Source organism: Coptis chinensis, chromosome 9 (genome assembly GCF_015680905.1).
Source record: "Coptis chinensis isolate HL-2020 chromosome 9, ASM1568090v1, whole genome shotgun sequence".
Classification (NCBI taxonomy): Eukaryota; Viridiplantae; Streptophyta; class Magnoliopsida; order Ranunculales; family Ranunculaceae; genus Coptis; species Coptis chinensis.
Genome location: NC_141464.1, coordinates 29,941,998 through 30,086,176, shown reverse-complemented (window position 1 = coordinate 30,086,176; position 144,179 = coordinate 29,941,998). Strand labels below are relative to the sequence as shown.

General features: G+C 36.5%; 6 protein-coding genes, 1 long non-coding RNA gene and 1 pseudogene across 9 annotated transcripts; 4 read left to right on the top strand and 4 right to left on the bottom strand.

Annotated features, from left to right (window-relative positions):
- The first annotated feature begins 12,580 nt into the window (after positions 1–12,580).
- Positions 12,581–15,732, top strand: LOC147475510 (uncharacterized). The gene is given in 5 exon segments (XM_086585429.1): positions 12,581–13,781; positions 13,900–14,644; positions 14,763–15,008; positions 15,149–15,251; positions 15,343–15,732. Coding segments are annotated over 5 exon segments (2,685 nt in total).
- A 32,792-nt stretch (positions 15,733–48,524) lies between these two features.
- Positions 48,525–52,242, top strand: LOC147475509 (uncharacterized). Its single transcript, XM_086583703.1, has 6 exons — positions 48,525–48,974; positions 49,046–49,131; positions 49,265–49,423; positions 50,520–50,630; positions 51,402–51,468; positions 51,716–52,242. The coding sequence occupies exons 1-6, from the start codon at positions 48,875–48,877 to the stop codon at positions 51,991–51,993; spliced, it is 801 nt and encodes a 266-aa protein (XP_086439829.1). The 5' UTR covers positions 48,525–48,874; the 3' UTR covers positions 51,994–52,242.
- A 2,928-nt stretch (positions 52,243–55,170) lies between these two features.
- On the top strand, positions 55,171–56,664 carry LOC147475508 (uncharacterized). The gene is made up of 2 exons (XM_086584586.1): positions 55,171–55,963; positions 56,053–56,664. The coding sequence occupies exon 1, from the start codon at positions 55,310–55,312 to the stop codon at positions 55,874–55,876; it is 567 nt and encodes a 188-aa protein (XP_086440712.1). The 5' UTR covers positions 55,171–55,309; the 3' UTR covers positions 55,877–55,963; positions 56,053–56,664.
- Positions 56,665–67,939: 11,275 nt separating this feature from the next.
- On the bottom strand, positions 67,940–82,474 carry EMB2369 (tRNA synthetase class I (I, L, M and V) family protein). Of its 3 annotated transcripts, XM_086583645.1 has the most exons (20): positions 82,016–82,474; positions 81,805–81,949; positions 81,673–81,729; positions 81,462–81,581; positions 81,268–81,372; positions 80,945–81,168; positions 80,737–80,803; positions 80,496–80,650; positions 80,001–80,265; positions 79,724–79,918; positions 78,822–78,901; positions 78,071–78,133; positions 77,804–77,885; positions 76,293–76,370; positions 76,118–76,219; positions 75,798–75,970; positions 75,369–75,546; positions 70,022–70,099; positions 69,745–69,876; positions 67,940–68,333 (listed from the first exon to the last, which is right to left on the bottom strand). In XM_086583645.1, exons 1-20 carry the CDS (start codon positions 82,288–82,290, stop codon positions 68,091–68,093), a joined length of 2,817 nt encoding a protein of 938 aa, XP_086439771.1. In that variant the 5' UTR covers positions 82,291–82,474; the 3' UTR covers positions 67,940–68,090. The 3 variants fall into 3 exon arrangements, with proteins under 3 accessions (XP_086439771.1, XP_086439770.1, XP_086439772.1); XM_086583644.1 differs by having other exon boundaries at positions 81,805–82,413; XM_086583646.1 differs by lacking the exons at positions 69,745–69,876; positions 70,022–70,099 and having other exon boundaries at positions 81,805–82,419.
- Positions 82,475–82,628: 154 nt separating this feature from the next.
- On the top strand, positions 82,629–89,405 carry LOC147475506 (uncharacterized). The gene is made up of 4 exons (XR_015208475.1): positions 82,629–82,770; positions 83,545–83,679; positions 83,771–84,118; positions 88,689–89,405. It is a non-coding gene; the product is annotated as an uncharacterized LOC147475506 (long non-coding RNA).
- Positions 87,437–92,187, bottom strand: LOC147475505 (lysine-specific demethylase JMJ29-like). The gene is made up of 12 exons (XM_086583647.1): positions 92,047–92,187; positions 91,311–91,744; positions 91,067–91,200; positions 90,850–90,949; positions 90,562–90,764; positions 89,772–90,462; positions 88,943–89,272; positions 88,251–88,577; positions 88,075–88,147; positions 87,899–87,984; positions 87,674–87,793; positions 87,437–87,589 (listed from the first exon to the last, which is right to left on the bottom strand). The coding sequence occupies exons 2-12, from the start codon at positions 91,737–91,739 to the stop codon at positions 87,518–87,520; spliced, it is 2,565 nt and encodes an 854-aa protein (XP_086439773.1). The 5' UTR covers positions 91,740–91,744; positions 92,047–92,187; the 3' UTR covers positions 87,437–87,517.
- Positions 92,188–95,960: 3,773 nt separating this feature from the next.
- Positions 95,961–96,556, bottom strand: LOC147475504 (uncharacterized; annotated as a pseudogene).
- Positions 96,557–106,841: 10,285 nt separating this feature from the next.
- Positions 106,842–136,781, bottom strand: LOC147475503 (hyperosmolality-gated Ca2+ permeable channel 1.2-like). Its single transcript, XM_086583008.1, has 11 exons — positions 136,566–136,781; positions 136,085–136,405; positions 135,812–135,967; positions 135,140–135,275; positions 126,247–126,348; positions 124,448–124,651; positions 122,315–122,655; positions 121,575–121,820; positions 119,598–119,922; positions 110,042–110,275; positions 106,842–107,399 (listed from the first exon to the last, which is right to left on the bottom strand). The coding sequence occupies exons 2-11, from the start codon at positions 136,396–136,398 to the stop codon at positions 107,151–107,153; spliced, it is 2,307 nt and encodes a 768-aa protein (XP_086439134.1). The 5' UTR covers positions 136,399–136,405; positions 136,566–136,781; the 3' UTR covers positions 106,842–107,150.
- Between the last annotated feature and the right edge of the window lie 7,398 nt (positions 136,782–144,179).

Genomic DNA, 144,179 nt, shown 5'->3' with positions numbered 1-144,179 from the left:
TTTCAGGCTTCAAAGTCCATTATGTGCAGAAATGTGCCACTTTAGCAAGATAAAACAGCAAAGGTCGGTTGCTAAGGAGTTCCGTGATTAAAGGCCAAGATTCAAGAAGACAAAGCCTTTGTAAAGCCCGGTCAAAAGCTGAAAAGTCGACGACGGGCGTAAAACAAAAGACACAAAGTCGTGAGAACTTCCAAAGGTCGTATCTTTGGACTCAGACCTCGGAATCGGGCCTACCTTATGTCAAAACGACCGGCTTGGAAAGAGCTTTCCAATAGTCCAAGCTTTGACCCAATCAGAGGAGCAAAAGTGGACGAAATATCTGCCAAAGTCAACTGCAGCTGAATAGCCCATTTTGGACTAAAGAAATTGGGTTTTGGGCCCTATTTTCCGACCCAAAATATGGCTCCAAGCCCATGCACGATTTTTGGATCTGAAAGTATAAAAACAAGAGCTTGACTCTTTGTTAATGGTAGATAGTTAGGTTATAAAATAAATTAGGTTAGGATAAGAAAAGTAGTCATTAAACCTTAGTTCTAGATCTAGTTTTAGATTAATTAATTAGTTTATTTCTTGAGTATTGAATCATTGTTTTTATTGTTCATTAGATTAATAAGTAGTTGTTATTCATTCAATCATATCTTGTTCTTATTGTTCTATTAGATTTATAAAGTTAATTACTTACTCCATAATGACATGTTCTTATTATTGTTCTTGTGTTGGGAATGGTAGTATAGAAATTTCACATCAAATCATTACTCTCACCATTGTTCTTTTTGGGTTTGATTAGTTGAATTTAATTTAAGTCTAGACAGTTAAGAGTAGAACGAATCCTTACTCATTATATTGCATGATTATGTTTTGAGAGTAAGAAGAATTGATTTAAACGTAAGAACGGTAGGATTACGTATTAGTGTTGTTAACATTAATATTAGTGTTCTACTGTTTTTACGGTTATCAAATGGCGCCGCTGCCATCTTAATCTCGTTCAAGACAAGAATTCAATTGCTTGAATCCAAAGGGCAATCCCCCATTCTCTACCCACCCACCCTTTTAATTTTTCATTCTTATTTCTTGAATTTTCGGAACTGTTCACTATTTTAGGCATAGGGGATGCGGATTCACAGAGAAAAACACTGCGGTGAAGGTATTTCTAAATTTTCGAAAATTCTGAAAATTTTCAGACATAATATTTAATGTATTGTTGATTTACTGAAATATTTTCAGATTTTTCAAAGTTGTTTTACCTTGTGAAAAAAATACGATCTTTACAGTGCTTCATTTCAGTTTTCATACCGTATGTTCTTGAAAAACAGACAAGTAAGGTTACTTAGGGAGTTCTAAAAATTCTATAATTTTTACAGGAGTATCTATCCTAAGTCAGGAGTTTGTAGTAAAAATTTTACGAGTTTTTTATTTGTTTTGACCTCCTAAATAGTAGAGTGTTTTCAGTGTGTTTTTGCAGTGTTGCAAACACTTAATATCTGGAACACCAGCCGATAAGGAGAGGTTGTAGAACTCCAATTGCTCTAAAGTTTTTACAGGAACAAGTAGGATCTGTCAGGAGTCTCCAGTAAACATTTGGAAATTATTGGCTTTGTTTTGATGGGTTAACCATTCGGTTGTTTGTATTGTGTCCGAAAACTGTTTTGCAAACTTTGCAAGGCAGTAGAGGGACTTTCATAGCTCCGATTGATCTGAAATTTTACAGGCTACTTTATAGACGTCTTAGCAAATTACTGTAAAAATTTCAAATTTTTTGGAGTACGATAAAATGCCTAAAACTTGAAAACCCTGAAACACGACCTGCGCCCATACCGAGCGCAACCCGCGCTCAAAACACTAGACATTCGAAAACCTTGAAGCGCGACCCACGCCCTAAGCAAGCGCACCTACGCTCAAAACACTGGAAATTGAGCTCGACCTGCGCCCATACTGAGTGCGACCCGCGCTCAAAACACTGGAACTCGAATTTGCACCGGCGCGCTGCGCTTCAAGTGAAGCGCACGCCCTCACCTGATTTTGCCGGATTTCGCGGGTTTGATTCAAATTTTCAATTTTCAAGTTTTTCGGTGTTCTAACTTGTTATATACACCGAACACGCATGAACAAGACGCTATTTATAAGCGAAGCAAGGGACGAATCAGGTATTCCCCTTCTTCCACTCCTCGTTTTCTTTTTGTAAGAGTTTTAATTTTAGTATAATCGGGCTTGTTTTTCGTAGACATAAATACCACACGCCTATCTAAGAATTTCACACACACCACCGATATAATGGTGAAGAAAGAGAGACTCCTCTCTCGACTTCTACAAAGCCTTGGCGATATCCCCAAATCTTGCATCGTTCTAGCGGACCGATTGGGGATTTCGAATCCCCAAATATTTTTAATTTGTTACCCGCTTTTCATGGTTTAGACCATGAAAAACCTTATCAACATTACGTCGTAGGATTGAACAAGTCCTAACAACATTCCACCATCCCACGGTTGGTGCGGAACAAATTAAACTGAGGGTATTCCCTTTCACCTTAGCCGATAAGGAGGCGTCTTGGTTAACTGCCCAAATGCCAAACTCTGTGGACTCATAGGCTCAACTTGTTCAATTGTTCATGGAACAGTGTTACCCACCATTGAAGACAGATGAAATGCTTCACAAGATTCATTTCTTCAGCCAAAATCCTCATGAATCCTTTTCAGAGGCCTGGAATCGTTTCACTGATCTTCTCATTGAATGCCCGCGATCATAATCTTGCGAAAGACACGCTTTGTCGTGGTTTTCTTCAAGGGGCTTTCACATTATCATAAGGAGGTTCTAGATATCATGACTGGGGGTAGTTTTCTTAGTAAAGGAGCCTTGGAGGCTTATAAATTCTTAGAAGATCAATCTAAGAATAATAACAATTGGAGAGGTAACGATTCCTCCCGCTCCTCTCCTTCTTCTCTTGAGGTTAAATATGATCCCGAGCTTAAAACTCTTATCGATGCCCTCACTAAAAAGGTAGATGCCATCTCTGTTCAACAACAACCCACTCCAATCATGAACATTAACTCTACTCGCTGTAATGTTTGTTGTAGTCTTGAGCATTCCGACTTCTATTGTCCTCTTGTCTATGCACAAACACCACCACAACCATCACACTTCAACCGGTTAACTCAACATCAAGGACAAAGGGAACTTAGGTGACCAGAATAGAGGTTTAGTACCCATAACCCGAACTATCAACATCAAGACATGAACGCCAACAAGCTTTAATTCCAATACAACCATCTACGGACAAAGTAGTAATGACCTTGTTGGAGAAACAAAATCAAATTATGCAACAAAACTCCAACTTGATGAAAGATCAAGATGATCAAAACTCTAATATGATGAAACAAACGATGCAAATGATGCGATCTTTATGCCAAAAGGTTATTGACATGTCTTCTAACCAAAATAATAAACCAAACCGGGCAGTGTTTCCAAGTCAGCGATGCCTAATCCTAAGTCAACAAACACCGCCGAAATAAAAAGTATTGATGTAATAGTAATATAAACCAGAGGGGACCTACAGGTGATCCACTACCTTCGTTCGTAGGCGAGTAGTTGATAACCAAGTGACTATGCCTAAAGATTACCCATAAACTAAAAATGATACCATACCAAATACTATAATAGAAACTCAAGACCCTACAACCGTAAAAAAGTACTAGTTAAAACCGGAACCAAAAGGGAAAACATTACAAGACCCAATAATAGAAAGTGAAGTCCCTACACTGTAGAGGTTCCAATATGGACACCTAGATGGAAAACGGCTAGAGATAAAGCAAAGACTAATAATACTTTTATCCCTTCGCTAAAAATAGCGATAAAGCACCATATCTCCAAAGACTAGTTGTGTTTAAAAGGACGAGAATTTTGATGAGATTAGGGAAGTGTTTAAAAATTTGACTATAAACCTACCTTTTCTAGAAGCTATAAAAAGTCTACTGGACACGCTTAAGTTTAAAAAAAAGAGTTGTGCACCAAGAAGAGGAAAACCAACATACCCCACTAAACATTCTTAACGAACAATATCCCTCTTTATCTCGAACATAACGGAATTGTTAAGTACAAGGACCGGTCGCCCTATCAGATAATGCACCTTAGGTGATACCTTCATAACAACTGCTTTATTAGACCTAGGGGCTAGTGTTAACTTACTCCCTTTTTATTTATATAAACAACTAGGTCTAACAAAACTTCAACCAACCAAAATGACTTTGCAGGTTAGCCGATCGTTCTATTAAGTATCCCAAGGGTGTAGTTGAAAATATTCTCGTTAAAGTTCAGAATCTTTACTATCCGGCCGACTTTGTTATTCTTGGACCACGAAGTTGCTCATGATTCCATTCCCATCATCTTAGGGCTTCCTTTCTTGGCAACCCGCCAATGCCCAAATCAATTGTCGGGATGGCTCAATGACTCTTTCTTTTGGAAATCTTTCGTAGAAGTTAACATGTTTAGAGAAAAAAATAGGGACAACTAGGTTTGCATGAAGAAGGGGAAGTGAAGTCCATTGAGAGTTTTGTACCTCACATTAGTGCGGGGTGACACTTTAGTCCCCACACTAGGAGATACCCCTTATGGAAGAAGACAAGGATCACAATTTCTACTCCCTAGGCGTAGATAACATCAAGGAGGATTTCCTTCGACTCTTTTGCAACCCTTCTTAGGCCTCATGAAGTTCTCTCCTATTGACATCCATTCATCTCTTGACGCCATGGACGGAAGAAGAATTTTTCGCCCTCTATCCAAAGTGATTCTTCTTACCCACCTATTGAGGAATGTCTTGCATATCTCAAGGCCTCTCGATGATATAGACCTAAGAATACTAGTTGAACACCATTCACCCACCTCACATCCTCATGTCACTCATTCACCTTCCATCACTTAATGTTCCTCGCCCTCTACCTTATCAAAGAACCATTGAGTTTGTACTTGACCTTGGCGTTTTCTCCTATGCTTCATAACTATCTAAAACCAACTGGTGAAGAAGTAACACCCAAGGACAAGCCACCGACACTTTTTCATTTTTTTTCATTTTTTCCTTCTCAAAATTATCCACATCCTAACGTATCTTCCACAACCATCAATTTTCTCACGTTCATTTACTTGGCATCCCTTAGGAGGAGGACAAAGAAGAAACTGTGTGCTCAATTAGGTTTTAGATCTATAAGGCTTTGCTCTCATTCCACTAAGCTACGTCATAGAAAATCTTGGTGTTTAATTCTATTTGATGGTGCATTCCATGTTAATTATTTGTGGAAAGACCCACAACTTTTTTGATTGTTGATATATGGTAAACTGTATTTTAATACATATATATTAGATAAAGTCTAGGGAATCTGACTTTAAAAGACCCAAGTTTTCGTACAATACCAACTTTCTGGAGTATAGGCCAAACAAAATTTTCAAACTTAAAAAGAGTTTTCCAATTTTGTTTGGGGGTGGCGTTTGCCACCCTAAGCCTGTCATCTTTACTCCAGTAAAGTTTGTGTTAGTTAGTACGTACCAGTTTAATTGTGTTTCATATTATCATATCATCTTTACAATATTTCTGTTATAGGTACTGCCAATTTTTGCCACGTTTCTATGGTAAATTCTTTCCTTATCTCTTTACACTTTGAGGACAAAGCGTTCGATTGTTTGGGGGTGGGATAGAAACATTTGCAAAAATTAGACACTTTTAGGATGTAAATTACGCACTTTTATTTATAAAATGTTAAAAATTATAAAAATTAGTTAGTTACATAATTTAATTATGCTATTGAATTGTTTCATGAACCCCCTTCTCCCAAATTGTTTGGGGGTGGTATAGAAACACGATGTAAATGTTAAGCACACATTAGGTTGTATATTACATATTATTTGTCTTAAAAATAATAAAAATAAAAAGTTTATGCTATACACTTAGGAATATTGGTATTGTTTCTTTGTCTATGCTCTTAATAATCTAGAAGTCTCACGTAGCTTTTGCATTAGAATAGTTTTTAGAAACTTAGGTTAATATGTAGGTAATAATATTTGCATCTATCTATAAATATATTACATAAGTATCTATGATTATTTGGCAGTAAGTTTCTGAAATCTAGGCTAGAGTACTTATTCTACAAATCCCGTGAGAATATAGCCTAAAACCTTATATGAGTGAAACATTTGAGAAATGACACAAGGGAGAAGTATATTCCGAATAGAGAAATCACACGTCCACTTGCTTGACCACTATATCATGTCCTAAGAGAGAATTTAGGCCCTTTTTGGATCGATATAGCTAGAAATTCTGACCTAAGTATATTTTCCGCTAGTCAGCCCTAATCTTGAGCCTTTCATTAGCCCTTCCATAAACCAAAATTCCTTGACCTGTTTACAAAAACAAAACAAAATATAAAAAAAAAAAAAAAAATCCTACCCATTTTAGAATAAGTCTGAGAATAGGATGAGTGAAGAAAAGAGAAGAGAAAAACTTGTGTAAACAGAAATTAGTTTGTTGCTTCATAAAAGAAAAAGGAAAGAAGTTTCAATCCAAAGAAAAGAAAAGAAAAAGAAAAAAAATAAATAAAATAAATAAAAACTCCAAAAATAGAATAAAAGGAGTCGAAAAGCCAAAAGAAAAAGGCTAAGGATGGAAACAAAGTGTAGAAGCAAAAGAACAAGGTTTTATCTAGTTACATAATATGAAGACTCTATTATCTCAGACTTGTCCTTTTTGAATATCCATTTCCTTCCTTCTTAAACCATCTCCTAATCCCCGCAACACCTAATAAAGACCTCTAGCTCAATTAGGAATAGGTTAGTGGGATAGTAAGTGGCAGATGTGTTTGATCAACTTCGGCTTCCTTGTGTGTCATTGAGATTGTAAGGTAAAGTATGCCCACCGCATTAATCGGAGTAGCAAAACTTGAGTGGAAAAATCGAGTGATTTTTGTCTTTACTTTTATGTGAGAACTTACTTAAGGACACTATTCCAAAGTTTCATAAACGGACACATTCTCGCATTTCATAGCATTACTCATTGTATATATGTTTATTAAGTAGATGATTGATTATTATGCATATATTAGCTTAGGTTTCGATATGATTATTCTATATTCATTGCTAGTGAGATGTATAGATAATTGAGACATAAATAAGGAAACAATAGTTTTATTTCTTAGTCGTTGTAGTATAGATGAAGTTTGTGAGTACCTTCATCGAAAACTCTCACGAGGCTATAACTCGGCCCACTAGGGAATTCCTAGTGGTTTAAGGCCTTGTTGCATATGGTCAATGCAATCGCACTCAGCGAAACGAGAGTAGATAGAACTCCATTTTTGGTCACTTATTTTAATTTCTCATCTTTACTTAAGGACAAGCAAAATGCTGTTTGGGGGTGGTTTGATAAGAGCCCAAAACTGTAGTTTTAACCCCTTAACCATCATACTTTTAGACCAATTATGTGAGTAATAATTAAGAGTTAATACTGATTACGTGTTTTTATGCATTTCAGGCTTCAAAGTCCATTATGTGCAGAAATGTGCTACTTTAGTGAGATAAAGGAGCAAAAGTCGGTTGCTAAGGAGTTCCGTGATTAAAGGTCAAGATTCAAGAAGACAAAGCCTTTGTAAAGCCCGGTCAAAATCTGAAAAGTCGACGCGGGCAGAAACAGCACACAAAGTCAGCAGAACTTCCAAAGGCCGTATCTTTGGACTCAGACCTTGGAATTGGGCCTACCTTATGTCAAAACGACCGGATCGGAAAGAGCTTTCCAATGGTTCAAGACTTGACCCAATCAGAGGAGCAAAAGTGGACGAAATATCTGTCGAAGCCAACTGCAGCTGAAGAGCCTATTTTGGACTAAAGAAATTGGGTTTTGGGCCCTATTTTCCGGCCCAAAACATGGCTCCAAGCCCATGCACAATTTTTGGATATGAAAGTATAAAAACAAGAGCTTGACTCTTTGTTAATGGTAGATAGTTAGGTTAGGATAAGAAAAGTAGCCATTAAACCTTAGTTCTAAATCTAGTTTTAGATTAATTAATTAGTTTATTTCTTGAGTATTGAATTATTGTTTTTATTGTTCATTAGATTAATAAGTAGTTGTTATTCATTCAATCATATCTTGTTCTTATTGTTCTATTAGATTTATAAAGTTAATTACTTATTCCATAATGACATATTCTTATTATTGTTCTTGTTGGGAATGGTAGTATAGAAATTTCACATCAAATCATTACTCTCACCATTGTTCCTTTTGGGTTTGATTAGTTGAATTCAATTTAAGTCTAGACAGTTAAGAGTAGAACGAATCCTTACTTATTATATTGCATGATTATGTTTTGAGAGTAAGAAGAATTGATTTAAACGTAAGAACGGTAGGATTACGTATTAGTGTTGTTAACATTAATATTAGTGTTCTACTGTTTTTACGGTTATCAAAGGTTAGCTATATTTTCCATTTTCACAGTTGTACTTTGTTATTCTGACTTCAAATTCATATTCCTTGCCAATCGGTTCTTCTAATATTTCAGAAACCAAGTCAAAGCCATTTTCCTGCATAGAATATTTTAATATCATCGTGCGAGATTTTTTGTAAATAAATGTAATTTTGAAGAGTTAAAGCTAATTAATACCTGTTTCTCAATTTTCAACAGTTCATCCAAAGGATGTTGCAACAAATATTCAGCCTTATCATCAAATGTTGTTATCAACTGTTTGCATGTTGAATCTTCTATTTCAAATTAGACTTTGTACCTGCATAGAATGTAATTACTTTAGTCTCTTTGATAATATTTGTAATTTATTTAATAATATTTGTTTCAATACCTTTATGTTGGTTCTTTCATTGAAATGGAACAATAGTCACACCACCACCATTCTGGATATTTTAGTTCTACTTTTCTTCTGATCGGGTCGCTTTCACAACAATTGTAATGCCAGTTGTATTTGTTGTCAATATTTGATATTTTTGCTTTAAATTTGTACATTTTCCCCTATACATTGATGATTTCAATTTTTGTTAAATAGTAAAAGAAGAATTGAAAAGAAGAATTACACATTAACTTGGATAAAGGCAAGAAGTTACCACTTATGAAGTACTCATTAGCAATATATCAATTTCTTCTAAATTTTTCACTCGAATTGCCTCTGTTGCATAAGTAGATGGCCTTTTTCTTGAAATTGGCAACTCTGCCCGTGGATTGTTTGAACTGTATTTTACATGAGAGATATGTCATAAACTTTAAAGTATGTACATGATTTTTTCTTGTGAAATAAGTAATTGTTACCTATTTTTTAAAGTATGAGCGTCATCTGTTTCCAGGTTTATATACACTTTTGTCGCCGATGTTGCTTGGAGTACATATTTACCTGAAACCCAATAATTTTGTACATTAGCACATATCACTCAAATTTATTGAATGTACATATTTAGATAGATGTACCTGAAAACAATGATTTGTTGTTGAAGTCACAGTTATAATATCTCTTGGGCCATTTTTTGTTAGGACTTGTGGTATTTGTTTAATTCGATTTCCCCAGAAAGTAATTTCCAAGCATTCCATTCTAACAACAAATAAGGAAACATAGTTCAAAATATACTATTGGTGATTAGCTGGTTTATTAAATAGTAGAGTATCATTAATAAGAAAAAACATACCTCTCATTATCAATGTAGATTGATTTTTTATCTGATTGTCCCATTCTCGTGTGAACATTTTTTTGCAATTCACCGATGTTGTTGTATAATCCATTGACATTTGAATAAGGTAAACTTTATTGGTAAGCCTATGAAAATTTTACCAATAAACGAACTAATGTACTTTGAAAAAAAATGTTAGAATTACCAGTAAGAAATTGGTCTTGCTTATCTCGTGGGGCTAATTTCTTGAAATCGACAAAGCTGAATAGTTGTCGTGGAATTGATGTTTCATCTGAAATATTCATCATAGTTGTATACTTCTCAAATGTTATCTTGTTTTTATTGTTCACGGGACAGTAAGACCTAACATTTGTAACAGTGAATTTTTCCATCTTGAACTTTTTCCTTAAACTGTAGATAGATCTCCATAGGTATAGACGCATTGATTTGGTCACCCTGTATGAATGAAAAAAATAATGGATATAAATCTTAAAGTGATAAAAGAGATGTTGAATAAGTGTGGTATGTACTTACTTTTTCGTCGATGAGGATCATATCCTTACTTAACAATGTCTCATTTCCAACCAGATAGTGGTTCCAGCTTCTAACAATTCTTACTCTGAGCTTCAAATTCCTAACTGACTTGGTGGCTTGCTTTATCAAACTGTAATGAGTTGTCATGTCTAAATGCTGCAAGTAAATCGACCGAGAACAGATAAGTAGGAGATTATCTTTTCAACTACCTAACTGACTTGGTGGCACACTTTTTTTGTTTACTAACGCTTTTTAGGCGTAACTACGTTCCTAACGTTTGTTTAGCGTTAAAATTGCAAATAATGTGTTAGTTAATTTTCCCAGATTTGAGAATTAATTTGTAACGTATTTATAAAGTTTTGTTTTGACAGGAAACCGTAAAGGTTAAGGTTAAGATAATAGAAACTAGATTAGCGAAAAAAAAATAATAATAGAAACTAAATAAAGCCTAAAATTAGAATTTTGGGCGAGAGGGAAAAAATAAAAAATCGCGCTCTTCTCTCTTCTCTCTCTTATATTTTTCATCCCCTCTTATTGTTTTTCCAACGCCTCTCTCTCGCTCAACCAAATAAACACTTCTGCCGCCACCGACATCCAGTAGTTTTCTCTTCCTTTGCCTTCTTCTTATACGGTTGTTAATTTTCATTATCTAATTTCTACTTTTATGCTTTTTTTTTCACACTGCCCCTAGGTGTTTAATCCACAACTGCAAGTAATTTCGGTGCTAGTTTGCTTCAGTTATAACCAAAGGTATGATATTTATTTTGAAATACAACAAAAAATTTTGATTTTTATTTGATATCTTGTGTTCTTCAAATAAGTTTTCTTGGTTATCCATCCATGTACACCTGACACACACTACTGAGAAGTATGTGCTGTTGAAGCATGCCAAACAAGCACCTTAGGCATTACTGAACTTGTTATGCTAAAATATACTGAAGCCTAGTGTACGAGCCCTTTAGTTTTCCTTGTCGATACACCATCAAACCAGTTAAGGAGAGCCCAAAAAATAAAAGAAAAGCTAGAGAAAAGTAAAGTGGCTCAAGTTATGCTCTTGCTTGTCACGATTCTAGGCTGTTCCTTGGTGATTGGAGATGAAATTTTGAGTCCATCTATCTCGGGTAAGTTGTATAGACTCCCATCTGATGTAACAACCGTCCAGTTATCATCCCACATAACAGGATTAAAGCTACCCATTGTCAGCATTGGTTTGTGGATTGTTAGATTGTTAGTAGTATCTAACTCCTTTTTTTTTGGAGTTAGATAGCGTTTCTAGAGTTCATGTTGGAATGGGTTGAAATATTTAAACAAAGAATAACCCATGTCTTGTTTCTGGCAACTGTGGGTTTTAATAGATAAAATCTGAACTGGCACACAAAGTATCTCTTTTTGAAATTCAGACTCATATTTGAAGCAGGTTCAAAATTTTCAAACTTGTATCGAAGTGATTTGACAGTCCGCATCCTATTGGCCGAGCCTTTGGAATAAAATCTACAATGAACTACATGAGTTTGTATATATGTGCAAACCGATAGCATATATTTATAATTTTTTAAGACTGAATTTCAGGTAATTATCTTGAGTAGAGTGTGCGCATGTTGGGGGGAATGAGAAGTCTTTAGACAACTGTAACATTTTTACCACTACTTTTCATGTACTTGGGTTATTTAGCTTTAGCTTGTTTGTTATTGGGTTGTAAATTTTAACCCGTTAGCAACGTTTTTGAAAATTTGCATGTTTGGAATGGTTGGTGCTTGTACTTTCTGTTATAACTTTATTTAATGCTATGCTTGACTGTGGTGAATGAATGGGGGGTTCAATCCTGTTCCATTTTTATTTTGTCTTGCATTATGTGCTTATATGTTATAATGCCTTCAAAGTAAAGCGTTTGAAATTAGTCCACACTTAATCCTTCTAGTGCCAAAATAGTTCGTATCTAATTGTGTTTACCAATTGAAGTACATCTGATCATGTTTAGCAATTTAATGGTTAAAATGTAGGCACCGTTTAGCTTGTTTACCGAGATAGTTCAATATTTATAGAACGTTATACATCAAATTTTCATAAACAGATAGTGCTAAAAGCCGGTCTAGTAGGAAATGACATCGACCCTATCACTTGTTCCTTGTGTTTACTTGATGTGCTACTTGCAGGATGTCTCAACCGATTCCAAAAGATTGGATGAATGAAAATGACAGACTTGGGAGTGTGTATAGGCAGGGGGTTTCCGATTTTATTCTATTCGCTAGTGGCAAAGACGAAACGTCGACCACGTGTCCTTGCCCATGTAACAAATGTCGAAATAGGAAAAGGTTTACATATGATATAGTTAGAAAACATTTGATTCATAACGGTATAGAATCAACATATCGTATATGGGTTTTACATGGTGAAAACCCATATAAGGATCAAATGGTAAACCGAGTTGAAGAAGAAAATAGTGAGGAAGGACTAGGGATAGGGAATTTTGTTGATGTTGCTTATGGCATGCATGAAGAATTAGTGGGTGATTTGAGTGGAGGCAATGGAAGTCAAGCCGAAGATGTTGAACCACCTATTGTTCTAGAACCTAATTTGGGTAAGAGGTACAATGAATATAAGAAAAAAGCAGAAGAAAAATTATACCCCTCATGTGAGGCTCCTGTCACATCCCTTTCAGCAGCTGTGGACCTCCATCACTTGAAGAAACAATATAATTGGTCGGGAAATAGTGTGACCGCGCTTTTGTCTATGTTGAAAACATGGTTGCCAGATGGAAACACTTTACCTTCTAAGTATCCTGCAATGAAGGCAATGTTGAAAGATCTTGGAATGAAAGCTGAGTGCATAGATGCGTGTGAAAATAACTGTATGCTATATTATAAGACTGAAGCTGATTTGACGGTGTGTCCTCAATGTGAAACTCCTAGGTACAAAGTAAAGGAGGGGAAATTGGGGAAGAAAGAAACAAAAGAGGCGAGAAAAGTATTGAGACATTTCCCTTTGATTCCTAGACTCAAAAGGTTGTACACTATACCATGGATAGCTCGTGAAATGACATGGCATAGTAGAGCGACACCTTCTTGGAATTATATGAGGCATCCAATCGACTCACTTTAGTGAAAGACATGTAAAGATGATTGGCCAGATTTTGCTAAGCAAGGGCGTAATGTTTGGCTTGGAATTGCAACTGATGGATTCAATCCACGTGGTGTTCAATCCACTGGTTATAGTTGTTGGCCTGTTTTCGTGGTGCCTTATAATCTGCCACCGTCTTTGTGCATGAAATCTGAGTTCCATATGATGTCGTTGTTAATACCTGGGCCGAAGGCACCGAGTCAAAACATCGATGTATTCCTTAGACCACTAGTTGATGAGTTACAACAGTTATGGAAAGAAGGGGTGGTGACTTATGACATGCACAAACAGGAGCATTTTACTTTGAGGGCTATGTTGGTGTGGGGCATTCATGATTTACCAACGAATGGCAATTTATCAGGCTGTGTAACACATGGTTACAAAGCCTGTCCTATTTGTGGTGATGAAACTCCGTCTATGCATCTTCGGAACGCAAGGAAAATCGTCTATACAAATTACCGGATGTTTCTTAAATCTGATCACCCATTTAGGCAAGGCAAGTATTTAGGACTTAAGACAAAAGAGTTAAACCCTCCTCCGCCAAGGTTAAAGGGAGAAGTAATTGAGAAAATGTTAAGTCGCGGTCCATTATGTACACGGGAAAGTATTAAAAGGTACCAAACGGAGTCTAGATGATGTGGATGTGGTTGCTATTGGAGATGATGAAGATGATGAAGATTATGAAGTTACTGAAGCATGGTATAAGAGGTCTATTCTCTTTGAACTGGAATATTGGCCGAAGCATAAAATTCGACATGTTATTGACGTGATGCACGATGAGAAGAACGTGGCAGAACACATAATAAATGTGATTCTTGACAAGAAAGACAAAACAAAGGATACAGTTCATGCACGAGAGGATTTGAAGAAAATAGGGATTCATAGTGGTCAATGGATGCAAACAGACCCAATCACAGGGAAATCTGTTAAACCAAAGGCCCCATTTGTCTTGAATAAAGATGAGAAGCTTGAGTTCTGCACAATTTTGAAGAACTTGAAGCTTCCTACAGGTTTTTTAACGAACTTAAAAAACGTTGTCACTTTGAGTCCTCCTGGTTTGCTTACAATGAAATCACATGACTATCACGTGATTATGTGTTACTTACTTCCAGTTTTGCTTCAACACACTTTTCCAAAACACCGCGATTTGCGTAGAGCTATTCATCAGATTAGCTTATTTTTTAATCTTCTATGTTCGAAAGTCTTAATCCGAAAGGAAATCCAAGATGCCAAATACATGGTTGCAGAGGCATTGTGTGTATTGGAAAAGTATTTTCCAACCGCTTTCTTTGATATCAGCATCCACCTCTTGGTGCATGTGGCTGATGAAGGGCTGATTTGTGGACCTGTGTATCCTAGGTAGATGTATCCATTTGAACGGTATGTAAAATGCCTTTACTTTTATTTCTTATTTAGTGGCAATTATTATCTAATTTTAAACTACAAAGTATAATTTTGGTTTTGTTTATTTTAATAGGGCAATGAAGGAGTGTAAAAATATTCCGAGCAATAAGCGTTATGTTGAAGGCTCCATTCAAGGAGTCCTATATTGTTTTGAGTGCATTAGGTATGCTATGGAGTACATGCCAAATTCTCGGGATGGAAATCACAAAGCTACTCGTGAGGCATTTCTAGATGAAGATGGAGAGTATAGTGATGAAGGGCCTATACTTGAGGGTAAAACTGTGATCCTAGGCAAGGAACAATGGATACAAATCCGTAGGTGGGTTCTTTTTCGACTCGACATTGAAAAGCTTAATGAACATTACAGATTTGATTTTTTTTTATAGATTTGACTCAAACATTTACTAGTCTAAAAAGTTGTAATAAATAGTCGTGTCAAACTGCATAAACAAATTGTAGTGAATATCATGCCTTGCAAGCAACTGCACGTGCCAGAAGAAAAGGGGTAGCAAAGATAGAAGTGAAGATACAGACTGAGTTTATTGTGTGGTTATATGACAAGGTATTGTTTTATATATAATTTAGTTTTATAGGATATTACAATTAGTATTTTAATTTTATCTTTCTAATTGTCGGTTTTTTTTACTTCACAGTTGTTGGCTGCAAAAGACACAGATTGTGACTTATGGCGATTTGTCCAAGGACCATTGTTCAAAGCTAAAACATATAAAAAGTACCGTGTTAATGGTTTTGTGTTCTCTACTAGGTCGCATGACAAAACAGTTTCCACACAAGATAGTGGTGTTTGCATGAAAGCAATCACTACGTTTATGTCGAGTAGGAAAGACAAAAATCCCATTGATGCATCAACTAAGTGGTATGGGGTTATCGAACAGATAATAGAGTTGGACTATACGACCTTCCAGCATGTTGTCTTTTACTGCAATTGGGTGAGGGTGGAAGACAAGACCAATGGTTGTAAACTTTGTCCAGATTCTAATTTGGTGATGGTTAATCTCAATAGGCTGAAGAGTGTTGATTAGTACTTTAATGAGTCGGTGATTCTTACTTCTGAGGCTAGTTAGGTGTTTTACTCGAAGGATTTGAGAAATCCTAACTGGTGGGTAGTCATAAATTCACCTAGGCGATTGACAAGTCGAGTTGATGAACTAGATGCACCAACTGACTTCCAATCTATTCTTGAGGACCAACCTAATTTGCAGCCTTTGATGGAAAGTCTAACCTTATTGTAATAGTTGCACTATTATATTGTGAGATTTTTAGTTGCATGCGAACTTCTCATTTTCTACTTTCAGATATATAAAATCTTTCTATTTTGAAGTTTGTTTGTGCAGTTGGGTGAAAGGTGTGTTTGAGTTGTTTTTTATCCTTTTTTTTTAATCAAGAATAGTCTCTATAAATGTATACTTTTGAACTTTGTCATTTTTTTGTGGTATCCTAGTTTTACCTATTTGTTCTAACATTTTTTTGTCATATAGTAGGCTATTTAATAATGGCACCAGGTCAATCTCAACCTATTGCTTCCCAGCCTTCAAGTTTAGTCCCACTTCCATCTCATAATTCAACTTCAGACTCTCACACATCTCAGCCTTTGGGAAACTCACCAATGATTACCAAGTTTCCTATAGAGTTCAATGAGGATGGCATTGTTGTGGGTCCTAACCATGCCAAATGGAATACCCAGGTTGGTATTTATGTTCGATCATGTATTCCAATTCATTACAAAGATTGGAGGAAAATAGATGGAAGCTTCAAGGATAATGTCTGGAATAAATTAATGGTAAGGTTTACATGTACTTTAATTTCGATGATAGCATCCATTATTCTTGAATATTAGTATGTTTTTCAAATCCTATATCTACATGTTGTCCAGCCCTATGTATGGAAATTTACTTAATATGAAATGAACAAAAGTCACTTTGTTCATGTAGGAAGAATTTGAGCCTAATGTTCCCCAAGCAATGGCACGCCGAGAAGTTGAAAAGGACTTTCCCAAAAGTTCAGATCAGCAAAGTATGCCCTGTGGAAAGAGATTTTGCCTAAGTGCGGGAGCGTGGAAGAAGCTATTGCAGCATGCCCAGATGGTAAGGACCCAAATCATTGGGTTGTGTTTGTTAGAAATGAGAGTACCGTTGAAGTGAGAGCTAGAAACGCAAAGAATGCAGAGAATGCCAAAAAGAACATATATCGACATACTAATGGGCGGGACACATATGCCCATAAACTAGATAAAATGGTAGGTGTCTATTCTTGCACTAATGATTTCTTATCATGTTATGCTAACAACTATTAAGGATTTTTTTTGTAGGATAAAGAAGATCCTAGCAGAAAACATGGATGGGTAGATAGTTGGAAAAAAGGACATGAGCATCGTGATGGACCTATATTAGCGAGCGCTCGGACCCATTATGTAAGTTCTAATAACATTGAAGCTTGAACTTACCGGTGTGTTGGTATTGTATATAGACTATGTTGCATATTGTATTACTCATATCGGTGGTTAATATTGTAGGAACAAGTGGAGGCTTCTCATAAAAGAAGAAAAGAAGCAAGTGCGGGTGGTGAGGGCAGTGTAATGGAAGTAGACTTCGATAATGATGAGTTGTCTGAAGTCTTTGGGCCCGACAAAGGGAGTAGAACTTCGTGGAATTAGCTCGAACAAGTCTAAGAAGCAATTGCAACGTCTGAGGTATTGCCAAGGCATTATTGCAACAAGCAAGCTCTTCATCCATTCGAGTTGAAGGGGAAATGAATGAGGTGAAATCTTCCTTAGCTAATGTCATGGGCGTGTTAAAGGTGAGTTTGCAGTTTGCACTTGTGCTTTATTGCATACAATATCATTATGTATAACCAATTGTTACTATAAATTGTGTCGGGGATGTACTTTAAGGTCATCCAAAAACAATGGACCATCGATTGCTCAACCACGATGCGACCCAACAACACCGTAAACTGAAGTCGGTTCCAGTTAATTGCGTCATCACTCGACTCAACAAAACTTGATGAATATGTTTGCTAATTTGAATCCTCCTTCGGGACGCTTTGGTTCTTCACCAAATGTATCTTTATTAAATAGGGATGGTGTAGTGGTTGATAAGGGGTATGTCATGACGAGACAAATTTGGAGATTGCAATGGCGAGAAAAGTTCTCGCAGGTGAGAAAAAGGTCTACATAGAGGAAGTCTTGGTTGGTGATGCTCTTGTTTACAATGGGCCCCAAGATGGAGTTAGATTTTTGGATGGCTTTAGTGCAGGAGGTCCTTTAATTTGGCTCGAGTCAAGGATGCAGTTTTCTTAATAAGTTGTTTGGGATATGCAAACAATCTGAACTTGGAATTTTTCAGTATGGTTTGGTTACTTTATGTTTTGAATGTCGTTTGTTTTTTGTTTAATATGGATGTCATAGTGACTTGACAAACTTATGGTCTTTTTTTGGTATGGATGAGTATTGACGTTAATATGTTCGTACTATATCTATTTATTAAATTTGATTGCAGTATTTGTATGCTTGTTTGCTTAGCAGGTTGAAGAAAGTACTAACCCATTTTTAACTCCGCCTATGCAAATCAATATAATTGGTTTGCACTGCCGGTCCCAAGCCCGGATAAAGGAGGAGGGAGGATGGTGGAGCCTTGGACTGTTTTCCATTGAACGTTGGGATTCTCGAACTAAAGGTGGAGTCAATAGAGCTGATGGAGATGAAGAGGTCCTGCCTGTTGAGTTTTTGTTATTTTCCCTACCTTCTAAACTTTTTAGAAGCTTGTGTAGCATTTGAGCAGTAGCGTGTTTACTGGCTATTTGATTTGTTTACTCTTACGGTACATTTTTCTATGTTAATATAAAACTTTATTTCATGATATTTTCCCTTTTTTGTAGATTACTTTGGAGGCTATACCCATCACGGACCTATCGTCAGTGCACCAACGATGTTTTTGGAGATTGGTAAGCCTCGCATATCTACTGAACAAGTTTATCGGCTATATGATTAGATACCATCCTTTATATGTGTTTTCACCTTCATAATTTGAGGGACGGTAATACGATATATGGTTATCTTAAACTTTTCCAGTCATTAAAGCTTCACAAATCAAAGTAAAACGATAGTCAATTACTCATCAAGTTGGAGTTTGAGTTTTGAGCTATCACTATGGTATTTAGATACTTATACCCCGACTCATGTTCAATTTGTTTGAGGTAGTACAGAGGAGTATTGGAAGAGGCGGATCTTTGCTTTCAAGCAATGGCTCTAGTTGAGTGTCTATTAACTATTAGAATATTTGGTTGCTTTTCGTACAATTATCTCAGTCCGATCCTCTTTAAGTTTTTTTTTTATATATTTGTTTTGTTTTTATGAACACTGGTTTTAAGGTTTCTAAACAGATTGCATAGTCTGTTATTCTTCATTTCAAAGGACATGAACCTCTAGTTCCTTGCATTTCTATATTTATTTAACAAGTTAGAAAACAATCACTAGTGTTTCGTTGTGATACCTATAGAGCTTTGTCTTTCTTTAGTACCTGGAGATAGTAATTCAAGGACAAGTTTGCATATTCCAAAAACTAGGATGTTAGCGTAGTTAGTTAATGTTTAAATAAAAGACGGAAAACACCTACTCAAACAGAAGTAGAAAGCATAGGGAAGGTGTTGGGTCTGTGAGCAGTAGGATGCGATATTTTCTATTCCAGTTAAGGAGTCTAGTTTGTTGGGTGTTAATACTGTGTAAATGCATATTGTCGCGCAGTGCTACAAACAATTGATGTGGAGATAGGTGGCCCGACTTGTGTTAGGAGGAAGCATAGGGAAGGTGTTGGGGCTTCATATTTTGATGCTAGTACATATACACAAGGCCCGATGGGTGTAGTACCGAGTCTCTCCGCCCCTAAACATGGTCGCTTTGTCCCATTCATGAGAGAGTTTATGAGGTATACATTTTACTTTTTTCTGCATGTTTTGTATGCGATTTTTTCATTTGGCATCTGTTTTATATTGTTTTCTTGTTAAATCTCAGGATTTTGTTAAGTTTCCGTGGCAAAATCAATCAAGGCAGACTTCAAACACTGTACCTTCCGCCCACCCGCTTCTTTCGGACTTTTCGGCCGGGAGTTCGGTTTGTCTGTGGTGTGTATGGCCCTACCTCGATGACTCAACTCAGGCATCTATTCTCGTATAGCCTTAAACAGAGTATAATTTCACCTTGTATATCATAGAAGAAGAAAAAAGTTATAATTAGCATTCTGGTATAGCCTTAAACTCGGATTGATTTCCAGCCAAACTCTAAAAAAATACTGAGTTTAGTGTATATGACTATATGACCCTATCATTTGGATCGAGTTAGCCCAACATTTTGAAAATTTTCCATAGGTTGGCCCCGAAAAGCGTAGAAGGTAAGATTTCATTATGATCCGGTGACAACCAATGTGATAGTCCACACCAAATTGAGTGTTTACCTAAATTTTGATCTGACAATGTTTGGGACATCCACACTAAGGGTACTTTTTATGACCAATGTAGTGATTTTCTTAATAGTTGATTAAAAAGAGTAAATTCCTTTGGCTATGTTGAGATCAATAGGTGAATATCACACTATTTTGTCCGAATTTGATGATTTATAGCAACATATATTATGAGTGTTAATTTAAATTACTAAAGATTCGTTGCCGAAAGCCACATCGCCTCCACCCCTGTTATATGGCACAATTATTCTATTTCAATTGTAATAAAGCTAATGTGAATATTTTTCTTAACCATTCTTTAGAGACCGGATGATCTTTGGGCAATACATTCTCAACCTGTCTTTCCCAGGCCACATAAAAAGAACAATTCTTCTTGGATAGCAATTTAGAAGGTGGGTGCTGTTCCCCTATGGTCTAGTATCTGAGGGTTGCTTGATGCTGTTATACGTAGCCAGGTGTCTGGTAAAAAATTATCATTGTAGAGCTAAAGAATTATTTTTACTGGTTTTGTGTATCTAATTATGTACCCTATCATGATTGCATGTGATGCTAAATGTGAATGCTTTATTTCGGGGGTGGGTGCTGCAGTGTTCATTTGGTACAATTGCAAGGCACAGGTGAATTATATGCCATGAAGGCGATGGACAATTTGGAAATGTTGAATCGTAACAAGGTATTGAATTTAGCATTTTTATGGTTTAAGGTTCACAATATTATCTGTTTGTAGCATATCACTGCTAACATTGGGATGTAAAGTTGTAAACAGCCAACTGCCAAAATGCTAATTTGGGTTGAAATTTCGATGGTTGATAAATTTTCCATATGTCGATTTTTGACACCCATGGGTTGAAAAAATGGCAGATTATCATAATGGGAATATTGTATATCATGATGTTTCGCAGAAAATCACAATATGTTCTTTAAAGGTTTTAAGTTTGTGAAGAGGACATCTTGATGCTTCTTGTTGTTACTTGACGCAGATCATGTTATGTATGCGCAGGTTCATCAGGCATGTATCGAAAGGGAAATAATATCACATCTAGATCATCCTTTTCTTCCAACACTATACAGTTCTTTTCAGGTCCACTCATCATCCCTATTCTCATTTTTCCAAATTGCATCTCAGGCTAAAATAAAACAAGGATATGTAACTTGGGTTTATCCGCCTGTGAGCAGGATAGGGTGGTTTTCATGGTCCTGGTAACTTAGCCACGTCTAGTTTTTAGGTGTTGATGTAATCCTCTAAAGTCTTAATTATACCCATTATGATTGTATCAATTAATACAATTTCTAATTTTTCTATTTTCTTCAGATTACTAATGATGTTTGTTTGATAACGGACTTCGTCTCGGTGGGGAGCTTTTTTGTGTTGCTTGACAAGCAACCTATGAAGATTTTCAAAGAGGAATCTGCAAGGTACCTTTAATCTTCAATTGATTTTTCCTCATCTCTATGAATGCCAGTAAACATTCATTTTGGAGGTATGCCCACAAATGATGATCTTTGGCCATAGATTTAGTTAGCCTTGGAACCGCCTCGAAAAAGCAGATTTTACATTTTAAATGTAATAGGTGCATGAATGGTTCCAAACTTGCCTTTTTTTTAGGTTGGATTAAGAGAATGCGCAAGTTCACACAAAGCATGATTTGTTCACTGGAAATGATATAAGATAACTTCGTTTAGTAATATGTCCTGAAAACTTGAATATATAGTATCTAGTCTAAGGCTGTCTTTGTTCCGAGAAAATATATTCATGTCAAGGAATTTGTTTCTTTGTGAACTTGGATCTAATTTTATTTTCTCACGATTACTAGTTCACCTCTATTTATGGCCGTCTAATTTTAGTTTTATGCTAAAATAGTATAGAAGAAGCAATCATGTGGTGAGAGCACCATCCTAAGTAACATGAAAATGATCTGTGTTATTTCCGTTTATTATCAAAGACATTATAAATAAAGTACATTCTTACACATATTTCTTCAAATAGTGTACTGACTTCATCATTGATCATTGTGTAACTTTGCCAGATTCTATGCTGCAGAAGTCTTAATTGGATTGGAATACCTTCATTAATTTAGGTAAATTTATAAGATAGACGTGTTGTTTCATGGGATAAATGTTTTTTCCTGATTATGACAAAGCTGCTACAATTGCAAAGTGTATGTATAGGTGGTTCTTTTCTGCATACTTGTTGTGTTAAGAGGTTTATTTTTTTATTCTTCCTACTTTGTATGCTTTCCTCGAAAGCTTGATATAAACTGCATCTTCTGGGTCTAGCTTGTGCATTAAACTATTAAAGTATGATTCAAGCATCGTGTGAATGGCTTATCATGTCATTAGGCCTATTTGAGATCCTCCTTTATGCAAGAAATTTAACTAATGGTTTATCTGAAGTAAATTTTTTGCTGCTCACCTCAAGTTGTTCGGTTATATAGATTCAATAATTCCCATTCATTGAGTATTGTTATCTCACGTTTGTGTTCCAAAGCACTTTTCCTTCGAATGCCTGGTTTTTATTAAGACCTTAAGATAATTATTCAGAAGCATTACTGTTGAGCGTTGGATATTCTTTTTTTTTGTGTGTGTGTGTGTGTGTGTGGTTGGGTTCCTAAGATTGTTCACATACTTCCTATTTCACAATATTAGATGAATAAGATTTTCTGTGTATTCTAATTGCATTTGTGTTGTCTTTTACATTATTCGTCAATCATGTTTCTTTCTTCTTCATGTCTCTACAATACAGGAATAATATATCGGGACTTGAAGCATGAAAATGTTTTACTCCAACAGGATGGCCATATAGTGTTAGCTAATTTTGATCTATCCTTTTTGACATCCTGCAATCCTCAAGTTTGTTACATACCCTTCTACTTAACCTACACTACACAAACTTTTATATTTCTGCACGATATACCTACTTTTTAAACAAAGCCCACATGAAGATGATAATGAGACACTCTGTCCAAAAGTGTTATTTAGTCAATTTCATGTGAAATGTGAAACAAGAGACTCATGTCAAAGATCACGTTTAGTTTGACCAGAAAAGAGGAAGTGAAAATTTCGGAATTCCATATGATCATACCCTTAGATACCAACTAGTAGTGGTCAGTAATCTTCAGCATATAGCTTAGTGAGGGAATCTAAAGACACCTCCATGTAACATGTAAGCATTGTAAAGGGGTTCAATGAGTTGTTGTATCTTGCTCCATTTATACGTATGGTAAAACATACTAACAAACATGATTTTTATCTAATAAGTTACATTGACACGGATACGTGTGTCCGTATCCAACACATATACGAAGCGCCTGGCATGGCGAAATATAAAAAATTTAGGTATATCACATATAATATGTGTCCGTGTCGTGTCCGACATGGACATGTGGATTAGTGACACGGATTATTTCTAAAATATGGTGTGTCCATGTAACATAGTTTTTTATTTATCTTTCGAATAGTATATGGGAACTGATTTTACACCCGCACTAATGAAACCCTTTATTGTGATTATAAAAGAGTGTAAAACACAATAGTACATTTTATGACTTGTGTCACTATTCATGAAAGAAATCCTAGAATTATCATTTCATTTGGTGAAATTACTCATTAAACATTGTTGCATTAAATATGGCATGGTCTTGTACCTAATGTTACTACACATTTCATCTTGATGTGACAGGTTTTGGTGCCTCAGGTTCCTGCAAAACGAAGAAGATCTGTAAATCAACCACCTCCTATATTTGTAGCTGAGCCCATAACAAAGTCAAATTCTTTTTGTAGGAACTGAAGAGTACATTTCTCTCAGATGTCTCCATTGACCTTGTTCTTTTACTTTTTTAAGTAGAATAATTTATATGGAAATTTATGTACTTCTATGCTTGACTTAATTAAATGTTTCGCGGATGCCTTTTTTGGACTCCATGAGCTTCTTTAGTAATAATCAATAGAACTGTTCTCTTACTCTTCCCATGGAATTAATAGAGTCTGTAGGGTTGTATATGAGACGAGAGAACACCTCCTTGCGTCAAATATTTTTCTGGGAGGCACAAAACAGTGTCAAAAGTAGGATCTTTGAAGATTGCTCAAGTGGAACAATTTATTGGAGTTTGAATTGCTCATATTGTTAGGAGTCTGAGACCCGGTTACCACATTTTTTGTGAGTTTGGTTGTTGGACTAGTGAAAATAAATACTGAACTTTCCGATCTCTTGGAAGGGACAAAACATACTGCTACTTAAGAATTATGCTACCATACTCTGTTTTCTGAATTCCGTAGTTTGAGTATAAGGAGCTACTACTTAAGAATAGGATATAAGTATATATCTATATATACATATTTGTTTTCTACTGCTTGACTTCTTTTTATTTATTTCTATTGGTGTATAGGATGAAAGGGACTTTTCTGATGATACCATCCCAAAGTCATCCCCTGATGCTTACAACTACTGAAGGTGCTAGTTTTGTACAAATGATGCGAGAGCTTGAGTTTAAGGACAAGTCCCATTGATTTGGAAAACAGTGTGTATTTCATTCATGGCAAGTCCTATTTATGAAAGACGTTTTGGTGATGTTATTTTAATAAAAGATTATGTGATTGGATGTACTTGTGAGATTTCTTGTTTATATTATGGACGATTGTAAAATACCCAATAAGTGGGGGCATCTTTATGCAGGTTAAGTAGTCTCCCAAAAAGGGAGGGGGGGGTGGTTTTGGGGGATTTTTTTTTTTTTACATATGAAATAGTTTTGTAACGGTTCTTCACCGTTACTAAGTTTTGCAATAAGTAACACAAAAAAGCGTTACTAACTTTATAAAAGCGTTACTAATGTTAGAAAAGAGTAACACAAAAAAGCGTTACTAACTTTATAAAACCGTTACTAATGTTAGAAAAGAGTAACACAAAAAAGCGTTACTATTTTTATAAAACCGTTACTGATGTTAAAAAAGAGTAACACAAAAAAGCGTTACTAATTTTATAAAACCGTTACTGATGTTAAAAAAGAGTAACACCAAAAAGCGTTACTAATTTTATAAAACCGGTGCTAAAGAGTAATATAATTGAGCAAAGAAAACCGTTAGTAAATATTTTAGTAACGGTTAGAAACCGTTACAATAAATAATTATGTAACGGTTATAAACCATTACGAATATTAATAATGAATTAGCAACGCCAAAATTGTGACGCATAAAAACCGTTACAAATTTTTTTAGTAACGGTTTCTGACTGTTAGGGATGTCCTGTTTTGGTATAGTGTAACTAAAAAATAAATATAAAATGAAAACAAAGGTATGTTCAATGAAGTAGTAAACTGTAGTGATTTCAAACACTTGGCAAATATAGAAAATGGGTGTGTATATTCCAATAAATAACAAAAGAGAATAAAAAAAATGGTGAATGTGAATAATGTCTCCATAGTAGCTGCTGGTCTTCTACACTGTAATAGAATAAAAAAAAAATCATTAGTTAATAAGCAATTCACTCTATATGAAGTTAAAAAATGAAAATTTGAGATTGAACTAATATTTTTTTTACCTCATTGTAAATTGTTGAATGCTTCTTTGTAGACAATGTTCTGAGTGTATCCTTCTGGTTCGTCACCATTTTTCTTGATTAGGAATTTCAGTCCTGATCGTGTATGTAGTTGTTCGTGATACTTCAACATATAGTTATCTATGACTGAAAACTGGCTTAGGCAAGTATACCCCCACATGCTTCAATGTCTGTCCTTGACTTTTATTTATTGTCATTACGAAACAAATCTTTATTGGAAACTGTATTCTCTTCAAACTAAAAGGCCGGTTCGTGAATTTATAAGTTGTCTCTATCCTTGGTATATCAGTTTCACCGCCAATGTTGCTCCCTATTATAATTTTTGCTCTAATGACCTTTGGAGCTAGTTTGATAACAATAAGTCTCGTTCCATTACAAAGACCAAGGCTCTGGTTTATGTTTCTAATGAGCATGATTGGGGTGCCAAGTTTCAACTCCATCTTGTGGTTTGGAAGACCAGATCCTTTAATTGTGTTAAGAAATTCAATTGGGTATACTGCATATTGTTCTTCAATATTTTCAGATATGGAGCTTATTAAATCGACGCTGAACTACTCATGCATTTGTCCCTCGAAAGAAGACAAGATGTGGGAGTTGATATCATCTACAGACTCATTTGTAGGTGACAGAATGCATCTATCTCTGAAGTAGTTGTCATCCATGTATTTTGATGGCAAATCTTTGTAAATACTTGACACGATATCACTTATGCTGTCATCGCCAGGGGGAATAAGAAGATCATTAGGAATTTGGATCCAATTTTTTTCTTTACCTTCGAATATGGAAATGGCAGGTAAGTTTCCTTCTCCGAGGTCTAATACCCACTTGCTGAAATCTGACACTAATGAAGAATCCAGATTCTCTAAGCGCATGTTTCTAGTTAGTTTGAAGATGCTGCCAAATATGTGATATGTTTATCGATGAAGCAATTATTAATTCCCTTGTACCTCTTGGAATGACAAGTAAAATCTGCCTAAAATCTCCCCCTAGTAGAATAATTTTACCTCCAAAGATCTTGTTTTCATTTTCTTTGCCCATTAGATCTTTCAGCGTCCTGTCTACTACTTCAAAATCATGCCTGTGGGTCATAGGAGCTTCGTCCCAGACTATAAGATTGGCTCGTTGAATAAGTCTGGCCAGCATGGTGTTTTGACTTATATTGCAAGTTGAGTACTCATCAATTTCTATTGGGATTTTAAATCTTGAATGCGCTGTCTTTCCACTTGGAAAAAGTAGAGCTACTATTCCCAAAGAAGCAATTGCATACAATGGCTATTTTCCCTTGTGATAGCAGTTGGGTCAGTATGGTATTGTAGAGGAATGTCTTGCCAGTCCCTCCTCCTCCATGGACAAAATACACCCCACTTGAGCTTGTATTGACTGCATTTTTAATTTCATCATATATAGTCCTCTGGTCATGATTCAGGCAGTTTTGCATTTCATGAAATTGTTGGTGCATTTCATTGTGACTATATTCTTGTTCTTCCGTGATGAGTCTATCTGGGTCTCTAGGTCCTGACCTCATATCTTTGAACGGTATCTTAAAATTCTTCAGTTGACGGTTTACTTGTTTCAGTAATCTATCAATCTCAGTCAGCGCATGGTTTCTAAGCTCTTCAGGTGTTAAAATCAGATCATCATCATTTGCTCAAGTTCTTTCTTTGTCTAGTATGCCCTCTGTAAACAACTCCCAATGTTTGTTCCATAGAACCAAAGGTTCACTCACCTCACAAAAAACTAATAGTGTCGCAAATAATTGCCTCAAGGAAGCACTACTAGCCCATTGACTTGCTTTAACGATTACATCGTTCCATTTGTCGTCATTTTGCAACAGTCTAAGTGCAAGACTTGTTAATTTGAAATCCTCATACACCTTGCCGTTGACAATTCTGAGATCTTTATATGACGTTGCACCTTTTTGAACATTTAATATCATTCGCAAATAAAACCGTTCGCCTGACGTCGGATGTGCATAAAAGATCCTTCTGATTTTTACTCCTTTATGTTTTAATTTCCAATATTTCAGATAATCAACCCAAAAAAAATTTAATGGGAAATCAACATACCTCAGGTGTCTACCATCTTCATGTAATTGGTTATAGTGCATCCACTCTATAAATTTGGTTTTCTTTGCACTTTCATGGGTGATGGCTTCATCGGTGTTGTCATCGTCATGATAGAACATCATATGTTCACCTTTAAGATGGAATGTTAGTCTCTCAACATGTGGGTATCAATATTGGATATCGTAACCAAATAATCTCCAACAAGCTTCATGTGCAGATACATACCGACAGTCTAAGAATCTTTGAATTTCATCAACTTGTATTATTGTTTTTTCGGTTTCTGTGTTTTCGACAGTGGTATCAGTCTCAACAATAGCAGTGGATCTATCTTGACCTTTGCTCAAGTATTTGAAGAGATACTTGACCATTCGACTTCTATTACAGAATTCCACATTGATGTGTGCTCCATATTTCTTTGAAAGAGCTGGATTATAAAGAAGAACCCATCTGTTATCAATGGTGAAAGTCTTCTTCTTCCGTTTTTTTGTAGTTGTTCTACCTGGTCTTCTCATGTACATTGCAAATCCCTTGCCATCGAATGTAGTTTCTTTGCAGAATTCTTTTGGATAAAGTCTGGTATATTTTCGTTCATTCATGCAAGGTGAATTCTTGTTTAGCCCTCCACTTGGACAGTGAATCATGTTGTCTACGACAATTTCATATAACAACGGGTCATCATTTTTGTCTAGAAGTTCAACTGATATAATCTTATCAATGTCAGCTGGTGTAGAAGGCTTGTCATCAGGATGCAACCAAAGTAGTATGTGAGCGTGTGGTAGACCTCGTTTTTGGAATTCAATAACATAGATTGCTCCAAAATTCAAATTTAAAAGTAAATAAATATGAATGCTTGATACCACTATATCACATGAAAATTTACAAATTTGTTTGTATAAAGCCGCTACGTCTAAGAAAGGAGTATAATATATAAAGTTTTGCATAACCCCGAGCAACCATTGGCTTTGTTTGCCTTTTGTCCCTCAAGTCCTCTTTCAGTTGGAATATCATTCCCTTTTTTGCTTATTTATTAGTTATTACACTTAGCTTGAAGTGATTATTTGTTACACATTTCTAGTGCGACATGCTATCTTTTTTGTTTCTGTATTTTGAATGGTGATATTGGATGATACATTTCTTTAAGGTGATACAGTACCAAGTTCCATTCATTTTCATGGATTATGATATTTCAGAGTGGGATACAACTTTACATTGGAAAAAATAACACAAATGATATATGTAAACCTAACAAAAGTTTATAATTTATTCTCTTTGTTAGGGTTCTAAGTGAGACATTAGACATTATATTGTAAACCGACTAATTATTCCTATATAAAAAGTGTAAAAGAAGGCTGAAAATAATTGACTCGTACTACCAACTTGAGGTGTTTGTGCAATTCTGGTAGTGTCGCTTCCCCATACTTACTTTGACAAAATGACAACCATAGACATTTTCTTGATCAGTGTTTGTCAACCATAGACATATTAACATCTTACATACTGACTTACTATACCAGCTCGATTAAATTTTAAAATGAAAAAAAAAAGTAAAACCAGTAGAAAATAAAATAAAATAAAAATAAATAATTTACGGGGGAAAAAAGGAGGAATAAGATGTTTTCAAGTGAAGAGTCACATAGTTTAGGCATCACACAAATAAAATTAAGATGTAAAATATTTAAAATTACCTGCCATAACTTTTCCAAAGTGTTCTTCTTCTTTGAGGTCCTTCATAATCTGATCCACTTTTATCTTAAACGCTCTAACTACAACTTCGGGACAATATTCAGATTTTAGACCTTTAACTCTTTTTATTGCAAGTTTAATTTCATTCCACTTTGGATTGCAAGTGAATGTGATGAATAGATCTGGAGGCCCCACCCAGCTGCATATAGCAATGGCATCCTAATAATTTTGCACCATATACCGTGGCCCACTAGTAAATGAAGAAGGCAAAACTAAACGTTTTCCGACTAATCTTGCATCTGTGTCTCCAGCGTGCACTAAGTCAACTATATTCTTATATAGTTTTGCTCTAATTGTGAACTGGTTGTTTCGGAACCAATCAAGTATTTCTTCTTCTACACATGTGTATATATCGACCAGAAATTGCAATTTTACTTTACCACCTCTAACTAAAGTCTGGCCCTCATTTTCTCTATGTTGAAGTCTGAAGGCATAATATTCTCACATGCTAACTGTGTGGCGGTGATTTTCTGATATTTCTTCTTCTCCTCGATACAAAATATCGAATGTGTAGCCGTCCTCACCGTATGGGAATAAAAGAGGATATTGCATTGCCATAAAGCTAGGATAATGTTCAGTAATTGGTTTGAGGCCTTCTTCTTGGTGTTCAACAACTATATCTCGATGATGAAATTTAACTCCATTTCCAAGCATCAATGCTGCTACTTCAGTAGATGTAGGCAGGTTGTACTGTCTTGCATCTTTTGAGTGTGTGCCAATGAGTCTAATGCATACAGGTATGTAGTCCTCTTCATTGAACCTATCTCATGCCATTCGGAAGGCCTTTGCAATTTCATTTTCCACATTTAGTATTGTTATCAATCCTTCAACTATACTACCATCTAATGCTTGTTCGAGTGCTTGATTGGGCAGAGCACTTAACTTATTGGACACCTCGTTCTCTGTGTCATATATATAAAGTTGCGCAAACTTTGGTTTATCTCCTGTTGGAAGTAACAATCCAATTTTATGGTAATTTTGTCCATGAATTTTGAAGACATATGGACCACCACCATTGTTAATTGCATAGTCTATTTTTCCACCCATTGATGTGAAAGCAAAGATCGAATTATATGATCTTATGTTTTCAATAAAATGAGTGCTTTTTGGTCCCCTTGATTCAAGCAGATCCTTTAAGAATTGTGGAGGATTCTTCAATAGTGGAAGTTGTATCTTTCCCACTTGACAACAAATAGAGAATGTAGGAAGTTGTCCCTTTTGTTTAACTTGTTTTTCCTTTCTTCATTCCAGAGTATAGCTCCACAGAAAGAACAAATTTCATTGGGTTCACCAAAGTCCCATAGTTCTATATAGAAAAAAAAAAGATAAGAAAAAGGATATAAGTTATTAATCGAAATATTCAACGTGTTTAATTTAATACTTACCAATATCACGAGTACTTTTGCGAAGTGGAATGCTGTCAATGAAATCAAAATCTGACAAATCAAAATTTGTTGAATTGTTGTTGATGTTCTGAATATCAACATCAATAGTGATGTTTCTTTGCCTATTCACGGTTTCTTCTATGTGCATAGACTGAACTCTTCGAATATTTGAAATTCTGGTAGCACGCGAATCATTTATAACCAACTCTCTTTGTGGGAGAAGATTGCATCTTAGCCTTGATTTACGAACCTGTTTATTCTTCTCCTTGGTCATAGGGATTTCTTATAATAAAGATAAAAAAAAAATGCAGAATTATAATTGTAAGGGACACTTAAAATAGAGTAGTTAGATTGAACACACACAAAAGAAGTACTCAGATATGTAAAGTAATTAGATTGAACACACACAAAAAAAATTTAATCATGCACTCACAAAAAAATCTAATATAAAGAAAAGAAGTACTCAGATATATAATTACATGCACACACAAAAAAATTATGAATTAAATCATGTAATTTAAAATTTTAACATTACCTATAAAGAAACGACGACAGAAGTGAATCCAATAGGCAAACTCTAATATAAGGTCCTATTAACAATAGCAAACAAAGTTTTGTTAGCAAATAAAGTTTTATTCAGAGTTTCGTACTTAAGTACAATGAACACAGATTATCCCCCTGGTCATGCAATTTAAAAGATTGATTCAAATAGCTTAGAAGCCAAAAGGTTAAAGTAAATTTAGGACCTAACTGCAAACTTTAGGAAATGCCCATTTTGCCTCAATGCAACACAACAATCCATTTTATTGTTAGATTTCTAAATGGATTCATAGATAATTTTCTGAAATAACTCTGGTTCACATTCGTTTTCAGATAAGACAATGCTCTTTAATTAATACCAAAAGGAATGATGTTCTAGTTATGTACCATTGCAAAGCTCCTATCAAATGGTGTTGTCTCTGTTTGATTTAGGCAAAACATGAGATAATAGTTTAACCAAATCAACAAATTGCCTTCTGAAGAGTATAGTTCATTCAACCAATCAAAAGGAATGATGTTCTAGTTATGTACCATTGCAAAGCTCCTATCAAATGGTGTTGTCTCTGTTTGATTTAGACAAAACATGAGATAATAGTTTAACCTAATCAACAAATTGCCTTCTGAAGAGTATAGTTCATTCAACCAATTGCAAGTCCGACTCAGTAAAGAATGTTTTTACTTTTAAAGCATAATGTAAGGCCAAAGCTTAGTTCATTGCAAACTAAACCTTGGCATTACGACTGTGATTGACATTTGATACATGCTGTTAGGCCATGCATGGCAACCAACAGTCTCACTATCTTATACTTTGACTTAGACACCAGTGCCTAAGACAATATACCTTCATGTATTAATTGATATATTATATTCAACCGTATAATATCAATGGCATCGTGTTTACAGAATACATTTGGGCGTAGCAAAAGAGCGGTCGCATTGAGGGTATCAGGAGATAGAGCAACATACTACAACTTCATGATCCTTTCCTATCAAGACACACTACTTGATGATGTAGGGAGGCATTACTACAAATTTGGAGAGGCAGCTTCCCTTTATGAAGTTAGTTTTCCATCCAGATTGGAAGCCTTGACCAACTCAATATCTTACTGCAACTGTAGGGCACAACACAAAACTAACGTTGTTTCTATTTGCGTTAATTCCTATAGAAATGTCTTGTGCATTCGCTTGCAAAAGGACCAAGTGCTATCACAGCACAATGCAGGGTATCGGAAGCATAAGACACGGGCTTTACCTTCTTGGGTTGTAGGATCACTGGCGTAGGGACTGCCATCTTAGGAAGGTCCTTATTCTAGGGTGGTGTTTATTATGAGTTTCATGTCTAGTGTTGTACTTCCTCAAGGATGGGATGACTGGGGTGAGCCAAGCAATCATAGGTACGCCCAAACTAATCCCAGATTTCTACTTTGTGTAGGTAAAAGTTCCTACAGCGTTTAATGATTCATCCTCAGTTGGCCATAGCATATGATGCACCAAATCTGGTATCAACATTCATATAAACTGTACTCACTCAAAAGTCTTGCTTTTGTAAATTGTTGTTACATAACTGTGTTTTATGCATTCCATAAGGGGCAATTGGTCACGCACCCTTTCAGAGGCCGAAGCTACGCCTTTCATGACAAAAGATATGATCATGTTACGACTAAGAAAAAAAATCCCAGTATATATGAACTCAAAGACCACCCAGCAAAAACAGTCAGGATCAAAGAGAAAGTTGAAAGAAAAATATAGAAACCTTATTCAGGAACATGACACAATCATAGTTTCACATGATTTCACATATAAACAAAGTGCAACATATTTAGTTACTCATAGTTTCATGTTCAATCGCCCAAAAAAACATCTCCTTATATTCAAATATTTGTGTTTGTGTTCGTTATATATTGATATTCATCATTTTCAACCAAAACTAAACTTATTTGTCCGCTAATACAATTATAATACTTATTGCTCAACCTAGAGAAAGCATGCAGAACTTGATATGCATTCAGGCTATTGTGCTAAATGATTCCTATTGTTTGTCATCATACCTTATGTTTTATAGTAAGTAACACACATCAAACTTTTATAATAATATTTTTTTAAAAAAAAAAAAAAAGGCAAAATTCTAACCTTATACTTATTCGCAGCAACCCACTCTTGATACTGCTTCAAAAAAACCTTACACCTCTCAACTATATGACTCTTCCTCCAATCTATCCTTATTTGTAGCAACCCACACTTGATACTGCTTAAAAAAAACCTTATACCTCTCAACAAACTCTCAACAAAGCCCTTCATATATATAGAGAGAAATTGGTATGGAGTTGGTGTGTATATGTAATACAGTGAAATTGGTGTTTGATTTCGATTGCAAGAGAAATTAGTGTTTGATTTCGATTGGAATTGGTGTGGATGTGGAGTTGGTGTGTATATGTAATACAGAGAATTGGTGTTTGATTTAGGGGTATTTGGTAAATATTTCAAACTCAAAGGAGGAATGGCTAAATAATAACAAAATAGAGATTTAAATTTGCCTACTCGATAGTTGAGGAGGCTTCCGATAGACCCGGCTATCATATAGTGTAGAGAAGTGTAGAAGATCAAATCAATGGACTTTTTAATGGGCTTTTTATTGGGGTCCTTTCTTAGGGCAATTGGTAGCAACATAACTTAAGTTGCTATTGTGATCTGATATACCTCTCTTTGCCTGTTTTAGTTAAAATTGTGAGTTTTCCCTCGCTTATCTGAACCAGCCTCCAGCTTCATTCCTTATATGGTAAAATCCTTCGCTGCTAACAGTGCAAGGTCAGAGAAGGAATTTAATAGCTTCGTGACTCAGTTCATCCTACCTCACCATGGCCTCATCTAGCAACCCCCCTCGTTCGTCAAATCTAAATAGACATTCTAGATCTCGTCCAAATTCTTGGAGTGCGCTATTCAATAGAAATGGTGCTCAAGATGCGACTGTAGCATTTAAATCTTTCACTCCTGTCATTGTTAATGGCATAGCTCAATTCCCCCAAGAGCTGATTGAACAAGGAATTCAACAGTGGGATGAATACTTGGTGGGTTATTTTCTAGACTCAAGATTGTCGTTCCTGATGGTTAAGGAGTTTCTGGAGACGAAGTGGAAGTTAAAAGGTTCATTTGAGATTACCACTGACAAGGAGTTGTTCTATATGAATTTCACTAGCACTGAAGATCGACAAATGGTACTGGAAGAAGGTCTTGTGTTTATAGCTGGGAAATTGTTTGTTGTTAAACCTTGGACTGTGGAAGTGGATAATTATAGAAACAAGCTGGCTTCAGCACCGGTCTGGGTCAAGTTGATGGATGTTCCTAAGGAGATGTGGACATTTGATGGGTTGTCATATCTAGCAAGTCTAGTAGGAGGAACACCTATGTTTATGGATGCTGCAACCGCACAACGAAAAAGACTATCATTTGCTCGGTTTTGCATTGAGTTCCCTGTGAATCATGATTACAAGGAGATCATTATAGTGAAAGCTGGAAATCGAGAGGTTGTTATCCCACTTGAGTACCCATGGAAGCCAGTATCATGTACAAAATATAATTGTTTTAGGCACACAGATGACAAGTGTAATGGAAGAAACGCTAGAGTTTGGAGAAGACGGAAACACAAGCAAAATGGCCAGGCACAAACAAATGAAGACACTACTGACCAAGAGTGTCCTCATGAAGGTGATACCATGAGGGATCAAGCGAAGAAAATGGAACAGGGGCAGAGTGAAGTAGTGGTGGTGGCTACTACTACTGAGGATGAGAGCTTGTCAGATTGTAATGATAGCAGGGAACTAGTTCCTCATGTGGGCTTTACTCACACTGAAAGTTCCCTGAGCGCAGAAACTGAGGGGCCAAGCTAAACTGTATGACCTTAAAGCTATCGGGGGTTTCTACACTTGGACCAACTTTGCCAGAAAGTGGTCTAAAATTGATAGGTGCTTAGTCAATAGCTCTTAGAGCTCTTCTTTTTCCTTCTCATTTGCTGAATTCTTGTCCCCTAGCACTTCTGACCACTCATCAATTATCATTACTATCTTGAATAATGTCTTTGCAAGTCTCCCTTTCAGATTCAATAATTTTTGGATTCTACATCTTGACTTTTTGGCCATGTTTCTAGCCTGCTAGAATGAAGTAGTGTTTGGGTGCCCCATGTACATCCTAACCCAAAAACTGAAGAAGCTGAAAAGTAAGCTTAAAGGATGGGAAAAATTCTACTGCTCAGATTTAACTAAGCAGACAGAAGCAGTAAGGAAAAAGCTCAAGAGCATCCAGAAAGCTCCACAAAGCAATCCCATGGATAGTCTTTTATGCAAACGAATGAAGGAAGCCAGGACCACTCTTTGTCAACTTATTATTATGGAAGGGGAGGATCTCTGACATAGAACCAAATGTGATTGGATGAAGTACGGGGATAAATGCACTGAATTTTTCCACAAGATGCTTAAAGAGAGAAAAGGCAGGAATCTTATATGGGCAGTTCAAGTCCCACTGGTGTTAGAATGGAAGGTCATGTGGGAGTATCATAAGCATTTGTTGACTACTACAAATAGGGGTGGCAGTTTTGTACACGACCCGCTAACCCGATATGAATCCGACATGAAATTAGCGTCACATAAATGGGTTGGGTTATTTAAGGGTTGACCTGTCGAACCCGTCAAATAAATGGGTTGGGTTAGGGTCACATATGTTAACCTGAGTAACTTGTTAATAGACCCGATTAGTTCTCGGGTCTAATAGGTCGAGTCATCAACCTGTGACCTATATAACCTATTTTAAGATAAGTTTCATTATTTTTTAAAATCTCATTATCATAACAACCTAAAATAAATGAGAAAGATTAGCCATCATATTGATTCATTCGATAAATATATGTTTCGTTATTCAATTTTCATTGATATGTAATTGGATTATGAATTGTTTTTGAGAATTAATACATATATGTTTTTTTCTATATGTTTTTTTGATAAATAAAATCGTGAAATACTAAATATTTTGCATACAGGTTGTCTGTGAATCCGATCCGAAAATTATCTGAAATTGACCCGCTGGCTTAGCAGGTCACCCGTTAGGTAACCCGTTATATAGGCGGGTTGGGTTTGGGTTTGACAAACTCAACACGATTAGTAATTGGGTCGGGTTTGGGTTTGCTCTCCTAATACATGACCTAAATATGACACGACACGAACCCGACCCAACACGACCCATTGCCACCCCTAACTACAAAGGCTTGTTAGGACAGCCAGCCCATGTTCTATGTGATTCTGCAATCCTTGAGGGTCTCCACTTCCCAAGGGTACTTACTACATATGAGGTAAAGCTTATGGTGCAAGATTTTACTAAGGCAGAAGTACAGCTAGTCTTGTTTGAAATGGAAGATAACAAGGACCCAGGGCCTAATGGCTTCAATGCATTTTTCTTCAAAAAGAATTGGCAGCATGTGAAGGAGGAGTTTGTCAAAGCTGTTACATCTGTGTTTGCATTGAAGTCGATCTATTAATAGAGGAGTCAACTCTACCCACATCTGTCTCATCCCTAAATGTGCAACTCCCTCAAGAGTAGAAGAGTTCATGCATATTTCCTGCTGCAATGTCATCTATAAGTGTGTATCAAAGCTACTCACTAATAGAATGAAGCCATATATGCCTGACATCATCTCCATGCAACAATCTGCGTTCATCCCTGGCAGATTGATCCAAGACAACCTCCTGCTGGCTCATGAGCTTATCAGAAGCTATAATCGAGCACATGGGTATAAAAGATGCTCCATCAAGATTGATATTACCAAAGCATATGACACAGTCAGTTGGCGGACTATTAAGAAAGTAATGGCAAGATTCAGATTCCATGAGAAATTCATTGAGTGGACAAATATGTGCTATTCCACACCATACTATTCTATTATAGTTAATGGTACACCTCAGGGCTACTTTACTGGATGTAGGGGACTCATACAAGGGGACCCCATATCACCCTACTTATTTGTCCTTGTCATGGAGGTACTTGGTGGAATGTTGAACCGTAGTGTTATGGCAAAAGATATTTCTTACCACTCTAAATGTAAGAAACTTGACATTACACATCTGTGTTTTGTTGATGATGTCTTGGTGTTCTGTAAAGGGGATGATACGACAGTGAGAGCAGTGAAGAAGTCTATTAATGATTTCTCTGAGTGCACTGGTTTAAAGTTAAGTAGATAGAAGACTACCCTCATTGCTGGAAGTATGAGTAATCATGAAGCTCAGGAATTGGCGGATATTATGGAAGTGCAGCTGGTACAGCCCCCTGTAATGTATCTAGGATTGCCACTTAATGCAGCAAGAATGAGGATTAAAGAATGCCTGCCTCTGGCAGAAATGGTTACCAAGAAGATATCTAATTGGAAGAATAAAGTTCTCACTCATGCGGGAAGGCTATAATTGATTCAATCAATCTTATCATCTTTTCATGTTTACTGGGCTCGAACGTTTATCTTACCCAAAAAAACTTTGAGGGCTATTGCTAAGATTTGTAATCGATTTCTCTGGGCAAGACCAGACATGACACCAAAGATGTACCATGCTAGCCACTCTCTTATTAGAATGGATAAAAAACAGGGAGGACTCTTTATAGGTCAAATGGACAGTTGAACATCATGTCAGGAAGCAACACTTCTGGATGATGGAAATCCCAGCTGATTGTTCTTGGGTATGGAGGAATGTCTTAAAGAATCGTCAAAGCTGCGCAGAAGCTTGTTCGGCACCAGATAGCGAAAGGCGAGCAAACATATGTATGGCATGACCCTTGGTGCCATGACACTCCTCTCATAAAATGGACTGAAGAAATTACATAACCGCCACTCTGAGTCCCTCATTAATCGCCTTGGTCAGCGAACTCATTTCTGATGGTAAATGGAACCACCTTGTCTCCAGTCTGCCAGATAGTGCTTTGAAAAATAAGATAGAAGGCACTGAAATCAACCATATGCTTCAACAGGACCAAGTCATCTGGACACTGATTGTTGTAGGCAGATTCATAGTCAAATCAGCGTACATGGCGCTAAAGCAGCTCAAACCAAGAGTTAAATGGTATCAAGTGGTTTAGGGTAAGTTGGTTGTACCGAAACACTCTTTTACTGGTTGGCAGTTGTTTGCAAATTGCTTACCCACTTAGGATAGACTGGTTAAGAAGAAGATTATTCACCACTCGCTATGTTGTTTCTGCAATGCTTCCAGGGAGCATTCCAAACACCTCTTCTTTGATTGCCCATATACAAAAGATGTTTGGTCGCGGGTGAAAAGATGGTTGGGATTGAACACTCATGTGAAAGCATCAACTGTCGAGTGGTATAGCATCCTAAGGATATGTTGAAATGCCTCTATCGAATCTGAAATTACTAGAGCAGTAACCTCTGCCACTATATACACCATATGGATTAAGAGGAATTTGAGGAAGTTCCATCAGAAAAGACACTCTGAGGCCCAAGTACGTGCGAAAATCAAGAAGGAGATGAAGACATATCTTCAAACTATGCTGACATAAGTTCCTGAAATAGTGGCTGCCAAAGTTCTACTTGACAGGATTGGAATTCAAGTTCAATTCACTTCACGTGCCCTATCTGGTGCAAATGGTCTAAGCCGCAGCTAGGTGAATTAATAGTCAACACTTATGGGTTTGTATCAGAAGATTCTAATGGATTTGGCGGTGCTATCAGAGATGAGTTTGGTGTCGTTAAGCTTGCTTTTACAGGGAATTCGACTAAAAGATCTGTAATCACCTAGAAACCATTGGCGATGGAATGAAGGTTTGGAATGAAGGGGAGCACTTCAGATAGGAGCCTTTGGAGGCCTTTTTAATTAGTGTATGCATTTTCTAATTCTAATGGGTAGACTTCAAGCATGTGTTCAAGGAGCAAATTAGTCATCGACTACTTCTAAGGTAGCAAGGATCATGAGGATTCTTTTTGTATTTCCTGCCTCTTATAGACTATGCCTAAAGGAGGATGCACAAAGGAAATTATTTGAGAACATGATTTTTATTTAGTTGAGGCTATTATTATCTTTCTTTAAAAAAACTTTGGACTTGTGCCTTTTGAAATGGTGGATACTTCAAGCATGTGTTCGAAAAAAGATATTATCCGAAAAGCAAATTGAGTCATCGACTACGGTTTCTCTGGCGAGCAAGGATCATGAGGATTCATTTTTTTTGTATAAAATTCTAATAATATAAAACTATAATAACAAAATCTTATAAAGACAAATATGCACTATCTAGATATTGTAAAATGGAGGATGCAAATAAAATTTTAATTAACAAATTTTGGGGAAATTATAATTGAGAACATGATTTTTATTAATACAGGTTGAGGTCTGCCTAACCTCTAGCTTCTTTAAAAAAAAATCACTGGACTTGTGCCTTTATGTTAAGAATGCCCACTTTTTAGTTTTCTACTGAGCCTTAAGCTCACACAGGTTAGGCAGACGGGAAGATGGAGCAGACCAAAAGGTAAAAATATCAGGGTGAAAAGGTTTAATTGTCCAGCTACTTCCCCAGCATGCAGACCTCGCATATCTTTCCAGGCGTTAGAATATGAAATGTTGTGAAGAAAATTAAAAGAAATATAATCAACTAATAAAGCAACTAATTAAGCTCAAACCCAATTCATTATTATTATTTTTTTGGCTCCTCGGGTGTTCTATAAGAAAGCTTCAATGAATACATATAATCTTTCAATGTTCACTTTAATAACCCAAGACTTAAAAAGAAGTTCAAATGATAAAAAGAGTCTTCTCCATTCCAGTTTGATGCAGCTAACCTGCATAGAATTTATCACCATAAATAAAAACCTTAAGCATAATGTCGGTACCCTCATATTCAACAGCACACTAAATACACAAAACTACCTGAAACTTGCTACTCACATGTAGTTTTCAAGCAAGGAAGCTAGAATTTCTTTCCTAGTTTGCTTGTGAGCGAGTAGTGTCCAGTTGTACAGATGAAATGAATGAAGTTTATTCCTAATAATCTCACAAACTTTCTGCACGGTCTCAGGTTTGGCCTGCCAATCAACCTAATATAAGCATATGCAGCTTTATTAGACAAACAGTTCCTTGTGAACATCAAATTAAGGAAGAAAAAGAAGTAAGAAAAATTGCAAAGTAAATTATTTATCGAGCAAGACACACAAAAACCAGTGCACCTTAGAGAAGGAAACCTCTTACTTTTCCAACCTGCATGAGCAAGCTTTACAGTGGATGTCCTCACATTTACCTGGACACATTTTCAAGTTTATGACTTCATTATGTTGTCCTCCATGCATTTTTAGGTTTAGAACTTGAGACACATTTCAAAACAGACATTTTGTGCATAATTTTGTGCATTTTGTGCATAATTTTTTTTTCCCATGCTTGTGATCAAGGGTGGGCGGGTGGCTCAAGATAATTTGCGGTACCACGCGAAAACTAAAAAAGAGTGAGTAAGTACAAAGTAGTAAGGAATTATATGTTGGAGTTATCCCTCACATGAGGAAGAAGGAAAGAATCCAGTGATGTTTGCGTAAAGAAGTTTTAGCGAGCGAACACTCAAAAATGGTCTTGCCCAAGGTCCCTTGGAGAAAAAGAAGATAGTTTTTTCTCAATTTTTCTGGATGCAATGTTACTAGAATTTTCCTGCAGAAATCGAAGAGGGCGCGCACACGCGCTATATTTTGCCTAGCCCAGGGCGCGCCCGTGCTCATGCCTATTTTCGTCAGAATTTCTATTTCTGAGAACCGCAAGTTTGCACCATGGCAAAACCTAAGAGACGAAACCAAGCAACACAAGAGAGAGAAAAACCCAATTTTGAGAGCTATCAAAATTAAGAGATAACATTTGCAGAGAGAAAAGCCTATAAAGATAGAGGAGTGATCTAGTAAGGTGAGAGACTGAAAGGAGTGATTGTAATCTTCCTTCCCACGTTATAAAAGGATTAGTTCTTGTGGAAGTAGGCATCATTGGCCGAACCATGATATATCTTTGTGTTGTGGTATGCTTTTACTTCTTTATATTATTATATGTTGTTAATAGTTGTTTAAAGAGTTGGGCATGTTAGGTTGGTTGTAGTGAATATTTAGAATTTGTCTGGAGTTGTAGTGTTTCATATTACAAATTATCTGTGTAGTGGGGATCGATTGGTATCGTTATTCCCCAACATTATAAACTAATTATTATACTATTTTACTAACTTGCTTTCTAAGCTTGAAATCATTATCTATCTAATGTATATTATCGTTCTTGAAACATTATGGAAATGAATAAAACAGTTTTGTCAAAAGGAAATTTTTTAACTTGCTGAACCTTCTTTATAAGCTACAAACCCATCACTTTAAGCGTTTCTATTAGAATTTATTTTTCGTATCTGTAAACCCCCTCTCTAGCAATTCTTATCGACCAAAAATCTTAGTGTGGTGAGCAACTGAGATCCTATGCTAGATTGCTAGCATATCGCCAGGTTCACACTACTACTACTACTACTTGATTTCTCTTAACGCTAACAATGAAACTAAACAAATAGCATAAAAAGAGTAATATCTAACCATTACACAGTTGGCTCTCAACAATAATACTTGACATCGTTTCGATAGTATGCACTTCGCGACGGTGGAGCATAGAAGATAACATACGAAAACTTTCAAATTCCTTCATTTCCTTTCAATGATGGATTAATCCCAACTTGAATCAATTCTTCAAGATGATATGTAGTCACAATCCGCCCACTTCCAACTCAACACCATTACATTAGTATATAGCTATCCTACTTGTAAACATCCGATCAGTGCATAGTCAAGAGTTTTTATAATAGTCCAACGTTTCGCCAAACATCTTGGCCATTCTTGAAAAAGTATATAGACACTCTACCAAACACTATTGGTGCACTACATATTCATCCTACTTATCACCATACATTCAATATAGAGTTTTAATAATAGTTCAACATTTGACAAAACATCTTTTTCTTCCTGGAAAAAAGCACGATGCAAAATATGCCTACAATATATAAGCGAAATCCTCCATTCTGACAAAAGTTTTTCTAGGCGGATCTCTGTAAGATATGCTGATGTCACTTTCTTCTTTGGAGTGAATAATGTGCAAATTCTAAGGAAAGCGGTACAAAACCACAAATTGAAAGGAAATGGATAAATGGAGAAACTCATTCCTCCATTTTCCACTAAAATAAATTTGAAAAGATTTTTTTTTAAGGGTTCATTAATACCCATCAATAGTCTAGCAAATAATGGAACACTTCACGTAGGCTACGTGACGTCGCTGCTATAACTTTGTAAAATGATAACACAATATTACCACCTAATGCTTCTCCCAAATTGTAATTGAAAAGCACACTATAACATGATGAGTGTAAATAGAATGAAACATGTAAATAGAATGTAATAAATTTGAGATAAGGAAGAAATAGAAATTCGAAATAAATAGAATGGACTTCAAGCAGAAAATGGAGTGTATATACGTTATTGGAGAGTTCCCAGCAAAGGCCTTCTTATATGATGTCTTAAGATGGTATACTTTGGTAACATTTTAGCCATTTAAAGAGAAAGTGATGATCATATCGAACTATGGTGCATTTTGTGGAATATATATACCATAAGGCAGATTATTGTTGGGGTATTGGATTTCATCGCTCTATTGATTCTACTCAATCCTATATACCTTTCATGCATATTCTACGTATCTTTTCAATTACTATGAATAAATTCTACCTTTCGTGCATATTCTACGTATCTTTTCAATTACTATGAATAAATTCCATGTAAACTTACGTAATGAAATTGAAATTTCAAATTGCATTAGTTTTTATGTATTAAGGAAGACAAACTCAAAATAAATAGGGTGACCAAAGAAAAACTTACTGAATCCAATCGAAGAAATGGAGAAAAAGAGGTAGTAGTCATATCAGTTGAAGAATCTAGCCAAAATTTAAATCAAAGTTAAAATATTGCAACCCATGAGAAACCCAAATTGGGGAAAAAAACAGAAATTTATGGAATTGAACTTTGAGTATATACCTTGAGCGAGAAGATAGATGGCTATTGAACTTTGAGATTTGCAAAATGGCAGAGTGACCATGGTGTAAAGTGTAAACACCGAAACTTTTAGCAAACACCTAAATCTAATGTTTCTTGGGCTCGAACCCGCGACTTGATGGAAACAAAGCCCATTAATACCAAGTGGGATCCGTTCCCGTCAGTATCCCATTTCAAAACTCTAATTGGAACTCTTATCTCGAGGTTAATCGACCACTCAGTAGTAGATTATGCTCAAAATGATCCGTACCATCCTTTATTATAATTTTTGAATCGGGACATTGACGGGAACTGGTTATTTTGGCTTTGTTTCCATTGGGGTCGCGGGTTTGACTCACTGTACCACGAACGTTTTATTTTTTTGGGTTGGATCTCTTCTGATTTCATAAACAAGTGAAACTGAATTTCCTCTCTCATCATTCACCTCTCACAAACTCACGCAACACTCGAGCAAAGCACTTAGGTAATTTCAATTACAAATTAAGCTCAAATTGATTCGAATTTCATTCATCGGAAAAAATTAAAGGAGGGAGGGGCATGGGAAATATTTTCTATTTGGCTACTTTTCTATTTCAAACCAAGATTTTTTTACCACAAAACTTTGGTTTTTAAATTTTTGATAATTTTTTTTAGTTGTGTTATATAGTGGTGAGTTTCACTAAGTTTGTGTCGGTGCTTATATGATTAGTAATGCAAACTTTCTTGAGTAGCCATGACAAATAGTACTTTACAATTGTTTCACGTTCCCAATGCCCCCATCTATGTACAAATAATTGGTCAATTCGACTATTTCTTCTTTTTCTCCATTTATTTTATTGGATTCAATAAGTTTTCTTTGGTCAACTATTTATTTTGAGTGTGTTTTCCTTAAATTCAACTGAGTGGAAAATTTTATTTCATTCCATTTACAGTGAATGTAAAAAATATATTCCATTCTATTTAGTATTTACAATGATTAGCAGAATATTCTCGACTGTACCAATTCGATTATTTTTTCTTTTTTTCTATTTCTGTTTAAATTCCAATTGTTGTATATGTTGGTTTGATTTTGATTATATACAACTTTCTTTGCTTATATTTTTTAAGTGAGCTGAATTTCGGTTTGATTCCTTTAGTTTTTTATTTGCTTTGCCATATTGATTTCAATTATAACTATTTCGTCTCATCCTTATTCATACAAATAGTTATTCCAGTCTATTGAGTTCGAATTTAAGCTCCCAATCTAATGTGCATCTAATTATTTAATTAATTATATCATGGTGCTTTCCAATTAGACTTTCTACTAATCTACCATTTTTTGCTTTTAATTGGGAATTCTCTTCAAACCAAAACCAGTATTTCAGGTGTAACATTTTGCTCGCTTTTGTTCTTAGAGCTCCCTAGCTTTATTAAACCATCATTTGAGTTATGACATTATTTATGTTCTAAGGTTTAGACATTACACTTTCTATTACGCCGCATCTTTGACACATTTAACACCGTGCAACGACAAAATCCAGTACTCATCCCAAGAATATCTTTGACTCACTCAATTTTGGAGTTGCCTTTCAAACTATCAAAGTGACAATTCCCTATTTTACTAGCTTATGCTATTACAATTAATAAGACGTCACAAGGCCAGTCAGTGAAGTATGTTGGCATTGATTTGAACATCACTTCTTAGTCATAGACAATTCTATGTGGCTATCTCCAGATGTACTTCTTCAAAAAGAATATTTGTATTTCTTTCGCCAAATGCAAGAAATTGTACCACAAGAAAAGGTGAGTGGGAAATTAAATAACCCCACCCTACTTTTATTCTTCAATATAATAGTTATAGCATGATACCTATTATGTTGTATCTATGTAAGTTTTTATGATAATTTTTTTATTTCTGACTAAACAGTTCCATATGCTCAGGCTATTTTTATTGCATAGTCCACTGGTAAATGATAACCCTTATAAACTGATTATTATTATCTTTTTGTCCCAATAACATGCTACTTGGAAGATTATGGTAATTGGTTGAATTCGCATTTGTAGGTTGATTTATTACTATAAGAAGGAAGACAAAATGGAATGCAGTTCAAGTGGCGCATCACAGGTAAAGATCTTCAGCTCCCATATTTTAATCAAGTTTCACCCCTGCTTACATAAAGGTACTTATATTGGCGAATGAACATTGCTTATGAGTATTTTTATTAGGATGTACTTTAGTTTTTCAATTTATTTCATATAGTCATTGATGGTTGCCATGATAAAAAGTTTGCTACATGCAGTTATTTCCTTTTGAGAATAGGAAAGTTTTCCTATTGAGAACCATCCCCTTTGTAAACAAAATGTTAAAGGTACCAAGTTTGGGGAAAATCACATTTATGTGGTTTGCTTGCAAGTACCAAGTTAAATTGTTATAAGTTTTCAGCAACACATTAGGAAGTTCGTACAGTCATTGGTTCGTGGCGCATTAATCTATAGGGGAGTACAATAGTCTGCAACCATCTGAAGTTGATACAGAACTTCCAAATAAATTTTCAAGTTAATATGTACCAAGTAAGATGTATAGGGGAGAAGGAGAGAAATGATGAGCTCAGTGAACCAAGAGTATATATATATATTTTTCCTTTCGTTACAAGAATTAATCCAAGGTGAAATGTTATGTGAAGTCCTCTTTAATGTTTAATGAGTTGTCTTTTAGCTTTAGAAGTAATTTGTGTTATGTATAAATGTAAAATTATAAATCTTGGCAAGGTTGATCTATGAGAATTGGATTGTTTTGATTTTCAGGTTATGGCAGAATTTAGGTGTTCAAAATATTGAATATACAAAGAAGATTCTACCCGATTATATATATATATATATATGTGTGTGTGTGTGTGTGTGTGTGTGTGTGTGTGTGTGTGTGTGTGTGTGTGTGTGTGTGTGTGAATTCTGATGATGTTTTTAATTCAAGTCTCTCTCCCCTTATTTGTTCCTCATTCTGATATGTGTTGAATTATCAAAGTGTAAGGGGTATGTGTAATGAGTTGGTTCGTGAGAAATGAAATGCATAGGATTGCCATAACCTCACTCACTTTAGTGTACACATGAAATTATTATGAAATATAAAACTGCTAGAAATGGTTATAGTATCGATCTAGTGCTACCATGGATATGGTCTTTTGGAGAGTTATTTAAACATAATGTGTCTTGAGTGCCGACTAGCACGGGCATTAACTAGTTATGAACAGTATAGCGTAATGGCTAAGGCTAAGTGGCTAACTATGGTAGACTTTAAATTTGATGAGGAATTAGAAGACTAATTTTTTAGGAAGACGCAATTAATTTGGATGAAATGGATTATGGTGTGAATGTCATTTCTTTAATATATTGGTTGTGTAGCGAAGTGGGACAATGCATGGCTACTTCTTTTTGTGGTTTTGATCGATCAAAAAATGTTACTAGCTTTTGTTTTTTGTATACTATATGGGCAGATGCAATTAAAGTAAGTATATTTGTTCAAAAAAGTTTTGCTAGTTATTGTAGTGTAGTGAGTATTTAGTTATTAGAGGTTTATATTTAGTGTGTGAGATGCAAATGCAGTGAGTAGCTTGAGCTGAACCATAGATGTATTTCACTTGGGGTAAAGGATATGGTAGTGATACGAAGGTTAAGGAAGCATTAGAACACAAGCTCTTGTTTATGTCTGTGCAATCCAGCTTGTGTTGTTAGTTCCCAAGCTAAGATTTTATGTTTCTTTTGTGACAAATAATATAGTGTGTAAGCAGTTTTTCTTGGTTTAGTTTCTGGTGTCGGTTCAGAAGATTCTTGAAAAATCGTGCTTGAGAATTTGGTCTCGGGGCTTAAATAAGATTTTTAGATTTGCGAGTTTGTTTTCCAATACAGTTGGATTCATCTTGTTTAGATATCGGCACAGTAAGTTATGACTATTTTAGTACATAATACATAATAATTGTCAGCCTGGATTTTGCAGCTTTCTTTTCCTTTCCACAGCTTTTGCATAAGAAACAGGATTATTCATTTTCTCAGTTTTACTTTCATTTCCACAGTTTACCAAACAGACACATATTTGAAACTCTTTTCATTCCATTCATTTCCATAGTAGACCACTTTTTTTTTTTTTTTTTTTTCCTTTCCTTTCCATTAGTTTTACTCTCGGTCCCAATCATCATCTCGCTTCTTGGATCTTGCAACAAATATTGGTGAGTTTTCTTTCTCTTAACCCATATGACTTATGTCTGTTTATAACTTTTTCTTTCTAAATTTTAGTTGATTTGTTGTTTCAAAGTAGAACACTAATTTGGTTGCAAAGGAAAAATCTCTTAATGACAACTTTTTTCGAAAAAAATATTTTGGTGCTTTTGACTCCTGGAAAATTATTAATACTAGATGATGCGTAGAAAGTGCTTGCATATATTGGAACTTGTTAGCAGGTCAGTTAAAATTGAGTACATCTTAGGGCATCTCCAATGGAGATTGTATATATACACCTCCACATAAGTGCCACATAGGTGCCACTAGGATTTTATGACCCCTCTTTCACATTAATGGTTTTCACATCCAAAATGGTATCCAATGCAACAAAGTTTAAGAGTTTGTAAAATAAAAAAACTGAGAAAAAACGACGGTCAAAGTCCGTCGCAAGTGGTTTAACTAAAAAAAGAAATAAAATGCACGCCACTTTGAGTAATGTCCGTATTTTATTAAAACTGTCTCAGCCAATAAATGACGGTCTTTACCCGTTGCAAACGTTACAATTCTAAAAAAAATAAAATAGACGTGAGTTTAGGTGACGTCCGAATTTCTTTTTAATTGGGCCGTTACTTCAAGTGACTAATAGCCGGATGGGGAATTTCTCACCCCCTTTATTAACTATTAGCTTATCACCTGGGATTTACCCCCCCCCCCCATTGGAAACATGTTTTTGATATTTAGAGTGTAAATTTTACACTTTAAACAATTTACACCCTCTATTGGAGATGCCCTTACCTTAGAATTGTGTTAAACTTGATTGACATTATTGCTGGGTATATTCAGTTTGTTGTGCATGCAATATCTAACTTCTTGATTGTTGATTATGGTTTCATATCAAGTTTGTTTGCATGTAGTCTGATCTTGGGATATAGTATACTAGTAGTATTGTTGGTGCAACTCTTTAAAGGCGTTGCTGCCATGCATCTTTTTGAGAAAAATAGACGAAAACATTTGAGGTTTAGGGTTTTTCTAAGAGCAAGTCAAGAAAGTGGTCTCATTGGTACATAATATGTATGGGCATTTGTGTATGAAACGTTCTAACTTGATTGTTGTATTTATTTATGTAGATGGGTGCATTTGATTAGTTAAGTGGGATTTTTTTTTTGTTGTAATCATCATCATGGTGTGGGGCTGGCAGAGGAATTTGCAGTCGATAATTCGCAATGTTGGAAAAAGGGTGGAACTTTCTAGTTTTCACATCGATTCCCCGTCTCCATTAGGTAAAGAAAGCACGCAGACCCATGTTCGTAGTTTAGTAGACAAAACTTTTAAGCATGTGTTGTTATTGCAGGTGGTCAATATTCTCACTTGTACAAGACATTGAATCCATCTACTACGAGGACTATTCATCCTTTTCATCAGTATTTGCAACAGTTGGTAATGCTAACTTGTCCCTTTTACATTTTGAAATAGTATTACTCTTGAACAGAGTTTACTTTGTTATCCGTATTTTTTCTAATTGTGTTTTATTGTGCTTTTGATCTTGATTGTATGTTGTATCTCATCACAGGGAATTTCTAGTTCAAGGACGCTGCTTGCAGATGATGTCAAGCCAGTGGCTTCTCCGTTTGCACCTGTTTTAGCATTAGAGAGTGGAAAGACTGATGATAGCCAGATTCCGGTCATTAAGCGTTCGCAAGTTCAAGCAATTTTGAAAAACATAAAACAGGTATTTTTATCCACTTTCAGTTGTCTATCTGTAAAAGAGATCAAGTCCACAGAAATTTTAGGTGGGAATAACCATAAGGCGTGTGTGTCCTCATTATATGTTTTTTAAGTTGTAAACTTAGTTACACCCAACATCCTTGCATCTCTTGAGTCTTCTGAAGGTTGAACATCATCTTCTGGAGAGATTCAAAAAACCATTACTAGAATGCATTGAGCTGTGACAGAGTGTGTTTCACCAGAGAGATTAGGCCTTGGTTTTTGCATATCTCATTGCAATGATAAAATCCTTTTGTTTATGAGGTCAAAGCTTATAGTATTGAAGTAGAGAATGTGTGAGGAGCAGAATTAGATCTTGTTGTCCACATTTGAAGGAGAGATTTCCGTTAGGAAAGCAATGTCATGATGTCATCTAATTGTCGGGCTTGTGGCTTCTAAGAAATGAGATGCACTTCCATGGCCAATCCAAAAATATTCAATTTACCACGCCTTAGATAGTAAGATGCTTACCTTCCTAGGTCTAAGTGGTGGAGGTAGTTTTGTTTTCTGGCCGTCACTTTAGGTGAAAGTCAATATGCCCTTACTATTGCACTACATTTGTTTAATTTATCTAATATTTTTAAATATAAAAAGGGAATAATGGTTTCACTTGGTCTGGACCAATTAACCAAGACCGATGAAGACACTGAAAATAAATTTGATACTGGACGTACTCCGGCTGGCCCCATGGGCTGCACATTCTAGACTATGTTCGATAAAATTTAAGGTAATTGGATCATCGACCGGAATGATCATCTTTATAAGGTGCTGCAAGGATATTACACTTAAAGAAAAAAAAAAAATACCAAATGAAAAGAAAATACCGAGCATGTTTTGTTTTCATTTAGTATGTTTTTTTACCCTCAGTACATCGAGGAGCTTGCCATGACAAAGTACTTGGCTAGATTTTGTCTTAAAATTAGCTTGAGTGGGATGTTAGCTGATCTCATCCTTAATTAGCCACACTCCATGCAAGCTTGTTCTAGATTGTTTTGTCCTGGTGTTCAGAAATCTGGCTGTATCTATTTGGATCTGATTATAATTTCCTTCCGGTGGTTTAGAGCCCCAAGAAAGTGAACTTAGTGGCTGCATTAGTTCGTGGAATGCGTGTTGAAGATGCCCTGTTGCAACTGCAAGTAACCGTGAAGCGTGCTTCAAAGACTGTCTATCAGGTAAACTCATCTATGCAGACCTATGTGATTGATTTGGCAGAGTTTAAATCCACATGTTACCTCAGAAGGAACTTTAACAGTGTTTAACTCTAAACATACACAAGTTTCCCTAGTATAAAAGACACTTCTATCCGGTTTCTGAAGGGGGATTACCCTTTAATAAGCCAACAAAACAAAAAACCTGTTTTGCTGATTTTAAAAATAAAAAATAAAATAAATAAAATGTTTTGCCGATTTTAAAAACCTTTACTATGGACTGTTTATATTCTTTATCATTTCAATATTTCATTTTACTATGAATTTACTATGGACTGTTTATATTCTTTATCATTTCAATTTTTCATTTTACTATGAATGAAATGTTTGACATGAAAATATTTAGATGTTAAGGTTTTGTTCTGTTTTTACTCTATGAAATGAGAATCAACATCACATGAATACAATTATGTTTTGATACACCTATAAGCTATGAGCTTTTGGATTCTAAGTATGATGATGTACAATCAGTGTATAATCTCACACTTTCATACGCCACATATCTTAAGAATATCCTATGTTAAAATAAGCGAGAGTCCCATTTCCTTAACAAAAAGTTTATCTTGTGATATCTGCATTTTTTGTATGAAAACTTTACACAGCTATATTACGACTTATCACCATAATGCTATTCTGTCTGATACCAACAAACCCTTACGCTTTTTATAGCATCTCTAAGAAAGGTAAAATTTCTTTTAGAACTCTGATAGCTACGAGGAATGTATGATGGTGCAGGTTATACACTCAGCCCGTGCAAATGCAACCCATAACCATGGGTTGGATCCAGATCGCCTCCTCGTTGGTAATTTCCTCTTCATGTTTCTTTCTTAAATAAGGCATCAGTTAGCAATAATTGTTTGGGTTAGTTAGACACTGGGGGGGGTGTATCACTAATATTTTTGAAAATGAGGTGGTAACACTAATTGCAACTAGTAATGTGTGGTGTAAGTCTAACTAACCCTAATTGTTTTCAATACCTGCTTCTCCCATTTTATACCTAGTAAATTTACTACTTGTGTCTTATTCTGGACACCCTCCTTTGTCGACAGCTGAGGCGTTTGTAGGGAAAGGGTATTTTAAGAAGCGAGTTAATTACCATGCAAAAGGAAAATGTGGAATAAAGGAAAGACCAGAGTGCAGGTTAACAGTGGTAGTTAGGGAGATGACACCTGAAGAGGAGGCTGAGGTGGCTAGGCTGAGAGTTAGCAATTTCCGCAAGCTCACAAAACGAGAGAGACGGCTGGTCCCACATAAGCTTATTGAAACTACACCAATATGGAACCGTAAAGGCAGGGCAGCTGGTCAGGTGGACAATGCCTTGGTCTGAGTAGCACCATTAAAGATCAAGTGGTCATACATAAGAGTTGGCAATGTCTGCTAGCCCATGGAGCAAGAGAGCTGATTTCGCATGAGCCTAGTGAGATTAACCCAGTATGCAAAGGCTAAGCGTATGCACCATTTGTATGGCTCGAGTAATTCCTTAAGAAGAAAACTTCTCTTAATTACTTTGGTTTCTTTCTTTTTGTGATATTGGTATAACCTTGGAAACAAGAAATGAACATTTTCTTTCATGTCATGACTTTACTAAGAACCGTAGGAGCATTGAAGGTCAAAGAATACATTTCTATTGTGGGTGTCGTTAGAAGTCTTGTTCAACGCAGGAACGTGAAAGTTTTCTATAGACATAATCGGTTCCTAAAAGCCGGTGACAGTCTTGACACAAATAAAAGCAATTAACAGAGTGAAGATCATACATGTGCAGCCATAGCAAAATCTCACATAAGTTTCTGTCAAGCTTGGAATCTCCCCTGCCTTTGCCATCGGCATGGCGAGAGGTGGATAAGGAACAAGTTGATTTTAATGTAACTTTTCTAGTATTTGATCGTACCCCCTTTCGCAAGATTATGTCAATAGAAACCTATGATTTGTAGAAATGTTTGCAAGTGCAACATATGTTGCAGATGGCTATAAGAAGAGGGAGATGGAAGCAATGGAAGTCAACTCTACTGCACCTTTGATGCCAAGGCAATCTTTTAAGAGTCCTATTACTGACGGACCCCAATTTGTGTTGGGCAGACCCTGAGTTGGGCCGGGGTCTGCCCATTGTGTTGGGCGCAACTCATAAATCATACACCCCCAAACTAAATACCCAAAAACCGGCAAACCGGCAACCCCACAAACACAAACATTCCATTTCGATTTAGCAATTTCTGCTTCAAACCCTCGATTTCGCGCTCGACCAAAACCCACAAATACAAACACTCGATTTTGATTTCGCGATTTCTGTTTCAAACCCTCGATTTCGTGCTCGACTAAAAACCCACAAACACAAACTCTCGATCTCAATTCAATTAACAAAGTACGGAATTATCTCTTCTCTTCAAACACTCTTTGTAGGCTGTTTCATCACTACACAGAGAAACTCAGTTGGTGTCTTTGAAACTATACTACTTATATAGCTCTGTTTCAGGTAACTGTTCTATCTTTCTATTTTTTTTATTTTTTTTTTATAATGTTATGTTTGATTCAATTCTTTTGAATTCTAGACACCCATTTTGTTATATGTTTTGAGCTATTTGTTGCTTTCCTTAGTACGCTTTTTGATAAAATGGTTGAGAAAACTGTGGTTTCTTGGGCAACTATGATTGGTGCAAAAGAACCCCCGAAATGATTTTAACAAGCCCTGAGATGGTGTCTTTACTGTTGTTATCCTTAGTTATCCTTATTGTATGTTTCTGATTACCTTATTAATCTACTTTGTTTACAGTTATGGGTAGTTATGCTATTGAAAGAATGGTAATTATTTGACTATTTAGAATTTAATATGGTTTTAAGTAATCCCTTTTTGCCTTGTACTAGAAGGCAAAAAGGAGGGCTGATCCAATAAATTAGCACCTCCCGTACCGCGAAAAGATAAATTTAACAACTAGCATGCCACAAAAATCTACCTAAACAATATTAGATCTAGTGAGGTCGACGGAGCTAGGAAGTAAAGACTAAATAGTGAAAAGAAGTGGCAAGTACCTTCAGCCCGCTTCAAAGAACTACGCTATCACCGAAAGAAGTCCAATCCTTTAGTATAGTAAAACCCTTCACTTTCCATGAGCGCTCAAACTTCAATATACCACCATCATTTACGGGTCGATCCACTAACCTATTATGCCAATCAAACTTAGGTTCAACATCATGTGAAACGAGGTTATGCCAATGATGGTTAGTGGTTCCTAAAGGATTGGAACCTTTTGTGAACATATAAAACTTAGAACCATCATTTACCAGTCCAATCCTTTAGGAACCTATCATTGACGAATCAATCTTCGTTTCATGCTTGGTTTTCTTAAGTCGAAGCAACCTTTATTTTCACAGGTTTGTTTCTTCCATCTTCAACCAAACATTTCACACTCTCTAAACTTTTCACTAAAACTCCTTAAACACACATCTCGGGTAAAATCTCTCCCCAATTTAGGTTCCAAACCATTTTCGATTGTAGTTGATAATTGTGATGTAGTACCTTTTTTATGTGTATTCTGCAAAAGATTTGAACTTTTGATGATTTATTAATGTTCACTGTAATGTGTATTGTATAAAATGGACTAGTTTATGGTTTAATTCAACTGTTTTTCGTTATAGAATTCTTTGTATTGTTAAATTGGAATAAGGAGAGTTAACTAGCTATCTCATTATATGGCATGGGTTATTTGATGGAATATTGTAATGAATGTATTCAAGCATTCATTCATAAGAGGCTTACTATTTCGGCACTATATCTTGGACAATACTATGTGAGTAATTGTAATGTATTACAATACAAACAAAGCGTCGCATCTTGACACGGAAGTGTAGTAGCATATGAGTCCACCGAATTGGTGGATATTGAGTGAAACCTTATCCAACAAAATAGTTCTTGTAGTTACTTGTGTTACTAGCTAGCACGATAGATTATGTTTATTTAAGACTTCAAAGTCAGTAGGGGATGGGACCAAAATGCATGTGTTTTTGTAAGTAGAACTCCTAGCATGGAAGAATAATTGACTAAAGTGGATGGTTCGTGAGAAATGAATAGTTTTATTGAACCACAAGTATTTGTGCTGTTAATGGAATCAAACCTATTGTTTGTGTTCCTTGGTGGTTGATTTACTTTGTTGGTGTTCTAGTTAATAAATTGTTGAAGTGAATTGACATTGAAACTACTTTTTTTTTAAAGTAAATAGATGAACTTTTGACAAAAACAAGAGTGAAGGCTAGTGAAATTGGGATTCTAGTAGTGAATAGCAGCCTATTTAAAGTAGGGGATGTAGACCTTGCCAAGAATCTCCTAAAAGTAGGTTCCATTTGAATTTTTCTTTTTGTTTAAGAATTCCTCATAATCGTGAAGCCATCATCATGCATGCATGCATGCATAGGGTTGCGTCTCTCACCTTCCTACTATTAGAAAACTGAGATTTGATTCTATTGTAACTTAATGGGAAGTTGTTGTACAATAACTTCTGGTTTGTGGTAGGTTTGTTACACTATGCTGACTTCCTAAACGGAGAAGAAGTTGTGCATTTGCTTGTTAGTATTAGAAGTTGTGAATTTGCTTGTTAATAAACAATTTGAATTAGTTGAATGTCTTATTTTGAACTCCTATTTATTTTGTAGCAATGCCTCGAACAAAGAATGTGAATGTGAAGAATGTAGCAAAAAGTGTTTTCACGGGTGCTAAGAAGTTGTTAGGTGGGGGGAGTAGTAGTTCGGGTCGCGAGGAGCCTGAGAAAAAAAGAGAAAGGGCAACAACTACCTCGGCATCAGTCCGTAGAGGGGATCGGAAAGCGGATGATCCCAGTAATGTAGTAAGTGGTGTAGAGTTAGGAAATCAAAAGATAAGAAAGCAAACAGTTCTGAGTGATGTAGATGTAGATGTAGATGTAGATTTAGATTTAGATTTAGATTTAGATGAAGATGAAGATGTAGATGTAGATGTAGATGTAGATGTAGATGTAGATGTAGATGATGTAAATATGGATCGTGGGAAGAGTGTAGTTGTAGGTGATGATGAAGAAGATGATAGTGAAGAAGATGACGAAGAGGGTGTTGATGACGCGGAGGATGAGGAGGATACGGAGGATGAGGAGGAGGAGGATGATGATGACGAGGAAGTCCCTGAAGTCCCTATACCTGTACCTCCAGTGAATATTGTGAGAAAGTCCAACAATGACTTGGAGTTCTAGAGAGGTGTTTATGGAGGTGGCCCTCGTGTGTCACATCTGTTATATGACTATGCGGTGCACGTGGCTCGCGATATTTGGGAGGGGCAGGTAATATTATTATATATTGTCTATTTGTATTTAAATTTTGTATTACGAAACCTTGTGCATACATTAATACTAAGTTTTTGTTGTTTTAGGCGGAGCGAGGGGTGTTGAAGTGTCATGGGCACCTGAACAAGTTGGTACAATGGGATATCGTCGAAGAGTGTTCAGACTGTTCTAATTTTCATGTGGAGCTTCAAAGGACCGGCTTATGTGCTCTGGTCTTAGGTGTATATAGGCATCAGGATCCTGTGTTGGTCTCTGCGTTTCTGGAGAGGTGGCATCCAGAGACTAACACGTTTCATATGCCGTGGGGTGAGATGACAATCACGTTGGACGATATTTCCCAACTCTTAGGAGTTCCGATCAGAGGCAAAGCAGTGACTGGGGACACTGATTTGACCCTGGAACAGACAAAAAGACTCCTCCACCAAGGTCTTGGCATACCCATAGATAAGATAGATGCAGAGATGAAATCCAATAAGTTCACTTCCAAAGTTAGGATGGATTTCTTGATGAAGCAGTTTGCTGGGAAGGTGACGGATGAAGATTTACGGGATGAAAATGGGGTTGTTGTTAAGAAGGCGTCAACCCAAAAAGAGTTGCGGTTTGCTGTGAGAGCTTATTTGTTGTTTTTCTTTGGATGTACCGCCTTCACCGACACGTCTGGAACTGCAGTTCCCGTTTGTTATCTGAGACTGCTTATGAAATTTGTCGAGATCGAGACTACGGCGTGGGGTGCGACCTTTACCGGCTTACTTGTATTGTGGAGGTCTTGGGGACCGCCACAAGTGCCAAGGTGAAGGGTGTTTCGTGCTATTTCACTCTCCTACGTATTTTTTTTTTTTTTTCTTTTCAATGTCAATTTTATCTATCTATTACAATATTAACGGGTGTCTATATTAATCTAGGCATGGATTTATGAGTACTTCCGGTGTTCGTGCCATTCCCAAACGATGACTATCGGTTGAGCATGTCGCGTACTCATAAATACTCGCCATTACTTTCGGTCTTTTTATGCTAGCACAACAATTTGCATTGAAGCATACCCGGCGATGATTGATAATATGACTTGTACCGATGTAAGCATTTTTGTATATAAATAGTTTTATTTATTAATTGATATTATTAGTATGTGGTTAATGATTAATTTCCTCGATCATATGATATTTGATAGGTTGAATGGTATCCCTATGTCAAGTCCGAGCTATATATGGCGGTGGATGAAATAGCATTTTTCGAGGGATTTATATGCTTTCTTGATAATGTCGAGCAGTACAATGTTTCGAGGGTTGTGCGTCAGTTGGGTCATATGCAGTTTGTACCTTCAGATCCAATAGCAGTACAATGTTTCGAGGGTCGACGCGAACTACTTCCGGACGCGGGTACGATGTGAAATTTAATGTTGTGTCTTCCTATTGGAGTAAATGGCAAAAGCACTTGATACAACTTGAACATCGAGGACCCATTCCGTCTTATCCATGGGAGTGTGTTAGTAGATACATGAGTTAGTACGAAAACAATAGCCATATTCGAATGATAAACCCTGATCATCTTAATCTCTACTCCCTACAGAGTCTTCCATATCATAATCTGGTGAGTTAATACTTTACAACGTTAGTTTTTTTTGTTTTTTATTTTGTTTTGTTTTGTTTTGGTATTTTATAAATGTAAATGTATATACTAATGTAGTTTTTCGTTTTAATTTTGACAACACCCCGTCATTGATGAAATTTCTCGTTTGCTCAATCAAGGCCTGCAATTGGGTGGGACTGCGATTCCAGACGATGCACGGAACGAGTTCATGGAGGCATACAATTTGACTCGGTGCAAGTTCATTGGCGGACGATATCGTTAAGGAGCATTGGATTTAGCAATGTTGAATTTGGTTAGTTTAGGGTTTACTGTGTTGAGCATTGGCAGTCTTGTTGGAAATCTTGTTGGAGTCTGGGGTGGAAATGTGTTATAGAGCTTGAGAGATTGAGTGTCTTTCTTGAGTCTGGAAATGTGTTATAGAGCTTGAGCTTGAGTCTAGGGTTTACTGTGTTGTTATCACGATTGACTAACCATTTTCTGAAGTTTTAATTTTGTTATTGTTATGTTTACTTATGCTTTTGTAACAAAGATGCTTATAGAGAAAAATCAAGTGATAACATTGTATTGTTGCTGAAACTCGGAGATTTTTGTGGGATATGTGGAATACTTGTTGAATCTAAGTTTTGTAACTTAGAACTGCAGTACTATTTTGTTCTTTAAATGCTTGTTAATACTTGTAACTTCTTGTAACTATTTTGTAACTTAGAACTGCAGTACTATTATGTGGAATACTTGTTAATAAGATTTTGTTCATTAAATGTTTCTTGTACTCACATTCTAAGGATTTTTTTCATATTCGACTTCGCAGGTTTTGTTAGTCCTTTTACAGAGATTACCAGATATGACATTTCTTGTGTTGAGTCCTCCGTCTTTGTTATTATCAAATTTTTGGAATATCTTCTTCACTTTCTCCACTCTCATTTCTCTTATGCCATGTATAAAACATTGATCAATTGCCAAAACACGAAACATCTATTTTTTTGCCAAAACACGAAACAACACGCAACAACACCGTCCAAGAGGCAAAAAAACAGCAACTCATTTTTTTTTCCAAGTTTAGATGTTTCAAATGACATGGCCACACCGTTTGAGACTAAGTCCAAACGGTGTGGTCACACCGTCCAAATGCCAAAAAAACAGCAAGTCTTATTCTTTCCAAGTTTTAGTCTGAAACGACATGGCCACACCGTTTGAGACTAAGTCCAAACGGTGTGGCCACACCGTCCAAATGCCAAAAAAACAGAGAAATCTTTTTGCCAAGTTCAAATCTCAAACGACATGGCCACACCGTTTGAGGCTAAGTCCAAACGGTGTGGCCACACCGTCCAAATGCCAAAAAAACAGCAAGTCATATTTTTTCCAAGTTTTAGTCTCAAACGCCATGGCCACACCGTTTGAGACTAAGTCCAAACGGTGTAGCCACACCATTCAAGTGCCAAAAAAACAGAGAATTTTTTTTGCCAAAAGTCATTTTTTCCAAAAGTCATTTTTTCCAAAATCAAACAAACATACATACATCCATACAATTAATTCGACAAAAAAATCCAATCAAATTTAAGAAAATTGTATCAAAAACCAAATTACAATTCCAACCACATGAACATTAATTACATAGACTTATTCCTAGTCAACATCTATTATTGGTATTTCGACTCCATCATTAGTGTGCTCATCTTCCAATACTAAATTGGGAATGTTCAATGCCGTAAATTGCGCTTGTCTTGCTTGTAATGCAGTATCCCAACTATCTGCAATTAAGTGTCGAGCTCTACGCCATCTTCGCATCGGTTTTGGAACCGGACAATCATCAACAAGTTCAACATGGACAAAATGACATCCCTGTACGTAAGCGGTACCCAACACTTTCTTTACTCTCTCGATTTGCTTGGGTTCTCGTTCTGGCAAAATAAGATGGCAAGTACATACTTCCTAAATGTACGAGGGCGACATTAAATCTCGAAGCAAATAGATATCCAAAGCAAAGGGCATGCTCATCCACTTACGAGGGGTGCCCAACCGCATTCATGGGAAATTGTAGGTTTCGCATTACCTAATCTCACCGTGAGTGTACAATGTACAAGATAGGGGAGGTTGTCATTAAGTTCTTGTAACAACTCATTTCATCCACGACCACTCTTCCCCGACTTCTTCCCTTTGCAATGCACATTGCTCTATACCAAGAATTGCCATCACCCACGTGGTCATCCACTTTAACAATATATTTGTGCGTTCTTTGGAATGTCCAAACCGTAATGTCTCGGCTCCCTCACGATGCCAATGTCTAACTTTTGAGGTGATTTTTGAGAAGAGTTATTCCGTGGTGTGGTTGTTTTAGGTGGTAAAGGTGATTTTTGAGAAGAGTTATTCCGTGGTGTGGTTGTTTTAGGTGGTAAAGGTGACTTTTGAGAAGAGTTATTCTGTGGTGTGGTTTTTTTTTGTGGCAAAGGTGGTTTCGAAGAAGACTTCTCTGCAGGTGGGTTTGGAGTAGCTTGGAATTTATGAGAAGGCTTGGAATTTGGCGTACATTCTGATTGTTGCGACGAGACCCACTCTTCATGCTCACGTTGGGAATGTTCAAAACCAGATGAATCTCGTTTTGAAGAGTTCTCATCCTCAGTTGGAAGCTTTCTCTTTGCAGCTACCCTTAGGCCGACCTTTGGTTTTAAGCCTCCTCATGAGGTGGTTCTAGCCATGTAGTTTCGCACGGCAATCTCCATAAGTTTTCTAACCATAACCCTCGCTTCTTCAAGCCATTTCATTTCATACTTTTCATAAACATATCCATCGAAGGTCTACAATCGGGACCAACACCCACCGACACTTTGGAAAAAGCATGAGTTTTCCAAAAGGGATCGATAGCACTCAAAGATATGGAACGTTCTTGCTTTTGAAGTTCAATGATTTCATGAGCACATGACAATCCATGATCAAAGCAAATAAATAACACCCACAAATGAACTCGAGAGTCTTTAGCGTTAAAGCTTACACACGGGTATCTAATTCTTCATAAAGCAAGTCCAAACATTTTCTTGAGACCGGGTTTCGAAGTTCACGAAATAAAGGAATCCGGTGGTGGTGCCGGGTTACAATCGGACTCTTCGAGAACGCCTCTAATCTCGCATATTTGGATCTCTAAAATCGGGTGGATCAAGTAAAATATACTTAGAAAATCATGTCCGTTTGTGTTTCCTAGAACACGCGTTTCACCGAAAGCATGAGACCTTCGACTCTATTGGTCGTTGTACTCCCCAAAGTGAATGTGTTGATCCGTCAACAACATACGAATCGATCCTTGTAAAGGCAACCAAGTCTCTCGCCAGATAACTAACAAAATTGGAGTACTCAACCCTATAGTGTTTTTCCAAAGCAAGCAATTTACGGTTGAAGATATCCTCGGCCCCTCGATTTCACTCATTGTTGTTCGAGAACTGGCCTTTATCTACTAGTTCTGTGGTGGGAAAAAAATTATTGCATTTCTGAAGGACGCACATAGAGATATGCCATCTACAGAGATGCTTGTGCGCGTTAGGAAACATAATATCAGCAGCACCCATCAAGGCCAAGTCCCTGTCAGACACGATCACAGATGGCCTTTCTTCACCCAGCAAACCGTTAAACTGACGCAAAGCCCACTCATAGTCTATCGCTGTTTCGGACTGGAGCAACACTTGACAGACCGTGAAAGACTTTCAGGTTGAAGTCACCCCCACAAACTGTACAAAAGGTCACCGATACTTATTGGTTTTATAGGTCGCATCTATGATGAAAACTTTTGGAAAAGTCCGAGCCATTTTAACACCGTCCGGATGGGCCCATAACAATCTTGTTATCTCATCCGTATTCATATCCTCTCTTACCTCCTCGAAATAATGGTTTTCTGCTAACAACTCACGCAATCTCTGCATTTGCGAGCGACCGTTCATATCCAATGTCCTCACCTTGTGCCTGGCATTGTAGACTTGATATATGCTAGATAGGTTATCAGGACACCTATGTCTGATGGACTTCAAAACTTCTTTAGGCTTAACTCCATTTTGAGTCATCTCTGACAAGAACTCGAATTGTGGAACAGTCAGTCGAGTAGCAAATGCATGTCCTTCAAGGGTGTTCGCTAATGGATGGTTGTGAACACCATTAAGAATCGACAATTTTCCAACTATCGGCGATTGCCGGCGTTGGAAAATACATCTTAACTTAAATGGACATCCACGTTTCATGGTTCCCGTATTTCTCTTATTAACTTTTCTCGCTTTTTGTGTGAACGATACACCCGAACTCTCATAATCTAAATCCAGCCTTGGTACTTTCGGTTCCGTTAGCACTCTGCGACTTCCCAATTACCACAACCACATTACATTGTTTTCCCCGAGCAGTTGCCCAACCAATTACGTCACTACGTGTATGAAATACCTAAATATATGAAAGAAAACAACAATCAATAAACTAATATAATTTCATTTAGAAAATCAAAACAAGTGAAAACAATGCCTACTATGTACCTCTTAGTAGTAAATATTTTCGTTGTATCCATTGAAAGCGGTTGAACATCATCCACGTCATTCGAGTTTCCAGAGTTCTCAAAACGCACCGAAGGATCCTAAATAAAGAACAGTTGTTAATTGATGTTTGGCTTAAGTACCAAATGTCACAAACGACATGGCCACACCGTTTGGACTAGCCCCAAACGGTGTGGCCATGTCGTTTGAGATTTGAACTTGGAAAAAAGACTTGTCTATTTTTTTGCTACTTGAACGGTGTGGCCACACCGTTTGGACTTAGTCTCAAACGACATGGCCACACCGTTTGGACTTAGTCTTGAGCGGTGTGGCCATGTCGTTTGAGACTAAGTCCAAATGTGTGGCCACACCGTTCAAGTAGCAAAAACGGACAAGTCTTTTTTCCAAGTTCAAATCTCAAAACGACATGGCCACACCGTTTGGGGGACCTAGTCCAAACGGTGTAATGTCGCTTATGATTAACTTCAAACGGTGTGGCCACACCGTTCAAGTCGCAAAAAAAAGCGGACAAATCGCTTTTTTCCAAATTCAAATCCCAAACGACATGGCTATATCGTTTTGGACCACGATCGACGGTGTGCGAGACGTTTTTGGTGTGAAATACAAACGACCTAGCCGCGTCGTTTAATTACTACATGCATAATTATTACATGCATAATTATTACATGTATAATCACTGTACACATTAATAATTCCTACATGCATAATTATTACATGTATAATCACTGTACACATCAATAATTCCTACATGCAAAATTATTACATGCATAATTACTACATGCATAATTATTACATGTATAATCACTGTACACATCAATAATTCCTACATGCATAATTATTACATGCATAATTACTACATTCATAATTACGTTTAATTTAGATTTACCTTATTCTTATTAAATGCATCATCATCCATTCCTCTATTTTCTTCACTTTGAACTTGTTTTACATTTTCTTCTTGAATGGGGTCACTTGGAACTTGTTCTATATTTTCTTCTTGAATGGGGTCATGATGCATTACATTTTCTTCGTCATCTTCATGTTCTAAAATGGGGTTGGGCTCTTCCATTAGTGTTTAGTGTTAGGGTTTAAGGGTTTAAGGGTTTAAGGGTTTATGGTTTTTTATAGTAGAAGAGAAGAGAATAGAAGAGAAGGGCTGAAAAGGTTGCAACAAGTCAAATTCACTTTGGTTTGGGGTCTGCCCAACACAAAACAACTTTTGGGACCAATGACACATTTGTAATAAGTGTTTTAGTTTTTGGGGTCTGCACAACACAATATGGGGTCCGGCAGTAACAATTACCTCTTTTAATTCAAGGGAAAATGATCCAGCATGCATTAGTACCTGCCTACTAAGTACTAAGTGATATATATTCGAAACTCGATCTATACCAAGCCATAAAATAGTGGGTCCTCGTTTCAACTTGAATTTAGTTTACTTGGTTTTTTTTTGTTAAGGTAGGTGTATTGTTCGCATCTTTGAACAACTCTAATAGATATCCTCATACTTAATTATGTTCTCACCATCAAACCCAAAAGAAACGCTTCAAGAACTCTAGTTACGAATGAGGGCTGCTAACAAGCAAATGAGGCAACACATCTGTGACTCTGTTACTTGCATACGAGCCACCTCACCAGTCTAATCATAAAGATCTGACGTGATTCATTGCGTTGTATTACTGTTTCCAACTCCTCAGACCAGCTAGGGTCTAATCATCAAGATCTTACTGGCTAAAAACACTGACTCCTTCAAGCACCATTTATGCATGTGAAAAGTAAACTTGATTGTTAAAAAGAACCAAATAAAGCTGTGTTTCACAGTTTGATATCATGTATTTTGAAGTAGTGCTAGTTCCCTCCAACCATAATACCGTAGGCGCTTTCTCTTCCAAAATAATATCTCATACCTCACCGTGCTCTTCAAATCCACCTTGTATACGTAGTCCCATTCGAACTATTAACTTCCCAAGGTACTCCATAGGTTGTAAGTTGTAACCAATTCTTTTCGATACATTTCCTTAAGAACTTCAAACTCCTAAGAGAACCTAGGAAATGTCACATTTGTGACTAGAAAACTTAGGTTCTGCCCATAACATAGGGTTACACTGAGGCATCGCAGTAAACTGTTTTCTTATATCGTCTATGGTGTACGGTCTGAGGTAGAATATGGTGTTGTTCAGGGTGTCGTCATTAGAGGTCTTGTTCAGGGCTGGAACGTAGAATTTTTCGATGGAGATGGTAGGTTCGATAAAGCATATGCCAAGCTTGACAATAGGTAAAGCAAGTATTAAACTCAAGATGGTAACGTACCAGTGCACCTATAGCAACACCTCACTACAGATTCTTTAGTGCTAGGCATCTCCCCTGCCTTTGCGGGCAGCATCGGCGAAAAATAGGTACTAATGACCATAAGGTTTTAGTGTAGGTATTTCCAGTACAAGATAGATACAAGAGTTACACTTGTTATTGCACACTAACACGAGTTCAAAACACTAGATTTTTTGCCATGAATTACTGGGGAATGGTGGAGGAAGAACATTAAGTAAATAACATAATAACAAGGTAGAATATGAGAAGGGGATCCCTATGAGAAGATCAAAGAACAAAACAAAGAATAAATGGTTTTTTTTTTCTTAATTCTGGTTCGCAGCAAGATCATGTTGTGGTGTTGCTGATAGTAGGTATGTTTGGAGGTTTTTGACTTTTTATTTTTGGGTTGTCTACTCTGCAGCTGGAGGATTGCTTCCATCCCCAGCCGCATCTGCTTTGTGTCATCTTAACGATAATCACAGAATCGGCCTCATATATTACATTCCTTGTTGACACCCTTTGGTCATGCCACAATAGCACCAATGGTATGGTACACCTCAATGTCATACTTGTTTCCGGCTGCTTATACTCTGGAAGTATTTATCCTCATGGTACCTCAAAATGCACTAACTGCACCAACACAAAATTTCATGAAGCTCCTTAAAGTACATGGATACAATCATAGTTGATATTCATGCATTTTGAAGTAGTAGTACTCCTTAATTACTAAATGCTTAATACTTCTTTCATTCTTTTTAGGGTGAACTAGTATTACACACCCCCCCACCCCCCTAGATGAGCCAATTAGGATTCCTTCCCCACTAGATGGGAAATTTGGGTCTCCCTCCTAAATACACACAAAAAAAATTCGGTTAACCCACTTTGACTTTTTTTTTGTGTGTATTTAGGGGGGAGACCCTAATTTCCATCTAGTGGGGGGAAAATCCTAATTGGCTCATCTAGTGGGGGGGGTAATACTAGTTAACCCTTCTTTTTATCATAGACACAACATACCAAACTGAACACCATACATGCTCATGCCACGCTTACTCACACACATATATGTACAAGCAAACAAATATTTAGTAAATGAGGTTTACAAATTAGGACCAAAGGAAAAGAAAAACAAAGCCAACCAACCAATAGACGTGCGTAGAATGACCAGCTTGAACAGATGCAGAAGATAGCTTCACCCCCGTATTCTTATGCTTCACCATGCTACCCTGATCATTCACTCTCACACTACCTCCAACCTTAATACTATAGCGCTTTGTCTTCCAAAATAAGTCCCCGTACCTCACGGCAGTCTTTAGATCCACCCAGAATACATTTGTGCCATTAGAAACCTCCTGACTATCAGTTTCCCAAGGGGCTCCTGTGGCCGTAACCATCTCTTTTCTGTGTGTTTTCTGAAAACGATCATAATCCTCATAGAACCCTGGAATAGACACATTCCCCACTGGAAAACTTGTGTACTGGCCATAGTATAGAGTAACATTGAGAGCATCATAGTAAATTTCTTTCTCATAGTTATTGTTCTGTAGCTTGAGGTCAAAAAATATACTGCTATTCCGTGTGTCACTGGAGGTCTTGTTCAGGGCAGGAACAAAAAAAAATTCGATGGAGAAAGTAGGATCGTAAAAGCCGAAGCCAAACTTGACGGAAAGAAAAATAACAGAGTGAAGCTGGTACAGGAGCACCCGTAGCAAGCCTTCACTACAGATTCCTTCACACTCGGAATCTCCCCCGCACGCGCCATAGTGGAAAGTCGGTAACTAATGGCCTGGTCTAAGTGTAACTATTCCAACATAAAACCGCTACTAGATTCGCTATCAACCTATTGTTTGTTTACACAAAATTGAAACCTATGAAATGCACAAAAGTTTGCCAGTACAACACTTTCGCAGCAGAAGGATATAAGAAGAGTGAGAAGCAATGGGAAGTCGATTCCAGCGTACCTTTCGGGTCAAGGGAAAGTGACAGCATCTCATTTTCATCTATATGTAATATTGCATAATTCAGTAGACAAGTTATTAGTGTCTATTGGAAACTCTATACTGGCATTACTGTGAAGAGCCATAAAAACGCATACATAAAAAATGGGTTTCCACTTGCATGAGTTTACTTGGTTTTGTGTTGGGGTAGGTTTAAGGTTCCCATTTTTCAACAATAATTAAAACTCTCATACTTATTTACGTTCTCATCACCACCAGACACCAACAAAAGGAAAGAACTGTCAACAACTCTAGTTACAAAATCGCATGCTTAATATTATATAGGCATAAACAAATCTGTCATCAAGTGAAGTGCTGACAAGAGACGATGTTGATATCTTTAAGCAATTGGGTTTCTTTTTTTTTTTTTTTTTTTTTTTTTTTTGTTCTTTCTGCTAAATAGTGTTCACATCTAGTTCCAATAACTAACAACTGAACAACCTTTCCTTTTTTTCTCCTTTTTTACCAAATATTATAAGTTTTCAACGACTCTAATCAGAAATTTCAGACAGCGTTACAATCACACTTCAAGTTCCCTGGGTTATTAAAAGCCAAAGCAAGAGTATGGCTGTTACGATATACAGCCAGAAAATGAAAGCCCTTGGTCCTTTTTTTAGGGAAATATCTAAGCAGGGTTACACACAATTATGATCTATCGAAATGGGAAGGGTGTACATTAGAACCTTTCACTGTTGCCTAGTAACGTGCAAGGCTGCTACCCTATTTGTTTTGTGGTAGTAACGAACAGCTTGACCCTGAGTGATCCTATCCATTTGTTCCCATATATCTCCCACCAAATTGTTGACATCGATCCCATGCCATTTGCTGCTCCCTCAAAATAGGTTTCACTGCATGGGCAATCCTTAGGCGCGCATTTGGTGCGCCATGCCTTCCAAACAATTCAGCTCGCCTACTTTGCACCAAAATATGTTGTCCAGAAGCAAATACAACTTGAGAACGCAATAACACTGAGAAGGCGACCTCCACTGCATTTGGCTAACCATCAGAGATTAAAGTACCAAGGGTCTCTTGTCTCTCTCTTTTTCTACGAAAATCCCTTCGGTTTACTTAGTCAACCATAGGGTCCTACAATACTCGTAAAACAAGAAGCAATTAAAAATCAGATTCCTACTAAAAACCATAGGTATCTAATGTTTTGCTGCCTCAGTAATTTTTTAATCTCATCAATTAAGCATGCAACTCCCATACCATACCCATTTTTTCGGCATTTTCGTCATAAGAGCTCCTTAATTCTGTATGGTAAATTTTAACTGTAATTATTCGAACCTGCACCATAATTTTATGAGTTGTGTAGATGCACCCACATGTGGAAATACGGGCCGGCATATCCAACACGTTTTATCTCAATTCAGGATTGAAACTGCAGGCTTCCTTAACCATTACACTCAGCCCTAGACAATTATTCACAGGTAAATACCTCACCTTAATCACTATAAACAAGTACTCAGACATGTATGTGCATATCAAAAGCATACACACACACTGCATTCACCGGATACCAGGATCATACTTTATACAGCATTGAAGGGGCGTGGAATTGAATGGATCAGAGAGAAAAGTTCACTCGTATTTCTTTTGATTTTGTGTATCATTGTTCGGTTATTGTATAATTTCTTTTACAATATTGCTAAAGAACCTCATTAGTTAAGACTAGATAAAATACACATTGGCTCTGAAAAGTGCAATGTCAAAAACCTACAGACTCTTTACCTCAACAATTTGCCGGTCCAAGATAATATTCAAGATTTTTCCTGGCACGTATATTCTCTTCTTAATTGACTTTCCAACGAGATACTTAGAGAGCTTCCTGTCTGCTGATGCTATTCTAATTGCTTCCTCTTCATTGCATGTTTTATCAACTTCTATGGTACCCCTGGTCTTGCCATCGATCTGAACTGGTAGGATTATAGTCGAATCTTTCAAGTAGTCAGGGTTGGCCTGCAAATTACCACATTAAAGTGAGGAGATAAAAGATGTTGTCCAGGAGAAGATTATTATTCATATCCTACTCTGCATCTTTATGTTAGAGAGAACACGAGAAAATGTGGGTTTCTCATACTCAAGAGCCATGAAGATTCATCATGGTTCCTTTGGTCTCGTAAATGAAGTTTTTTTTTATAGCATCTTATTCATTGATCATAGGAAATAAAAACAGTGAGAAAGAAACTTACCGTATAAATAAAAGACATAAGAGATAAAAGGTAAAAAAGGAAATAACAGGGAAAGAAATTGAGCAACCCCAACTAAGACAGGCCCAAGATGACAAACTCCCAATCCAATATAAGACTACCAAAAGAGAATCCTCTCCTCTCATTATCCACAGAAGTCCAAAGCCAAAGATTAGCCTTTTGATATTACGGGTAGTTGCTTCCATAGTTGCACTTAATCGTTGAAGATTACATCATTCCTCATCCTAAAATCCACCAGGTCGCGTATGAAATTGAAGTCCACAACCGGCTTCCATAAGACGTAGTATTCGAAGCGAACCACCTCTTAAAGAAAGGTCACCAAGTGTACAGCTATGGGCAAGTTGATATTGATTCCCACTAGTTGAAGTAGTGCCAAACAAACTTCCCTGTTGAATCTGCAATGTGACATTAGGTGATCTGCTATCTCATCTACAAGATCACATAAGGCGCAAGTGGGGGAAACGTCTTTACCCCTCGCAATAAGATGGCCGCGAGTCAATACCTTACTTTGTAGCAAACACCAAATAAAGAATTGCACTTTAGGAGGCACAACATATCGCCAAGGCAGTGCTAAAATAGTTGGGGTGGGTTGCAACCTGTGGAGGATACCTATTGTTGCTGACCAGAAGCTTGTATAAGGACAGACGTTGAAAGTGCCATTATTTGTTCAATACAACTTGAATGTTCTACTTAATCTTCAAGTAGAATCGTTGTATTCCATAACCACTGCTGGTAACCCCAATTCCATCAGCACCTTTTCTATCAAGTCCATTCTGGAATTACTTGATGCCATCATCACAACCCTAACCTTATCGTATAAAAGAACCAACTTGATAGAGTAACAAGTAGTCTCTTTTTTAAGAGTTTTCGCATTGCTCATCACCCAAGTGTATTTTGGTATGGTCACTTGATCATAAAAACAAACTATTGATGTTAAACACTCTTCCATATCAAGCCTTTAACTCTTCAGCTACTGCACTTCCTCCAAGTTCAAATAGAGACAAAAACTTATATAAAGAATAAACAAGTTATGTTATATTTCGTGGTATAGGAAAAGATTTACACTAATTGAGGCTTGATTTTATACGATAACGATAGTCAATAGCAGTACGTACACAAAAAATCACAATCACTTGACATCCACCAAAGGAATGAATTACCTTTGGGAATTGCTCATACGCTAATGAATTTGAATGCCCAAGGCGACACCATAGCTCCTCCGCCATGTGAGGTGCGTATGGAGAAAGCAACAAAACAAAAGCTTCTATTATTGTCTTCGGATGCTTGTTCCACTGAAAACATGTAAAGATACTTCTTATAAGTATCACACATAGCAAAGCACATAGTGAAATCAGGTAGGTCATAAGGACCAAGCTCCAGAATCTGCAGTTTAATTCCTTTAAGTCAGTTATAAACTTTTGTTGACATGCTAAATACCTTATATGCTGCATTAACAAACTCCATCATTGCAGAGATTCCGGTGTTAAATCTCGTCCCTTCAATTTCCTCTGTCACCTGGGAAAATCACAAAGAAGTCGCTTCTAATTTTATTTTTATTGCTATATAACAATATAGCAGTACCATAGGACGAGGGATCCCATAGAAATACAACGAGGTAACTACAAAACTAAAAGAAATACAAGTAGAAATATAAATCAAAACAAATAACTAGGAGTTTCGATCATGCTTGCCCGAGCACCAAATCCTAAACTGAATATAAAGTCCCCGATTGGTGTGTTTCTCCACTCCAAAAATTTGGACCAAATGGGAAATGAACCATTTGATCGATATAATAACCAAAGTGAAATGAACCCTTTGGTCGATGTAATAAACCTCTGCCATCAATGCCACACAACCATCAAAGTGTTTCCTATTCCTCACTAGCCATAGAGCCCACATGATAGTAGAGGGGGGTGTTAGAGTTTTAAGGGACATCTCCAGATAGGCGACCCAAATTTTATAGGAAATTTTTATTATTAAAAGCCTTTTATTTTTTATTTTTTTCTAAGTAAGCAAATATTGTATTAAGAGTAAAAAGAAAGTGTACAGTTGTTCAATTGTCTGTAACCCTACTGCATATTTGGCCACTCGATCATATACTATTATTTTGTTATATATATTGGGAGTGATACAAGTCTATACATAACTGAGGCCGTATCCTCTTTTTTATTTCTCTTTTCTCTCAAAACTTTATTCACCATTAACTACTAGTGGAATGCTCCATAATTGATAATACCCTCAAGGAGAATGGACCCTTAGAACCCAAGAAACCAACAAATCTTTTGCTGACCGAGGAACAACCCAATACACTTATACACCACAGGTTGACACACGAAGTGACTCCAGATCTCCCATGAGAATGGACAATAGATGAGGGTGTCACATACTGACTCGCCGTCAGCCATACTCAAAAGACAGCAGTTCACATTTATTCTCTTTCTCCTAATTGGGTTATCTAAGATCAAAATCTTATTATGAGTTGCACAACACAAGAAAAAGGAGACATGGCAAGGTATTTCTCCTGACCAAATATAAGAGCTACGAAAATCAGACATTCCTACCTTGACAGTTGATATGTAGATGAGAAGCGAGGGAGAAATAAAAGGATTTGGTTGAGAATCTCTCATCCTTGCTCATATCCCAACTCCAAATATATCTTTCCGGTCTTACAACTAAAATCACTTCCAACATCAATAGTAGGGCGGCAAAACTCGCAATGTCGCAATCTGTCATGGCAACATAGATGCCCAAGTCCCAACTAAGATTACCATGCAACTTTTGAAAATTGAAATAGCGGAGAGTCTTGGGAAGTCCAGGAACAAGTGAAAAACGCTCTCTGCAACCCACTTATCCTCCGAAAATCAAATACTAGCCAACAATACCTGATCTCTCTCTGAAACCCTCTCTGGATACTCTTTCACACCCCATCCCCATTGGTCGTGAACCATTCAATGTGCCATCCTATGTTACTCTCACCAAATCTGGATTTGGCCACCCGCCTCCACAGCTCAAACTCTACTTCCCTTTATTCTCTCCCTCCTGTTCCCTTCCCGAAAATGAAAGTGAATATTACCAAATGGATATTCTTGATTATTTCGGAATATAGGACCACAACCAGGTTGGTCCACCTAAGAATTGTGCCAAACACGCACCCGTTGGCTGACCTCAAGCAATTGGCTTATCATGCTCCTCCCTAAACCTCCAGAGTCATTTGCACATTAAAACCAAGTTGAACTCTAAAATCCTCTCTACCCATTTAACTACGCAATGAGACATAGTAAACAGAAACTATAAGTAAGCTGGCATGCTAAATAAGTAGCTCTTAATCTCAAGCAAGAAAATGAAAATAGAACAGTAACTTATGCTGTCCTTTTACCTATAAAGCTATCTCCCCTCTCGATAAATAGCAGCATTGCCACCCATCCAACTTCCGACGGAGGCTCTTAATATCAGCTTCCCACATAGTAACCGACCTGTGCTGAGCACTAAACAAAAACCCAAGATAACCCAAGGGTAAGGAATCAGCACCACACCCAATAGCACCGGCCATCCTATCAAAGTAACTCGTATCAACCACCCCAAATACTTTCCTCTTGGCCATTCCATGAAGGAATCCAAGCTGTGTGAGGTCCCTGCTTAAGAAAACCACAGTATCATCTGCATATTGCAAATGAGAGACAAGGATCTGATCCCATTAGTTGTACTGATCATTCTACCCAAGATCTCCACCACCAAGAGAAACAATGGTGGTAATAAGGGATCACCCCTGAAGAAAGCCAGAGAAGATATATTAGTCAGGATGGAGAAAGTAGGCAACGATATACATCTCCTAATCCAGCAACGCCATTTCCAACCAAACCCAACTGTCTCATCACATAGTCTAAGAAGCCCCAACTAACATGGTCATAAGCTTTTTCCAGATCAATTTTACACACTAGGTCAAGTCTATCACTAACCCGTCTATCCTCAACAGCCCATCCAAAATCTGCCAACCAGTAACAAAAGACCTTTGTTCCTCTGCAATGATATTAGAGATCACCGCCCTTAATCTCACCGACAAGACCTTAGATATGATCTTATACACACTGGCCGCCAAGCTAATCGAGCGTAAAACGCTGATATCATCAGACCCTCTTTTTGGGATAAGCTTTATAAACGTGTTGTTCAAGCTATTAGCCAAGACATAAGTTCTCCAAAACTCGCGGACAGTCATCACGTCCTCTCTTAAAATATCTACATACTTCCTAAAGAGTTCAGTGTTAAAACAATCTGGCCTGGATCGCGTTCCAAACTTCTTCCTAGTCAATAAATCTTTCTCTACCTCGGCGCTCTCCTCCCTACAGATGCTAGGAAGGGAGAATCAACCACAAGTGGACGCCTCCCTCCACTCGAGGTTGTACAAAGAAGTAAATCAATCACGGAAACAAACTGATTTGAGCACAGTAGCATACAATTGAAGACAAAGAGCACCAATAAGCAAAATAAACTTGATGATTGCCTAGGATAGAAAAATACTGACAAACCCAGAAACATAGTTCAAGATGAATATCGCTAGCATTTTTATGAAATGATACAACCTTACCTGAACTTTCATATCCTAACCAACAATTATGGGGAAGAAACGGCAAGCTTGTCAGTCTCTTTTCTCTTCAAGTAGATAAATATCATGCTCCATCAGTTTTTAATTCTCTCAGTTCACTATCGGTTTACGATGTCGGATAAGCACAACAGAGCTTACCTTTAACCACTTTCTTTAACTACTTTCTCGTTGAAGGCAACAGAAAAATCACCGAACACCTCAAGGGGGTCTGTACAGCGAATAATGAGAACTCAGAGTCCGTGAAGTAGACAATAAAAGCTATATCCATCTGAACAGAGTCCAATGTTACTACATGGCCGCAGTATTATGAATCGTGCACAGAAATCTTATTGGCAAATAAAAACTTCAAAACAAGCCAAATTTGGAAAGATATAGAAACTCCATCAATATTCAATTCAGTTCATCCACAAAAAAGTGTGTTGAGATTATAAAGTATAAACCCATATCGGGTGCTAAAGCTTCGCATAATGTTAAATGTTGCAGCAAATGCATGTAAAACCCACTATCTTAAGCTGAGAGAATGATGTCTTGACATACTCCTTTTCAGAACCAAAACTCCAAAAGCTTCCATCTTAGGGAGAGTGATTTCTATTACCAAAACATATTGTATTCTGCCTTTTCAAGTGTGTGTCCAGAAACCAAAAGGGAAAGTCCTGGTATGTCTCCAACAGTATGAGAATGAAGTTGTATGGTTTCCTTGAAAAATTTGGATGATTGCACACAATAACTCTTAATACACAATGTTAGGAAATGCACATCTAAACATCTAACTCTGCTTTGTCTGAACTGTTCTCCTGCAAGAGAAAATGGCCATCCCAATGGCTATTTATGTTCATCTGAAGCCTGTCAGCCCATCCAGATGATCTATGAAGTCACCCCGATTAGATGATTCGGAAAAGTTTCCTAACTAAAAAACATGATTTTCTTGATGCACTAACATCGGAAACCATAAATAAGGCACCACGACAATTTTAGAATTGTAAGAAAGGTTTCCATGGTTATGAGCAGTGTCCCCGCTGGTGGATATTAGATAGGTAGTATACAGTAAGGGTTTGTGATTTACCACAAAAGGTGGAATTATCACTGTAAGGTTAGTAAAGGACCTGGCAGAGATCTGTGTGTAAGTCTATTACAATTTATAACAAATTTTACTACCAAAACTGTTCCCTGTGAACTTTTCCTCGAATTGTGGTCTTTCACATGAGATTCGTCTCGTGTCGAAGGCAATTTTCGTTATTTTTTTTGTTGATTGGCAATTTTCGTTATTTTTGTCTTTCTTTCAAAGTAATCATTACTTTCTTCTGCTAATAATTTAAAAATCACACTAACACTTACGCCTCGAGACCGACATCAAGCCTCATTGACAAAAACCGAACCGAGGTTAAAGCCTCTTTGTTAGTTAAAGAGGAGTAATTGAAGCGTACGCCCGGATACCTACTCCTCGAGGCTTATCGAATTTTAAGCCTCAATGCAGCCCTTTTTTGTGTGTGTGTGTTTTTTTTTTCGTATCCTTTTGTTAAACAAGAAAAACTTATCCTAATAAGTTAAAAAGTTAATCATAACGACAAATAGGATATGTTAGCCTATAGCCTTAGTTAGCACACAATCAGCCCTAAACCAACATCTCAAGCTTTGTTGAAGCTTTATTCTATGCAACTCATCAATGTCACTCACAAGGTTAAACTTGAACCCTTAATAAGATTTATGCTTGTTTGAGTAAATTTGTTCATATTACATGAGGGTTTTCTAGTTTTCTTGATTTTATGAATATATTTTTAGAATATTCCAATTTTCAAAGTTATACTTTTTTTAAACTTGAGGATTACGCCTCATATGCCTTTGAGGCTAGCCTCAAGAAGACCTTCAGCATCAAGGCTTGAAGACGCCTTTTGAAACCTTGCTTCTGTTATCCTGTGGTGTAAAATTTGGGATCACCTTTGTAGGGTTGTACTTGTACCATGACATCTCCAACACGTACATCCAGCAATTCCCAATTGATAAAGGGCAGACCTAAATCTTTAGAACCTAAATCCAAATTGGATTCCGTGCCTGTCTAGAAAGGCTAGCTTTCAATATGTAAAGAGCAACCAATGTAACATGGAACACTGGTCACGGAACCAAGGCAACGAGCAACTCAAACTAATCTAACTTAAAGATGTATCCAAAAGTTGAGGACACACAGACCTTTTCAATGCATTTATGCAGAGAACGTATTTGTTCAAAATTAGGTTCATCATCAATTGCTACAGCCCCGTCTCTGAAAGATCCATCAGATAAAGGTTGACCAACAATTAACCTCCAAGTCCGCCCTAAAAATCGATGAACACCTTCAATGCCACCAGTACTCCATGTTTTTGAGTCTCTACACAAGCAAAGGTAACAGTTAGCGGCACAAACCATACAGGCAGCAAAAGTTAAATCTATCTCTCTCTCTCTCTCTCTCTCTCTCTCTCTCTCTCTCTCTCTCTCTTTTTCTTTTTTCTGTTTTCTTTTTTTCTTTTATTTTTTCTTTTGGCGAATATCCCTTTATATATATCGATAGCAAAAGTGATAATAAGGTAATTAGCATAATAACATACCAAGGATACTAAACTTTTGATCTGAATACACTACCTTAACGGTCCCATGAACATTTCATATAAACGGAGAGAATCTGCACCATATTCAGAAACAATGTCATCAGGATTAATGACATTTCCCCTACTTTTACTCATTTTATGAGCTCGTGCAATCACACGAATGCTTGGATCTTCTTTCAAGACAAAGGAATCACCAGACTTAATAACCTACACAAGAGAAAAACAAAAATCATGAGCAAATCGATATCAAGCACCTCCAGTGAGTTGTCATTATACTCTAAATTTCAGTAACAAGACGCTTAATGCAACGAGATAGATGAAAAAGAATTATGTTCCGCGTGCCACAAAACAGACCTTTTCCTCTGGTACTCTTTCTTGAAATTTCTCCATGAACACATCAGTAGAGTCGGGAGATATTAATTTACCATCTATATCTCTGCATGCTGTATATTCAACCTGTTACTGAGATAATTAGAAACATAAAATGGTGGATAACAACAATTTGGTAGCAGGAGCTATCTTTACTCACTTCCCCAAGTATTAGGCCCTGGTTAATCAAACACTGGAAGGGCTCCTTGGTTGACACAACACCAATGTCATAAAGCACCTGAAATGCAGGCACATTTTCTAACATAAGCACAAGAAATGCTCATAAACCTCATCATTCCAAACAGTTTACAGTGAATCATCAGTTTGTCCAATAAGATGGAAATACCAAAACAATTGGAAAAGATTAAAATAAAATAATAACTCAAGATAACACTGGGTGGTAGCAAGTGAAGAGGTTATCAGCCAATTCTTCACAAAACGAAGAAAAAGTATGGTTATCATCCAGGACGGAACAGAAGACAAGGGATGAGCTTAAAATCAATACAGATGAATTCACCTCTGACGCACACAAAATATGTCACCCTATAACTTAACGGGACATAAATCGAATATTCACATGCTGAGATAGGGTTGAGGGATACTTAATTGTGACTGCCAAAATCACAAGCGAGACGATGTACGCACATACAAAACATCTGGATTTTGGTCCCCACTGGAGATAAATAGCAGCTGACTGGGAGTGAGTGAGTGACTGATCTCCTCAATACGAAACTCATCCTCACAAATTCTAAAGCTACTAGACCAGTAGACTTTGACTTCAAATTTGAAACTATACATCGTACATTTCTACTATTCACTTGATAGCATATTGATTAGTGCTTGAAATTTTAGAAAATGCATTGACCTTTCAAATTGTGAGCTATGTAGTAAGGAGACCTCCTTGAGAAAACTCAGTCTTTGATAAATATTATATGGACCAAATATGTGCAGTACAGATATAAATCAGATGTCAATTAGTCTCCCAATCCAGATCCATTTGTATACAACTACACATACAGAAAAAAAAAAACCAACTAAGTTTAAACTACTGTACTACATGTCAAGGACCAAGGTACACGCACAGAACATTATTATGTCAGATTATGATTGTGTTCTTACTCATGTGATACATAATATTGTAAAGTCAAGAAATAGACAGGCTTTAACTAGCAAATAGGGAAGGTGAAATTATGAGCTGCTTTTCCTTTTGCTAGTACATAAACTCCATTACTGGTCAAACTGTGTAAACGACTGTCCTAATAAGTACGTAGAACCTCTCTTGCAACTGCTTCTACAATCAATTACTTGGGTTGCACTGTACATGAATGTTTAATTCAGTAATGGGCACTTCCTGATGTATGACTTACAAATTCGAAGAGAACAGCAACTTTTACTCTAAGACAGATGCAGCACAAGGACGGCAAAATGCCATTATATTCCAACTTTACTGCTATACATGTTCGTATCATGTACATGTTCTAATTACTTATGTATGTGTTCTTTACGGATGTATGTGTTCTTTATGTTTTAAATGAATAATGGCTTACGTGTCATTTGTATCAAAGTTTCAAACTGGGATGCTTATGGAAGATAGAAGTTGTTGGAAGAAAAAGTGAGCGTTGACATATTTATCAGGCGACATCATATATTCAACACATTTTGGATGATAACCTTGTGCCAAAACCGAGCATAAAGTAAGTGAAGGACGGAATGTTCAGCACCGCCAACATAAACATCAACTGGGCCCCAATACCTGCAGAAGAAAATTGGAAACATGATCAAAGTGCATTTAAAGTTTAGCTTGCACAGGGAGAGGGGGGTGTAGACATTTTAAGATTCAAACATTTATTACAGCATTTTAACCAGTTCAACTAAATAATCACCCCCCCCCCCCAGATCCATCGCTGAGCTTGCACAATAAACACAAGCTAGTCTTACATTTCTTTTTCCTTGGCAACCAAAGCTTCAGTATTTTTTGGGTCCATAAATCTCAAATAATACCTGCAATATGAACAGAAAACACATACAACTTCAATAATCATTGTCCATTAATAAAATCCAAGCATTCATATCTGCACAAATATCATGCACCACGTGCACGTACAACAGAGAGACAGATGCTTCATTCTGTACCTCTAATTACCGAAATATGTAAATTCCATTTTACAATCACGGTCATAACCAGGGATGTATTTGACTATTTCCAATAAAGGAGACAAATAATAATAATAACTAAATAAATAAAATAAAAAGAATAAAGGGAACCATAGTATATTTCAGAAATTCTAAGAATACGTCCACTTGAGGAATCAAACTGAAAGTCTTCTATCGAGGCAATGACCACCGATTTAGCACTATGTGATTCTTTTAATTTCCAGTTTCTTATTTTATTTTTCATCACCTCTTTTTCAAATTTATAAGGAACATATCCTGTTATAGTGCAAGAATCGCACCAACCAAGGAAGTAACTTGGCTCTTCTTTTGCTCGTACACCAATTTCTAAGTACTCTGTTCGAGAATACTCTTTATTTTGTCTATTTATTTTTTCCCTTTTCTTGGATCTCAGAGGGAAAGAAAAAAAAAACTATAGAGCGTAACAAGGTCAAAAAGAATAGGTGATGATGCAGAAAATAAAAAGAAACCAAACACTGACAGCGAAAAGGAACATAATAGGGGGATAATCAATTACCAGCAAGAGCCAGCCCACTGCGGCATGGTGCTTGTTTCTCTTGTTGCTGGTTTCCCAGACATAGGATCTTTGATTTTGACCTAAATATCAAAACAAAATCAACATTCTATTTAAAAAAGAAAAATATCTGGCACAGGTATTCTAATACGGTCGCAGAGATGAAGGGCTGGTTGAAGAAAAAACAGACTAACAAAAGGGTTCAGGAGAATCAAGAGAAAGCAGTAATCAACACAACAGAAAATAAGCACAAGTGTTGGGTAGTAAAGATGTAATATTCAAAGACCAAGATAATCCTCTAAGCATCAATGTCAAAAGCCCGTTTACCCTTCTCAAGGATAACAATTACAGTTAGAAGCATTGTATACGTACTCCAGGGTAGCATCAACCCTAGAAATAGTCAAAGATGAGTTCTAGGTGTGACCAATTGCTATGACACAACTAGTTCCTTAGACAGTTTCTTGTCTCCCTGGTCTTGGCCAATCTAATTTTCTTATGATAATACAGGATTAACACTTCACCTTCCACATTATCTGATTTCTCGACTACCAAAAGGCCATAGAGATACGACAAAGACAGGTAGGTAGAAAGAAAAGAACAGAAACATCCTTATTGGAGAATCAGATTCCATTTTACTATTTGACATCATATATTATATCAAGAGACAAGGTTACAGAAACAAACCCCTGCAGCGAGAACAAGTAAACTACCTTTTAGATATAGCTGAAAATCCAAGAGGCAGGTAATATATCCTTAAGTTCTTGAACGTGTATGACAAAGTTCTACGTCTAAATATACTATGTCTACACTAAACCTTAAAGTTGTTCAAACTCAAGAACATGGAACCAACCACAACTACAAATACTACAAGTAGATAAAGTATGTTCCACATAATTAGTACATACCCACGAGACAGCTTTTGCTAATGGTGGTTCTCCCGTTCCAGTTGGAGTGAAATCATCCAACTCAGGTAAAATAATAGGCAGTTCAGTTTCGGGAAGCGAGACAATTTCATTAGTACTATCCAGGAAAGCTACTGGAAAAGGCTCTCCCCAATAGCGTTGGCGAGCAAAAAGCCAATCTCGCAGCTTGTAGTTAACCTAAAGGAAAAGAGATAAAAAAAAATATGTTAGAGGAGATTACATGGCTATACACTGCGAGATAGCTGAGAAACTGAAATACCTTTTTCCTTCCATGTCCTGTATTCCCAGCCCACTCTATCACTTTGGAAGCAGCATCTTTGGAGAGCAAGCCATTAATGTTAAGCCCAACTGCAGTATTTGAAGAATTGATAATAATTCCTTCTCCAGCATATGGTTCTTCAAAGTTACTGCAACTTTCATCATCCGGATTTACAACCCAATGAATTGGTATATCATATCTCATAGCAAACTCATGGTCACGGGAATCGTGAGCAGGTACAGCCATTATCGCTCCGGTACCATAACTGCAGTACAGTAAGAGTTCGTATAACTTGGAGAAAACAAGTATAGTCATTGCAAGTTTCACAAGTTTATCTTAATAGTCATTTACATTATTAAAGGAGAAAACAATTGAATCAGGTTTTTCTTTAATTATAAGATTAATACAAGTTGCTTAATAAACATAGCAAAAATCTGAGATGAAGTTACTCCGAAGTAAAAAGAAATACATGCAAGAGAATGGATATAAACAGACCTTCCTAACACATAATCTGCAACCCAGATTGGAATAGCTTCACCGCTAGCTGGATTTCTAGCATATGAACCAGTGAAGACTCCTGTTTTTTCCTTCTGAAGTTCAGTCCTCTCGAGTTCACTCTTTCTTGATGCAAGCTCTCTGTATTCCTCCACCTGCGTTTACAAATTAGTCCTCTCCTATTTGTCCACTGTTAAAAAACGAGTTTGGCCCCGTGGATATAGAAAACGGACAAACATACGCATTTTCTGTGGGAGTCAGACAAAATTGACGACAGCGATGGATGTTCAGGTGCCACAACTAGATACCTGAGAATCAAAAGATTGATAGGTCCTTTAATGCACATGCCATCGGAGACTTAAGGGTGGTTGAAAATAGAAATTAGTAAAACAAAATCTTGAAAACAAAAACCAATGTTACAGTTGGTAAATGAAAGGTGTAAGTCATACGTTGCTCCAAATATGGTATCTGGTCTGGTGGTATAAACAGTGAGTTTTACACCCTTTTCTTGTCCATCACGGTTAAGAATACAAAACTCTACTTCAGCTCCTTCTGACCTCCCTATCCAATTCCGCTGCACATCCTTTATGCTTTCAGGCCAGTCAAGGCCATCAAGATCTTCAAGAAGACGGTCGGCATATGCAGTGATCTTTAGCATCCACTGACGCATCGGCTGTTAATTAAAAGTATGTGAAGAGAAAAAGAAAGAAAAAACATAAAAACATAACTGAACAAATAATATTTAACAAAGAAGATGAAGCAAAGCCAGTACCTTTCTTATAACTGGATGACCACCGCGTTCACTAACCCCGTTTATCACTTCTTCATTTGCCAAGACAGTACCAAGAGCAGGGCACCAATTGACTGGCACTTCGGCCTGAAAAAGAACATAGTGGAGCACGTGATGTGGATGCTTACTTAAACACTTGAATGCAATAAGAAAAAAGAAAGAGATAAATCCAACACCTGAAATGCAAGTCCTCTCTTAAAAAGCTGAAGAAATATCCACTGAGTCCATTTATAATATTGGGGTTCAGTGGTCGAAATTTCACGATCCCAATCATATGAGAAACCTAAAGATTTGAGCTGCAAAGAAAGAAAACAATTCAACAAAAAGAAAAGCATTTGTAATAAAAGGTAGAGTTATATGAGAAACAAGAAATAGACATTACATGACCTGGGACCTGAAGCGCTCAATGTTCCTCATTGTTGTGAGTTTTGGATGTGTTCCTGTCTGTTGCACATAGCATAGGACATGAACACATAACTATTACTTAAAACATTATAAATATTATTACTTGAACCAAACCTGAATAGCATACTGCTCAGCGGGCAATCCAAATGCATCCCACCCCATTGGATGCAACACATTGAAACCTTGCATCCTTTTGTATCTGGCAAGAATATCTGTAGCTGTATATCCAAGGGGATGACCCACGTGTAAACCAGCTCCACTGCATTCCACATAATTCAAGATATACAATAATACAAATAACAGAATAAACAGAAAACGAACGAACCTGGGGTAAGGAAACATATCGAGAATGTAATACTTTGGTTTGGAGGTATCAACTTCATCGGGAGTTTTAAAAGTAGTATTATCCTCCCAGTAACGCTGCCAACGTGGCTCAATCTGATGAAACGGGTATGCTCTTCTAACCTCCTCATTGGTTATTATATAAGTTTTAGTGCCTCTTCTTTTGGACAAGTGTGGTTGAAAGAATGGTGTGGGAGTTGTGAGTGAAGAGAAGAGGAGAGATGGTGATGGTGTTGCTTGGAAAGGTGATGAATGCATTCTTCTTCTTCTTCTTCTTCTTCTTCTTCTTCTTATGGAGTGCGAAACAATGTGAGAAGATAACCCCGCTGTGGTCACTCACACACTTTGTTGGTGTTAAATCAATTTGGGCACCCAATCCCAAATTTAAGCAAATTGAGAGCACCTGGTACTAAATAGATTTTGGCAAAAATTGTACGCCTATAATGAAAATTTGTGATACTAAATAGTTATAAACTCTTTAGTGTGTCATGAGGCGATGTCTCTTAGGTGTACTTTATATGGGTATAATGGTCATTTCATTGCCAAAAGCTTTGGAAGGGCTTTTATATAGGTGATATGCAAAGGTTCATTATTTCATTAGGGTTTTGATATGGTTTGGTGGTTCTTTCTTGTTTTTATTTCTTTTCTCTTGATGAAGTTTTGGGTTTAGATCAAATTTGATTTCTATTTATTGTGAAGTGTTGGGGAGAGAAAATCTGATTTCTTAATATTAATGAGGTAAGTAGAATCAAAACTTTTGGTAGATCTAATTTTGGAGAGTTAATTAATTAGGTAAATTTTTTGTGCATGCAAAATTTTCAATTATTGATTGGATATATGCTTGTATGATTTTCTTTTGGTTTCAATTTCCCTTCTTGTTGTCACCTACTCTTTGCTTCTAACTGTCTACCAAGGATTTGTTTAGGAGATAGCACTAGTCTAATTAAAATTAGGTAATAATAGTATTGTTTCTTCAATAATTTGAGTTGTTATAGATTATTATTATTATTATTACCGATAAATATTTTATTGAATATCCAAAACAAAAAATCATACATACAAAGGTAGTAGAGGACAAGCATGCTACAAGTTATATAACTAGCCTTTTTTTTTTTTTTTTTTTTAAAAAAACTAATTAATATTTTATTAATTTGTAAAAAAAAAACCCTAATTAATTATTATATTGGGGAGACAAAAAGCGTGCTATAAGTTGCGCCCGTTAGTCTTTTCTGAATAGTAAAACTCATCTTCTTCAAAACAAACTCATTAGAACCAACTATCATTATATTGTTGTCTATAACATTTTGGAATTGTTTAAGTAACTCAATAGATTGGTTTTTTTGTCAAACTGTATTACTTGATTCTTTATTTTTTTTCTTTTTCCGATGAAGTTGAAAATCGAGATCAATGCCCAACCTAGGTAGTGCTATAAGTAAATGTTAAAATCAAACATAGATTTTTGTTTTCAAACTTTATTACTTAATTCTTTAATTTTCCTTTTTGCTGGTGAAGTTGGAATCTAACTCAAGACCTAGGCCCAACCTCCCAGTGGTATAAGCAAAAGTTTTAGAATTGAAGAGGGGATGTTCCACACTTTCTAAGTGGTCCACCCATCATTAAGCACTATGCACTCAAATCATTCACCAGGTGAAGTCTATTAATTAAGCACCAATGAACACATTCTTTTGTTGATTTTTTTTGGTTGTTTTTCTTCATCTCATGACCAGCTTGTTGACAGCCAACCACGCTACCACCAGATCAATGGGGCTGTGGTTATTCCTTTGCTGATTGCTGAAGGCTGGTTGAATGAAAAAGACGTATTCAACTATTCAACAAATTTTAAGTAGATCACTCCTCTTTCAGCACTTAAAATAAAAACAAACACCTTAAAAGCTTGAAGTGTGTCCATAGTACGAGCTTTTTAGATTTTGAGTGAGAGTAGCTTTTTCTCCCTTTCTATACCCCTAGTTATGGGGCCTGGTGGTGAAACTGGTATTTGAATGTCTTCTTTCTTGATGCTTAAGCAGCAACGCAACACCCACCTGACCCGAAGTCCAGCATATGGAAGTCAAGTTCGACGACCAAGGTAATACTCTTTGTGCTTATTTTTAAAACTATGCTTGGTATATTGTTTCTACACAATTCTTGACAAAGTATATTTTTTTAGTACAATAATTCTACACTAACACAGACAATTTGACATAGTTGACCTACACAGTGACCGTAGCACTGCAACATTAATATTGCATTATGAAAAACCACTACTGCAACATCAATGTTGTATCGAGAAGTGTCACTGCACCATCAATGTTGCACCATGAAAACCATTGCAACATGAATATTGCACCAAGAAATATCACTTCAATATCAATATTGCACCATGAAAACCACTGTAACATCAATGTTGTACCATAAAAAATCAATGGAATGGATGATTTGCTATGGAGAAAAGATGAGAATGGCAAAATAAGAATGGAGAGATGATAATGGAAAGGGAATAAGTGTTTTGAGTGAGAGAAAAAAAAGATTTTTGACTTTTATTTTCACCACTGCAATATATATATATATATATATATTATATATATATATATATATATATATATATATATATATATATATATATATATATATATATAATAATATATTTTAAATGAGATCAAGAACTCTTTGATCTTTGTCGGGGGTTCGAACCCCAGACCTCTGGTATCATCACCCAAAGGTTTTACTGACTTTGCTAGTCGGCACCTGCTCCACTACAATATTGATGTTGCAACATGTCATGTCACTTCACTGTATCTTGACTATGTCATTTTTCCTGTGTCAATGTAGTATTACTCTTTTTAGTATTACAAGTCTTAGAATCAGACATTCCATTTCTCATGGATATAGCTTTTGGGTCCCATAGTTTTCTACTCCTTTTTTTTACTAGGCCCTCTTTGGGCTAAAAAAAGTATATGTTTTCTTTTGGGTAAATAAAGTCTGGTATTTGGCTGAAGCATTAGTAAAACTGTCTAATGTATCCATGTGTAGAGATATTGACCTCAGTCCTCCCTTAGGCTTAGGCTGAGTCCAATAGTGCGGCAAAACACCATATATGACGGAAATTGTGATCCAATGATGCGTCAAAACGCAAACCTGCCAACGTTATTGGTATAAGTTTATCTATCTATACCGTCAGTTTTAACAATATAGCATATGTTCTGCACGCTAGTATGAGTGGCGGCCAAAAAAATCCAACCTAAACAGCAGTATGAGCGGCGACCAACATTTTGGTTCTATGTTTCCACACGCCACTCCCAATAGCAGCTAGACCTTACCAAAGTTATTTAAGTTATTTTAAGAAATTAGTTTGTACCAATTATCTTTTTATCCTATCATTTTATATTTTGTATATTTCTATCCTACCATTTCCTTTTATATTTAATAAGAGTATATTTAGTAAGAGGGAGAAAGGGTAAAATGGGAAGGGTGTTGAAAAGGAAAAATCTACACGCCATTGCCAATGGCGAATACAAAAGCAAATTTTTTTACCCCACACGCCATTGCCAATGGCAACTAGGTGGGTTGACTTTTTTCGGCTTTTCGCTATACGCCTTTGCCATCGGCTAGTAAAAGAACAAACCATTGGGTCCAATACCGCTAACCTTCTATTGTGGTTTGATGTTTTAGCATTTTTGACCATTGGACTCAGCCTTAGCCATCCAACTCTCAAAACCGTGGTTGCACCTCCGATGTGGGAATAAACTTCTATAACGTATCACAGTCTCACCATCTTAGAATGAGTTCTTTTGGGCTTTGATATCAACTTATAAAGACGCATATATATTGTCCTCACTGTTGATATTATAATTTCACATCGGGTGTCTTAAGCCTAGCTAGTCAATATATAAATCTGAAGGCCTCTCTACTCATCACTAATTGGTTTTAAGTTGGCTGACCATCTTTAATATGGTATCAGAGCGGACTATTTCTCTAGCCCAAAAGGCTCGTGTTACTCCACATCGCCCACTTAAAAATTATCCACATGTTAAGTTCAAGATTACGTCACACGTGAGGGGGCATGTTGAAAGTATAATCCCACATTAGGTGTCTAAAGCCTAGCCAATCAATATATAAACTATGGGGCCTCTCCACTTATCACTAATTGGTTTTAAGTTAGATGCCCATTTTCTAGGGGTGTCTCTTTTTGCTGAATTTCCGATTTTTCCGAAATCCGACCCGAAATTGGTCTGGCTCTGGGTGTAGTTTTCATGGGCCGATTTTCCGATTTTTCGATTTTCGAAAATTTCGAAAAAAAATTGGATCGGATTTGGATATAATTCTAAAATCCGATCCGATCCGAAATTTCCGAAATTATTGTCAGTTTATTCTGAAAATATATACTTCTCTCACTATCCACTTGATTAGATTTCGACCATTCATTCATTTTCTAGTTTTTTACTTCCAAAAACAAAACAAAAACATAACCTAACCGCTACTTCCCCACTTGAATTGGACCACTCTTTGTCATTATTAATCGGCGTCTGCCATAACAACAATGATATGAAAAAAAATGTCATTGAGTCATACAATGACTTCCAGACCAATCCAAAAACCAAATTCCAATAGATAGAATATTATGTAAAGCTACTTAGAGTCTAAGACATAATCCATTATTTATGCAGACACTTCACGCTTCAATTTCCACATATGAAAAAATATTGAAACATTACAAATACCTAGACCTCAATAAAATGCAATGTTTGCTATTGGTGACTGCAGGTTCTTTTTCTCGTTTTTTCTTGGATCACTTGTTTGAATGAAAATGGGTTTTCTCAGTAAACAAGTGCGTATTGTTGTTGGTACATTGGTGTTATGGACATGGTTTTCTCTCCCTACAATGAACATTGGGGTATGATATTCCAAAAATAATTGAAAGTAAAGAGATCTTTGAAAATTTACCAAGTATTCCGAAATTTCCGAATTAATTCGAAATTTCCGAAAGTTCTAAAATTGGAAATATATTTTGAATCCGAAAAAAAATTGGATCGGATTTGGCTAGCATATTAGGTTCCAAAAAAAATTTGGAAAAATTCCGAAGGAGGTTAATCCGATCCAATCCGAAGTCACCCCTACCATTTTCAATACTCACTTGGTCAACAAAAGCCCTAGACAACTTCAAGACATTTGACTTGTTATGTACTTCCTTTAGGGTTGGTTTTAACTCGTATTAGCATCAAATTAGCATCTAAGCTTATATGCTCTCTCTTCTCTGGTGTTATCTTTAGGCGCTAATCTTTTTAGGTTTGTTTGACTTAGTTTACATGGTTCCTATCGTGGTTGTCTGTCGCTGAAAAAACTTCTGGTTAGTTTGGTTGCGGCAACATGAACTTATGTTTGCCAAAGAACCAGAAATATAAGGGAATGCCAGGAAATTTTTTTTCACTTTTATTAACTCCAACAAGTTTCATTGTTGTATATTATGTCACGGCTACAATGCACGCAGTTACTCTACAGCCATCAGGTCTTCCAAGTCTTTGACAGTCTGGTTGACAGCATGAAGTGTCAGCTTCTTGATCTGTAACAGAGTAAATGGACGATCATCAGTAGAAATAAGGATAGCATGTGTCAAACATGATCAATATTAAAATATGCAATTCACCTCTAGCTTGTCTTCCCTAACCCTGTGACTTTTGGGAAGTCTTCGAAACTCCTCTGTCAATCTGAAGCATTCATGGATGTTTTCAGGTGACACAAAATCAAGTGCGACCTTTGTACATGACTAGATAAAAAAATAAATAAATAACAGGGTCAGGGAAGAATAGATTCAAAAAATGAGACATAAATGTAATGCAGGAGAATAAGTATCAAAATTTCCAATCAGTACCTTAAGATTTCTAACTTGATGGGGGCAACCAGCTGGAATAAAAACAGCCTCCCCCCGTTTTTGCAAGAAAGTCCATGGTTCAATTCCTGAAATAACAAAAAAAACACAGGAAGTAGGTGAGTAAATTGGGCAGGGATAAAAAAAACTTTTCATAACAAAACGGACAATATGCTTACCAAACTCCTCCTTGAGTCTTCTTTTGTGTTGTAAGGTTAAATAAAAAACTTGATCATGGATGGGGTGAACAACCTGTAAATCACAAATTTTAAGTCTTAATTACATGATATAACATTAACATGTTCACATAATCAAGGATTCAAGGAAACTTAAACTAATACGCTAACAAGGTTACCTTCTCAACAGGCGAACAATAGATGTGTCTGAATTCTTTTCTATGTTTAATTAAGTAAGCCTGAAGCTTGGGAACGTCTTTTCTTCGAAAAATATCCCACAAAGCACTGCCAGATTCCTCACACCCTTCCGAGGAAAAACCAGGAAAAGTCGTTCCTTCAATACCATCAAATTGTTCGGGCCATGTCTCGTCAACGGGTTCATCCTTTTGGGCACTGCATAGGCCTTCCCTTTCATCCTGGGCTTTGTGCTTTTGCTTAAGCATTTCTACTTTGGAGCACTGATCTTCAGTCATCAGTACTTCTGTAGTATGTGTCAGAATATTTACCTGTGACAGACAATGAAAGACTAAAGTTACAGAAGTATAAATTGTGCTCTAAAGAAAAAGGTAAACTAAAAATGTGTTTTGACCATTTGCATTGTCCAAATCTTTTTGCAGTGTGCTCAGAAAATGGGAAAAGTTTACGTGGATTATGTGGATTTTCCTCAAGTTGGAAGGAGCATTGGGCTATTAACAAATAAAGTGCATACAGCTGCTTATGAAAATGCATCTTGATATGTATAAAATGCCGGCCTTTCACAAATAATTCCATGATTTGATCTACAAGAAAAAATTGTAGATACTTAAAAACAGAAAACAAATTTAAAGTCCCTTTATACATCTGCATTCAGATCTAAGAAGAAAGAGCATACCGCATCTGACACATCACAGTGAAGCTTGGTTACAGAATCTCCCCTTCCAAGCTCTTCAGCAAGTCCATAAGCAACATATGTTTTCGGCCCCAAGTCTGGCTTTAAAGCACCCTCTGGGAGCTTAACAGCAAGATTGAGAATACCAGACTTTGGATTTGTGTACTCTTGGAATGGCAGAGCAGTGATGAACTCATCGCAGTGGCGTGGCAGAAGATCTTCAAAATTAGCAGACGGGGGCCAATCTTTCAACTTCAGCATCTCTGGCCACAAATTTTTATAAGCCCTACCTTCTGTATACCCTTTGAAGAAAAGTGGTGTACTGATCTTGACCTGCATATTATTATAATTTTAGTGTCTGATACAATTCCCATTACAATATTTCATACTTAATCTCTGTAAAAAGGTCTGGAGATCTAGTCCATATGGAATTTTCTAATAAATAAGTACGTCAAAGGTTAACTTCCATTGGGGATTTTCATCACTCATTTTCACAGTGTTTCAGAGGACTAAGGTCCAACAAGAACTAAAGAAAGATTCCCAGCTTACTAGACAAATTAGAAAAAAATTCAGGGAATTGTCAAAGCCTAGGCAGGAACAATTGTGGCTACTTGTCCATTAGTTGATCATGTACAATTTCAAGTACAACTGCAATCCTATAATAACCATGAAAATAATTTGTAGCCTACAAAATGAAAAGTTAAAAACAATCCAAGTTCTCTACATGTAAAGGCACACGTATCTTAGTGCAAGCATGAAACAATCACGATCCTTATTCGGTACGACCAAGTGAAAAACTATCAATGCACATCAAGAAAGGAATAGAACTAACCTCACAACAAGCCAGGCAATCAATGGCCTTCACTTCAGAGAATTTCGAACCAGTCTTGAAATCCATACAGTCGCAAAGAGCACGCAACATGACCAGTGGCTCCCAACTCAAACCAGGTGTTTGTTCAAGTACATCACAAACAATTACGGGTTCACCATTGGCCCAATGTCTTTGGAAGTGCATTAACTCACCCTCCTTCATTATTTCTCTAAAACCTGGACAATACAAGTAATTGTCATCAGAGTCGGCCCTACATGCTGCCCTCCGTAACATCTCACTGCCTATATTCTTGCAATCTTGTTGGGAAGGAACTCGCGGACACCTTCTAACTAGTTCTTCTGCTTTTACTTTTAAATCAGTAATCCAACCCTTGGGGTAGATTCTCTTAAGCTCCAATCTAGAGTAACCACAACCACCCCTTTCTTTCGGAGGGCATGGAACAACTGCTTCACCAGTTACTTTCCACTCATGTGATGCTTGACCCATAAGGTTATCTGATTCAGAAGTTGCTTCAAGAGGATCCCCACCATGTATATAGTCATACCCTCTGTTTGGGTAGCAGAAGACTACTTCCTCAGCACCTCCACGAAGATTTCCTTCTCGAATCTCCCGACAACAGGTAATACAGAGTTCATAAGAACATTCCGGGCAGCTTCTATGCAGATCGAAAATTGAAGTTGCACAATTATTGCTGGAACAAGATGCGAACATATTAGCAGGACGAAGGAATAAAAAACAACATACGAATAATTGATATTAAAGCTATCATGGAAATGATAGTAAAGCATACCAGAAGACACGTTCGTTGTCGAAACAGCATGCCTCTTCTACTTCAACTTCACATGAATTAATGCTGATCCCTCGTGTACTAGCCTCAATCTCCATCTCCATGGACTGTTCATCACATATTTGTTTCAGAGAAGGAAGAAGAGACTGGATTAGAAACAGCGCATGCCGGATCTTTTCGTCTTTGGTGATATCACTCTGTGGTGTCTGCAAGTCAATAATGCAAGTTGTTAGGTGTGCCACAGAGAAGAGGGAATACACAAGTACCTTCAGTTAATATAATGGTATAGACCTTGGAAATTCCAGTCAAGTGCAAGCATGTGTTGCAGTTGCACTTTCCACGACAGAATGGGCAAGCCTCTGTAATTTCCTCCTCTGACATCTGAGGATACCTGCTTGGAGTAAAGATTCTATGTATTACTAGGCAGGAAGGTAAACAGAAGAAACCTTGAAAATCTACTCTTCTAAGTAATTAAAAGAAAGTGGAAAGAGACGATGAGTGAACGTACCATTTCTTGATACATCTAATACAATATACTTTCTCCTTACACTTGCAGCAGGGAACAACAATCAGCCTATCTTTTCTTGCACACTGATGGCATCTTTTCGGTAGATTTTCCTTTCCGTGACTATTACAAGTATCCTAAACAAAGATAGTGTGATTTCATTTTAGAAAAATAGTAATACGAAGAAGGTATTGCTTAATAAAAAGGATGCCAAATAAAAGAAGTTAGAAAGATTAGGAAGTCTTGCCATTGTTTTCCTCGCTCTGCATCTTCCAGTTCTTCTTTCCTTATTCAAAACTGTAAACCTGGAAGAGGAGGAAGAAGTAGATGAAGAAGAAGCACAGGGTAAGTCATCTGATCCAGAACAGTTCCCATTGTCTTCCATTGATTCTTCAGAATCTATAAAGTCTAGTGAGGCATTTTGTTGCCGCTTCTTCTTAGGTGAAACTCCATCTTCATTTATAACAGGGGATTTTTGGGTCCTTCTCTTTCTCTTAACTGAAACTTCAATCTCTGCCAACAAAGACATAGCATCTATTTGTTGCTTTGGTTCTATTACAGGCTGATCGAATAAATTGCTATAAAATCTTCGAATTCTCATTCTCGAAATTTTATTCCCAGCAACATCTGACGTCTCCACATTATTGTTTGAATGCTTTGATATCCAAACCGCCATTTCAGCTGCAAATGGAAAAATGAGTACACAAGAAGCATGAGATTAATTGCTTCCTCTAATCACTTCTAGACTTCAACTTACACATCTTGCATTCACAAAAGGAGAATTATCATCAAAATGCATTTCAGCATTTCCAAATGGTGCCTAAACAGGCTATGGTATTAATTTCACATCCACACCAAAATTATCAGCTTTTTAATCCAAATCTTCATTGCCCGTCTTCAACAAATTTCGCATTCCCATTAATAATAACGGAAAATAATAATAATAATAATAATGATGATGCCAAGAGAGATGAAAAACTGACCTGTAAATAATCATGGTAATTGATAATGTCGAATATTGATGCTGTTTTCGAGATTGGCGAAGGAGAGGAGTGAAAGAGAATTAAGGAAGAAGAGGAAGGTTAAAAAGGGAAAGGAAAAATAATATTTGTTGGTCTTTAAAAAGGAAACGTCGGAAATCAAAGTCATTTAGTTAATATGGGACACGTCCTATTTATAACAAAAGATTTTCACAAGTCCATATTCTTATTGTGTTCTACTTTGTCACTCGTCAGTTTTGTTTCCAAATTGGGTTTATGGAAGGTAAATCAACATTCTTAAATAAGTAATGTGTTTCATAGGAGTTGTGGCAAAGACAAATTTTGTCACTATTTTCATGGTAATCAAAGAGGCAAATGTAAATAGTTTGTGGCCAATCTAGATTTGTTGTTGTTTGATTACATGGTAGTAAATAGTTTGTGGGGGAATTTGTGTGTAATTGTTGTGGCAAAATTTACATAGTTTTCTTATGAATAAATTTTGCCATCAAAATCATGACAAATCACTAGTTGTAGCAAAACTCACAAATATTCGCCATGGATAAAAAATCACATCAAACAATTGTAAATAGTGACAAATGTGTGAATAGTGTTATTTGTCACAATTTACCTTTGCCACAAACAGCTCCTATCAAACACAGCACGGCTCAATTCGTGTGTTTATTGATCATTTATGTGGAACATTGAACATTTACGTGGTTTTTAGACAAAAAAATTTTCCACGCCTGGACCCCTAGAAACTTGAAGCTGACAACGGAATATAAAGTATGAAGCTACTACTTAATAATTGTATCTAATCGGAAATGGGGAACCTGTTTTACACTAAGCAGTTAAAATCGCGATTAATAGTGTATCGGTGTTGGAACGACAACTTTTTTACTGGTTTTTCAGTTATTTACTCATTTAGCAATATATTCGCTCTTATCGACCGAGATAACCGATTTCTCAGGCGAATTAGAAAAAAACCTCACCGATATTATCGAAATCACAACTTATAATTGGAAAAAAAAAAAAAAACATAATCGAAATAGTTTGGGATGGGTTTTGTGAGTTTGGGGAGAAAGTTGGTGTGGATAAGAAGGGACGGTGGACTTAGATTTCTAGTGGCATCGTTTTTTTTTTTTTTTTTTTTTTATTTTTTTTTTTTCTTAATTTGAGAATTGGGAGAGGAGAAATGAGGTGGGTACTAAAAAGGAGTTGGGACTAGGGATGATGAGTGTTGTGATGTTTGTACATGATTGGGTGAGGGATTATTTTACGGGATTTTGCAAGTTGGGAATTTGTTGACTTTGATAAGGTAGATGAAAATCATGAAATTATGCTTCTTGGTTTCCGGTCTCATCCAACCGACGAGGAACTTGTTGGTTTCTATTTAAAGAGGAAGATTCAGCATCGATCTCTACCTATCGAGCTAATTAAGTAACAGGATATTACAAACATGATCCATGGGATCTATCAACTAAGGGGCTATTTGTATTTTTTGGGTTAAGTTATAAGAGGGTCTTATAAGACCATGTGTTATAAGAGGGTCTTATAAGATAGTCTTATAAAGCGGTTTGTTTTTCATTTTAAGTTCCTCTTATAAGCACTTGTAAAAATAGAAAAACCAAATACACGACATCCTATAGATGGTTATTTGACAAATATAATCTTGCTTTACATCACATTTAACTTGAATAGATTAATTTGAAACAAGCGTATAATTTGATTTTCGGTTTCAAATCAATTTTGATAATTAAAATATCAATTTTAGGAAACCACCTTAATAGGCGGTGGTGGTGGTAGTGGTCTTAATAGCACAGTGGTGGTGGTGGAGGTGATGATATTGGTCTTAATAGCACAGTGGTGGTGGTGGTAGAGGAAATGGTGGATGTCTTAATAGCACGGTGGTGGTGGTGGTGATAGTCTTAATAGTACGGTGGTAGTGGTGGTGGTGGGTAGTGGAGTGTGATGATATTGGTCTTAATAGCACGGTGGTAGTAATGGTGGTGGTTTTAATAGCACGGTGGTGGTGGTGGTGGTGGTGATAGTCTTAATAGTACGGTGGTAGTGGTGGTGGAGGTAATAATGGTGGTGGTAGTTGTGGTGGTGATGATGGTGGTGGATGTCTTAATAGCACGGTGGTGGTGGTGGTAGTGATTGTCCAATTTCGACAAACTTGGAAAAACAATATTTGTTCCCGACTCTTCGATTTTATAGGTGTGATGCACTCTCAACTTCTAAAAACCCCATAATCAGTTTAAATATGCGGATAATTAAAAACCAATAAAAATTTCAAATAAACAAAAGTCATCTTCATTACAAAAATTAACAATTATGATTAGGTTACAAATCTCCTTTCAATAACTATTTAATTATAATTACAAATGAAAATACAAAAACATTGTCTCAACTGAAAATATATTTCACCTCAAGGGAAAACAAAACATATACTGAAATGTGACGCTAACGCAAACCACAAGCAGCAACCAACCTTCTCCAACACTAAACATGTCAAGACTTATCAACTATGTTCATTTAATGAACACACCCGATAAGCAAACATGCAAATCGGGTTAGCATTATAAACAAATACCGATGTGAGTAGCCAAAAATACAAATTATATATATATATATATATATATATATATTATATATATATATATATATATATATATATATATATATATATATACACAATCCATAAGGCAGTTAGTTCTTCCCCCGAGGCGCCTTAACTTCCCACGAATAATACAACATTCTTATATACACTAATTAAGGCAGGTAGTTCCTCCACTGAGACACCTTAGCTTCCAATTCATTAACAGTAAGGCATTTAGTTCATCCACCGAGGCGCCTTAGCTTCAAACCATACTATATCAACTATATCTAATAATCAAATAATAAACATAAACTTACTCTTTACTTACATGGGTATAGGCCAAATCACAGAGTGGGTCACACCTGCATAACTAATCAATTCAACCCACCCTTCTGCAAAATCTTGTGAATGTAACCTAAGTTACAATAGAACAAGCATATCATATACCTAATTCCAAACATCTTATTTGAACCGACAAGAACCATCTCAAAGACCAATTTCACAACCACCATAAATTATTTAGGGTAATTTTGACTTAACCCCCCACAAATGGGTAGCGGTTTGACTAAACCCCCTATTTTTAAAATCATTTGAGTTTGCCCCCCACTCCGTCAATTTTGTGTGTAACAGACGTTAATATTTTAGCTATTGACCATTTTACCCTTATGAAATAGATGTTGCATTGCCCCCCACATTAACATGTTAAACCTAGCTTTGCGAAAACCCTCCAAACATTGCCATTATTTAATTCTTGCACTCTCTCTCTCGTATTTTACCTATTGACCATTTTACCCTTCGACAAATTAAAGGTCTTTTTTTTTTTTTTTTTTTTTAGTTAAAACAAATTAAGAGGTTTACTATTAGTTAGTGTAAAGCCCCCAAACGTCAATATGATATTTGCATAAACCCCCATTTTTTAGTTAATGTAAACAAGAAGAAGAAATCTCACGATTGGGACATAGTTGTTCGGTTTCCAAAGTTCTCACAATTGGAAGTGGTTCGAGCTCTCATGAACATGATGAAGAAATATTTTCATGGCTTCATCGTGGACCAAAGATACCGCAAGAGCATGAAATAACACTCTTGCCTTCAATCCTCGCAGAATGAGCTTGGGGCCCTTCTTTTGCAACTATCCGTTTTGGCGTCATTCGGATTGAAGTATTGCTAAATTTGTCACACCACACACACGACGACATTGCAATCTGGTTTTGACAACATCCAATGGAGTGGTAACGCACTAGCCAAAGCACCGGACCACTCCATTAACCACCGTTAGATGAACCAAGATTTGTTCTTCACTCGATTCTCTAACGATATCTCACTCAAAACCTTCTTCATTTTCGTAAGTAGCAAAGTGCACAGCCGTAAAAGGCGCATTCATCACAACCGTAATTCTTGAAGCATAAAAGCTCTAAACCCCTATTCCTTCAACATCTTTGTCACACAATCCTTAACTCCACTATAAGGACTCTTCTTTAATTGCAACCTCTTTGTTTCACCACATCCAATGGAGTCAATACTACATCACTTGCAGTCATCGCGAGCACGCCTGATGCTGTGATGTGGGCTAACGGGTGGTGTCCTAGCTTATTTCTGCCTAGTTTTTCTTTAGATACTTCGTAAACCATGAAATAAAACGGCGTGAGCTAGACCGGCACCTAGACCAATAGCACCTATGCCACAATAAAAGCCTAATGGACCTTCTTTTCGCATAATTGAGGTAAAAACTTTACCGGTATTGTGGCGGTGGAGATGAATGGGTAGTGGAAGTGGTGCGAACATTTGCATCACGGATTTTGAGAGTGTCAAGCGGGAACATTGCCATGTGTTCAACCATGTTCCAGAATCCAGCTTCGCCAACATGAATTTCCAAAAGCCCATCCCGTCGTCATGGGCGGAATGGTTGCCCGTCATTACTATTCGATCAGCATCCATACAATGTTGTGTCTTGCTGTTTAATTTGATAAGTTTGCCGAAGTAGATCTAATTAAATAAGAAGCCCAACACTGAAATTATCAAATTGTCATTCAACATCAAATAAATCATAATCTAGTACTGATTTTGGATAGTATGGCAGGAGCATTTAGTGGGGTACTATACTTGCGAGGTTAGCAACACAAATCAATGATCTCAGGTTCTATTATCATATTTCATCTTCTTCTTTACATTATTCTTCTTCGTTTACGGTTAACTAAAAAATTGGGGGGTTTATGCAAATAGCATATTGACGTTTGGGGGGGTTTACACTAACTAATAGTAAACCTCTTAATTTGTTTTAACGAAAAAAAAAAAAAAACCCCTTAATTTGTCAGAAAGGGCAAAATGGTCAATAGGTAAAATACGAGAGAGAGAGAGAGTGCAAGAATTAAATAATGGCAATGTTTGGGGGGTTTTCGCAAAGCTAGATTTAACGTGTTAATGTGGGGGGCAATGCAACATCTATTTCATAAGGGTAAAATGGTCAATAGTTAAAATACCAACGTCTGTTACACACAAAATTGACGGAGTGGGGGGCAAACTCAAATGATTTTAAAAATGGGGGGTTTATTCAAACCGCTACCCATCTGTGGGGGGTTAAGTCAAAATTACCCAATTATTTATTATCAATTTAACGTACGCTTCGATATATCGTCACAATTATTGTTTAGAGTTTCTTCAAGTGTCTCTAAAATCACGTCGTCTCTATGTTTTACCTAGTTTTCCTAACTACCACAATCACTACCCAACTCCGAACATGTACATCCATATGCCTCCCCTCATATAATGAACCACTCCGTACGTAGCTACCCTAAATGGGATATCGCATACCAGGTAACCCTCACACGAAAGCCATTATGTGAGTACTGCCATTATTCGGCATAAAATATCGCGCGTCTCGTTCTAATTTTGCGAACGGAATAATCAAGCCACTATTCGGCTATGCCAGAAGGGCCAATCAAATTACTTACGCCCGGAAGGCCATTCAGATTCACTAAAACGCCAGAAAGGACAATCATATCACATACGCCCCTCACAAGGGCCAAATCACATGAGTTGTGGTAGCTAGGTTCTAGGATTTTCGTTACGTAATTTATTCAAGTGTCATACATTTATATCTCATAATCATTTCCCTTTATCACGTGCATGCCAAATACATTATTACACTAAGCCACGATATTTAGAAATATCTCAATACATCTCATAACAACTTTCATTCTTTCACGTGCCAAATAAATTATTGCACTTAGTCACAACCCCGTGGAAAATATTCACAAATATTATACTACCTCATAGTAGCACATCACAGATATAATAATAAAGCGATTACATTTATTTCTCAAAAAATATTGCATTTAATAGATATTGTAACATGTCATCTCATTTAACATAACAACAATTTCAACATTTCCACATAATGTCACAAATTTCTTCAAACGTACCGCATAACATTTTTATAGCATTTTAGAAATATTATATCTCCTAAAATCTCAATCTCGTCACGTGTCAATAATATACAATATCAACGCCAAATCTTTCTTAGATAATGACAAACCAATTTATACAGGCTTTCGCAATATTCTATCATTGGACTTGTCCATACAATTTACAACATAAAACGTAGCACGATTCAACAGTCAAAAGTCCACAATCAAAGCTCAAAACCAAAACCCCAAAGTCTAAATATTTAAAGACCTCATTTGGATCTATATTAAGTTATATGGACCGGCCCTAAAACAAACTTGAAACTGGCCCAAAGAAAGCTAATTGAAAATGGCCCAAACCACTAACTAACTTAGTCCGGCCCAAGAACTAAAATCTAAAACCCAAACACTGAAACCGGCCCAAACCAAATAGATTCCAGCCCAAGGCCCAACCAACCAAACAATCGTCTCCCTCACCTCACCAGCGCCAGCAGCTCTCCTCCACCAACCACCACTGACCACCCACCGGCACTCCAACCTAACCGAAACCACTCAGGAGGAAAAACCCAACCAACAGACCACCGAAAATTGGAAGTAAGACTGGGTGCACTGGGTCGCGATCTCGTTCAGCCAAACCAGCGCACCCAGCTCAATCCCGCCACCATCAATTCTTCTCCTCCTCTACTCTCACCCCATCGGTTTTGGTCCTTGGGAAAAACTCAAAGACTTTAATTAACCACAAAAACGTAATACCTTAAATCGATTCCCTTCCTCCAAATATGGATCTGTATCACGCCGCCATTAACAAGCATGAAACTTCAACAGCTCCTCCCCACTCTCCAGTACTCCAACACCCACTACAACTAATCATCCGTCAATCAAAACAACAACAACCACAACAGTATTCAAGTTCAAACTAATATACCGGACGACTGTGGGCTCGCACCACCATTACCGACCTCAATTCCAACAGTTCAACAAATCAACTTCCAGAGTTTTAGTAATTAAGCAAAACAACACATAGTATTTAACGAGTTAGCCATTCAACAGGATGAGAGAAAAATAACGACATAGTAAAAGGAGAACAAAAAATGAGCGGAAGGAAAACTCGACAGTAAATATTTTTATTCGTAGTAGACGTAAAACTCTAGTTTCGATGGAAAAAGAAAAACATAACTACTCACCTGTATCGCAAAAAACGTATCTAGAATATGAAAGAAAATCAATTATGCGCTAGCTAGAATACGCATGATCCGTGTACTCCGTTCTTCTTTGTTTTAACTTGTATAGTTCTAATGAAAAATTAGTTTTTCTTAAAAACCTCCACTTTTGAAAACCGGAGCATCCCATTCTAAAGAATTCTACCATATTTTACTTTAAGAAATTTTCCATATTTTCTCCCATAAATTTCGAAATTATTCTCTCCCTGTTTTCTTATTAATACAATCTCTACACATTATTTTAAAAATTAAAAACTTTCATATTAAATCATTTTCAAACCAAACAAACTATTTTCCCTCTTTTTTTCCAAAAAAGTCAAACATACATATTCACTCCACTTAACTTAAGACTTAGTAAATATTATATTACTATTATTATTATTATTTTGCAAAATAATTAATTTTGAACATTTAATAAAATGAGGGTATTACAATGATAATCTTAATAGTACGGTGGTAATGGAGGTGATGATATTGGTCTTAATAGCACGGTGGTAGTGATGGTGGTGGTGGTGGTGGTAGTGGATGTAGTGGTGGTTTTAATAGTACGGTGGTGGTGGTGGTGATAGTCTTAATAGTATGGTGGTAGTGGTGGTGGAGGTGATGATTGTGGTGGTAGTTGTGGTGGTGATGATGGTGGTGGTAGTGGTGGTGGTGGTGGTGGTGGTGGTGGTGGCTAAGGCAATAGAGTTATTTGGAGAAGAAGATAATGAAAAAGGGAAGAAGAAAGAGAAATGAGACTAGGGGTATATGGACGGGGGTATTTGAGTCATTTTTCAAGTTATAAGACTTATAGAATTGAGATAGATCCAATTTTGGTACTTATAGAATTGGAGCCTCTTATAAGACATTTCTAGTAGAATACCTCTTATAAGAGGCAAAAAACAAACCAAAAAAATGTCCTAAATCACTGGGCCACATCTTATAAGAGGTTATAAGACCTCAAGGTCTTATAAGAGGCAAAAACAAATGGCCCCTAAACAAGTTCACCTTCACTACATCATAGGGCTGGGTTCAATGAGTCTGGTGGGTTGTGGTTTAGGGGGATGGATAGATCCATGAATAAAGCCTGACTCCATGGGGTTCAAGGAAAGACCATGAACAGAATGCAATTCATGTGTCTTTTTACTTGTGAATTGCTTTGTTTTTCCTTTACTTTGAATTGAATGTATATAAGATATATTAATATTAATAACTTGTGTTTTACTAAAATATTTCTTACTTTTTTTTTTGGATAATGAAAATATTTCTTAATTATTGGACCTAATATTGTTGTTTTTATTCTATATTTTAAAGTATAATTGTAATATTATCTATTTAATAGAACACAATGGTGTGGTGCATTTCTAATCTAATAGGCGGTTCTACAATATCTCTTCTTCTCTAATTTAGGGTAAAAAAAAGAAAGAATCATTTCCTTCCAACATCTGCCCTAACCGCCGCCATCAATCCCACCCACTCTCACCCTTTTTCTGGTTTATTTTACTTTGCACACATCCAAACCCTTTATTTGTTTCATATTCAAGTTTTCCTTGATCATTTCTGATTTCTCTATTTTTTTCATTTTTTAGGTACAACTACAAAAGCTGCTTCCAATGGAAATCTACGTTGTCTCAAGAGTAACAACTTCACTTTTAATTTCTCTACATTTGTGTTTCTCAAACTTATGGGTATTATCTTATATAACCGTTTTTTTTTTTTTTTTTTTTTTTTTTTTTTTGGAGTGGACTTACCTGCGGGACTTGATGTTGGAAAGGAAATGGGAATAGCGACAACAGTTGCCAGTATTAAGAATCCAAAAGGTGAGTTGGCTCTTCATCTTACTGCTGCAGAGGGAAACACTGATATTTGCAAGTACTTGATCAATGATTTGAAACTTAAGCTTGAGTCTATGTATTTTCGGGTGAAATAAGCACTGAAAAACAACAATTGTCTGATACGTATTCCAAAAGAAGAATGAAAGGTAAAGTCATGACAGTGTATTTTTGATTTGGTTTATTATTACAGGTGCAACTTCAGGAAAGCATTTGGGCACTGTTGTTTATCTACTAAAAAAGGGTGCTAATCCTAATATTGTGGATGATTCTGGTTTCATTCCTTTGCATTATGCGACAGAAATAGGTACAACTCTTTGTTGCGTTTACATTTAAGTCAATCTATAAAAAGATAATTCAATGTGTTTTTGAGTATATTATGCAGAGTTATTGCTCAATCATGTACGTGCATGGTGTGCCTTTGCTTTTTGTATGGTCTTCATGTCTAGAAAGGATTTTTGGTTGATGTGAACTCAGTTCAATGGTGGGATAAAAGGGAAACACTCCAAAAAATAAAAGACAAGGAGTAGAATAAACTAATGAAATGAGACGATTAATATAATATTGCTTGATTGCTTACTTAATTTGAACTTCTATTTGGTGAAAATGTATGAACTAAAGACACGAATTGAGTGAATCTATGAAGATAGATATACTTGTATATATTATGATATGCACCATTTGGATGATGTCCAATTACCACTTTTTTGGAACATACAAGTCAGCACATGGCTATGACATTGTAAGTTTCTCCAACTCCATGTACATAACTAATATAGACTATCGAAACCAAATACATATCTAATTACGATGTTAAAATATGTTAGTAATAAGTCAGAAGTAGGAGGAGCTCCCATTTGTACTTCATGGTGCAAAAGCCCACAAGACCTAGCAGAAACTTGGTGATGTTGAGTTATTCATTTTAGAAACCTTTGTTGAATACGCAACACACACGTATGTTAATGGGAATTCGACATTTCTCGATTGAGTTCAATTTGGCCTAATATCCATCCAAAAGGGAACTCATTATGTGGGTAGTCAGTATCAGTGTCAGTATCTTATGCACCCTAGTTGTTTGGTATTATAATGTTTGATTACATAAAAAATCTGTTGTCATGTACAAATCTATGTGCATGTATTAAATTGGTAACCTCTATTGTACAAGCTAACATATTATGTTGTTTTAGATGTTTACGATAGACTTGTTCAGAAGGGGAAAAGACCTGGTTTCTTTCAACTGCTAGCCACTCAAACTATTAATGTTGTTTGGCATGTGAGTATGATCTTTTTTGTTTATTTACCTGAAGATGTTTTTGCCTTTGATACTTGAAGCATGACTGATGCATTAGTTTCTTGCTAAGGGATATGGACTAGAACGCATGTATCAATCTTCGACATGGAATATTTTGAAAATATGGTGTGAAAATGTTACATAGGTTTCTCGAGACCTTTATCCTTGGTTTAAAAAAAAATAAAAAATAAATAAAAAAATAAAATAAAAATCTCTGGACACCTGATGAAGTCTTCGAGGTTGTACAAGAAAAGTTTATAATTATTATTAAGCAGTTTTCCCTAAATGGGGACGATGAGGTCATTCTTTGGCCGACGGTTACTTTATAAACTTTTAGCCTGCTTATATCTTTCTCATAAAATTTAAAAAAAAAAAGAAAAAGAAAAACACAAAAACAACATCTTTCTTATTTGATATCTAAAGTTTTTAGAGATTCAGAAGTCCCAAATCTAAAAGTATAAGTTGCATTAAGGGTAAGCCGATGGTTTAGGTGTGCTTCATTACCGGTCAACTCAAAGGTGCGTCTTTGAGTTGCCCGATATTCAACTACTAAAAGTTGAATGTAATGGGCTTCAACGTAGGCATTTGCAGTAAACAGAGACCCAATGTGCGCGTTCATGCATGCACGCAAGAGAGTGAGTATGTGTAAATTTTTCTCTCTCGTTCCATTTGGAGAACTGCTGATACCTGATGCTACTACACCCTCGTTTAGCTTTGCATTTTTGCAATCAGTCCCAGATCCCTTATTAAGAAGTTTATTGGAGAAAGCTTCCATCTTCTGCTGTTTCTGATTTATTTCCATGCATCTATAAGTAACTATTTCATTGTGATATTAGTACGAGAAGTACATTATATGGAGATCCAAATTTCTGTTTTTTATTTAATTTTAATTTCATAAGATTGAACTCAATTCTTATTCTGTTTTCCATCAAATAACAGGGACTCTATCCTGGGTACATTATATTCTTTATCCAATCAGCATTGATGATTGCAGGTTCAAGAGGTACCCTTCTCACGTTTATGGAACTACCCCAATGGCAGTAAGGTATTTTCACCATCTATATCAATTGTATATCCACAGTTTAATCTCATTTTGTATTGTGTTTGGCGGTTATTTGTCCAACATTACACTCAAGGAAGTTAGGATATGAGTTTGCTAATAAAGGTTAAGTTGAGAAAAATTAAGTATTTGTAGACATGACCATAGTCATCATCTTGGACTCAGTCCACAAAACATTTGGTTGCCACTTCGTTAAAACTTTTGTGATGCATCTTGTAGGAGTGCAATGAATCTTTTTTACTTCACATCTTCTATGTCTTGCGTTTGTCTCTATCAGAAAACATTGATGCACATTTGGACCCAGGAGAATAAGATTTCAATGAGGAGAGCCTAGAGGTGAATACAATCGTTCATTGTTTCACTTCTAAATTATCAATTTCTTTTCCCTTCAGTATATAGTCTTTCATACTCACTCTATTTAATGAATTTGAAACAAACAATTACATACTTCTTCGATGAAGTTTTCTCAAGGCTCAGAATTTAGGATAATGACCTTGACATTGGCGAATGAGGATGGGGTTTATAGAAGAGTTATGATTGTCAACAATCTTATTTGTACTTTCGCTACTTTTTTTTAGTACTTAGCATACTTTTGTGGGTGCTCTTTTTGGTATTATTTTGATGTCCTCATTTAAACCACTGGTGGAGATCTGATTATGTATCTATTTCTCATATTGTTCTTATTCCATTTGCTTTAATTGGTGTTATTCTATGTTTAAGTCCATTTAGATGAATGAGTCTAGAGGTTCTGTGCAAATCACTACCGGATTTATTAAATGACAGTTAGCCTTTTAACAGGATCCAAAATATTGGAAAGTTGTCAAATTGTACTTTCGCTACTTTTTTTTAGTACTTAGCATACTTTTGTGGGTGCTCTTTTTGGTATTATTTTGATGTCCTCATTTAAACCACTGGTGGAGATCTGATTATGTATCTATTTCTCATATTGTTCTTATTCCATTTGCTTTAATTGGTGTTATTCTATGTTTAAGTCCATTTAGATGAATGAGTCTAGAGGTTCTGTGCAAATCACTACCGGATTTATTAAATGACAGTTAGCCTTTTAACAGGATCCAAAATATTGGAAAGTTGTCAAATAATGGGGAAGTTCTGTCCAAATTACCCCTCTGGTGGTTCAAGTTAGGGTCATGTTGAGTTTCTCAACCTAATAATCATTCTTGACCATGAATGGAACAATAGCCAGTATAATACAATCAAAAGTGTGTGTGTGTGTGTGTGTGTGTGGGAGGGAGGAGTGGTGAGTGGTGTAGTTCAAACTGCTTCTACAGAGTTAGTGCCGCAAGCGATTCTATATGTGGCACGGCACGGGCATACCCTAGTATATAATAATATAAATCGATTAAATCACATATTAATCACTAATTAACCAATTAATCGCACAAGAAATTAGTCCCAAAGCCCAATTTCAATTCAAAACAACTCTAGAGGACAAATGTTTTTTATAATCACTCACAAGGGTAAAATTCGGGTGAAAATAACCCTGAAAACCAATTTTCCCGTGAAAATAACCTCAAGGACAAATTGCCCGGATTTGAAATAAATATTTTCCGATTTTACCCTTTATGTCATTTTACTATGAACAATGATTGTTCATACCTTCTGCTAATGTATGAACAAGGTTGTTCATACCCAAATAGGTGAACGTACTTTATACAATATATTGATGTATGAACAATGATTATTCATAGATCATATTGAGGTATAAACAGTGATTGTTCATACTCCAATAGGTATTCTTACAGATCATACATTATGTTGAGGTATGAACATTGATTGTTCATACCCCAAATAGATATAAACAATGATTGTTCATACTTCAATAAGTGTTCTTATTGATCATTCATTATATTTAGGTATAAACATTGATTGTTTATACCCCCAAATAGATATGAACAATGATTGTTCATACTTCAATAAGTGTTCTTATTGATCATTCATTATATTTAGGTATGAACATTGATTGTTCATACCCCAAATATGTATGAACAATAATTGTTCATATGAACATTGATTGTTCATACTTTAATATATGTATGAACAATGACTGTTCATAGCTCATGTTGAAGTATGAACAATGATTGTTCATACCCAAAATAGGGTATGAACAATTATTTTTCATATATGAACAATTATTATTCATACTCTAATAAGTGTTCTTATTGATTATACATTATATTTAAGTATGAATACGTATTGTTCATATCTGTTTTGGGTATAAACATTTATTGTTCATGTCTGCTTTGAGTTCATGTTTTTTTGTTGGTAAACACGTATTGTTCATACCTACCCTATTTTGGATTCATGTTTTTTTTTTGGTAAACACGTATTGTTCAATATTCATATCTGTTTTGGATTCATGTTTTTTTTTTTGGCATATCTATTTTGGGTATAAACATTTAATGTTCATATCTATTTTGGATTCATATTTTTTTGTTGGTAAAACACGTATTGTTCATACCTAAAGAAGGTATGAACAATCAATGTTCATATCTGTTTTAGGTATGAACATTTATTGTTCAAATCTGGTTTATTCATAGTCCAATAGGTATGAGCACTCATTGTTTATAGCTAATGTTCATAATTGATAGTATAAACAATAATTGTTCATATATGTTTTGGATATGAACAGTTATTGTTCATATCTGTTTTGGGTTCATGTTTTCATAGCCACAATCAATGTTCATAGCTGATATTCATACCTACCTGATGTTCAACATGGGTAGGTATGAACAATCAATGTTCATAACCGGATTGTTTTGGTTGGGTCGGGCCATTTATTTTTTTTCTTCAGGGGTATACTTGACATTTCATCTACCCGAGCCGTTGTTATTTCGCGTCAAGGATAAACTTGAACTTTCAACCACTCGGTCCTTGTGAGTGATTAAAAGAAAAAGGTGTCCTCTAGAGTTCTTTTTTCGGCCGATTTGTCCTCTAGAGTTGCTCTCTGTTTAATCGCAATCACATTAATCGCAATCAGAAACCAATTTTATCGCTTAGATTTTACAGATCAAGGTAATTCCGAAAACCAATTTTAACACCCATTGCAAAAGATTTTACACAAGTCAAGGTCAATTTCCGAAAATCAAAAACAAAAAGGAAGAGAGAAACTGGGTTTGTTTTCATTTTCGGAAAATAGATCACACCCATATAGGGATAAACCTCCAAAAAGGTACCACGAGGATATACTTATTTTCAGCAAAACCCCAAAAACATTTTCAGCCCAAACATTTTAGAGGAGAATGGATAAGCTGACTGGCGTATTTTTTTCTTTGAGTACTTCGATAGTTCTTCATGACATTGCTTTGTTGCTCAGTGTGGCACGTATAGTTTGTTAAGGCTATTCGCTGCAGGTATTAAACTATCTCACAGAAGCCAAAATAAACACATACAGCTTACGTATAAATTAAATATGAGATTAACCACTTCCAACACATCATATATCCAAACTTTACACAAATTCTTACCAATCCAATCTTTTCAGAAAAATGACATTCAGAAACCCAACATACGTTTGACCCTTATATATGGCACAGGGTTCGTGTGTTTTCCCTGTTTGAACTCTACTTGGAGTACAAACTCAACGCAGAACTGATCTGTTCATCTTTTTACACAGCCATCTCTTGGTACTCATGTAATTTACAAACCTACCAACTAGTGCTAGATCTTTTCACAAGAGCTCACATTTACAACGAGACCTATGATTATTCCTGAACGACATCAGGCAGAGAGGGTGAAGATGAACCACTGTATTTGCTGGGCAATGGAGTGTTCCTTCGGGACTGGCGTTTTGTAGGGACCAAACCCTCCTGCTCCCACTCTTTAGTAACTTCGTAACTCTCATCATCATCCTCACCCTTAAAGACAGGATGAATGTAAGCATTTTGAAGGTATCCTTTCAGATTTAGATTGGGTTCTCTAGCCCGTTCCAGTGTATCCTTCATCATTGCTTCCTGGAAAAACAAAATAATGCATGATGAATCTATTGCAGTGCAACTTCAATACTATCATTATCAACAGCACAAAAAATGGAGAAAGAAGAGGATGAAAAAAGACTGATCGAATCACAACAAGGATCACTTAACGCAGAGTAACAATCATTAGGTTATTATTTACACGTAGTTGAATATGTAAGAAGTCGTCAGTTTCACCAGACAATAAAACTCGACAAGATCACTTTAAGAAACAGTGATGCCTTGCCCAATCCTTCTGTTCGTGAGCTTAGTTGGTAAAAGGTGATGTTACCATAGGTCTGCAGTTCGAATCCCGCCAGCATTACTGAGTTAATGACCTCATTTAAAACAGGTTTGCCAATAATAATAATAATAACAATAATAATACTAAAAATTAATCCCTGAGTTTAGCCACTTATATATAAAATCCATATATAGTGGAGAAGTCTCAATGTCACATCAATTTTTTATTTTGTAGAAATTAGCAGTCACGATGTCTCACATCTTAGACCTCATCTGTGTTCATCTCTGGTATTCTTTAACAGACTCAAGTCCACACGACCATAAAATAAAACTCTATAACTAGTGAGTCGCTAATAGCATACCAAACATCTAACGATTTCACGTGCTTTGGGAATTTTCTTTTGAAACCAATAAAGCCTATGGCTTTCAACCGTACATGGAGTAAAGCAACCAATTGAATCAAACTGCATGAAATTTGTTCCAAAGCTTATTTCCTAAAACTGATTCGAGCACCCATGGATTTGAGATCTATAGACGCTTGTTTGTTCTCCAAATATGTAATATGTGAATGAATCAAAACCCATCATTGGCTAAAGGACAAAACAAATCCCAAATTTTATCACTAGCCTAAACCGTAATGCAAACATGATTCTCCAATAGTTGGGAAGCCTAAGTACAGACCAACTCTTTCAGCAGACCCTAGGGTGAGCTAAAATGGTCATATTCTCCACTATACTTGAACGCCACATGATTTTGCAAAAATAACAGATAGACCCATATTTATCCCACACAAGTCAGCAACTCCTTTAAACAATGGAGTAAATCAGTCTCAATTGGCAACTCAAAATCGTAGCACCAACCTCTTCTCATAGCAACAGTCTATTGCAGATTTGACATATTGCAATCCATCATATCGTCGATTTGTAGCAGTACCACCTATTTGGAGTCCCCATTGATGGCACACTAGTGTACGGTCCAAGTATAAACTCATTCTTGATTGGGTTAATTTGAAAAAAAATTCGAGGAATGTCAATATTGGACTTATGTTGGATAGGCACAGTTGAAAGCGGATTGTACAAGGTTTTTATGTCTAGGAAAAAATAGTTTAATGGTTTAGCATATCAGTCTTCTCTCCTCTGTTGGCTATTTGCGACCGGCGCTCTTCCCCATTTTTGAGCTAGAGAGCATAGCACCCATCACATAGCAATGGAAATGGCAATGTAGAAGCAGTAGCGTCAATGACAGTGTTAGTAGCAGCCGTCACATGGCAATGGCAGTGGTAGTTGGCATTGCACCAACAGTGGCGCTGTCACTTTTACAATGAGCGTTTGTTTTGTTTCCATTTGTTTTTCCCCTTCTGGGCAAACTATGCAAAGCCCTGGCGTGGGGCTGTGGGCTTTACCTCCAAATTCTAACTTTCAAGTAGTGACTGATAGTCAATTAAGGACCTTTTTTTTCCTGATTACGAATAGTCAATTATGGACCTATGTCTTAGATGGAAAGACAAAATGTGGGACTAAACTCTTTGGCTAGGGCGCTAGGCACCTTTCCTAAATAACCTTGGATTATTAAACTATGTTGCTTCTTTCTCTATATTGAAAAAGATTAAATTGTTAATCAATACAAGTTACCGTTCAAAATCTGCAGATTCTTCTATTCTATATATGCTGAAAATAATGTCTTCCGTTGACTTTTGTTCTGCCATATATCATTTCTCATAAATGATGTGACTGTAGTGAAATGAGATGGCAGATCATAGCAGCTAAACGGACAAAAAGGATGCAAGGCATGGGTATTGAAAACCATACTAAGGAACTAAAGACGGCTCCAAACAAACTGAACTATCAAAATTTACAGGAAAAGACAGTAAAAAGGGTGGAACAAAAAGAAAAGTGGGTTTCCTGGGTGTATCAGGATTTCTGAGTGCTTTTGATCTCCTAAGTGTTGATGTAATTCTCAAAATAAATCAGTAGTTTAACATATCTATCAGAAAGGACAAAGCATGTGTATTGAACACAAATATACAACTATAGTAAAGATGACCAAGAAGTCTTAAACACACACCAACTATCAAAAAAACAAGGGACAAACGAAATTATCTATATTTACAGGGGAAGACAGAAAAAGGAGTATAACAACATGAAAAAGTGGGATTTGTCTATTTGTGGTGTACGCGGTTCAGGGTGTTATTGGTCTTAGGAGAATTAGCTTCTGCCTTATCTCCTATGTTGAGGTAATTCTCTAAAATCAGAATATATCAATATATTAATTCTTAATTTCCTATCTATCAAAAATAAAAAAGCAAAAAGAAAGGTGGCCAATACAGATATTTATTTACTCATGCAACAAGCTCAACTTATAACAAGGCATAACACACCCAATAGCACCTTAAAACATACCTGCAGTGGGTATTTGACAAATGCAGATTCAAACCGGTTTTTGCAAAATCTGTGGAACCATATTGTCAATACAGGGAGTGCAAGGAGGAAGGGTGTTGACTGGGCTGCTTTCTTTGTAGTTAACAATCCCATCAGTAAAACTTGTGAGATAATCAACGCAGTTATAATACGCCCATGGACATCAGGCCAGAATGCAGCACCACTTTCATATTCTTGATTATAGACATTTATAATCTACAATGCAGTAAAGGTTATAGCAACAGTTTCAGAATAAAAATTAGTAGAAAAAAAAAAACGTCCAACAAGACTAAATTGATTGGGAGTAGAATTCAATTCTTGTAGAAACAAAAAGGAATTAAAACATCATTCAATAGATGACATTAGTAATAAATGCTAAAACTAAAAGCAAAGGGTGATACACTAATAAATTTTTATGAGTTGATTTCTGACAACAAACTGTCTAGTGTTATTCAGACTAGAAAAGATTAGCTTGATTAGTTATTAATGGTGGCGTAAAGGTTATAGCAACAGTTTCAGAATAAAAATTAGTAGAAAAAAAAAACGTTCAACAAGACTAAATTGATAGGGAGTAGAATTCAATTCTTGTAGAAACAAAAAGGAATTAAAACATCATTCACTAGATGACATTAGTAATAAATGCTAAAACTAAAAGCAAAGGGTGATACACTAATAAATTTTTATGAGTTATTTTCTGACAACAAACTGTCTAGTGTTATTCAGACTAGAAAAGATTAGCTTGATTAGTTATTAATGGTGGCCTTAAGGGGGCGATTTTCCCTTTAGGGGTACTTTAGTAATTGGTCAAAAAATTAGAAAAAAACATGAAAAAATAGCCACCAAATCCTAATACAAACCCTAAAACACCCATTAGAGACGACCTAGAAGATGAAGAAGTAGAGAAGATTGAGTGAAGTAGTAAAGAAATATGGTCTTGGATCACTTGAAAAGTTGACACAAAGGAGGATGGTTCGGATTCATCAAGACTTGTTGGAGGAGCATGAGGAAAGTCCAAACCCTAGAAAATAGGGTTTCAAAATCGCAAGAGCAGCTGCAATTTCAACAAGATGGGAGCTTTCTCGACAAACAAGCAAGATCTGATGTGGAGTTGGATCCGAAGTAGAGAAGGAGAAGATGGATGTGAGTGGATCTGAAATAGGGAAACCTAGTCCTACTAGGACTCTAAATGCGATTGGATCTGAAAATAGGAAACCGAGTTCTTCTTTGTTTCTAAATGTGAATGGATCTGAAAATAGGAAATCATGTTCTACTATGGATCTAAATCCAAAGCAAGGGCAAGTAGTAGATGTGGGATCTATAAAAACAAGTTCTTGGGCTGATGTTCTTGGTAGAGATTCGGTTGGTCAAGAAACATTGAGTTATATACCACCGTTAATGGTGGATGGGAAGCCTGTTATTCGAGTCAAATCCACACAGTTCACATCCATGAAGAAGAAGTATGAGCATCTTGTTATGGACAATTTTGTTGGTAGAAAATTAGGGTTTCCTTGTGTGAAAGAAATCTGTAAGCGTGCATGGGGTTTAAAAAACTCTTTCACAATGAATACGTATGGATCAAACATGTTTAGTTTTGAATTTAGGAGTGAAGATGACCAAAGGTTAGTACTTGAAAAAGGTTTGTTCTTTATTGCAAGTCAGTTATTTGTTATTAGACCTTGGAAATTATTTGTGGAGGCCGAGACACAAGAACTCAAAACTCTCCCGATTTGGGTGATCATGAAGAACTATCTTATGGAGTTATGGGATAAGGATGGTGTTTCAGTCAAGTGGGAAGCGCCATTGGAGTTCCTATGTTTTCAGATCGCTTAACAGAAACTAAAAGGAGAACTTCTCATGCTCGAGTGTGTATTGAAGTTGGTACAGACAGTACATACCCTAAAGAGGTTTTGGTTAGATGGTGTCAAAGAAGTGACGATCGCGTTTGAGTATAATTGGAAGCCTCCCAAGTGCTGTATTTGCAATGTCTTTGGTCATAATGATGCCAAATGCATGAAAGCTATAGAAATTCAAAAGGAACAAAATAGAAGAGAGGAAGAAGAAGGCAGTATGGGTTCGGAAAGATACAAAGGAAAGTGAGCAGATGGGTAGTTCAAATGAGAAAGCCATTGAAGAGCCAAATGAGAATAGAAAGGAGAGTGAAAAGGGGGTTGAAGTGCAGGTAGTAGTAGAGCAAGAAGATGGATGGGAGAGTCCATCCAAAAGGCATTCTTTTAGGCCTAGGAAGGAATCTAGCCCTATTAGAACAAATGTGGTGACTACAGAAAGGCCTCAAGCTAAACAAGTTGAAGTAAGAAAAACCTCAAATCCTATACCAGAGAAGTCGGGGCAAGAAGGCATGATGGAGAAGAAAGAGCATGGGTGGGAAGCTAGCTGATTTATCAAAAGGTCAGGGTTCTCTCCCCATAAAGGAGACTAGAATTCCTCAAAGCATTTTAAAAGGAAGTTCTAGTAATATGAAAGTTAATAGCTCTAAGGTCGCTGCCAAGAGAAGTGGCGATAGTGGAGCTCTCAGGGTAGGTGCTAGGGGTGCAAATGAAAACATCAGTTCTAGTGATAGAGTAAAAGATCCTATGGTGGCTGCCAAGTATGGTCACCTTAATCCCTCAAATAGATAAATCTGGGATATTGGAATATTAATAAGAAATTCAAGCAAATAGAGGTAAAAGATTTGATTAAGAAGAATAAGTTGAGTATTATGGGTATGGTAGAAACTAAAGTTACAGAAAGGAATATAGATCAAGTGCTTAATGTATGTTGTCCAGGGTGGCAATGGGAGAGTAATTTTCAGTTTAGTGAACTTGGAAAGATAAGTATATGTTGGGATCCCCAAGTGTGCAGACTGCAAGTGTTGCAGAAAGAGCTTCAGATGATTACAGTAGAAGTGCACATGAATAATGGTAAGTTCTTTGTTCTATCTGTTGTTTATGGCAGTAATTATGCAAGGGAGAGGAAGCTTCTTTGGAATTCAATTAAGGATTGGTCTTGTAAAATACAATCACCATGGTTATTGGTAGGTGATTTTAACTCCATATTGAATTCTCAAGAAAGAGTAGGAGGTAATGAGAATAGACCACATCATTTCATGGATTTCCTACATTGTGTTCTAGGTTACATTGACACCGGCACGCGTGTCGGTGTCCGACACGGATATGGGGTGTCGGATACGGCGAGCAGTTGAAGATCGACACGGGGACACGGATAGGAATAATTAATTAATTTTTTAATAATTATAAATTTATTAAATTAGATGGTAAATCAGAAATTCAAGGTAAATTAAATACACGGACATGGACACGTGATACGTATCCGACACAGATTTTTTTCAAAATATGGCATGTCCATGTAACCTAGATTGTGTTACTTACTCTGGGTTAGTAGATATTAAATACTCTGGTAATTTTCTAACTTGGAGTAATAAGCAAGAGGTTAGAACATGGTGCAAGTTGGATAGGGTATTGGGCAATGCTGAATGGATTCATGAATGTATGGATTATGAAGCTAAATTCTTGAATCCAGGGGCTACATCTGATCATTCAACAATGGTAGTGTACTCTATGAAGCAGAAAAATGAGAAGAAAAGGGCATTCAGATTTTTTAATTTCTAGGTTGAGGAAGAGAGATTCATGGAGACAGTGGCCAAGGCTTGGGAGGTCCCAATTGTTGGGAATCCTATGTAGGAAGTTGAGGCAGGTCAAGTTGGCTTTGATTGAATGGAATAGAAATGTAGTGGGTAATGGAATAGAAATGTAGTGGATAATGGTTTGATTTGGAAAGAAAGGCAATGCATTAAAGAGTACGTGGGTGCAGCAAAGGCCGTGGAGTCAGTTCATAAACAAAAGTCCAGAGACCAAGTAATTGCAGTGGGGGAGATAGCAATACAAGCTATTTCTTTAAGTCAGTTCAGGCAAGAAGGGTCACCAATAAGATAACATGTTTAAGGGATAGAAATGGAGGTGTTATTGAGGATGTGGATCGGATTGGGGCCAAATGTGTGGCTTTTTATAAAGAGCTATACAATCCTAGTATGATGGGGGAGATTGATTTTTCAGTCATTCAAGATATTCAACCTAGTAAGAGGATTGATGATGACACGTGCTAGAGTACAAGATCAGGTTACAAGGGATGAGATCATTGAGGAATTGGCAGGCATAGATAGTGATAAAGCTCCGGGTGTTGATGGGTTTTCTTCTCTATTCTTTAAGGCAGCTTGGAGAGTGGTTGGGAATGATTATGTTAAGGCAGTTTATAATTTTTTCAGATCAAGTGCTATGTTGAAAGAAGTGAATACAACTTGTATTACTTTGGTACCAAAATGCAGAAGCCCCTCCTCATTGAGTGATTACATGCCTATTGCATGTTGTAGTGTGCTTTACAAGTGCATTACAAAGATCCTTACAAGAAGGATGAAGTTCTCCATACATGAAGTGGTTTCAAATAATCAATCTGCATTCATCTCAGGTAGAAGTATTCAAGATAATATTCTCTTGTCTCATGAGCTGCATAACTATCATCTAGATTCGGGTCCTCCAAGATGTGCTGCAAAAGTGGATTTGAAGAAAGCCTATGACTCAGTAAGATGGGAAGTAATGGAGTTTGCCTTATGCAGAATTGGTGTTCCAAGTAGATTTATTGGATGGGTCAAAGCTTGTATCCAGACACCTACGTTTTCTATTATGGTGAATGGAGCTCCTTATGGCTATTTCACTAGTACTAGAGGGATAAGACAAGGGGATCCTATGTCTCCCTATCTCTTTGTACTAGTAATGGAGATGTTATCTAATCTTATGAAATAACAAGTGAGAGAAGGTACATATAAATTGCATTATAGATGTAAAAATCCTATTATCACTCACTTGTCATTTGCAGATGACTTGATTGCATACATGCATGGAGACACTAGTACAGCAGTCCGTCTCAAGAACACTCTTCAACACTTCAAGCTCAGTTCAGGGCTTGAAGTCCACATTAATAAGAGTGCATTATTCTTCTCTGGAGTGGATGATACTCTTAAGGCAGAAATTGGAACTATCATTGAATTTCCAATGGGAGTGCTACCAGTTAGATATCTCGGAGTTCCTCTTATTTCTACTAGCCTTAAAGCTGTGGATTGCACTAGTTTGACGGAGAGAGTCATGGCCAAGATTCAGAGTTGGAAAGGGAAATCACTATCATATGCAGGGAGGCTTCAACTCATCAAATCAGTTCTCAACAATGTGAGCATATATTGGATGTCATCTTTTATCTTGCCTCAAAAGACAATAGATGATATTAATGCATTGTGTAGAAACTTTCTATGGAAGACAATAGATGATATTAATGCTCTAATTAGTTGGAGTGACACCAAATTTCCATTTGATGAAGGAGGGTTGGGTATAAGAGATTTGAATACAATGAACCATGCAGCAAATATGAAGCATTTGTGGCACATTGTTAGTGGTAAGGATACTCTATGGGTACAATGGGTGAATCAGAATTTGATCAAGGGCAAGAACTTTTGGCAACTTAAGACTCCTTTAATTGTTCTTGGAACTGAAGAATGATTCTCAAAGAGAGGAAAGATGCAAGTTTCACAGCAAGGCATGCGATTGGGAATGGGCAGAAGACTAGTATTTGGAAAGACCCTTGGCATCATATAGGTATTCTACATGCGTACTTTCCTCAATGTCTTTTGTATAATTCAAGGTGTAATTACAATGCTAAAATATCAAATCTCCTAGTGGATGGCAAATGGGAGATTCCAGTGCATATCAAGAACCAACTACCGGAAATCATTGAAGATATGGACCATGAAATTCAAGCTGGAGGGGAGGAAGATGAAGTTATATGGACTGCCTCACTCTCGGGTCAGTTCAACATGAAGGACACTTACCATTGTATTAGAACAACAAAGCAACCAGTTCATTGGCATAAGATTGTTTGGTACTCTAACAAAATACCAAGACATTCTTTCATTAGCTGGATGGCATTTAAAGGGGGGCTGAAAACCTTGCAGAAGATGAAGCAACAGAGAGTTGTTGTTGATGACACTTGTGTGTTATGTTGGAGAGAGACAGACAGTGGAGCATTTGTTTTGTCAATGTACTTTCTCTCTTGTGGTGTGGAATTTGTTGTTAGTGTTTGGAGGATATAACACTCAAGGAGCAGAAACATGGGATGCTAGAACACATTGGTTACTCAACCATTGTGCTGGAAAAGGTGTGAAAAAAGACGCATTGAGACTTATGTTCAATGGGTATATTTATTGGACTTGGAGGGAGAGAAATGAAAGGATATTCAGCCACAAACAATGCACTTCACAACAGGTAGCAAGATTGATAATTCAAGATGTAAAGATTAAGTTACAATCTTTGAATATCAAAATGGAATTAGGACCTGAGAGATCAAAACTTATGCAGCAATAATGGAACATAGAGATTGAAGAACAAGTGCATGAGCAGATTTACTGCACTTGGGAGAAATCAAATGAGGGAGAGCACACACTCAACTCAGATGGCACGGTTCAAGGGACTAATGGTGGATGGGCAGTAGCAATAAGGAATGATCAAGGTGAAGTGGTAGTAGCAGCAAAGGGAAAATCAGATTATAACTCTATTGCTCTGGTAGAGTTACAAGGAATAGAACAAGGATTGAGGCTGGCAAGCAATAGGAGTATCAAGAAGGTGAGAGCACAAACTGATTCACAAAATGTAGTATCCTTTGTCACAAAAGGAAACTACCCATGGCAGGCCAAGCATATGATGGGAAGAATTAGAAGATACATTGAACAGATGGAAGTTTTCTCTTTGAAGCATATATATATATAGGGAAGCTAATAGGCCGGCAGATAATTTAGCTTCTAATATCCCTTCTGTTAGTTTTGTTGAAATTGTACCAAGTTTTTTTTCTGAAGATGTAAGGAAAATAGTCTATGAGGATGTAATAGGCACAAAGTATATGAGAATGTAATCAAGCTTTTCTATTAACGAAAAGGGGTATGGGACTCTCTAACAACCTCGCTTATCCATCAAAAAAAAATTAGATAAAAAATATATAAAAAGAAAATTGGGCAGTCAATGTTAACAAAATGATGTTGAGACGCCACAAAATGATCCAATCGCACCATGCACACTAGTGCACTACCACCAGGCCGAACAATTTTAGAAACCACTGGATATTTTAGTTGGCAATTACTAGATGTTTTCCTATTTGGTTTTAGAAACCTTATTTGTTATAGACTAGAAACGTCCCATGCCTTGAAGGCACTCATGTGCAGGAAGGTATAAATTGATGCTTCTATCGACATTATGGCGTACCTTCCGCCAGCCTCAACACTCTTTAAAACAAAAAACTAAAACTAAATAGTAATTCCCAAATAATTATGGGCACTTCAAACTTTTATTCTGCAAATAAAGAGTTTCTGTAGTGGTCAAGTATCTCAAATTTGACGGGAAGGGATACAGTTCAGTTCAAACAAAGCGTTGGTCTACTAGACAATGTATCTCAAATCTCCTAGTTGAGTTAAAATTCAAATATCTTTATGGGGGTGAGAAGAAATGGTCCAATAGGGAATTGAACACACAACATGCTCCCTTTCACTCACTGGTTTTGAAACAGAACAGGAGTGTTTCAAGCATGGTACAAACTGCCACAAAATATCGCGGAATTTAGCGGTTTACACCAATTTTTGGACCAACCAGTATCGAAAAATGGTGAATCTTTGCCTAGTATGGGAACCTCATCTTATCGTCAATTTCTCGCAATAAATTGTGGTATTTTTAGTAGTTATCCAAATTCCGAACTTATCATCATATTGCATTAAACATGACTTGCAAAATATCAAAAGTCCAAAACAAAAGCAATGACCAGACTTTCTTATGGTAAACAAAGCAACGAAGAACGAACAGACTTCCTAATTGGAATTCTAGATTTGTGTTCTCGTCTCCTTCCTCTTTCTTCTTCCCATGTTTTGTTTTTTCCTTGCCTTCAACACTTCGGTATAATGCACTGCCTTTTGCTATTTCTACCTCGTTGCCACTCATTCCATCCAATCTCCATTCTTCATCTCTCCTATTTAAACCCTTTCCTCCATTCTCCACTCTCACACAGTCACCATTTACTTGTTCAACAAAATCAATTCTTCTCCATCCAATTTTAGTTCAAATTTGAACGAAATTAGTTCGTCATCCGATTTCTAACTCCAAAACCAAATTAATAAATTTGAGTACATTGATGTTTAATTTTATATTTTACATTGTCTCAGTAAAGACTACTTCTACCACCATGTTTGGTTTTCTTAAATGCATGTAATTGAGACTTGTTGGCCCAAAACTAAGTATAATGGCATCATATTATTGACAAACATGGTTTACACCACATTTTCTCCAGTTTACCATGTTCCTCTGACCAACAACAATTTAAAAAATATTTTGATATCTACCACCATGTTTGGTTTTCTTAAATGCATGTAATTGAGACTTGTTGGCCCAAAACTAAGTATAATGGCATCATATTATTGACAAACATGGTTTACACCACATTTTCTCCAGTTTACCATGTTCCTCTGACCAACAACAATTTAAAAAATATTTTGATATTTATCACCATGTGCCAGCATTTCAGTGTTTCCAACCCCCACTTTGCCAACACTAGAAATATGATATCTGTCAAAAATATCAGGAATTGCCCAAACCGATATATTAGTCCGGCACAGTATTTTGTACTACGGTTTCAAGTGTTTCCACCTCCAAGGTTTTCAGTTTTGAAGTGACAGCAAGATTTTCACTTCACTTGCATCCTTTTTGTTGGGTTTCTAGCAGTGGAAACACCTAATATTTACTTAAAACAGACTCTATCTGATGCATGAGCATGGAACATGAGCATGGAAGAATATTAATTACTTCTAATTATGTTATTAGTAGTGTTATTAAATTAGTATAGTTTCTTATTTGTTTTAGATCTAGGTTAATTAGTAAGATTTCTATTTTGGTCTCCAAGTAGAATTAGGAATGTGGTTTATTATACAGAGGCAACTAGGCCTTCATTGTTAGATGGTGATTATTGAATATTAATTCTTTGAGAATTGTTCTTCTAGTTTGAAGGTATAAAAACCCTAGTTTTAGGTGTTTGTTTTTATTAAATCTTATTAATGTTCATCCATTGTCCAACAAGATACATCATAATTCAAAACTACTATGTTCTAACACAAGTTTAAAATTCAAATATCATTATAGGGTTTCTAGCGGTGGATACCAAAATACTAATCCGAAACACCTACTAATTACTTGAAACAGACTCTGTCTTAGTTCAAAACTACTCTTTTCTAGCTCAAGTTTACATAAAAATTTTTACAAGCAAAAGAGAGATGTAGATGACGTTTGTACCAATTTAGAGGGGTAGAAAAATACTGGACTATTGCATCGATAACAAAAATCTCTACTCAAATATACCTTTATGGGAGAAAAAACAAATATATCCTCACTCATACTTGAAAAAAACAAAAATTTCATAACATGACTTCCTGAAAATCATAGATACATACCTGATGCCGGTATACAACAAATGCCAGGCCAAAGAACACTATTATGAAAGGAAGCAGCATGGGAGTCACCACGGCATAAACAAGACCAAGTAGAAAATAGAGTTGTATCTGTGGTTCACCCGTGTTAAAGCCAAGACTCCCTGGATCCATTGCCTCTTCCCTATCCTTTTCAGTCTTCACAAAAAGAGAGTTCTTAATGTGGAAGAAAATCAGTGGTTTGAGCCGTAGAATCTCTCCAGCAACTCCAGCCCATCCATCTACCATTATAAAAGTTATGAAAAAAGTCGCTTTCATTGGAATAGCTACTCCAATTATCTGTGGAATTCTGCACAAAATCAACAGAAATCCATGTTTGAATCCCAACAAAGACCAAATTTACAAAGCGTGGTGCTCAAAATACTCTGAACAATTCCATGTTTTGTAAATCAAATTAGATCAATTTACTTAAAAGCTTGCTCCACACATGGATGAACCTACTATCTCATTGTATGCATGTTGTGAGGAGGGGATGACAATGGGAGTTTTCAAAATCTACATGCGAAAACGAGTGAAACCTTTTTTCTAACGTTTTTGGTTGTAAACACTGATCATTTAATTGGAATATCTGATGATAGTTGAACTAACTTAGATAAGTAGGTATAGAAATGTAGAACTGATAAGAAAAAGAGAGAGCGAAATACATGCGCACAAACAATTTTTAAAAAGAACTTCAGCCATTAAAGAGAACACAAAAAATTATTAAGGGAAGAAAATGCATGCTAACATTTCAATACTAAAAGTTTGACACGAGGAAAAAATAAGTCAAGGCGTGATAACCAAAAAACTTGTCAGGCCACAACACCTTGACTAGTGCACTTGTGGGGCATGCCTTTGGGTATCACCAATCTGATGCCATGAAGAGCGTAATGCTTGTGTTTTGGAGATTGCTGGTGATGGTGCATGCTTGAAAGACTTGAGGAAGATGGTTTGGTCTTTAAATGGCCTTGCCTTGGAAGACTTAGTGTTATGTGCTTTGGATTTTATGTTTTGTACACCATCTCTTGTAAGGGTTTCATCCCCCATGGATGCTTAATTCAAATGGGCAGGTGATTTCAGTAAAAATAAAAATGAGGAATTACATCAAGAAGGTTTACAAATTTCAAACTTGAGGGGAGAAACAACCACGCCACCAAAACACACACGTTTCCCTCCTATATCTATTATATGCATATGTTAAAGTTTTCAAACTTGAGGAGGGTCAGCTGTCCCTCCCAATTTTCACTAGTTATAGAAATAACAATATGAACATGATAAAATTTTCAAAATATGTCTTTCCCTGGTATAAAATTTGGTCATTTAAAGAGTTGGGAGAGGTATTTTTATTTTTATAAACACTATTTTAATAATTAAATCCAATTAAAATTTTAGGAATCGCAACTAGTCAAGGAGGGATCATACAACATAACAACACCACAAAAACAAAAGCTGTGGATAGCATGAAAAATCCCTTCTGCACACAAATGCTCGAAATGTGTCTCACCTCTCCTCTGTTCCAATCCACCTCAAACCTAAAGAACAAAAGACCATTGATTGACATAAAACCTCCTTCACTAGCTCCTACTATCATTCACAGTATGTCAGAATGTCATATTCCTTCCTAACCATAACTTGAATAATAATATACCCCTACTGATTAACTTGTCTGACCTGACATGTACCTTAAGTAGATTCCCAGATCTACTTCTTGACAAGTATTTATTTCATTTTCAAGGATAATTTGGCATTGTTACAAGGATAGTGCCCCTTGGTATTCTATATGTAACCAAACCAGCTGGCTGGTGAAATATGGAGCTTAAGGTGTTACAGGTTTAGTATAATGGGCACCAATTTTGAACAAGAAGCATTATGAACTTCAAATAATAAAACAAGAACTATGCTCCGAAAAAGTGTCGTACAAATTAATGAAGATGAAATGGTGCATTGGTCAAAAGCACATACTGATTTGCTGACTTGTGCAGAAAAGTATCTAGTTGTTCGAATGCAGCTCCCACCATTATGCTCCCAAAGAAGACATTAATAAGTTGGAAAAAATAATATCTAGATGCAGATCTCCTCTCCAGAGAAGATCGGGATGTATATCCTTCTATTTTAGACATCAGCATCAATATCGACGGCAGGAATATGAGGAATAGCTTTAATGCAAGTCCAGGTAGAAAACCTTGAACCAATGTCTTGATGAAATGCCTGGGCAAAAGTAAGTGCTAGTGTTATAAAAAATGAGCAAATATAGATGATAAGAATATCAATCACTAAAATGATAGCATGAATGTAAGAAATACTAAAGCTGTTAGCCTGCTACATGATACATTCATACTAGTCAGCAAAGACAATTTCTCAATACAGAAATAGGAGAAAGAGACAAGTAAAGTTGAAGGAGACTTTAATTCCAAAAATGGTCATTGTACAAAATAGTAGTCAAGTGTAGGCTCGTAGCCAAAATTTGGATACATAGACACAAACTCAGAAGAAAGTAGCAAAGAAATGAGTATATCATTTAAAAAGCAACACACTGATTTAACAACAAAAAATAAAACTGAATAAGATTTATAAGCCTTACGTAAGGATACAGATTATCACAATTCAGTGGAGGAAAAGCACATAACAACATTACATGACATTACAAAGAAATAAGCAAAGCAAACTGACTCTCCAAGAAGCATCAGACGAGAGCAACTCACCTTTCGATTATACGTTTCAGAAACGGAAGTCTTTTCTTCATTCCTTCAATGCTTGCTAGAGATTGTACAAAAGTAATCGGAATCATGAAAAAGAAGGTCAGGAAAAAGAAGGCAACAAACATTATCAGCTTCCTAACGGTGAGCGAAACAAATGGTATTGCCAAGTTCTCCCAATATACATCCCGAGGCTCTGGAGCCCACTCTGTTAACCATATGGTTGGGTTTCTGGTTTGTTGAGTTTGTGCACAAACAGCCGCTCCCCATCGAGTTCTGAAGGAAACAAAAGCTGCGGGCATGATAGACTTAGGATTGCTTGTAGTCCTTTCTCGCTCTGCTTCTATCTGGCATAACCAAGCACAACTGAGTTACAACAGAAATAACAACAACATAAAGGGCTCTAATGCAAATATGACAGTACACAATCTCATGCAAGTACGTGATGTATCTGCAACATAAACGCATGGAAAGGAAGGTTATTTAAGATGATTTCATTGCCATGGACATCATCATCCTCACCAAAATAAAGAAACAATTTTCGTAATCTATTGCAATGAAAAATGAAGTGCATAAGCTCTACAAAATAATAGGAAAAACTGGTCTCTCCTATTTTCATGTAAATACTGGTGTTTGTGTCTTCCAGGATCATTGAACATCTGTCACATAAATAGACATGCATCTCTATTTTGCTTCAATAATTATGTTTAATGATACATAGCACTTCCAAAGACACCTTCAGCCAACTCATATGTTAAGAATACTCAAGTACTCAACAGTCCCTGATAATCAAGGCTGGTTGAACCTCAGTATGCATAAAATACTCGTACAAATTCATACAACTATATGTTTAGTTGTTTACACACACAGGTGTGTGTGAGGTGTGTTGATCAGTAAACTCAGATGTATATTTGTCTTTGTTGAGAACTTGAGATTTATAATCCCATATCGGGTATCTAAAGCCTTGCATTAAAATACACAAATCCTAGGGCCTCTCCACTCATTGCCAATTGGTTTTGAGTTAAATGCCCAAATTTAACATGGTATCAAAGTAGACTTTGAGGGGCCCATTTACTTCGCGTCACCCATCTGAAACATTTCTCACGTTTTTATCTCAAATGTGCCACATGAGGTCCTGTGAATTATAATCCCATATTCGGTATCTAAAGTCTTGCATTAAAAAATATATGCCCTAGGGCCTCTCCACTCGTTGCCAATTGGTTTCGAGTTGGATGCCAAATTTCTTACCATATGTAGATGGTGCTAAGAAAGATAAAAGAAGAGTGGTGTAACATATAATTGTCCAGTAGACGAGGCCGTTTCCCTTCCGAAAATTGGTAAACAGGGTATGTTGTCTAAAAGTTGGCTACCTCCATGGTTGAATAATCACCGTTAAGGAAGTGTGTTCTATTTGTGACCAACTACACATTCATGTAGTCAAAAGGTTTCCTGCCTTGGTTCTGGATTATGAACCAAATATTGATTTCAGCAAAGTTAAAAGTGACGGTACGTACACCATATAATTTTGAGTTTGTAAAAAGAAATAAGTTTCATCTACAAAAGCTGGAGTTAGTGACAAATACACATATATGTACTATATGTACATATCCCATTTGGGTGGGAACCAGTTTCCAGAGTCAGCCAGGACTTTTCTGGAATTCAGATGAGCAATGTCACACATCTGTCATCTCTGGCTGGATTCAGTATTCCCCATTACGTCCCTTCAGCTGACTCCTAGTCCTACAGGCATTACTATATAGTATATATCATGTGTGGTTTTGGTTTATTACTCATGGATAGAACATGCTTCCTGGAATTAAGATAGCAATGTTGCACGTCTCTTGATAGATTCTATCATTCTAATTAAGTCCTTTGACTCCTTTCTGCGGATTCCTGATCCGACAGAGAGCATTTATAAATTGATTCTATATGTGCTTTTGATTACTTGCTCATGTAATTTGTTATACAGATTGTAGAAGAAAACAAAATTCAGCGAGTCTGACCTTCCAAAATTGTTCAACCAATGCAAATGTACCAAGAGTCATTCAAATTCACCAATAAAGACAAGAAAATAAAAGGAGAAAAAAAGGCAGGCAGTTGGAGCTAATAAGGAAAGAGACTTCCAAGGGTAGTACTTACTTCTTTTGAGAGTTTCTCAACCTCTGTGGTATAAAAGTCAATTGCGTCCACTCTCTCTCCCCATAGACCAAGGAAACCTACCTTTGTAGTCAGTCGTATTGTTTGGTGGTTTCTAGAATATTTAAGCTGATAAAAGTCAAGCCAGTTACGCATCTTTTTCTTCTTCTTGACCAATTTAGCAAGTTTGTTTGCATTGAATACAACCTGCGTAAAATTCTATAGATAAGTATTGAAAGAAAAACACTAGTACTAAAATGAGAGATAAGAGTCTCTACACAGCACACAGGTCCATAAGACATAGAGAAGGACGTGAATTTAACAAAATTTATATATCATGATCAAGTCAGAGCAATGCATAAAATCATCTCTCTAACAAAAGCTCACAGAAATACTTTGGCAATTGGTGGCTTGGTGCCATTAAACACACAATATACTTGGGCTCACTTTGGTCCTATGCGTTCAATCAAGCACAAAGCAGCACCAATAGATGACTCATTTTTCACTAGAGAAGTCCATCCCTATCTGCACACTAGCCATAACATAACCCTTTTATAGTGCTCACAACACTCCAGACCATTTTCAGAAATAAAAACAAAGTTAAAAAATGTCAATGTGCCTGTGGCACTAGTTGGCCAGGGCAGTACCAGTAGCTGTAGCAGACATACTAGCATGCCTTGAAGACACCTTTTTTTTTGCAAAAGTTGCAAAAGTTATAGGCCTCGTTATCCAATCTCAACCATTGTCATTGCCAAACACTTTAGTCTGTCCAAATAATAATACGACTCAAAAGACACTCCAACAATAAACAATGTGTAGCTTTTGGACACGTTACCAGTGAGCTGGCTTATAGTTTGGACAAGAAAACGGGGGATAACAAGAACATGTGGTTTAAGGCGATAAAGATTAAGTGGCTACTTGCCAGGACATTTCATTTAAGCTCAGTAGCATAGCACCCCATCTCCAGAATCTTTTGCTATTTCCAAAGCCTTGTTTATTGGTTTGCCTTCTTTATTGTTATTTCCAAAGCCTTGTTTATTGGTTTGCCTTCTTGGTTTGTCCACAATAGTTTTGCACAATGATGGGGCGAAAGGAAGAAGATGCTGAAAACATTGTATCATTAAGGCTGCACGGATACTCCTAAAATGTCATTGCACCCGTATCGGTCGGGTACGATACCGATACGGTACTAGATACTTCTAGGGTACTGGAATCCCTAAAATAGACCTGATCCGATAGTTCTACTCCGTTGAAATGTAAATTGTTCTTGAGGCTTCAAACTGTATTGACTTTGACATGTGCTATAATAGTTTTTCACATATTCCTGCCTAACTTTACTCAAAGAACTACTAACATAATTTTCAGAATACACATATATTTTAAAATATTCATATTCATTGGCTGTACCCATAGGCCGTACCCGTATCCTACTATTTAAAAAAAATCGTATTGTACCCTGTACCGGTTTCACCATATCGGTGTCCGTACCCGTGCATCATAGCATTAAGGTATTAAAAAAAAAACTAAAACTACAAAACAACCTCAAGCAGTTTGTATTTCATTAAAGACTTGCTTTCCAAATTGTGGTTCGACTACTACTTCATGTTGCAACGATCAATACCAACAATATTTGTGCAATAAAAGAAAAAATTGATAAACAAATATACGATCTAAATCAGTGTTGTAATTGTATGACTGATTGAAAATAAAAAGCACATCTTGTATCATATGTATGCGTATCGTCCCAAGATTTTCTTTTAATGGAAACATGTGATTCAGAAAAGCACACTAAAGCATCCAACCTGATGAGTGAGATAATGATCCGGATGGTTGACCAGGAAGAAATGTTCCACAAGCTCACTGACCGATTCATCAGGATCAGGAGGCACATTTCTAACAAGGACCTGTTAAAGATTAAATTATATTAGATATTTCAAAATCAAGGGGAGTCATAACACCAAGTCACAACTCCAGCGTACAGACGAAATCTTTGAATGTTTCATGCATGGAGAAAGCATTACACTAAATCAAAATTCTCAGATAAAGAAATAAAGTACAGAACAGCCAGCACACCATTACAGATTTACCTGTTAAAGAAGAGCAAAAGGAAAACTACGTACACACCAGTGTAGAAATATGATTACCAAAAAAATGGATAAACCATGGTAACTATAACTAGTTTATACAAGGAGAAAAGTTAATATATTCATATAACCAGAAGATATCGAGCAACAAGAAAATGGGCACTGGTACCCATAAGCCCAGTACACCCATCACCACCCATGTACTCCAACCTAACAGACTAAAAACCAAAAACAGAAACACACAACAGAACAAGAAACAGCAACAGAAAGAGAAAGAAAAAAAAAAAAGCAAAAACAAAAAATTATGAGTCCAGCATGAGGTGGAACCAGAAAAATCCCAGTCTACAAGTAATACACCAACCTAAGCAACCTGCAAAGTGACCATGTTCATCATCAATCCTCATCTTCCCACGAGCCATACTCCCCGTCAGAGTACTCTAAATCTAATTTTTCTTTTATCCTCGTCCTCATCCTCATCAACTAGATCATCATAGCACCTACTATTGTCTGTCCACCCTCTCCCTTACTGTTTCTTCCATAATTTCTGGCTTCCACCTCCTCCATTCCATTGCACACAGCCAGGGACACAGATCTTCTCACAAGTCGATAAGTTTTGAGGCCCAGTTAGAAGTTCTCCCTTTTGCTTAAGACAAACTTTTGGCAGGAAGCCCTTCCATAGGATCACAGAATATTCAGACAAAGATTCAGATAGGGAACTATGTTTTGTTTTCAATTGAATCCGAAGGGCTTTGTCTCAAAGATCTTCCAATTTGTCCATCTTTCCAAGTCCTTATTCCAATATTGCCCATCAATAAGTCATTTCCCTTGGTATCCAGGTGAGCAGAGCGAAAGGTTGTAAGCTGACCCTCTCCACATGCCAGGATTAATTTCGTCATTTGCGAGGCTTTCGGGGGGTAGGGACTTTAATATTATATAGAGGTGTAGCATCCAACAACATCAACAATTCTCCCTGCTAGCATTAACTTGTTCACCCCACTTCTTAGCAAAGCCCAGAAATTCCTCCTCTGTATTTAATTCAACCTTTTTGAAGTCTCCGTTATCTCTGTGCCTTCCGTGTTGAACTGATCCCATCACCTCCTTACTCTTCCTCAGCCTACCAATGTCCATATCCTGGACCCGTCCCTCAACATGATCCCTCTCCACTGGACTATGGAAAAGAATGGGAAATTCTCAGCCAAGTCTTTCTACTTTTCTTTGTGTTCTCATCTACTGGCTAACACCCGAGGGAGGGGTCATGATTCCAGACTTTCCTAGTTCTTTTATTTGGTCAGCAAAAATTCCTTGTTTTGTTTCTTTTTCATTTGGTATGCGACTCATAATAAGATTTTGACCATAGACAATCTTATTAGGAAAAAGAAAATAATCACTAACTTTTGTCCCTTGTGTATGGCTGATGGGGAGTCAGTGAGTCACACTCTCATTCATTGTCCTTTTTCTTGGGAGATATGGAGTTACTTTGTGGGCCACTCTGGGGTGTATTGGGTTGTTCCTCGGTCAATGAAAGATTTGTTGAGCACTTAGGTGATTAGTGTCCATTCCCCAAACAGATGCAGAATGTGGAGCATCTTACATTTTGTTATCATGTGGGCTTTGTGGCCGGAAAGGAACAAATGACACTTTGATGGATGTGCGATCACTATGGCACAGGTGATTGTAGCAATCTAGGGATTCGTTTTTCTCTGGTCGAAGTTCTGGAAATAGTGGACAGATACATCGTTCAGGGACCTTATGTTCAGATGGGATTCCTTCCTCGGCCATGCATGATTGCATCCCTTTGTTTTAGTTTTCTCTAATAGTCGTAGTTCTTTTTTCTAGTATCGATTTTGTATCTGTCTTTTCCTTTGTTGTATCTGAGTGGGATATCTCATCCTATAAAATTTGACTTTATGATTATACATACACATCACATTTTACCGATAAAAAAAAAAACATGATCCCTCTCCACATCCAAGTAAGACAATAGAGTTATTAAACAATGCATGAATGGTAAAATACAAAAAGAAGGCCTTCACAGGTAAAATCCAAGTTTAATAGTTATAGTTGCCTTCAACGAACTATGGAGAAGGCCTTCAGTGCCCTTCATAAATAAATAAACTAAAGTATATAAGTTAGACATAAATTAAGCAACAAAGACTACAGGGGAGATAATCGCCAAGAAAGAACGTTTCTGAAGGGATTTCCAAGGTCAAAATAGTTGACCCAGCAAAAAAAAAGGTCGAAATAGACCAAATAGTTAAGTGGAAGCTTAAGAAGATTAAAGCGCATTCAGACAGGAACTCGATGGAACATTCCAAGTTGACATCTTATCTAGAGCTGTCAAAGAGGGATACTGGTATTTCATATGATTAAAGAAAATTCATCATATCCATACATTGATTGTTTTGAAACAAAAGTTTGGATTGAGCAACTATAAAATTGTTTACATTTTTATACATATAAGAGCCCTTTATGCATGATTCTATACGTGCAATAAAGGAGACATAGCAGCTATGATACCCCAGTACGGCACTTTAGCACCCGTGTTCATTGGGTACAACATTGATACAGGTACAGGATATGGTTCCGATACGTGTCCACTCATCAATCTGTTTTTTTTTTTTTTTTTTTCAACAGTATCCGAAAAATGAAAAGAGAAAGAAGAAAAGATTGGAATTTCTGTTTGTTGAAGGCTGTTATGGCTTCCTCCAGAAGAGAAGAGATTGCCATCTGCATTTTAGACAAGTAGAAGAGATGAGATTTTCTGCTCTATTTGATCTCTTTGTTGTTTCCAATGGGGCATCTCGAACCCGTTCCTTTGCTGAGGTGGCTACAAATGGTAGAGCAAGTCAGACTAGTAGAAGCATACATGACCATACAATCATTCCTCATGTAACAAGTCAACAGCAAGTTCAAAATTCGAATTTGAATTTGATATGAAAATAGAGGTGCTGAAGGAAGCCTACATACCCAAGCCCATAGTAAGAATAGGGTTGAAAGGTCTGGTGGGCAGGCCCAAGATCTAAATGGGCTCTATGTTCCTGATACTTTCTCTGGAATTATGGACAAGGTTACCACTGGACCTAACTCAAATCAGGGATCACCACCACCCACTCAATTCCGCATGAGAAGTCTCGTGGTATGTTCTAATAACCCAAATCAGGAGCTGGTGCATGATACAGCCACTGAAGGTAGGAGCGCAGAATCTGATAGGATTGTTGAGGATGATGAAGGCGATTGGGATCGTCGGGTGAGGTGGAGGATGACAGTTCTGAGGATGAAGAGCTTCTCATTGAATCATTACAGACTCAGGATGGTTCGACTGGATCAGCTCATGTTTCTCACATGGATGAGACGCAATTATCTGATAAGTGGGTTGATGATACAGTGGTTCCGTTGGGAACAGTACTATGCAGGAGATAAGTTAAAAGGTATCAATCATAGGGCTGGGAAAGAACTTCATGTTCTCATGAAGAACAAGGAGGTAAATGTGAAGGGTAAATCAGTTTCTAATGTCGACTAACATTATGACATGGAACATGAGGGGATCTACGAACATAGGCCGAAGATTAAGGAGACTGATTAAACATAGGCCGATGATTGTAGCACTGCAAGAAACAAAAAAGGAAGAGTGCAATGATAATTTTATCACTCATTTGTGGGGTAGAAGCGCACATGCGTGGATTTCATTCCTTATACTGGAAATTTTGGCAGGTCAGGGGATCAATTGGTGATAATATGGGATACTGATAGGTTGGCTGTTGAGGAGTCTCTCAAAGGGACATTCTCATTATCAATTATTTGCTCTTCAAATGGGCTAGGATCAAGTGGGTGCTCACTAGTGTATATGGACCGGTTGATCAAGCAGATAAGGAGCAATTTTGGAACGAGTTAGCTGATGTGAGTGGGTTGTGGAATCTTCCATGGTGTTTAGGGGGTGACTTTAACAGTGTTAGATTCACAGAAGAAAGGAGGAGGGGTGGCAGAATTTCTAAAGACATGAGAACTTTCAACGACTTTATTGATAGTTTCGGATTGATGGATTTTAATCTTTCGGGTGCTAAATACACATACTCGGATCATCAACAATGTCCAAAGATGAGCAGAATTGATAGATTTTTGGTGACTTCATCTTGGATTGAACAGTTTAATGAACATAGTGAGCAGGCATTAAGATACAATTTGTCCAATCGTCGGGTGCTTCTTTTGGAAAAGTGTTGTTCCGAAGGAGGTCCTCATCCATTTAAATTTGAGGTAACGTGGTTGGAGAAACAAGACTGATAGGGCTGATGGAGAATTGGTGAAATGAGATTGATGCTAGTGGAAAGCCGGGATTCGTCTTCAACAAGAAACTAAAACACTTGAAGATGAAACTGAGAGAATGGAACAGGGAGAAATTTGGCAGATTTGATCTTAAAATCAAGGATTATCAAAAGATTCTAGGTGAGCTAGAACAAAAGGAGGAACAGGTTGATCTTTCAAGTCAAGAACTGGATTTGAAAGAGGAAACTAAGCGGAATTTGCAACACCAACTAAATCTGGAAGAAACTTATTGGTTTTCAAGAGCTAAGACTAAATGGAACAAAGAGGGAGAGAGGTGTACAGACTATTCCACCGGATTGCTAATGCTCGCTTTCATAGCAATTCCATTTCCAAACTAAAAATTGATGGTCAGTGGGAAAAAGATCAAGCTGTTATTAAAAAACATATCGTTGATTACTACATCAATTGGAGGTTTAACACGACATTTATTACTTTGGCACCAAAAGTAGATGGGGCAGCAACGGTGGGTGAATTCAGACCTATTAGTCTTCTTGGGGGAGTGTATAAAATAGTGGCTAAGGTGCTAACACTTAGACTGAAGACAATGATGCATCAACTAGCGGGTGCATACCAGGGCTCATCTTTAGAGGGGCAACAAGTTCAAGATGAAGTACTAGTTGCAAATGAACTGATTGATACTAGAAGAAGAAATGGTTTTCAGGGGCTGGTTTGTAAGATCGAATTTGCAAAGGCTTTTGACAGAGCTAGTTGGTCCTTCATTGATTATCTGTTGGGCAGAGACGGGTTTGGGTCCAAGTGGAGGCGATGGATAAAAGCATGTTTATCTACTGCACATTTCTTGGTCATGGTTAATGAATGTCCACAAGGTTTCTTCACTAGTATGAAAAGTTCGCGTCAGGGAGACCCACTATCCCTACTCCTGTTCGTGCTTGTTGCAGAGTCCTTAACGAGAATGGTATTCAGAGCTCAAGACAATGGTCTGATTTCTGGTTTTATTGCAGCAGCTACAAGTCCATCTATCCCCATTTTACAATATGCAGATGATACCATCTTTTTCCTTGAAACTAAGATAGATCAAGTGATCAATTTGAAGGTGATATTCTGATGTGGTTTGAAGCGGTTTCAGGCTTACATGTTAACCTGAACAAAACTCAGTTGTTTGCTGTGAATGATATCCCCCCAACTTAGCCTCACTGGCTTTGACATTGGGATGTCAAACTGGTACTCTCCCATCTTCGTATCTTGGTCTGCCTCTTGCTTCTGATACAGGGTAAAGAGTGTGTGGAATCCGGTTATTGAAAGATGCACAAAACGCCTAGGCATATGGAAGCGCAAGTATCTATCGAAGGGGGGTAGGATTACTCTCATCAAATCCACACTTAAAAGTATGCCTATTTACTTTCTCTCCTTGCTGATAATACCAGTTTCAGTGGCGAATGTTCTCGAGAAAATGATGAGAGACTTTTTATGGGGTACAACAAATGATGCCAAGCGTTATCATTTGATAGCCTGGGATAGAGTTTGCCTTCCTAAGGAGTATGGGGGTCTGGGCTTTCAACGTATTAGAGAGATTAATTCTTCTCTGTTATCCAAGTGGATTTGGCGATTTGTAATGAAGAATGTGGTCTGTGGAAAGATGTGATTAGAGACAAGTATAAGTTAGACGGAATGGGCTGGTTCACTAAGAAGGTTAGTAGTACATATGGGTGTAGTCTTTGGAAAGGGATCATGAAACATAAAGATTTGGTGGAGAATGAATTATCTTTTAAATTGGGAAGAGGGAATAGAATTCTTTTTTGGGAAGATAGGTGGTGCTCTACAACCCCATTAAAAATCTGCTATAAGGAGTTGTATGCCATATCAGAAAATAAGTATGGTACCGTTGAACAACATGTTGTATGGAAGAATGGGGTTCAGTCATGGGATCTAAACTTTAGAAGGAATTTGTTTGAAAGAGAGCTGAATTTGATTAGCGAATTCTTAAATTTGCTAGCTAATCAAAGACTAAACGCAGAAAATGATGCATGGAAATGGTTGGGAAAGGTGCAATCGTTCACTTCAAAGTCTTTGTATGAACTGATTGAGGAGAGGAGAATTCAAGCGTTGCATTTGAGTAGTCTGAACTTCCCGTGGAAAAATGTATAGAACAAAAGAGTCCCTTACAAAGGTTTGTTTTTTTGTGTGGGCTCTATGTTGGGGTAGGACTTTGACTTCGGATAATCTAAGAAAGAGGGGTAAGATTCTTGTTAACAGGTGTATAATGTGCATGAAGGATGAGGAAACAATTCAACATTTATTTTTGGACTGTGAAGTGGCGCAAGTGGTATGGGATTACTTCATGCAGTCTCTCAAGTGTTATGATGATCTATCACAAGGGATTATGGGTAAATTCAATTGTCAGCCACAGGGTCAGATTTCAATGATGGGTCATCTCCTCTCTTTGATTGTTGCTCACGCTGTTACTTGGTCGTTATGGCTTGAGCGAAATTGTAAAACTTTTGATGAACAGTCTAGGGATGTCCAGGATGTGTATGGGGATTAAAATTGGAGGATCTTGTATTTAGATGGGATGCCGTGATTGAGGCTTCGCTTTTGTATGCTTGTATTTTGGGTAGTGTGAACCTCTCACATTACATCACTATTATTATTAATAGAATATTGTTTTGCTGATAATAAAAAAACAGCTGTAAAATAAATTTTTGTTGTATTTTTGAACATCAAGTTTTTTGTTATGGTAAGCGTCACCCAAGTAAGAAGAAGCCTACATATTCAAAATACATTGATAGTCAGTCCTTTCAGGCCCATTGCAGAATGTTTGTAACAACATATCAAGTAAACTACCAACGTAAATACACTTATATGTAATAAAAAGTAATAAGAATAGACACCCTAACCATACCTGTATCCTTCAATTTTGAAAAAACCGTATTGTACCCCATACCTGTGTCCTTGTACCGGTATTATCTGTATCTGGGCATCATAGCAAGGCAGTAAACAAGAAACTGAATCACGTGATCCAGCATAGGAAGTGGACCATGCTCAAGGAGCAAATACAGAGTACCATGTGTCTAGCACGTGATTGATGACCAATTCCTTGTTTCTACGACATATTTGTGGTCCATCTTCAAGAATATTTGTGGGACGCACTGAGGATCTCTACGAGGAGATTCCTTACAAAGACTTATTAGAAGGACCTAATGGTACAACAGGAGGTTCACACCGAAAGTTAGCAACTCAGCTATAAAGAGGAATCTAAAGAAGCTACACTCCAGAGATGAGAGCCGGCTCAAAAGAGGATCTGTACTAAGCTGTGTTGCATGGGTACGGAGACGAGTGTCCGGTTTGGACACGGGTACGACAATTTGGACACGGCGAGATCTGAGAATTAGGGTCCTGTTTTGCTTGTGTCCGTGTCCGTGTCCGTATCACGACACGGGTACGCAATACAGAGGAAATTAGGGTGTACCCATGCAACAGAGGTACTAAGTCTCCCTAGGGATGTATCTAAACTCCCAAAGAAGATAGCAAAACTTGCAATACCTAGTCAGTCAAAACATGAGTATCCCATGACCACATCCCACCCAAGATTCCAAATATCTAATCTCCTGATACCACAAATGAGTTGATTGGAAAAGAGAGAGAAAGCACAAAGTCTCAAAAACACCAGTAGAAGGGATTCATCTTCCAACAAAAAATCCTCCCAAAATCTAATCTTGGCTCCTTCCCCTAACTTAAATCTCGCCCCAAATAACTTTCCAAACACCATAGCTTCTTTGTGCCCCCACCCAAAATTAATGATCCCAAACATAGAATTGCCCACAGCCAAAGGGAACCAATGATTGTGCACATTATCCCACTCCAGAAATGATGATCCCAAGTCCAGACTTGACCACTCTCCTCCACAATCTAGACTTAGACCACTCTCCACAGTTTATACTTGGCCACTCTCATCTCCAAACACAGAGCCTAGAGCCGTCAAAACCATATTGAATTTGTGCATCCTTCTAAATGCCAAACCCCATCTTGTTCAACATACACACTCTCTTCAAGTTCAACAACTCTTATGTATGGATCTCCTCAGAGCTGTCCACAACAAATTCCATATGATCTTCTCAATCCTTTTCAATACTTTTAAGTATTGACATACACACAGGTAAACTAGAGATGGATCTATTGATAAAGATAATCAGCACTTATGAGAAATTACCTATAAATAGTTTGCCATAATTGGGTCCAGTCCGAATGGAAAATCACCAAAAAATACAGATCAAAATGTATATGTAATTAATTGATGACGAAAAAAAAAAAATAAAAAATAAAATAAACTTACACTAAACTGATCCGGTCGGCGTTGCTCTGACGCAAGAAAATGCAACCTCATCCCAGCTATTAATTTGTACTCTTTATACAAAACATAGCATGTCCAGAAGGTAAAGGTATAAGCCATCACAAGATGAGCCCAAAACCTACGTCGAGAAAAGAGAAATATTAAAACCTTGTTCACAGCGTCATATAAAATATCACAAAACTTTGTGCAAATGATTTGGAAAAATATAATTCTTCGAGGAAACAGTGTCCAAGTTTTGCATATTGAAATTCGGATGGTGAAACGTAAAAGTTGTAAGAAATATATACATAAACATTCCATCTCCTATAACTTGGCTGGATATTCAAAAGAAAAAAGAAAATTTCTTATTTTGAGAGATAAGTCGCATGAATAGACATCAAATATATATACACAACATGTACCATATACTGTAGATTTCTTCTTCAAACGAAAACAAAAATAACATTTACGGATATACATTGGCTTCCATGGTTTATTTTCCATGAAAAAACAATAACGATTTTATGTATCCAATGTTTGTTTTCATTCTCTTCGAGATGCTCTTCTTCACATCATGTTGTAAATTCTAAACAATAGCATTACCAGACCTGAAATTTCTGCTATAGACAACCTGAATGCGCAAGATAAAGCACTCAGTAAGAGATGGTTACAAACCTTTCTGATTCATTTGGAATATTCGAGATAGAAAGTTTATCAATATCACTGTAAGTGAGTTTTGAAGCTGAAAGAAGTTCGAGTGTCTTATTAGTCCAATTGACAGGTACCAGGATTGCAAAAGCAAAGAGCGCAATAGGAACAAAGATTTTGAGTCTGTGAGGACAAAAATAACCAAAATAGCAATAATTAGCACGAAAACTGATAACCAACAAGAACATGAACATGAAGATGAAGATGAAGAAAAGCTTGAAAACTAGTGGAGGGAAGTACCCAAGTAAGTAGATCCGCAAGTAAACAGCAGAGTCAAGGCCTGCATGGTCGATAAGCTCGGGTTCTGGCATTTTAAGTGCAGCCGGCATCCAGTTTAAAAAACTGAGATATGATCTATAATCTAAATTGACAAACTTGCGCACAGCTGCACCCGAGTGTCTTGGACTATGTCTTAGACCCTTAATATACCATTTTGGAAAGTATACCCTATCATTATATGGCTGTAATCTCAGAAATGCAAATGCCACCAAGAAACCAAATGCTGTAAGTATATTAATTGCCGCTGCCACTCCTATGTCCTTAAACGTAGCCATCTGTCCCCTGCAAACAATTAAACTCCCACAATCTAAATTGACAAACAATCCATCAACTACATACACTTGTTTAATTTAAACTCTTTCAACGCTAAAAAAAAAACAGTTCAACAAAGAAGATCTGAACAAGTACGAGAATGAAAGGAGTGGTTGGTTAGTTTGGTTACCTTAAAAAGTTTACTTTACTTTACTTTACTTGTAGTTGAAACAAAACAAATGAACAATGAAGAAGTAGAACTGGTTCAAGAGGTAAACTGATATTCTATATAAAGATTAGAAACTGAAAAGAAACCGAAAGAGAACGGGAGTCGTAAAAGTGTGAAAACGGTAAGAAGGTTTTTATTATTTTGTTTAATATATAGGAAAAAAAAACGGTTTTGCTTATATCTGTTTATATGTGTCGGCAATAAAGACCGTAGTGTGAGATTTGATGATATTGACTGTTTGTGTCGTTGTGAGTGGGCACGGGGTAGGACGAATAACGGATATATTTTCGGTAAGTTTTTTGTGTGTTTTTTATAGTGTGTGGGGCCAGAGGAGTGGGTTAAAAGAAGTTTTTCGTTGAAAGTGATTTGACTGTTTAGGACTTTAGGGAGCAAATAATACGTACCATATTACAAAATATCCCAATATATTATGGTATTGGGAGATATCTATCCAGATTTCAGAGAAAAATATATAAATATCACGATATGTTCAGAAATATATACGACTATAAATATCAGTAATATTTCGATGATATTTTTAATATTTATATATATTTTAAAATATTTATTAATATTTTTGTATATATAACAATTTTATTTAATATTTAATATTATATTTCAAATAAATATAAAAAATATATCATGATATATAAAAAAATATCTACGATATTTATCGATATTTTAGATATATCTACGATATTTACATGTGAAACAATATCAAATATTTCCAAAAAAATAGATATATCCACGATACATATCTATAAATTGAATATCGATAAATATTCATATCCTTATATTTTGTACTATGATGTGGACAAACTATTGATGCTAGACTGCTATAGAGGCCTGATATAAATATACGGAAATTGAAAAGACCTCCTTAAACTCCTTTCACAATTTCAACCGTGGTTTTGGAATTCTCGAAATTTCAAAGTATTTCAAGAAAAATCGTAATTTGCATTTTTCAATTGTTACTTTACTATTTTGATTTTTTCCAAAACCAAAATACTGACATGAGCACGAGATTACGTTCGAAATCACAAAATATGATTGGATGTAGGGCTATCAATGGTTTCGATAACTCGAATAACCGACTCGAACCAAACTGATAAAAAGTAGTTTGGGTTTTGATATTTTGGTTTCGCTTCGATAATCGGTACAATTTTGAGTTTGCCCTTCACCAAACCAATATAAACTTGAACCGATAAAATAGTATTTTAGTAATATATTATGATTAATTTTGTATATGTTTTATTAATTGTATGGCTGAAATCAATCGATTTAATTTATGATTTAATTGATTTTATAGTTTTTGGGTCGATCCGGTTTCAATTTGCAATATATCTTATTAATCCGGTTCGGTTCGGTTTAGGATAAAATATAATATTATCGTTTCGGTTTCGAGCACCCAATTATTTTATCGGTTCGGATTTTCTAGAAAAACTGATCTATTGACAGTCGTAGTTGGATATGTGTACCATGATCTCTACTATTGTCTAGTTGTTTTGGATAAATGTCTCTCACTGCATTTAGTATCCATTTACCGAAAAATCATATCCTTTTTTGCTAAAGCTCAAAAACATTTTAACTAGGGTGCTACTTTTTCCCAAAAAAACAATGAGATAATTTTCCGAATTTGGCACTGATATTTGATATTTGGATTATGGTATCCAAATTTTCCAAAAAATAATGGGATTGGAATTGGATGAGTTTTCAAAATTCAATCCACTCCAATTTCCAATTCTTTACAAAATAATGTGGACTTATAAACATATACACATCTTAGCCTCCCATTTTATATACTAACACTAAATCATAGACACAAATAGTTTACAACCATGACAAAAGCCATAATATTATCGTGTTATATTTTAGTTATTAATTACTTCACTAACAAGTTTGGATTGTACTTAATTGTTTTGGACAAAGTGTATTTGAATATATGAACATATTGAATGCTTAATTATCAAATCAATGTATAAACAAGTTCAAAATGGTTGTTGAATGAGTGTATTAACATGTTCAAAATGGTTGATGAATGAGTTGCACTAACATATACAAAATGGTTCCAAAAAAAATATATGTTTTTTTTAGTTTTTTGCCGAGTTTTTTTCAATTTCAAAATTCATGATTATTTTTTTGAATTTCTAAAGTTTATGAATTTTGATTTTTTTTTTCACAAATCCCAAAATGATTGAATTTGAATTAAAAAAAAAAATCTCCTGAAAAAAAATTATAAATTTTTCTAAAAGCCCTTGTCCGATCCGAAGTCAACCTTTTAACGCATATTTGAGTCAATATACACTCTGAAGACAGTATACCAATATATTTTATTTTGGTAAATCTGGTACATATGATGTATGCACCAAAAACTGTTATAAGTATACTAGCCTCATGTCAGGACACGTGGAACAATTTCAATGTGGAATAGAAGTGAATTTACTACTTTACCCCTATGTGTAAACTTTTTTCCCACACTCGAGCCCACTGTGTCTAAAAAAACAAAATTTGAAATTACACAATTACAATTTTGCCCCTCAAAAAGACAAAAACAAATAAAAAAAACAAAAAAAATATGAAAATACCAGACTGAGACTGTAGTAGAATTTACTGTTCACTCTGCCTATATTTTTCACCATTTTTGATACTATATTTGACAAGTTTATAATTTTTTGATTTTTTTGATTATTTGTGACAATATTTAGAATATTTAGGAGATCATATCTACAAAAAATTAGTCAAATCCAAAATTTATAAATGTCCTAACAATTTTAAATTTATTTACGTTTCAAAATAAAATATGTTTGTAAAACCCCTCCCTTTTCAATAATAGTAATAATAATATATATATTTTATTGTTTGTGTACGTGTTTGTCTGTGAGAGGAATTTCAGGCTTTTTTTTTATATAAAGAATTTCAGCCTTTTGGCAATAAATTTTCTGTCCGTTCAAGGTGATCCTATGGTTGCACTCATAATTAAGGTTTGCTAATAGCCTCTAGCACAAACGAAACAATCATCTGCCAACCACAAACGAAAATAACAAGGGTAATTTCCCAATTAGTAACCCATAATGTCAATCTGTTCCCAAGTAGTAACCACTCTTCAATTTTGACTTTTCAACCTCACTTTTGACACTTTTGCCTTTCTCCTTATTTTCAAACAATGCCCACGTGGACATGCAACACTCTCTCTCTACTGCAATACTCTCTCTCCTTATTTGAAGTGATTTGAAGTGATTTGATGGGTGTGTGGATTTAAACTACAGATTATCTTAGAGATGAAGAGATGCAAATGAACGGTCCTTAACGATGTCTCGTGGTTTAAAAGCCTCGAGATTTCGTAAACATTAAGATGGGCGGTTATTGACATTAACATTGTTTCATATACTATTTTTATTATAAAAAATTATTTTTAATAAGAAAAATGTAGAAATAATAAGATTCTTGTAAAAATAACAAGAATAATGATAAAAACATGAATAATGGATAAGATTCTTAAAAAAATAACAAGATGAAAATCATGAATTAAACCAACCCATGTATTAAACCCTTAAAACTAAGCAAAATCTACATAGCATTCACGGGACACGTATTTACGGTTCTACCACTATCATCAACAAAATTGCAAAAGCACCTTAAACTAAGACAAAACATAAACCCCAACATAAAACTGAATGTGAACATAATAATGAGAACATAACAACCCTTAATCTTCATCGTCTTCATCTTCCTCCTCGTCTTCATCATCGCCATCATCCCCAAAACTGGAACTATCATCATCATGTTGGTCTTCCCACATGTAATCAGTAGGGTCTTCAACAAAATAAGGATCATGCATCTCTTCTTCTTCATCGTCTTCTTCTTCATCAGTGTAATCATCAGTAGAATAACTATCCCACATTTTCTCGTACTCGTCACTTGAGTAATCAGTGGTTTCACCGCTTGAACATCCAGGAAGAGGCATGTTGATAACTTTGGTAGATTTAACTTTGGTTGTTGCTTTGGTAGATTGTTGCTAACTGAAAGAATATTAGAATGTGAGAGATCAAATTTTAGATGACTATTTCAAAGATAAATGTTTGCGGGGAAACGAGGCGTTGTAATTATGTGGGGTGGTTAGTTTTCTTTTCACCTTACAGTAAATGGTCATCATGACACACAAACAATGAAGGGACGAGGCAAGACCAAAATTAATTTAGAAAATGAAGTAAATTTTGACCCTTTGTCAAACCCAATGTAATTCGTTTGTTGCCATATTAGAGGACATGCAAGTATGCAACTTCGACTAAATTACTCGAAATTAACCCATAAATGGACCCTAAATGGATTGAATGAATAATTTGGGTACCCATAAATAATTATCAATGTACAAGAAAGTTCTTCGATAGTCTTAAGGCCACAATATAGTTATTCATTGGACGGGGACGAATATGAATATCATTATTTTGGTGGGAAATTTGAGGATTGACATGTGTCCCCAATTTAAAGGCAATCAAACCCTTTTTCTTTTTTCAAATACCCATGTTTATTTCATGATATCTAGTGGCAAGCATGCTTGGCATGTTAAAAACTTCATGTAGAATGTTAATCTTTATCTTGAATTTCTTGAATTTTTTTTAACCTTATTAGAATTAATTATTTAGACAATGTATAGTAAAGTTCTTTGATAGTTCTAGGGTAGGAATATGTTTGTTCATTTGATAGAGGAATCAACATGGACATCGATATTTTTAGGGAAATGAAGTTGGGTACCCAATGAAGTCGACGCGTGGAAATGACCTTGGAACGTACGTGTCACATTAACCGAAACTTAAAGAAATCAATTGGGAATTAGGGGAAAAAACTGTCCTAGTGAAGCTCAATTAAATTTGGAAACCCTAATTTTTAGTTTCACTTCAATCTCCATATTATAACCCCACCCTCATTTTATCTTTACGGTTCGAATTATTGGTGGAGAAATGAGGAAGCTTAACGACATGTAGAATGTCATTAGATAAAATGCAGAAATTATTTGGTGGATTTAGTAAGGAAGAAATGGAGGATTTTGAGAATTCTGTTTTTGAAGCTTTTGCAAATCCAAAAATATATACGCTAAACAACTACTATAGTTTGTGCCATAGTTAGCCATAAAGTTGGTAGACTTTGCTATCGGATTGGTAACAAAGATTTGGTATTCAAGAAGAGTGATGTTGCATTGATTATGGGTCTTAGTGTAAACTCATTTGCTAACTCATTCTACACCACCGGCGTGAAGAACAACACATCGAGAATTTCGTGCTAGGTTTTTAAAGGAAGCACTATTAGTGAGACGAAATATTAGATGCTTTAGTGGTGGCAAAATCCGGTGGTAGTGAAGATAAAAGTGATATATTTAGGCTCAATAGGTTGTATGTCTTTGCTCCAAGTTGTGCTTCCCGGATCTTCTAGGATTTGTAGATGGAAGGTATGTTGATCTTCTTGAGAGGACCTAGCTGCTTTTGATCGGTTTCCATGGGGCACACCTTGCTTTGAGATGTTGGAATCTTGTTTGGATGATATTTACAAAAATGTGTTAGGTGAGAAGGACTCCTTTGCGGTTTATGGTTGTGTTATTTGTTTTGATATTTGGGCATACCTTCACATCCCCTCTTGGGGCTCGTAGGGCATTGAATGGTAAATTCCCAAGAATACTAGATTGGGTTGAGTTGCCTCCCAAGAACTTACATCTCCGGACACGGAAGAAGAAGCTCGAGCCTCTTAAGAGTAAGGTTGTTGCCTTTGACACTTTGGATATTGAAGAAGAAGAAATGAATGAAGATGTAATGAAGGTGGCTTTCAACCAACAGCCCACACAAAAAGCCGCCGGTTTGAGAGGAGATCTTGAGAGGCAGCACACCTACTTGAAAGGCCTTGTAAGCATATGATTGAAACTCGCATTTTTATTATAAACTCTACATTGTTGATTATAAACTCTGCATTGCATTGTTGATTATAAACTCTGCATTGTTAATTATATTTCGCAAATTTGGATACATCAATGCAATGCATTTGACATCTGTTGCATTTATAAGAAAGGTTCTTAAACCGAAAATATCGGGGAAGTATATATTACATTTGTGTTGACTCACGGGATAGGTTCTTAAACTTGATATATCGAAACTCTATGGTAGTTTTATGTTAAGCGATAAGATAGGTTAAGAACCTGGATATATATCGGGAACTTTATGTTAGTGCTCATAAGGTAGATAGGACTCATAAGATAGGACTCTATGATACACCGGCAATGCTTACTTCAACTAACTTTTGAATCTGAGGTTAGGGTGGCTCGGAATGACATCAAGTCTGAAATTAGGGCGGTATGGAGACAATATTGCAAAGGGGTTTTCTGAGGGTGGGAAGAAAAGTGGATTGGGTGAACCATCATCATCCAGGGGGTTGTGAAGGGACCAAGAACAAAGAAAACAAGGGGAAGAAGTTGTGTCTACACCAATGCTGATGCTGTTGTCAAAAAACCTACTACACGGTTTGTTAAGAATAAGGTTAAAGCTGTTGTGGAAGAAGCTGTATCTACCCCACCTTCTAAGAGGAAGTCATCATCCCCACCTTCTAAGAGGAAGTCATCATCCTCTAAGAAAGTAACATTTGATCTTTCATATGAGGTTGAAGAAAATAGAAAAAGAGGAGTGAATGCGGGGTTTAAAATGGTAAGGAGGAGGGGTGAAGAGAAACATAGTATGCGACAAGTGAGAGTCCAAGGTAAAGTAGAAGTTTGTAAAGGCTAGCAAAAGGCAAACAATTTTGAAAAGAAGTCAAGTCGATTGAGAAAAGAAAAGACATGGAGACTAAGAGCAAAGGAAGCTAACAAACCAAAAAGAAGAAGAAATTTGATTGGTTTAGGTGAGGAAGAAGAAGATGGAGAGGGAGAGGGTAGTGAAACTGATCTTGTTGTAGCAGCCGATGTTTTGAGAGATATTAGTGAAGAGTTATCCAAGACTCCTCATGATGACCAGGTGATGGGGGAAGACCATGTACATGGTTTTTTCCAAGAACCTGAACATGAACATGAAGGCCCTTATGATAATGATGAGGGTGCTCCAGAGTTTTTAGTTGAGGAGGTTGAAGAGAGGGTTGTAAATACCTACAAATGTCAAGAGAATGTGGTTCAGGAGTCTTTGAGCAATGAAGTGTAGGAAGAGGGTGTGAAAGAGCTTGTTGATGAGAATGTGGTTGGCCAAAATTCCCTAGTGGAAGTCTATAATATGGATGTTGTTGAGCATGTGTCATTTATTAGTCCCTTGGACATTGCTCCTGGTGATGGTCCCTGGCCTACACCTAATGTTGATGTTCCCTCCAATGATGATGTTGATATTGATGGGAAAGAAGTCCTGAACTCAGAAATGGAGAAGGTCACATTTTACGCTTTACTTTCTTTGCGATCTTGACATAAGCCCGACTTACTGTATTGTCACCCACAACCGCTCAAACCTTTGAGGTAGATAGTCGACTAAAATCTATTGTTGTTATGAAATCTAAAAATGATAATGTGATGTTGGGAAGCGTGATAATGATGTAGATGATGATGATCTTTGTGGAGGG

What these genes read in the sequence shown, in the direction of transcription:
- LOC147475509 (XM_086583703.1), top strand. Translation starts at nt 48,875, where the DNA reads ATGGTGTGGGGCTGGCAGAGGAATTTGCAGTCGATAATTCGCAATGTT. An exon ending in ATCAGTATTTGCAACAGTTG is followed by an intron (nt 49,132 to 49,264) that starts GTAATGCTAACT and finishes ATCTCATCACAG; the next exon opens with GGAATTTCTAGTTCAAGGAC. An exon ending in TCCAGATCGCCTCCTCGTTG is followed by an intron (nt 51,469 to 51,715) that starts GTAATTTCCTCT and finishes CTTTGTCGACAG; the next exon opens with CTGAGGCGTTTGTAGGGAAA.
- LOC147475508 (XM_086584586.1), top strand. Translation starts at nt 55,310, where the DNA reads ATGCCTCGAACAAAGAATGTGAATGTGAAGAATGTAGCAAAAAGTGTT.
- EMB2369 (XM_086583644.1), bottom strand. Translation starts at nt 82,290, where the DNA reads ATGCATTCATCACCTTTCCAAGCAACACCATCACCATCTCTCCTCTTC. An exon ending in CAGGACATGGAAGGAAAAAG is followed by an intron (nt 79,919 to 80,000) that starts GTATTTCAGTTT and finishes CTTTTCCTTTAG; the next exon opens with GTTAACTACAAGCTGCGAGA. An exon ending in CGTATGAGCAATTCCCAAAG is followed by an intron (nt 68,334 to 69,744) that starts GTAATTCATTCC and finishes GGTAATTTGCAG; the next exon opens with GCCAACCCTGACTACTTGAA.
- LOC147475505 (XM_086583647.1), bottom strand. Translation starts at nt 91,739, where the DNA reads ATGGCGGTTTGGATATCAAAGCATTCAAACAATAATGTGGAGACGTCA. An exon ending in ATTGCCTGGCTTGTTGTGAG is followed by an intron (nt 89,273 to 89,771) that starts GTTAGTTCTATT and finishes AATAATATGCAG; the next exon opens with GTCAAGATCAGTACACCACT. An exon ending in ACTGTGATGTGTCAGATGCG is followed by an intron (nt 88,578 to 88,942) that starts GTATGCTCTTTC and finishes TGTCTGTCACAG; the next exon opens with GTAAATATTCTGACACATAC.
- LOC147475503 (XM_086583008.1), bottom strand. Translation starts at nt 136,398, where the DNA reads ATGGCTACGTTTAAGGACATAGGAGTGGCAGCGGCAATTAATATACTT. An exon ending in ATCATTATCTCACTCATCAG is followed by an intron (nt 124,652 to 126,246) that starts GTTGGATGCTTT and finishes AATTTTACGCAG; the next exon opens with GTTGTATTCAATGCAAACAA. An exon ending in TTGTCAAATACCCACTGCAG is followed by an intron (nt 107,400 to 110,041) that starts GTATGTTTTAAG and finishes TTGTTTTTCCAG; the next exon opens with GAAGCAATGATGAAGGATAC.